At 38.9% G+C, this 144,179-nt stretch overlaps 1 protein-coding gene across 1 annotated transcript; it reads left to right on the plus strand.

The window, feature by feature from the left end:
• Nucleotides 1-15,170: 15,170 nt before the first annotated feature.
• Nucleotides 15,171-106,128, plus strand: LOC139742627 (netrin-1-like). The gene is made up of 8 exons (XM_071653152.1): nt 15,171-16,167; nt 74,267-74,455; nt 86,201-86,263; nt 91,352-91,501; nt 92,577-92,585; nt 99,621-99,681; nt 102,462-102,541; nt 104,056-106,128. The coding sequence occupies exons 1-8, from the start codon at nt 15,171-15,173 to the stop codon at nt 104,382-104,384; spliced, it is 1,878 nt and encodes a 625-aa protein (XP_071509253.1). The 3' UTR covers nt 104,385-106,128.
• Nucleotides 106,129-144,179: the final 38,051 nt, after the last annotated feature.

Consider the following 144,179-nt stretch of genomic DNA (forward strand, 5'->3'; position numbering starts at 1 on the left):
GAACGTGATAGAACAGTACCTTTGCTAAGACTGTGATGATCATGAAAGAAAGAGGACGTACAATTTTTAAAAATTACTGTTTGAGCATCTAAAGAACACGTTAGAAGTGGTTGCAATAGCTTGATACGTGTCTAATACTCCGTCCTACTCTAACAGACAACTCACTGCGACAAGGAATTTATGTTGTGTTTACACTCATGCTATAAGTACTTGGTTTGCAGAATTTAAGATGCTAACTTTTCAAGCCAAAATCTCCAGCAGTAAATTTATCGAATAATAATGCTTAATTTCTTCGAAAATTAACTCGTATGTACTGTCTTGTAGATGTCAAGTTAACAAAAAAATTTAAAATATTGTGCCTTTTACGTACGTACACTCTTCATTTGCTTTTCTGAACTTTAGTTCAGAAAAACAAATGAAGAGTGTACGTACGTAAGGAGAAAGGAGTTGAAATTGTTCAAAAGTACTTTTTGTACATTATCAAAACAATAAGTGAAAAGAAAACGTTTGCAAAAGCTTGACACGTCATGTCTAGTACTCCGTCATGCTCATAAAAACAGAACTCGTATCAACAAGAAATTCATGTCGTGTTTGAACGGTAACTACGACTGTATAATTTTCTAAGTAGGCCTACCTGTCGTCGCGATGCGGGATGGCTCAGCAGGGTTGAGCGACCTTGGCCCGAAGCACAACGTCTTTCTAAAATTGGCTATCTTGTTTGCGGCGTTGGCAGCAACGGAGAACCTCATCCCAGGGAGGTGGAAGAAAGACCACCTCCCTGCTCATCCCATGTCAGTGCTGTCATGCCACCCGGCCACAAATCCGTCAGAATCGGCCAAAAATCCTCCCCCTCTCATGACATGGCCGGAGTGCATAAGCCTACTGCAGCTTCTGTGTCACAGATTCCAGCTGTCGCCATTCTGTTGTCTCACTGTTGGTCTTCTTGTCTGTCCAGCTGATTCTCAGCGTTCTACGGTATGGCCACTTTTCGAAATTATGTATTCTTTTCCTGTCATATGTATGTATGTATGTATGTATGTATGCATTTATTTATTCATTCATTTATTCATTTTTATTTAATTATTTTTTTTTTTCGCCCAAAACTCTGCCCCGAAAGTGGCAAAATAATCTGGAACACTAGTGACCGCTGAAGTATCTTTCTCCGCTGGCGGATACTCGGGCTGATAACTGCCAACTATGCTATATCCAAACGTCGCCCTATCTTGGTGTCGTCATTGCTCTCCATCATCACCAAGTCTCCTAAGTAATTGAAAGCATCCACCTCCTCCACCACCTCATCATCAACCTACAGCATAACCGGCACTTGGCTGTCGTCACCCTTGGGGCTCATCTCCCTGCCCACCACCATCAGTTTCGTCTTTTGTGCGTTAAGAAACAAGCCTAGTGAGCCCGCTTCCCCACTGGCCACTTTCACACATCCCAACAATTGTTCTAATGCCTCTGTAGAGCTCGCAACCAAAGCCACGTCATCTGCGTAACGCAAATTGGTAAATTGGTAAATTGGTAAATTGGTAAACTGATAATACATGTACGTCTGCCTCCCATACACCCCCCCCCCCCCTCCAGCAAAACCCTCTTTCGTTGTTTGTCCCGCCGCACCAGCCATCGTACCTCGCGGTGGCAATCCCTATAGCCCTACCATTTACGATGTACACAAGTTAGTATGTCTGTCGATCGGTCGTGAGTCGGGGCACAAACCCGCCACCTTGATGTCACGTCTATCTGATCTCCCTTGCCATTTTTCCATTTTGTCGAGTGTCTCAGTGCTGATCCATCCAATAATTCTTGCGACAGGCTGTACAGACGGTATTTTTAGGCCAGTCGAGTAGAGTCCCTCAAGTAATATCTGTCCACAGCTCCTCGGGAGTTTGGCGCGGGGGAATGATATACGTGTACGCATAAATTTACAAAGAAAATTATTATTTAAGTTCTGTGTTATACTGTTTTCCTAATTATTGTAAGAGCATAATGATAATACGGGTACAAACAAAGGTGTTTTTCGCCAAAATAATAATTATGTTTTTGTGTGTGTGTGTGTGTGTGTGTGTGTGTTTTTTTTTTTTTGGTGCGCTTTAACCCTATCTTAACGGGGGGGGGGGGGGGGGGGTCAAACTGACCCCTCTTGACATTTCACGCGAAAATTCTGCAACGCGCAAAGATTTTGCCTCGCCATTTCATGATATGATGAGACCATATTTGCGACGTCCGGGTACACCGTTCTGAAGTTACGTAATGTTCTGTACCTGCATGTCAGCCCACAAATTTGTGATATTGTGCGCAAATCCAATGCAAATTATGTTTCTTGTTAAATTGATATAAATTAGATTATTTCAACTTTTTATCATTGATATTAATTAATTCTAATGTAGATGAGCTTGAAAAAGTCTGCAACAAATTTTGGCAAAAAAAAAAGAATGCAAAAGGTCGAAAAACAATGAAATACCTAAGAAATTAATAAAACAAAAAAACAAGTTATTTTTGATCGTGCTTTTTGCATGAAAATTGTTCGATATCTCATGAGGAATTCTGACACACAAAAAAAAGCAATCCTTCAGCCTTTATAGTGGAGTTACAGGCAGAAATATGATTTCATACATAAATTTGCATAATTAATTCACTAGAAATAGAAAATCAATATTTTTCTATTGTATAACCATATAATCTTGTAGTTTACATCCGGTTCAATGAACAGGCAAAATTTTGCAGCGATCGCGCTATCGACTGCCGAGATCTGAAGGGGTTGGGTCAAGTTGACCCCCCCCCCCCCCCCCCTTAAAAACTTGGTCTCAAATAGCCCAGTTAAAATAAGGTTATCATTGATATCACGAAACTAAAGACTGCGTTATGGTGAGTGTCGTGTATGCTTATGGCTGAAAAGTCAAAGCCATTAATAGTCGGATAGCATGTCGCACACATGCACACACGCATATCAATATAATTGATTGATTCATTAAGAGATACCTTGTAGATGACAGCTATGTCAGGAGAAAAAAATGGCCTGCCCTGATATAGTAACTGTAGTAATTGAAAAAGAAAAAAAGATAAATGAAATATTGCGAATACTGCAGTGTTTCACAGATCTTTATTTTTTTTTGATAGTCCATTAGTAAATGAACCGCCCGAAACAGCCCATTTTTTCACTTTCTAAAATGCCCGAAACTGCCTGTCCGTTTTTTTTTATAGGTTAATGTTTCACCTTTTTTGTTTTCACATAGAATATATAATTACGTAATTTGAAAGAGGTCAAAGGTAAATAAAAGTAAGTCAGAATTACTTCTGTGACCCACTATTCTCTTGGTAAAGTCTGAATAGGCTTTCAAATAAACATAACTTGTAATAGACAAAAATAATATGACAGTAGTGAGCTATTTTGCACAATTTAGAAAGTTGTCGAAATGAGAGCAACATTGCTGTACCTTCTAGGGAACCATACACATTATGTACAGAATCTTCAGTTGCTAAAGGGTTAAAGACAAGAAAGCATTCCCATCACCTGTTACTGAAATGGTTACAGCGAAATTAGTCATGCCTCCATATTGAGGAGCTGGTTATGTCCTTGAAAATGGTGAAACAAGATTCTATTACGCCTTTGTGTGAACTTCCAATGTATGCAATTTAGTGGCAAAGTAAAAAAGAAAAAAAGAAAGACTCTTTCTGTTAAAAAATGTACATGTATCACGTAGTGATAGGAAATAGGGTTCAATGCCAAGAGAAACCGACATAGCTTACAATTGAAATGATTACCACGTGCCTTTGATCGTATAGGAATCATGATATCGGTTTTCCCATTCATTTTCAAACTTTTTTCATTCAAGTTCACAAATTTTTACTTCAATTTCGTCTCAGGATGTCGGGAATAGGCCAATCTTACTTTCAAATTCGTCTTTCGTCGTTCATTTTTAAATAAAGTCCATTCAATTTAGTCATTTGGCATACATTTTCGTCATTTACAGTTCAAATTCGTCAGTCTCACTCGCTGCACTCAAAACACCAGGAGCGATTTCGTCTTTTGTCAATCATTTTCGTTAAATTTTCATTCATATTCGTCTCATATCTTTATCCGATGTGATTTTCCAGTCATTCATATATCTTTTTTTTCTGTAACCGTTCACATTTTACATTCAGGAGTTAACATACATTCAAGTGCCCCCCTCCCCCCACACACATAGAACCACAGATACAGACACACACACAAGCAATCCGAGTACACACTGATACAAGCAGACATACTGTCTCGCAAACGAAAACACTGACAAACGATTTCTAGGCAAACATGATTTAAAGACAAAATTTAAGTGTAGAATTGTCGCCTGTTTATTGTCAAAGAATGGAAAACATATGTTTGCTGCTTTCCAGGGTACAAAATTTAAAGTTTGCTTCACGCATTATGATGCGAAAACCTGAACATTACGAGTTAAAGTTCAAAATGTGACACTGACATACTGTCCTGGGATATGACTTTCGACTGTCGTTTATCCATCAATCAATTTTGGTTGGCAGTCATGTTTTTCGTGTGTATTGTCTAAGAAAATGGTTAGGGAATAATGTGTAACGATACAATTTACGAGAGAAAGTAAAAATATGTCGGCTTAAAGTTAGTTCACTATAAAAATAAAGAATGGACAACATCTGACTAATTTGAATGAAAAATTCATGAAATTGTGTGAACAAAGACGAATTTGATCTTCACATTCTGCGATCCGTCAGCGGGAGGGACGAATTTGAATGACAATCGACGATTCTGAATGCTATGTCTTCGAAAATGTTTGACGAAAAACGAATTACAATGACAATTGACTAAATTGAAGTTAGGATTTGCGTTCCACGTGCTTCTCGGAACGAAATTGAATAATAAATCTTTGAAATTGAATGACAAAAGTACGAAAATGGATGGGAAAACCTATATTAGCCTGTGATGACATTTCTGCATATCTAAAAGTACCGAAAACTGCATGGAAATTCGTTAAAATTTCATATGACAATCCTATATCTCAAAATACCAATTGACATAATCACATGATATTAACTTTTGATTTTAACAATGATTTGGCTCAAATCGAAATACAAAACCCATATTAGAGGCCCTGACATCTAATGCCTGCCCTGTGCACGTGATGACACATTATCACATCCTAAAGTTTTGAATTGTTTGATTGAAAATAATGTGTATCACATATGTTTTTTAGTCATTTGATTTCCATTTTCTATTCTCCCAACCTCATGAATCTTCTTACCTTTTCGAGATGTCAGCAATTGTCATGTCAGCTGAAATCACCATAGTTAATGGTATGATTGCTTGTAAGCATTGGTCAAGGTACGTAAGTGCTTAACACTATAGGCCGTTTGGTGCTGATTTCTGCTAACTTCACTGTTGATATCACTAAAGGCAGACAGCTACTTTTGGGGGCGAAACTTGGTGGGTGCAGGAAATGTGGAATTCTAAAATGAATGCAAATATTTTGATCGAACAGTTCCAGAATATGCAGTTTGTAGACCTATTCACATCAGCAGAAATCAACATGTAGGCCTAATGGATATTTGGGGAACTGTAAAGATTAAATTGTTGAAAAATTTCCTTAAGTGCCCCTTTCTTTGTTAAATTTAACATCTTTTTATTAATTGCAAATATTCAAACTTACTAAAAACAAATCTTTCCCCCAGCAAATGCCCAGTAGGCCTCACTGGAAACATAACTCACGTCCTCTACTTTTAACCTGCCCTATGCAATATATTGGTATGATTAACTTATCATCAACAACATACTTTACAAAAGAGTCGCTGTGAATCCATAGCGCTCTCGAATAGGAAGGTTTGTGGTGGAAACCAGATTTCAATACCACCACATAATGCAATTGCTGCCGTTGTTCGAACCACGAAATACGATACTGTAGTTGTTTTCAACAAGCTGCAGACTTTATAAGGATGCTACGTCAATCCAAGGGTTCGTTATATAGAACACATAAAATTCGTACAGCCAGAAGTTAGTTAACTCCGAAAATGAAACTGGGTTTGGTTTTACAGGTAGTTAAGGCATCTGTTCGAGTATTTCTTTTTCCTAAAAGGTTTAATATTCCGGATGTTAGTTTTCTGAGAATAGAACAGTGTTTCCTCCGAAAGAGAAGAAAGATTTCTTAATCCGAAAAATGAGGTAGGTATATTGACGATCAGAAATTGAAAGAGGATTCGTTAATTTTAAAACTGAATAAGATTCATTGTTTCAAATATCAAAGGTATTTCGATAAAAATCAATATCATGGCTGAAATCTCCTGTTCAATTTGTTTTGAGATTCATTTGTTTGCGATATACCCTTGGGCTATACACATTGTGTGTGACACTTGGCCTTTGGACAGCATACTCGTAGGCCAGAACCCAACTCTCAGTAAAAAATGGGCCCCTAGAACAGTGTAGAACCTGACAGAAGCTTTTTCCCAGAAATCCAAATCGGTTACAACAAGGAGGTGAAATCACCTCCCTGGTTACAAGCACTCCGCTCAGTAAACTGTGTTTCCTCTCTATAATAGTGTCGACACTACATTGCTAATCCTCTTTGTATTTTGGACGAATCCGAGAAACAGCAGCCGTAGTAGTACGTGTAGTAGTATATAATAGCAATGGTATAGTGGTAGTAGTAGTAGTAGTAGTAGTAGTAGTAGTAGTAGTAGTAGTAGTTGCGGTGCTAGTAGTAGCAACAATAAAGTTAAAAATTGACCCATACGTTAAAGCAGTAACAGGAGTAGCAGTTATGGTGGTCGTGAAGGAACAACAGAGAGAGAAGCAGTACTTACAGTAGCAGCGTTAGTCACCGTTAGAGCACAGCAGCAGTGAATTTATGATATTAGTAACACTGGTAGTAATTGAGACAGCATGAGGCACCGATATGAATTCGAAGCGCCACACTTCAAATCGAATTTAGAGTAAAGTCAAACATACAGTTTGGGAGTTTGGGAGTTTTGTAGTCACAAGTTAGGAATCACGTGAAAGCTATAGTAAAGACTATATTATATTTTTCTCTCTCTTTCTTTTTTTCCCTCTGTCAGAGTGTCAGCTACAATTTATCCACCCCACAATTTATTCTAAAGAAATTGTTTTGATTGCCTGAAAAGGTATTTAAACAGGTAAGCGATAAAGGAAACAAACACAAAACAAGCAAAACAATACTATAGCTGAATACGAGAAATATGGGGTCATGTGAATACAATGTCCCTTGGGTAGACTTAGTAATATGCTCTGTACACAAAGTGGCCATAAGCACGACTCTTAAAATGGCATGAAGGCAACGAATTCAACATTCTTCGAGACAATATTATGTGTGTTTATAAGCCATGAGACATAGTATGATACTGTTTACATTTCCATGGACGAAATGAATAAGAAGACCAGCGAAGTCCTATTCACTATAACTGAGGAGGGGGGCGAATACAAATTTGAAACATTGCGTTATAGTGGATTATGACATTTAAATGTTCATACCATTGTCATTAAAAGTTTGGCAACACTGTATTTCTGACCACTGATTTTATCTAAGCTTTCTGTTATAAGCGATTTCGCTTTCAACTTCCCTCAGTCATGCTCTAGTTTTGTGCTTCAACGTGACTTTCGTTTTCCTTTCTGTAGGAGGAGCTTGCATCTTCTTGCCTGCTTCGTGTTCTGCTCTGTTATTTTGCAGTGTTTAGTTTCGTGTTGTTTTGGGAAAATGAGAGAATGCATAGAAACCAAACAATATATAGGTCTATAATAACTATTGTTTTTCTAATGATAACTTTCCAGAGAGGAAGGAGACCCTAGGGGAACGTACCCCTGCTTCCGAAGCTTTGTAGGCCAGGAAAGTTTTGGCTCAGAAAACACCAGGGATGCTGATGACGGATCGAAGCTGAAAGGTTTAAACGTGGCGTGATTCCGCAGGAGCTTTCCCTGGCTCCGGATCTCGAACAGTTTCAAGTTCACGGTCACTGTATAGCGCCCCTCGGGGGTTTTCATTGCAGTCACTCATCGGTAAAGGAAGAGCATTCGTTGGGTGCCAGGACGGGGTAACTTCATATGATATTGCCGCACGGAAGACCCTCCTGAAAGCAGTCTCAAAAGATCTACGAAACACAGCCATCCTAGTGTGACTGACAAGATCGCTGTCCAGTATAAGGAATGCGTGTTACCGGTCAAGGATAGCCTTGCATTCTGTCCTAGAACGCGTTGTATTGAATGCAAAGATCATATCCCTCGACTAAATCGTTCGGCCAGAACACCAATGTAATTTGTTGTGACATTTACCAAATAATGTCATCTCGGCTGTATAGAGTATGAACATTTATCATATTTTTTAAACATTCATAGCACCATATTCTAACGATGCCAGCCACATCGCAATTCAATATTTTTCTGTGGTGTTATTACCTTAATTTTGTCGGTGAAACCTCTATGTCAATCTCATTTTAATTCTAACAAAAATATAGAAAAAACGCTTGGTGTTAATGCATTGAACTAATTGGAATATACTTTCGGATAATAAGCAGTCATGATGCAAACAAGGATGGTATCTTCAAACTGGATACGGATACTTAGCCCCGTGTACAGGTAGTCGGTTCGCCCTACCATTTTCTTTTCCACACATATTTTTTTCTCACATGCCTCGCCCCTCCTCATCGAACCTCATTGTTTACCTCTCATATAATATTGACTTTGACATTTGTTATTATGAATAATTTGCCCCACAGCATCTAATTGACATGTGAGCTACCTACAATCCAGTTCGTAATCTCCGTTCTAGTCATGATAACACACATCCTTCGTCCCTTGTCCTCTTCTGGTATTTTATGTTTGAATATCAACTTATGCTCCTAAAGTATAGAATGCACTACAACAGTCAATGAGAGAATCCTCCACAATTACGTCATTTAAAAAACGACTTAGAAATATTTTAGTTCTTAAATTGTAATAGATCTGTAATTCTATAGTTCTGTATTTCTAAGCAGTGTATTATGCCAATGCTGTGTAATAACTGACTTTCTGTATGGCGCTGTCATGCTTATAGTGAACAGCGTCTATTAAATTAGCCATAATCATTATTATTGTTATCATTATTATCATCATTATTGTTATCATGATCATCATGATCATCACCATTATTATCATGATTTTCATTGTTACTTATTGTATTACAATACTACAATTGTACGAGATGTCCTGATATAAGGTATTCAGTTACTTTCAACACAAATATGGTAACATAATTATACCTGTTTTGATATACGGGTATACGTCGTAAGATTAGGAGATCGTGAGAAGCTTGCATCATCAAAACGCTGCGTAATGCTGTTTACTTTACGTAAAGATATCTTGTATTATACGTTACAATACGTAAACGTATATTTACGAATCGATGCTGGTTACGACACATTTGACAGGAAATTTATATTTGCTCTCGATAAAAGTGTGACATGGGTTATTTTCGTAGCGCCATGACCTAGAACTACATGCCCCATTAAGTAAATTTGTTTGTGAGTCTAGATTTGAAGTTTGATTTCAGCATCGGGCTTTATTATTGCCTTGCCTTTATTTGCCACGCTTAACACCTCGCCGAAAGTAGACATTCATCTGGCGCTAGCGTCATGCTTGGGGGCTATGTCATTCGAGTCAACTAGAACTTCCCTTTGCGATGTCAACTTCTGATTACATTTGCATTTTCGAGATAAGAAGGTGCATGCTTATATACCCATTATTTGTGATGTGTCTCCGCCCAAGCAATGATACATCTTCCTAGCATTTTCCGTATGATAATGATAAAAACAACAAAACAATAACAGATAAGAAAGTAAATTACGAAAGGTTGGGCTTATAAGTTATCGAGTCTCTCAATTAGTTTATAAAAGCTTTATTTATTTTGTAAAAGTAGCGATTATGAGAACGGATGCATGAGACAAAGGTGACTGCGCCAACATTCGTACACTGTCAACTGAGAAGTTTATGACCATTGATTTTACCACGTTTGAATCAATATGGCCTCGTTTATGAAGGCTTCATAAATAGAACATGGTAGAGTTGTCATGGTAGCATGATAATATCTCTTGTACAATATCCTCATTATATTCCTACATCCATAGGCGGAAGAAAAATGATTACTCTACTTTGTCTCATGAACGCCCTGCGGATAAATTATTTAACAATCAATTTTCAGGCATCATTTTTAACCGATAAGACATTTTCACGTTTTTCTGTAAATTTTTCTTCCTCGATACATTTTTGTTTCGTATTTCATTCTGAAAATGTCATCTGCTAGTTTCTTGTATGAATGAGTATGTGTACAGTGTGTGTGTGTGGCGCGCGCACACACTGGTATAGAAATGGGAAGACGCAGAAAAAGGTGTATTGTAAATTCGAAATTTAAAGAGTTCGTTCAAGTCGAATGCTCTCGCGCGATTTTTTCTTAAAGATAAAAGTAGAACAGTGCTGAAATGAAAACTTTTGTCTTCTACGTCTACAAATGTTCCAATAATCAATTTACACTAAAACATAACAAATCTCGAAAAATATATGGAAACAAGATACACGCCAAAAAACACTTAGTCGCACTGCTGAGACATATTAATAACTATACAATTATCGAGAGAGGGCGTTTTAGACCTTGTGTAGTCAACTCTTTCAGAGATACAGCAAGCAGAACGTTGTGACGGCCTTCCAAAAAAATGTAACATCTAAATGCTCTCGCTGACCCGACACCATGTAAAACAATGGCATTAGATTGCCTTTTACAAGAAAAAATGTACTTACGAAAAATATAAAGAAGCTACGTAACACTCCCCTAACAAAGGTAGTCAAGGTTTTGATACAAAGCTATCATTTCTTACCTTGCCGAGTCTATATACTGTAATGGAAGTTTTATGAAATATTGATGCATTTACATGTGAACACATATTTTTCATATGATTGGCTAGATCTTTGGCTTTTATGTAGAAGCATCGGTTTTTAAAAAATTTACATTCTTCAGCTGCCGCGTTTGTGAATAAATCATCCGGTGCAAAAACATCAATTACCTTTCCATCAGAACTGATATAGTATCGTGCAAGAGGGTGACATGATTGATTGAAGAGTCTAAAAGATGCCTCAAAACTGTCTTATGAGAAGTAAATGTTGTATTCTTTGATTGTTTGTTTATTTTATCCTTGCATTTCGATGAGTTAGAAAGTTTGATGTTAATTATTGTCATTGTTACCATTGTTTGTTATTATTGAATTCAACATTATTTTCCCGTACGAATAAGGATATTGTGTTCCCAGGTCAAACATAAGCAGAACGTACCAAGTCACGGGCTATCGGAAGACATGTTCTTTTATTTATATACGGTCCACGTTTGTTTTGTTTTTCAAGTTCATATTATTACACGATACCTGGATGTGAAAAGTCAACACTTTTATGTGTGTCCTCATTAGTACGATCCATGCTGTAAGCTCATGCCGTGCTGTCAAATGAAAAAAGCTGAATAATCATTTATATTTTACACAGCAGCCTCAATTGTAGATCCAAAATGTGCTTACAATTTCACCAGGAATGCAACCTGGTGGATTCACAAGAAGGGAGTCCAGCAAGGTCTTTGGATATTTCATTGCCACGAAAACATTAGCTGCTACATAGAACGGCCTTGTTCAGGTCATCGACTGCCACCGTAGTACAATCATACTTCACATCGATGACGGTTGGGAAGGAGGATGCCCATGTGTACAGCGTTAACTCATGGAGGAGTACACGGCCTCAGCGCCGCATGACTTCAAAACAAGGCATCATCACATCACATTCCGAGACCGACAGTAATCATCGCTATGGGCGCTTTTAAATAGTCATACCTCGAGGACTGAAAATACTGCCCTGTTGACGTAGAGAATGCATCAACATACTATTACGACTATAGCGTGGAGCCCGACGTGGGGAAACGCGTAATGACCGCAGATGAGTTTTACGTTTTACAGACAGACTTACATTTAATGGGTCTTTGCTAATTAACCGTGATAATTATTCAGTTTCGAAGTTAATAAAATACGCATGAAAATTGATTATTTTTTTATTACCAAAGCTTTTGTGCAAATGAGGTACATTACAAATCATTACTTTGAAGTGGATTTATCATGACAGACATACTTAACTCAAAAAGATCAGACAGAACAGAACAGGAGGCCCTACTAATCTCCCATATTTCTTTCGTCTTCTTTTTTTAGGCATTACTTCACACTTGCAAGAAAAATATAATCACACTACTCTTGGAAATAAAGCTACAATGCTTAGTAAGTAGTGCCATCGAATATGGATAAGCAACAATTGTCATGTTTGATGTACAAACGGGATACATGTAAATATATATATTCAATATTACACGTTTCTTAGATAAGCATAACAAAGAACTGAGGGGGGGGGGTACAGCGAAACGGATTCTAATTGGATTGCAAAAGTTCTTACAAAACTACACGCGGAGTTTAACAGAAACCAACACCCACAAATACCTCTATAACACTAACTCTTCGTATAAGCAACATTGCGCAGTACATCATCGCAAATAATATGCAGAGCTCGCTTTCTGACATTTAAATGTCCGTTTAACAACTCCTAATTCAATGAAGGAGAAACCAACTTTGGTGTAGCTATATTAAACGGGGGAAATTCACGGTGTCACGATTTGCTCGTCGTCTTGAAACCACAGGGAAGTCGCAAGTGTTTGCTAAAGATTGGCTACTGGTCATCTGGTCTGTAGCGGTTTGCCTAAGATGGCCGAATAATGGGATAATCGTTTTGAAGCATCCCAGCGGGTGAGCTGGTTGAAAACCGGGTTCTACTGCTAATTGCCCTTCAAGTCAACCGTTCCAAAAGAGCTAATGACTATGCGACGCAGTATTTCATCTATTGACAAGATTAAGAGTTTGTATTATTAGCCTTGTAGGACAGTCATTTACGATATGTATCAATATGTATTATGATTATGTGTGTGTGTGTGTGGGTGTGTGTATGTGCGTGTGTAAATTATACTGACAGACAAATCGAGCCGGTGTGGAAAGCAGTGTACCTCTTACTATAATCCTACATGTACTAGCGTTGACGCTTATGAATTTACTTGATGCGGTGCAAGGGATGCTGTTTTCTTTGAGCCAAGTTATCTGGTTTGTCTGTGGGTTTTACATCTCCTATAAAGTTGGATCTCAGAGACTGACAGGACCTTTTGTTATATTGTTTCGTTGTTAGTTTCTTTTCAGATGAAAGTGTTATTGCTACGATTTTTTCCTTCAGTTTAACAAGATGTCTTTGCTAATAATCATATCATTTTGTGTGTGATTAAGTTTCTTCTGCGTCATTGTTTTGATAGTCGTCTCAACGAAGACGCCAGTGCATTCTGTCTCGATGAAGAGAGTTGAAATGGATCGCTGATCGCACGGTGCCGCGATTATAACACAGATTGTCGACGAATCCTTCAGATCAAAATGTAGTCTTGTTTTTATAGAACAAAGAGATGATGATAGCGGCTTCATAAGAAAAGAAAGACCAGCCACATGTATTACGTTTTATTTAATATCAGACCAACCAAGTTGTGATCTCATACAATCATGTATATCTAATACTTATGACCAGTGTCACAACAGTCAAGATGATTATTTAATCATCACTGTATGTACAAGTAATCAAAATCTAGTATACCATTTAAGTGTTTTTGATAGCAATTAACTTGTATGAAAAGCATGCCCTAAACAGATCCCAGTTCATGGCAGGAAAATGAAAACAAAAGAGGGAAATCTGGGATGTCTGTTAGTACAGTATCATCCATTTCTTTCTCTCTCTTTACCTCTTTCCAATTTTTTGATTTCTTTTCTTTTCTTTTTTAACTCTGTTACATTCATGCGTTATCATCTGTACACCCTTTCAAATATCGTCGATGTTACTGTTGTCTGTTTCGAGAATCTCTTTACAATACAGCGCTTCAGAAATGATCCATGTACTTTCCATTTATACCATCCACATTTCTTTAAATAAATTTTCTCTCCTTGCGTGTTCTCATTTACTCCCTCAATGTACGAGTTACAGTGCTTTTATCCTTTCAATCTTGTATCTCTTTCAAGTTGTAAGGTTGCTCTAATGAAAGTAAGCAAATACATCCTTTTTAAAGCCGCAGACGGGACATGGACTGCAAATAACAGCGTCAACAATCAAAGCAGCGACTTAAAGAAAACACAGTTAAATCCAAGCTGAACGAAGCGAACGAGAAATAGTTCGGTGGGAAGAGAGCCAGGGGTAACACTCTTCTTTCTTACGACATCTCGCGCTGATTGGCTGTTAAGCGACGCACGCGTAGTTCACGCCCATGAATTGGGGCATCTGAGCGTCGGTGCAGTAATCAGCCACTGCGGTGAGCTTTTCAACGTTGACATTGCGGGTGCTGAGGGCGCAAAGTGAGACAGGCTGCCCTATTCGATTTCGTTAGTCGCAGACAAATACGGGCTGTTCACTTCTAGTACACTTCACATTATCTACTACCCATGAGACGACTAACCCTGACGTTGTGACCGGATGAGAGAATATTATCAGTATTATTGTAGTGAGACTGGAAGCTTACCTATGGATGCGCGATTGTGCCGTGCTCCACCTCGAGTTTTGTTAGCTTTTCAGTTAGTTTTCTTAAGTTGAAGGCATCTCTCTCTGAATCTTGTCAGAATTTCTCGAAGCCACTGTGTTGAAGTGATATTCGGCTTCCGAAGGAGTGTGGAACTGGATCTTCAGAGAAGGTCTCTTCGCGTCTTTTTTTTTTAATATTTATTTTTTGATCTGTGCATTATTATACAACGTTCATTCTTAACTTTTTATTCCGCTTATGATGATATTGAACTCGCTCTCCTCATGATCTCGGGCGTACAGCATGAGCTTGACATTATAATTTGGCATTATATGTAATTTGCAAGAGTTTACGTCGCCTCATGTCCTTTTCGCCACAGGTATTTGGATTCTTTGACGGAATAATTTCCCATCTCAAGACTGATCGCGAGACAGCAAGGAGCATTTCACCTCGTTTTGTGAAGCTATATTGCAACAACCCATGGTGTGAAATCTAGCCAGTCCCTGTCTTGCATCACCCGTACAGGATTGACTGCAAACTAGTGTGGAATAGGCTTGGTAGTAAAAAAAAAATATGGCTATGTGGTGCTGCTGCTTAGTGTTCATTGTCATGGGCTTTGGCAGCTGCACAGCGGCTCGCTCGGCAGCCAACAGTCTTAGCATGTTCGCTGCTCAGCAGACCCGTCGCGACCCCTGTTATGACGATAATGGTAGTCCAAGGCGGTGCGAGCCAGACTTCATCAACGCCGCATTCCAGGCACCTGTGGAGGCTTCTAGCACATGCGGGAACCCTCCCAGTCGCTTCTGCGCCTTGTCCAGCGGGTCTGAGGGCGAACGACAGAGAAACTGTTTTATCTGCGACGACAGCCATCCAAAACGGCGCCACCCGGCGTCCTACCTCACTGACCTCCACAATCCTAACAACTTAACATGCTGGCAGTCCGAACCCTTCACACAAAGTCAGCACAACGTCAGCCTGATATTAAATATGGGAAAACGATTCGAGATAACATACATCTCAATGGACTTCTGCTCGCTACACCCGGATTCTATGGCTGTATACAAGTCACAAGACTTCGGTAGGACATGGCAACCCTATCAGTACTACTCAAGCCAGTGTCGTAAAACCTATGGATACCCTAAGAATGTCATTATCACCAAGCAAAACGAGCAAGAACCAGTTTGCACCGATATTCCTATCTCCGGCTCCCGTGTCGCTTTCAGCACACTCGAGGGTCGTCCGTCCGCCTACGACTTTGACAACAGTCCTATTCTCCAGGACTGGGTGACGGCCACCGATATCAAGATCGTCTTTAACAAGCTGCAAGCACTCGGAGGGGCAGATGCGGAGACGCCTAGAGAGAGCTTGTACTACGCGCTTTCAGACCTGTCCGTCGGGGGAAGATGCAAATGCAATGGACACGCCTCCAGTTGTGGTCCAGGAAGAGACGGGGAGCTTGAGTGTGACTGCAAACATAACACAGCGGGAAGGGAATGCGAATTATGTAAACCATTCCATTATGACAGACCATGGGCAAGGGCTACCGCCAAAGATGCCAACGAATGTATCCGTGAGTATTAACATTAAAAACTGTTTTGAAAACAACGCCTTTTAAAACCATTGTGTTAATGTAATAACACATTAGCTTCTCATGTTTCTCCCTCATCATGACAAATAATATTAACAAGCAAACGTGATGATCTCTTCTGCAGAGAGTGAGGTATACCTTAATCATGCAGAGATAATTTACTCCTTTTGATATAGGACTTCGTTTCTGTCTTGGCCTTATTACTGAGTGAATACGCAGGTTAAAGTGCCCCGCATGCAGTCTACATATCTTACTGAAGTGTGGTATATTAGTACATATGCACTTGTAGGAAGACACTTTACGCAAGGTAAGAGATGTACGACAGCAATTCATGTCACCTCCACAAATTTGCACTCTCAGCTGCCAAGTCGTACATCAACGAATCATGCTCAGACAACGATCACCTGCATATCCAAACCCTTGACTGGTATGTCCTCGACAGTGAAAGCTTCAATAAATGAGACGTCTGCGTACGTGAATTCAGATTTCTAGTTCGATTCGTTAGATGTTTATATTCAAAACCATAAACAGGTATGCTGTCATCGAGCTCCTTGAGGTGACCTGATAACCCCCATGGGATAGATTACAGATTAGTTATTTTTCATCTGGGGACTACTTTCAAAGCAAGGTGCATTGTTGATCTTATCATTTCGAGTAATCCAAATCAACACACATTTCCTTACAAAGTTAAGCAAGTATCCATAGCAAGAGATTTGTTTGATTTAAAAGAGATGAAGAGGACGACGAGACTCTATCGAGATATGACTTCTGTGATGAAGTCTGTAAGCAGGGATACGCGCTACATGCGAGAAGTGGGGATTTCCCCGTTTCGCTGTTTTGTTTTGCTTTTGTAGGGGAGAATGCTGGACGTTTAATTTGTAACCACCAAGACTTACATAAGGACGAAACAGTGATTTTTTTAAAACTAATTCCTTCTGACTAATGCCAGTGTTTGACTCTTTCTCCCCATTTGTGTGTTTGTTCCGCTTTGTCTATTTGTGTAGTTGTGTATTTGTGTACAATAGAAATATTATTTGTTTGTCCATCGTAATAATGTATGCAAACGTGTCGTGTAAGGGGAAACATGGCCATTTACGCACACACACCGACACAAAGTGAGATACCTTTTCCTCTACACAAATACGCTTGTTACTGTTCAAAAGAAATGAGTAAATCATTATTCTCCTTGACCACACTGGTCGTGTTCCGTTGATGATTTTCCCCATAAGAAATGAGGGGAGGTAAAAGCAATTACTGTACTTAATTACTTCTTTTAGACATGGTGTAGTATGTGACCACATCATTCATATATCTGAGACTATAGTACAACACGCCCTTGTGATATCATGATAACGAAATGATGTTAATTCTCATCACTATAGAAGACTTGTTTCCCTCCTCCCCTACGTTTATTACACACTTACAACTCGACCTATGTCGTGCTTCATTTGAAAATACCATTATGTACCGAGTTAGGTCTATTGCTAATTACCCATTTCGGGTCATGTTGTTAAATACAAAACATAGGGTCTGTTCATAAAGAGTTGCGATTGATCTTCCCTTCGATTTATTGAGCGTATAACTCTGCAAATCGAGTGCAAGTTCAATGTTGAGCGTAAGTCCTGTTTCATAAAGACACGCTTGATTTCAAGAAAACGAGTTGATTGATTCAGTAGATTTGGCGTTACTTGCGATCAATCGAAAAGCTGTGCATGAATCGCAATTTGCGATTGACTTCAGCTTACGCTCAATCCTTATAAAACAGACCCCTAATATTTATTTTGACGCTACAGATTTTCTCTTTGATTTGCTAAAGCATTGAGGGTGCCCTTAAACAGAATTAAACCTTAGCTCGATGTTGAATGAAAAATGGACCTGTTACAGAGGGTCGTTACCAACGTTTTTTGGTAAGGTCTTTTTCCGCTGTTTTCACTGAAATACTAGAAATTATCTTTGGAATCAACCATGGGCGTAAATCCGGGGGGGGGGGGAATGGGGGGATATATCCCCCCCCCCCCTGAAATGGAGGGGGGGGGGGTGGCCTGTACAATCATCCCCCTGAAATTTGAGGAAAAAATGGAGGAAGCAGAAATGTGATTGTATCAATTTTGGCATATTGCATGACGTTCGTACGCTCGCCTTCAGAGAGGTAACAGAGCTGAACAGTATTCTTGTATCTTGTAGGATAATTTATACTTTCTCAAGCGCTCGCTCGCGAAGAAAGTAATATCTACATAAGGTTACAGGTATGGTCCAGACGTTGACAACGTTAAATAGTGTAGGCCTACACGTAAACATGCTGTGACGTGCAACTCGGAACCATCTGCAAATTATGTACGAAAAAAAAAAAACAATAACAAAAACTATATCGCCATAATTGAACCCCCCTCCATTTCCTGAATCATTCCTGAAACAATGATGACTCTGATGACTCAGTCAGGATACATCTATGGGCATACGCAGGGATGGAATCTATCGGGGGGGGGGGGGGGGGGAGCAAAGGGGCATTTGCCCCGCCCCTACGGTAGAGTGTTGGGGCAGATAAATCATTTGCCCTACAAGCAATTCCCGAAATGAGGACAAATCACGAAATGTCTTTATGGAAAATTGTCCAAATACCGCCAGAACTATGCACCAAATCGTTGAATTGCAATCATAAACATGCAAAAGCTCCGCTACTGGATCCCTTTCGATAGACTTTGTACACTTTTGAGATTTACGATTTTCCTAATATTTTATCCAGTGGCGTAACTACACGGGGGGGGGGGGGGGGGATGGGGGCACGGGGAAGTACGTGTCCTTCCCCCCCCCCCCCCACCTGGGCTATTTCCTAACTTTTCATTAATATAAAACACACACACAAAAAAACACAAACAATTAGGGGATGCTATAAAGCGCAGATTTTGGACATCCTTCCCCCGCTTCGCCGCTTGGTCACTTCGACGCCCCCTCGCTGGTCATACCTCCCCTAATCATGAACATAACCGACACCCTTGATTACCAGTGGCGGATCCAGGGTGGCGCACCGAGCGCCCCCCCCCCCCCCCCCCTCTTAATTTCCAAAGCGAAAAAATATAGCTACAAACGGCAGTTTTTGGACTGTAAAATGTCAAAATTTTCAAGCTCGCTCGATCGCATCTAATCGTTATGCCATTCTCCTGATGTTGCTGAAAGTAATTGTCAGCAGACTTTGCGCCCGGTGCGCCCCCCCCCCCCCTTGATTTCCAAAAAAAATATAGCTACAAACGGCAGTTTGGGGGCTGTAAAATGTCAAAGTTTTCAAGCTCGCTCGCTTCGCTCGCTCGCATCTAATCGCAATGCCATTCTCCTGATGTTGCTGCCAGTAATTGCCAGCAGTTGCGCCAGGTGCGCCCCCGTCTTAATTTCCAAAGCGAAAAAAATATAGCTATAAACGGCAGTTTTTGGACTGTAAAATGTCAAAATTTTCAAGCTCGCTCGCTTCGCTCGCTCGCATCTAATCGTTATGCCATTCTCCTGATGTTGCTGTCAGTAATTGCCAGCAATTGCGTCCGTTGCGCCCCCCTTAATTTCCAAAGCGAAAAAGTATAGCGACAAACGGCAGTTTTTGGACTGTAAAATGTCGAAATTTTCAAGCTCGCTCGCTTCGCTCGCTCGCATCTAATCGTTATGCCATTCTCCTGATGTTGCTGTCAGTAATTGCCAGCAGTTGCGCCCGGTGCGCCTCTCCCCCCCCCCCCCCCCTCCTTCAATTCCAAAGCGAAAAAATATAGCTACAAACGGTAGTTTTTAGGCTGTAAAATGTCGAAATTTTCAAGCTCGCTCGCTCCCATCGCTCGCGTTTATTCGTTATGCAATTCTCCTAATGTTGCTGCCAATAATTACCAGCAGTTGCACCCGGTGCGCCACCATTTACAACATCAAAATGCAAAAAGTTCTCACCGTAGGAGGGGGAACATCCCCGTCCCACACCCTCACCCCCCTCCCTCGCTCGGGTTAGGTCGCGTTCATGATATTCAGTGTAAGAATCAATACAAGAAGTTTATTTATGATACCATTTTATAGCTAAATTGTTTAATAATAATCGACATTTGAATATATTGCTACCTTAAACAATTGGGACCGTTTCAAGTCGACAAAACGCGCAAAAACATGCATCAAATTGCACCATTTACAACATTAAAATGCAAAAAGTTCTCACCGTGGGAGCGGGATCATCCCCCTCCCACACCCTCGCCCCCCCCCCCTCCACCATTTACAACATCACAATGCAACAGTTCTCATCCGTAGGAGGGAGAACATCCCGTCCAACACCCTCACCCTCACCCCCCCCCCCCCCTCCCTCGCTTGGGTTAGGTCGCGTTCATGATATTCAGTGTAAGAATTAATGCAAGAAGTTTATTTATGTGATACCATTTTATAGCCAAATTGTTTAATAATAATCGACATCAAAATATATTGCTACCTTAAACAAGTGGGACTGTTTCAAGTCGACAAAACGCGCAAAAACATGCACCGCTCCCTCGCACAGGTATTTCAAAAAAATAAGTCTTCTTACTAAAAAAAAAGTGTGTGTGTGTGTGGGGAGGGGGGGGGCACCAAGCTTCACCAAGCCCCCCCCCCACCCCCCCCCCCCTCCCCCCAAGGCTGCGCCGGTCCGCTTATGGGCTTGTAATCGTGGTGATGGCGACTATCCGATCATCCCCCCACTCCTCAGTACGGATTTACGCCGTTGGAATCAACCGTATCTTCTTGCCTCCAAAGCATTTCTGAAGCATCAGGAAATATGAAAGAGTAAAGAAAATTAACAGAAATAACTGCATGATGCTGCATTCAAGTATTTCTAGCCGCTGTCGCTCGTAGGCTATTAACTATTTGTCCGTTGGACTTGGATTCCCGCGACGTTAATCACGAGTCTCGAGTAACATTCTTGCCCGTTTTGAAAGTGAAATTTTAACGAAACTCAAGACGGCGCTCGGGGCAAGGCGCCTGAGTCAGCACACACACGAGAGAAATATAATATGCATAATAAATGCAAGATTTTCACTAACCATGGGCGAGATTTTTCCCTTGTTTATCATCCTTTAGAAACTGCTTGAATAGAAAATAGATTATAACTGGAGGCCAAAGTGTGTGCAGGAGCGTTACTTCGTAAGTGTTTTTGTTCAAGGATTTATGCTTGTGATTTGTTTGATCATATTACTTTCTTTCATATAAAAAAATAAAATAAAGTCAGTGGAAAGAAAATATCTAGGTACCTACATTATTTTAAATGATTCTTATAAGGAGGACGCATCAAAAGACACGAAGCTCTATCTAAAGAGGTAGATGTAGAACTACATATCTACCTCTTTTGTTAGTCTATGATACAGAATGCACCATAGCAGTATAGGATTTAGTATGCCGTGAGATGCAGCCCTGCCATGTTATGGAGAGTTGTTACATAGTGTTCAAAGTAGATAATGAAAGATACAGTCGCATGCCTTTCTTCATTGTTACAAACTGAAACATCATGTGTAATTAAGTGAAGATATAACCTTGTGTGGTCAATATATGAAACTTATGAGACAATGGCATCATCAATCTTATCTAAGGGCGACGCAACGTCACATTCGTTATGCGTGTACGTGTGTTGTAGCTCCATGGTATGTTACTTGTGTGTTCGAGGTATCATGTTCAAAGGAACAATAGTACTATCTCTATATCAAAATCACTTTCTTACACCGTGTGTCTCTCTGTTCATTACATTAGTAAAGGGAATATTCGGTGTTAAACGTCCTTAACTGTACAGCAAGACTTCATGGAAAGGACGTGGTTTACGGACTCTCGAAGTTTATTGTGAGAGCCAAATACCAGGACGATGACTTTTCTTCACTGAACAATTTTAAAAAGTGTCAAAAATAGTTCCCTCGGCAAATACAAGTTTTGTCATTTCATAGACACTTTCTAAACATGTGTTATTAGGGTCACTTCGGCTGGACAACAAAGTTGGGAAGTCCCAGTTTTCGCCACCCAGCGGGCACCCAAGTGAGGGGCCCAAAGCCCTTCATACTGAGCATGTAATGTGCCCCTTCACTGAAGAATTGTTTTCATCTCACCTCCCTGTTTGTAACCTGACGTGCCTGACAGCGACAGGAAGAAATGATTAAATAAATGAATAAGTGAAACGAAAGCATAACAGATGAAAGAGACATAGTGTCCATTTACACCATTTACACATCCACCCCACCTCTCTCACTCTCTCTCAAAAAAAAAAAAAAAAGCCGAAAAGAGAGGAAAGGGGCATTTCGTCTTCAGTGAATTTGTTTGCCCCTCCGCCCGCTCCGCTTTCCTTCACCTCATTATTTTGTACATAAGTGCTTGCTATGCATCACTGTATGAGTGAAATTACGTCAAATTTTAAAATTTCTTAAGTTCCGCTACCATTCTGACTTACTGTATGTTTAATAAGTATCATACTGATGATGACTCTGACACTGAATAACAAGAATAACAATAAAAAAGAGAGGGATTGTTAACATTAAATCATGACCATCAATCAAAATATTGTTACTTTATTTTTACAAAGTTGCCTGAAAGGTTGTTTAATGCGTTTAAGTAAGGTTTTGTATTGTCGTTTTCTGCCTGACGTTGTCTCAATATTCTCCACGAGCAGTGAGTATAAGGAAATATCTTTCTCCTCCTGATATATCTTTCATCAATGTACAATTGATACGTGTTCATATTGGCTCTATTTGTTATTGTCAAATCGATAGAATGGTAGAGATCTTATCAAAACATGATTCTAAAAGAAAGGTACGGTAGTTTGGTATTAAAGTTTCACACTTTTTCACGGAAGAGTGATGTTGATAACAACCATGTCAGTACGCAGGCCGCACAAGTCTCTAAGCTGATTACTGAGTTAGTTTTTTTTTTTTTTTTTTTACTGATACATGCTCAAATATCGACTTCAGACGTTATTTTTTATCGCTGTACACAAACCAATGTGAGCGTTTTGAGTTGATGACGTTGTCTATCTTCATCTCACCTATGAGTATAGCTGCGTTTCGTGTATGTGGTTGCGAGCTACATTACTACATGTATAATCATCCAGTCAAAACACTATACAGAAACGCTAACATCATTACAGTAACTCACTTGTTTTGGTCCAATTTTGATTGTTTGAATTTACCATAATATTTTGGAGACAAATTAAACGTGATATATATAGAGAGAACTGCCCTTCAAAGGTTTCTTCTGGATGATGAAAAGCCGTGAAATTTTCCCATCAAACAAGGAGTCATAACTGCCATCCAGCTTCTCGAATAAATCATGCCAGATGTTTGTCTGAACAGCGATTTTCAGCTTATTTTTACGTGTCATCCTCTTTCATGTGTGGCAGTGATAGCATCATAGTATGTTCGGCACAAAAATTAATGATAATTACCAGGCCCCAAACTTGTTCAGGCTGCAAATTTACAGACACCGTATCAGTGCACCTTGTCCCTTTCCCGTCCTCCGTCACTTCTTGAAGTGTTTGTGTCTGTAAGTCGTGATACGCATCATTGGGTGAAAGACGAGCTTTTTTACACTTGCAAATTTTTGCTTAGTCCCGTACCATAGGTGGGGCTAAGGGGGGGGGGGGGGGGGGCCTTAGCCCCACCGTTGGTACCGGACTTTCCTCAGCCCACTATAGCCCTTAAAACACTTGTGTTTCTTAACCCCGTACTTTCTCTGACCCAGGAGTATCGTTAATCCCGTACCAATTTTTCAGCTTTTTACACTCGCCAATAAATCCCGTACTAGCTCTTTTTCGGGGCTAATGAGAGAAAACTGACCTTTTTACACTCGTATTTCTTAGTGCCGTACCTTCCAAACCACATGAATATTAATGATTACGCTGTACACTGTACAAGTACACGCACGCACCGGCAGCACTTGATTATCTCGTTTCTGATTGGTCAGTGGGGTTCGGACTTCGTCTCCATCGCTTAGCCCCGGATTATTTTTTCGTTCTGTTTACACTCGCTTGCTTGGCACCGCAATTGCGGGGTTAGCACCGCAATTGCGGTGCTAACCCTGCTATTTTGTAGGGCCAGATAGTACGGGATTATCGATGGGGCTAGCCCACTTTGGCAAAATCAAAGTGTAAACAGAAAGTGGGCTAAGGAAAGTCCGATACCAACGGTGGGGCTAAGGCCCCCCCCCCTTAGCCCCACCGTTGGTACAGGACTAAGCAAAATTTTGCAAGTGTAAAAAGCCCTTTTCTGTTTACACTTGTTTTTGCCAAAGTGGGCTAGCCCCACCGATAATCCCGTACTATCTGGCCCTGCAAAAAAGCAGGGTTAGCACCGCAGTTGCGGTGCCAAGCAAGCGAGTGTAAACAGAACGAAAAAATAATCCGGGGCTAAGCGACGGAGACGAAGTCCGACCCCCCACTGACCAATCAGAAACGAGGTAATCAAGTGCTGCCGGTGCGTGCCTGTACTTGTACAGTGCACAGCGTAATCATGAATATTCATGTGGTTTGGAAAGTACGGGACTAACAAATACGAGTGTAAAAAGGTCAGTTTTCTCCTTAGCCCAGGACAAGAGCTTAGTACGGGATTTATTGGCGAGTGTAAAAAGCTGAAAAAATTGGTACGGGACTAACGATAGTCCTGGGTCAGAGAAAGTACGGGGTTAAGAAACACAAGTGTAAAAAGGGCTTATGAGTACTTTTAGTATGGTGTTCGTCGAGCGGAGTCATATGGGAATGGTTTGTTTGGTTGGTTGGAGTTTTAAAGAAAAAAAAAAACCCAAATAAGTCGTAGATGAATTATGATACGACTCTCTGCAATCTCAGTAAGAAGGACCAATAACTTTCTTTTTTTCCCGGAAAGAAATAGTTCAACCTGTGTACATGCAGTTGTAGTTTGTTTAGTTTGTAAGTGTCAAAAACTTACACAATGCAGAGGGCAACTTTCATTATTATACTTTGGTTAGTAAAGTCATTGTAGGCAAATCTTTCTTGATATTATTACATACATTTTTTTCTCCTGAAGGTTGCGTTGCCTAACTAAGACTTATTATTACTTTTGTCGCAGCTCTGTGAATTAATGTGATTTTTTTTTCTCTTCGTACATTGAGAGGAATTTAGCGGATTTCGCCTATGGCTAGAATCGATGAAGGGTGGCGGAAAGAAAAGACAGAAGAAAAAAGTCGAAGGAAAGAAGGAGAGAGAGAGAGAGGAGAAACAGGCGCGGGAAATCAGCGGAAATCCAAGTAGAGGAATAACTGAGGCGCCTTCACATGTTACAGCATCGACGTTATGCATCGATCGTCGGCAGTGTCAGATCTGTTTCGACATCGGTCGAACCGTAGTGCCCTGACAAGAGTCAGTCGTCGATGATAGATCCGACGTATATATTGACGGTTTTGAAGATTACCCCCCCCCCCCTTCCATTCCTTCCTATACACAATCAACATACCCCAGTATTGATATGGCTAACGAGACAACTTTTCTAACCCGTTGATTCATTGTGCGTGTGTGTGTGCGACAAATTTGAGGCAGGTAATAACTACGACAAAACAAAACAAAACAAAACACGCTAGCGAAAAAACGTTTGTATAATTATCTCTTATTGCAGGGATTTTGCTGTTACATGCGCTTGCATATAGGAATGCATTTGTCAAGTCAAAATACATATAAGATGCATTCTCCCGTCGAAAGCCATGTGAACTTACAAACTAAATACGAAATTTTGTTCCGAGTACTTTTCAAATATAAAAGAATTTGATATCAGTTACGTTTAACCATTTACCATCTACACTATGTGCAATCCGATGTCCCTTTCATATTCTGCGGGTACTAAACTGGGCAAGAATTTTCCGTGCGGTATGTGTGTTAATGGAGGGTATCTTTGATAGGATGGGGATAAATGGAGGTCACGGACCTTTCGCTTGGATATGTTTCAGGCAAAGTTTGCAAAAATTTTGCCACTGGGCTCATGGGGTTGATTTTGTGATTAAGTTTGATTTCTTTGTATGTATAGAACGATACATGGTGAAATTCTTTGATTTCATGCTAGAGCCAAGCTAGAAAGGATTCTCCTCCTGTGCGACAATTCTTGTTAGATTGAGACACGTGCATCAACCGAAAACACAACTATTGCATCACCATGTGTACTTTGTTAATCTGTAACGATGTTGTTTTTTTTTCTAGTTCATGCACTTTTATTTTACATTGCTGTAACTCGTGAATACATGTTTATGTCTTCAAAAAGAAGAAAAGAATCACCCGCTCAGCTTTGAAATTCGCATCGGATTTTCTGAATACAAACTATGATCAGTTGAGTTGAGTTGATCTAGGACTATCTGACCTTAATGATTAACAGCCCCTTACTAGGTACGGTAAGAATGATTTTTATTATTAAAAAAAAAACATACACTAAAAAAAAAAAAACCCTGAAACGCCACCGCTAATCAGTTATCCTACGAGAGAGAAACCTTAGATAAGAACTTTCTAATTGAAATCACTTTAAGCAATTTCCATTTAAACTTTTGCGATCTTTAGTTTTGCATTTATTGTTTTATTCAACGTAATTATTTCTTTTCGGTAAAGTCTCCCCAAAAGACGTAAAGATCAAAATAGTGTGGGGGTAGCCTATAATAAAGAACCTAGCTATCATCCATACGTTCTGTTCAATGCCCTGCCTCACGTCCCTATACATCTATGTAATTATACACTCATTAATAGGATTCCATGTAATAGATAACTTCATGGTGTTGTCGGCATATAAAACAACCGAAGGAAAACTGCCTAAAAGAAGTCCTTGTCAAAGTATTCCATTACTCCAAGATCTGACCATACACTAGGCACAGCGTTCAAATTCATGTGCGTATATAGTAATAACTGGTCAGCCATAGAATGATGAAGACGCTTGTGGGAGCATTGTTTTCCCTCTCCCGATCCTGCCAAGAATGTTTGGAGGAATTGGAGCATATGTTAACTTCTACTGGTCTCATCATGAAGTAAGACCCCCCCCCCCCCATGACTATTAAATCCTAGCCGTAATATGCTCGCCGTGAGATTGTTCATTGTTGATGTACATAATAGTGCTCATATATACATTACCCTGTACAAAATTCCGATTCATGAGTGTTATTGGCATCTTTGAATTTCTCCCTATGTTACTCGCCACATTATGGATCTGTATCTATAATTGCCCATCCAATTGTCTTTCTTTTTTCCAAACATCTGGTGCTTCCTGTGCTAAGTGTTGGTGCATATTGGTACATATCGGCTTAGATTTATAATGCACGATGTCAAGATAAACTCGTTCCGTTATACATTCTGCGTAATTTCACTGAAAACGCACTGTTAGCCATGACATACTGTTGAAGTGATATAACGAGGTACAGTTACAGTGCAAAGGCTGCCGTTTTATCTGTGCTAGCTGGTAAGAGCGGCTATGAGATACGGCTGTCCTCACAAATACTTCACACATGCATGCCGGCGTCACCTTCACAGGTTTGCGCTAGCACATTCCAGATTATTTTTGTGAGGTTGAACACTTATTTGTGAGATCACCTGCTCTGATCCGTCTGAGGCAAACGTGAAGACGAGGTGAACATTCGTGATGATGGGCTGTTTAACAAAGCTCTTGTCTGAAACGCGGTGATTCTATACCGGTACAGTAAAGCCAATAGTTCCCCGTTCCCGACTAAATTTCAGCGATAGCTCTTGGGCGTTACTCACCTATACCTAACGCGCTAACAGTTGCAACGTTTACCCCCTTTCTGTTCTGGTTGATATCCGTTTTCAAGAATCGATTGGTACATTATTTTGTCGCTGTCAGATGAAAACGTCTAACATGTTATGATCGTAGTGGTGTACATTGTATATGACGACACGGACGACATTCATTGTCATGGGAAAATTACAGTGCGTCATATTTTGTTGGAAACACCCGCATTCGAAGAGCAAATACCTGCGTCTCTAAATAAGAATGAAAACATGCCTTGATAACTGTGAGCGTAGGAAACTCAAGAGTGATTCCGAATGATTTGATGATATCATATCATTCCGGAAAAAAACAACCAGTGATTGCGATTCACCTTAATCATATTTCAAGAGCGAGCACTAGCTTACGACAAGACACGTTTAAAGATGTAAGATATACTATGAGAATCTCATTAGTGTTGTGTTGTGTTATTTTATATCAGCATCACCTAATGGTTGGTGTAGCAACAAAAAGAATATTGGTGTAATAACGACAATGAGACTTTCAAAAGTTCTAGCATGATTGTGTTCATGATATCGATAATGGTTGCCAATTTTAATAGTAATGGTAATGATAATGATAATGATAATGATAATGATAATGATGATGATAATGATAATAATAATAAAAAAAAAATAATAACTTGAAAATTACGACCAAAGTGTTTCTAAGCGCTTTACCTGTTGTCAAGAGAAACGAACATATAAATCGAGTACAAATAATCCATAAATTACACAATCATCGATATTGTTCTTCAAATAAGTGCGTCTTGAGTTTCTTTTTGAAATTGTCAATGGGGGTAGATTACTGAATATGAGTAGGGAGGTTATTTCATAGAAGGAGGCACAAATTATACAGCTGTACCTAGCTTTCAACTTTTGTGTCAGTGAACTGTTACATGTGCCTCCGAACAGCGCAAGGATCCTTGAACATTAAAAAATTCAGCTGAGGTTTATAATGCCCATCAGGACTCCCCTGGCTGTTTTCGTTGCCAGGCGATTGATTGCCCGAGCGGGAAATTAGGCGTGACTCGAGTCTCGCTCCTCCTGTGAGTGTTGGTGCCTGCTAACCATGAAAGTACAAACAAATACGAGCTTGGTGCCAGTGGCAGTGCCTCACGTTGACATCGCGGTGTCGACGAAATACCTGACGACAACCGCTGACAACTGGTGTGGTCTGTGCTATCTTCACAGCAGTTTAGATATTAGAATAGATATAAATTTGATGGATTTTACAGCGACATCTGTCGGAGAGAGAGAATTTTGATATGAATAAAAAAACCCGACAGAAGCTGGTTCATTACACGTACTGAACTTGCACTCTTGTGCGCTGTCAATCTTGTCTATGACAATAACAATCGAGTTCCCGCATAATCATCTACACAGGCCATACCTATTTTGGCGTGATCTACGTGAAATAGTGGAACGCACTCTGCAGTAACAATTCTGAAGGAAGCAATGGTAGCTGCATTACAGCGATCCAACGAAAGTTGTGTTGGTATTAATCTTACAGATTAATATGAATGAATAATTCGGAAACAAATAGCGATTATGCCAAAAGGACGAGTGTATCAGTTCAGTTGTGACAGCCTACGTGTAGTCACCTAATGTGTAAGAGTCGTTCTTTTCTAATCGAATTGTTATGCTTGGGAATAGTCATTCTGCATATTCAGTGGAACTGTAGATCGGATCGACTGCAAGGCCAAGCGACATTTGAAATCAATAAAAGTAATTGTCCTAGATGAGTATGAAAATATGTAATATTTAGAATTTAGTCGGTCATGAATATTGGGAAACTTTAATCACCATCGACTCACCGTTTGGTCGAAGGCATGATCACTGCTTTCACTTCGTCGAAGCCATTAATTGCACTGAAGTATAGGCCTGTTTCATGTTAATCAATTCAGAGCTACTATATAACACAAGCTAAGCAACTGCAATTTTTTATTATGTCTCGTTGTTGTTTTTTTTACAGGTTGAACATTTACCGACCGAACATGTGATCTGCATTCATTTTGTATTAGTAGAATTCTTTGCGTATTCGAAATTAGTAACAAAATTACATGTTCTAAGTTTTTTTTTTAAAGTTGACAAAAATTGACATTATGTCAGTAAAATAAACGCACGATCACTGTAGTATGCAGACTAAAGTGTGATGGCACTGTGGCATAGTGGATAAAACTTTTGACTTTCAATTGCGGGTCCCAAGGTCGAATCCCGTCAAGTGACTATGTCACTGGATAATACGTTTTAACCCACTATAAATATGTTCTCTCGATCCAGGTGTATAAATGGGTAACCGGCAGTGCTAAGGTAATGATAATGGCAGGACCCTCTGGTAGAACAGTTTTTTTTCTCCTCCTCCTCCTCCTTCTTCTTCTTCTTCTTCTCCTTCTTCTTCTTCTTCATCTTCGTTTTCTTCTTCTTCTTCTTCTTCTTCTTCTTCTTCTCCTTCTTCTTCTTCTTCTTCTTCTTCTTATTATTATTATTATTATTATTATTATTGTAATTATTATTATTGTTATCATCATCATCATCGTCATCATCATCACATCATCATTATCATTACATTGTATTACTATCATCAATATAATAAATCAAAGCAGGTGTATTATATAGCATGTTGTGCTTCACGAGTGACAGGATCGAGTTTTGCGTGCTCCTTGCCCTTCCACATTGAACTACATGTGTACTTCGATACTGGGCTTGCTGGGAGTCGTAAGGGACATTTTCTACAATGCGAGGTTCGTGACTGACTCTTTTTTTTTCAACATCGCCTAATCCTCACTTCGCAAAGTTGATCGGATGATGTTGTCATGGTTACGGACGAGTACGGAGGTGAATTATTCCTTTTAGGAATTCACTGGAGTCAAATGAGGTTAGAAGAGCCTTTCAACGTGTAAAATAGAGTTGTGTGACTTAGTGGGAGAGGGAAAGCCATTGCCACTTTTCATTTTGATGTAAGCTTATGGAATGCAGAGTTGCAGTCTGAATGAATGTAGGCCTACACATATCGTGTATTGCCTGCAGTCTAGATGTCGATATTTTTGATGTTGCTTACATTTAGTTGTAATGATATTGGCAAACCATTGTCGTTTTCCTTTGTCTTCTTATTAGGACCTGCTATCATAATCAAAGTAATCACCATTACAGCCATCATAATATCACTTTAATCATCATTTTGTTGGTGACCTACAGCATGTTTAACTAGTTCCTAATGCATAAAACATTAACAAAGCACGGAGAAAAATACAATGCATTTGTAACGTTTATGGATACATGTGATCAAGTAATATTAGAATGCTATTTGTTTTTAGTTACAATTGTTTGTTTCGAATTCGTCACCATCAATACCTTTTGTCTCATAGAACAACCTTATCCTGCCAAAAATTTATCTGCGTTGTTGACAGGACCATTCATGATTATGGATGTACAATAGAATTGCAGTGAGAGGAAATAACGACTGCAGCTTCCCGACGTTACAAGCAGGAAGAGAAATATTAGTATGCGTCTGTCATTTCGGCACCAAGGTCAGCTTCATGCATGATTAGATGTTTCCTATGACAGAAAACTATCCCACGAATGAACTTATCCTAGAGAATATTCCCAAAAGCATCTAAAAAAAAAAAAATGTGCTGCGCCTTGCTGACGCAGCACGACTGCCAATCACAAGAAGACCACTGACCTGTCTTTTTGCCTTCAACCAACCTTTTGGATCGTGTACTGCACGAAATGTAGATATCATACAGTGAAATGACCAACAACAGCAACAAAACCACACCAATATTTTGTGAAGGATAAGAGAATGCCCCCCCCCCAAAAAAAAAGGCAACACACACACAAGCACACACACACACACACACACAAAACCCCGACATGCATGGTCAGTTAACTGTACGTATTAACGTTCTTCCCTTTGGATAACAGAGCAATAGGGAACCTGCGAGAGAGTATCAGTGACTCAGCTGACTTTTAATTCCTCTGTTTTTCAGAGTATTCTTAATGACTGCGGAAACTTCCTGGTTATTGTGAAAATCCATCCATGAGAGTAATTACGGGACAATATGAAATCTTTTGTTGTTGTAATGCTCCATTCAGAGTTTGGATGCATCCTTGAGAGAAGTTCATTATTAAAAATTATAATTTATTAAAATTTGATATGAAGGCCGTATACAGCCACAAAGTGTCTCGTCAATTTGCGTTTTGTTATATGGTTACGGAGTGTGGCTGTTGGTGTTGGTGATTTATTTGAAATGTTAGGATGATTGTCGTATGCTTACACATGTATGGCGTCCATATTCCTCTCGGTTCTTCGCAAATCGTTCACTCAAAGCGAATGCGGTCAAGTTAACACTCACCATTAATGTATATTTTGATTGCCTTGTTGTAATGATAATGCAGCACAGAATATCACAGCTCCATTCTCTTCTGGTATTTCAAGATAGCCACATTACACTTTTCTTCCATTCTCTTCATTCTTTAAGGTGACAATTACTGTATATTGTTAACTACTTCTGGTGTTTCCTTTGGGTCATGAATTTGCTTCTGTCGAGCAATAAATAGCAAAGATACAAAAGATCATAAAACTATTAAGTGCTATCAAGGTAGAGTTATGATTATGACAGTAATGATACATTAATCACTGTTCTTTCATTAAATGCAATATCATAATCATCATCTGTTGTCTCTACTGCTATCCATGCGATTATGATTTTTACTGATTTTTCTTTTAATGAAGATTTTACTCAAGACGGCATACCTTGGCAATATGAACAGACCACCATCTGATATCATCATGCAGAAAGGAGGAGAAAGTTAATTGGAAATGTGCAATCAGAAAGGACTATTCATATACAATGTATTATCATGGATGTTACTATCAGTTCGCTGGATAGTCATTAGCTTCTTTGTCCGCGCAGATATGGAATTCACGTGCAAGTCTGCTGAGATGATACCTTTTAATGGCAGTGAGAGAACCATTGTGTGTTGTAAAGGCCGTACGCAGAGAGTTGGTTATCGTTGCCTAGATACCCGAATGCCATTCGCAAGAATTCCTCGTCTGTTTCCTGTATTGACAAATCGAACTGATTCCTTCTTTGATATCGCACTCGATGTTGACGGATGTTCACAATAACGCGAAAGAAGATCTGTTTGTCAGGCGAGTCGACCCCACTATTTAAGGAGCATATACATAATGCATTTTTTTTTTTTTGCCTGCTACACATTGAGTCAGGCCGCAAGGTATACATCGCGCTCGATGGCTGCATACTGCCTTCATTCACTGTACTCGGAATAATACATTTCTCGCCTACCCGAATCGCCAGTGGTACAAGCGATTGGGATGCCTCAGATTCATCCGATGTCGACAGATTTTGTTTTCTGAAGAAAAAAAACACGTCATAACTGACAGTAAATCAACAGAAATTACCCTTTTTAAAAAGGAAAAAAAAATATATCTGAAATGACGTGATTTGACACAGGTATCAGACGAGAGAGCTTAGAACTTAGAAAAAATTATGATATCAACTACAAATTAAGGGATAAGAATATGTGTAAGGACAGGTAATTGAAGTACAATAGAGAGCGAATTCGTTGTAGAGAATAAAAGCATTTGGAACAATAAACAATCTTTCCGCTTTGACCACGTACCCCCCCCCCCCAAAAAAAAAAAAGACGTATTAAGCTAGGAAGATTTTAGTAAGCTTATCAAAAACTTCTGATGGCTAATCATGATTGTTTTATGCACACACACACATTCACAAACTGCCTGAACACGCTCAATGCATCATGGTTTTTTTTTTCTAAAGTGTTATCTTTTATATTTCTCCATCATTATGTGCCCATGACAGTGGATTAGTGCTAGTAATTATAGAAGTAACGTGAGTACTACTGACAAATATTATTAAGTAGGCATTTTATTTCTGTATTAATAGTAGACTAAAACATATGGTCTGCAAGAATTACCAAGCAAATAGAAACACACTTACTGAAAAGATTGTTTTTTGGTGCTTCATATCGTCATTCCTATGAAAGATGATGGAGTAGACATAGCTATTAGAGCAAAGAAGGTGGTATCGCGAACAGCAACTACAACGTTGGCGGAAAATCTTTGTAGGGCAGTCTTGTGGAGACCAGGTAGAAAATGCTTCTCTTGCGAGCAGTGAGTATGTACTTTTGAACACCATTAAGAAACCTTCAGTTATTTTTTTTTTTTTTTGGGGGGGGGGGGTGGGACGTGCTTTCGAGTTTTTGCAAGACTTGATATCCTGAAGAATTTCCATTTGACCTTGGGACTTCAGTTCTAAAAGAACAAACATGCCACCTTCTCCTGAAGAAATCAGGTATGTATAACGGAGGACGCCGAGTTTGGAAATGCGCCATCTCTCTCCATCCAACACAACATGATCATAGGTCTATTTCAAAGATGTCAAGGGAATATGATGTATTTGGTGTTAAAATGGAAAACATATACTAGAAACAAATATGAAGAACCAGTTAGCCAGAAAGTGGATTTAAATCAAAACAGTGGAATGAAAGGATCAAGTGTGTGGACATTTCAACGAAATCAGCAAGCAATGTGTGTTCGAATTCAATATCTAGCGTTACTTGAGCTGTTAAAGATAACCATAGCTTTCCATCCAGTCTCATTTGCAACTCGTGTTTTGTGCATTACTTGTGAGCGCCCTAAAGAACAGTATTTATGAAATTAAGTTTTACACTTTTGCATTTTTTCATTCTCAATTTATAAATGCTGAGTAAAAAAGCATAAAATATGCTTTTCGTTCAATTTGAAAGAAGTGAGTTATACAAAGCTGCACGTATGTCCTTTTGTTTTAAAGGGAATCCTAGGCGAATGAAATGACTCTTTCTGGTGAGATGTTGTGCCATCGTTTTAGTGTCATCGATTTTTTTTTAATCTCTCTTTCTCTCTTAAAGGAGAAACAGCAGCATTTATATGCTATTGAATGCTCTCTTATAGATAGCGTAGACATCTAAAGTATTCTGGGATGTCACTGTGATCACCATTTTCTCTCAAATTAAATTATAAAGACATGAACAATAGAAAGGTAAAACGAAACACGAGGAATACCTTGTTCCATCATCACTCAAGAAATTACGTTATATTAAAGCGTCACATCCATGTAGGCTTGCTGTTTAATCTTTAGTACCTCTAATATATCTTGCAAAGGAGGCACTTTCATTTTACATGAGATTGATTATCGGGCAGCACTTTCCAGGAAGAAAGAAATGCATTTCATCGCAACCTTTCGCTGCATGATAATGGCTTCCCTTAAGCAAAATAACATTCGCCATATTTTTTTCATTCTTTTTTTTTTTTTGTGAGGGGGGGGGGGAGGGTTGAGTTTGTGAGAAACTTATATATTTGAGGCAGAATAGAAGGTGATGATATACATCAATCAAATCCCTTGAGGCGTTGCAGTTTATTCTCTGCCAAATCATGAAAACGTCGCAAAATGATAGATGTATCCTCAGTTCTGCCAACGCTAGTCTTTAATCCTTCATCCAGGGAAGGGAATTCTGCACTCTCCAAGATCGTTGCATGTCCAGCTTTTGGGTATCCATATGAAAAATATTACGCATGAAATTTGTGCGATAAACCCTTTGTCATTTTGCAGGGTTTTTTTTTTCTCCAAGCATGCACTCTAATATAAGTACGTGTAAATAATATATATAGGGCCTATATATATATAATTGTTATTGTCATCATTGTTATCATAATTATTAGTATCATTATTATTATTATCATTATTATTATTATTATTATTATTATTATTATAGTTATTGTTGTTGTTTCTTTTTGGAAGAGGAACAATATTAAGTTATTATCACTCATTGAATGCGCTGAGGCAAAGTTGAAACATGACCCCTAATTGGGGAGGGTTGCGTCAGCAGATATAGGTTTCATCGTAGTCGAAGAGATCAAAGCAACATAGAAACACAGATGATTGCTCAAATACTCAATGAGATCTTCATCTCAAATCATTGTGGGGTTTTTTGAGACGGGAAATCATGTTCCTATAAGCTTTCCATTGGTTGATGAAGCATACAATAATAAATGACTAAATCACTTACAGCTACACAGTCTGTAGATTCAAGATTGTGAAACCGCAATCGTGATCTCATTATTTGCTCCTGAGCTATTCACTTCACGCAAACAAATTGCAGAGTATCTCATAGGGTCAGAAACGATGCAGAAATGAAAGGAATTGATGATTAAAAAAAAGTGTAAAACCCACCCCTTGGCAATAGAAAGGCTGGACACACACTGGCTTGTACTAGTTAACGAAGATGGATCTCCACCATGAAAGAGAAATAGACATCGTAATTACACCAATTTGTACAACAGACAAAGGTAGCTTACCTCACTTTTATTCTCTCTTTGTCATCCTATTGTACCATCTAATTGAGCTGTACGTACAAAAAGGGGGATAAGGAGACAAAGGCAAGGGAGTGAATGGAATCGCCAAGGGAGGAAGATACAAGGGAACTGGGAAATGCGTTCACTTTGTGTGAGGTGATAAATAAGAAAATCCTATTTAAGGGTATATCGTTCAAAGGGGATGATTCGTCCTGAAGACTTCTAGTATCTTTCAGCTTTCGAGCACTTTGATGGCCTGAAGGTAGTAAGGTGTGTTTAGTGAGACGACCAAATTGAGGTCTAATTCAAAGAATTTCAATCTGTCACAAGGACGCTGAGAACATTAGCCAATTTAACTTCTGCCTATTGCTCAACCGCCACCAGACTTATCTTTCATTGCCCAAAGGGACTGTTGAGGTCTGTGATGATTATGCACCGGACTATCTGGCAAAGTGTGAGACCTGGCTTGGCAGCATTTACCTCGTGCGTGCGTAATATGCACTTTTTTAAAAACAGTACACATGACTTGAAGTCAGTAGTGCCTGTCTGCCATTGACGTCTCAAATTACGAGAAGCAGCTTTAATCATACCAGTATTCCTCTTTGCTGCTATTTGCAGGAAATCGCGATGTCTCGGAAGATTTTTCAGAGTTTCTGTGTCTTATTTTTTGATAGACAAATATTCTTTACGTTTATAGAGAGTATCCAGCGCTGCACTACCTGTAAGAAGAGGGAAAACGATTCATTCTCACCACGTATCTTAAAGAAATCAAAGTTGTGTCTGGTGGAATATTCAACACAATATTACCCAAGCGCACTCTCGTGACCGGGATGGCGACCCGAAGTACTCATGAGGGTTACATTTGCGATGACTCTCAAACGGTCTAGCTTTCCAGTTATTTAACTAATTTCGCACAAACTTTCACTTTTCGCTTCATGCCAGGTTGCCTCGTTCACAAATCTCTTTTTAACGTGGTTGCCTGTAATGCCACAATCTGCTCTTGGTTCAACCGACTTTCCAGGTGAATAAAAGTCAGTGTGTGGTTAGTGCCCACTATCCCTTCACCGTAAAAACAAAATGAAATAAAAATAGAAATGAATAAATAAGTAAGTATTGAATTGCCAGCCTGTTTGTAGCCATTTGCAGCCTACAATGTCAAAGACCATGGTGTAAGCTGTGTTGAACAGCCTCGACAAGGATGATATTTTTTTTTTCTTTTTCGTCCTGAATAGCATCGTACACACTATATGAGTATGGATAGCGGATCGACACATTGACGTGGAGGAAACAGGACAAGAGGCCCGAAAAACGCTAGATTGCATTCGCGATTATACGATTCACCCGACCCCATTTTAGTGTTATTTTCGATTCCCACCGCTTGGTATCTCTCCCTTTCTCCTTTCTCTCCCCTTCTTTCCCACTCTTTGCTTCATTTCTCTCATGGCTATGTACTTACCCCTTTTACTTATCTATTTAAATTGCCTGATTTTAGCTCGCATGTCCCGTTTTACATTTTGAAGCCTCCTCTACGGAAGCACATAAGTTCCACAGCCCGTAAGACGAGATAATTCCTCGCCTTCTCGACCTTTTCGGGTCTAAGAAGACGAGATGGCGTTTCATCTTCTCAGTAGCACTTACAACACAAGCTTCAGTCCTCCTCCTGAAGTGTCGGAGGCATTTTTGTTCCGGGTTGTCCGTCTCTCCATTGTCCAACTTCCTCGTTACCACGATTCCAGAAAACAGTTCAGTGGATTCTATTGATAGGTCACCTACCTTGCAGAGGTATGCTACATGAGGTAAAAATGGGCTTTGCAGATTTTGGGTAAAATCCCTTGGGTTCGAATGTCTGAACCCTAGCTAAAAAAATGACATCTATATAATCATGTCCAGTGGTCATATGATTTTGTATGAAGGGTGGGTCTTTCCGTGAAATGATACACAGATCCGAAATCAAGGTTAGAGGTCACTGTGCTATCTTTTGCAAAGGAGTAATTTCCTCTCGCGCTTCAGCTATAGAGTAACGGTGTCAGTGGACAGGGTAAGAATAAAATACACATGGACATAACAGTGGTGATAACTCATAATGTGAATGTCAAAGGTGCCTGTACTTTGGTTTAAAAATGTCATCCTTGAGCCACAAGCTAGGAACGTCCATTGGTAGTACATACCACTGGTCAAAATTACAGAATAAGTCAGCAAGTGATTGCCTGAAAAGTCAGGGGTCAAAGGTTACCAAAAGTTAGCAAAAATGTAGTTTTCTGGCCATAAAATTCACTAGTTGCAAGTCCGATATTAATGTTATTTGGTATTATGGATAGAAATGAATTTGAAATTTAAAAATAAACACAATAATATGTACCATTCATGTTGAGATGACCTCTCTTTCAGACACTTTCTTTCTTTCAATATAAATATGCACATAGAATATATATCATACATATATATATATGTATATATATATATATATATATATATATATATATATATATATATGTAAGGCTCGACACTAACTTTTTCATCAAATTTAATTCATTGGTGCCCGACAATGAAATGTGGTCGCCGAAAAAGGAAAGGAAAACGTGTAAAATTTAAGAATCTAATAAAACACCCAAATGATATAATAAACCATGGTATTTATGTGAGAATTGGCAGGTACGTGAAAGTGTGTCAAACACCATGTACTGTGTGACTAGTACAGACAGTCTGAAATAATATGATTAAAAATAAAGGGAAACATTGAAACTGAAATATTCTTTTAAAAAGTCAAATTAATTGTAATTATGAGATAGAGATCCCGCCTCCCTGATTAGAGCGCGGCACTTGTGTATTGTCCCTTCGATCATTCGAAGTTAGTGAAAGCTTGATCAACCTAAAAGACAAAGGACAATATCACACTGCTGCCACGAGCAGCAGCTTCAAACCGCTTTCATGGAAAAAAAAAGGTAAGGTAGAGAAAACAATGAGTCCTGGATGAAAGAAAAGACAGAATGAGCAGTAATGAAAGTAGCGAGGTAAATCAAGAACAAGAGTTGGAGCTAGAGGATGTACAGTGAGGAAATTCACAAGAGAAAAAAAAAAACATCTTTCCCCTGTGAGAACGGAAGACACCAGGAATATGTGTAAGGAAAAGAAAAGCTTAAACAGAGGAAAGGGGAGGAAAGAAGGAGAGACGCTGATGTGAGCAGGACTAGTATCAGACAGTCGAGAAGAGATGACAGAAGGTCTCAAGCTTGGCCTCAAGCGCATGCAAACTCCAAACAACTCGTCCAGATCCTGGATCACACAGACGATGAAAGCCCTTGTGTTTACTGATAGTCCAGCTTCACTAAATAGTGAGAATGACGATTCCTCTCTCAAAGATTTAAAAAAATAAGCTTGCATGTACTGAGTCATCGTCATTGTGGGAAAAGTAGCAGAAATCTTTATTGATTACCCTTACAGAGATAACAAGGTTTCAATAACCGCAGAACACGAGTTGCTGTACAATAATTGAAATGTGATGGTTCAGGCTGCGGAAATTTATAGTGAATACAAGTATTTATGGGAATGAACCTTGCTTACTGATCCGGTTTACGAAGAAAAAACCTGAAGCACACAAAGATCTTTTTTTTTTTAATGTTTGTCTAAACAATTAATCATTGTGACAATGAGGTCACCATTCGATAATTATGTTCTTTCAGCTATTAGTATTCAGTGCCATTTACTCATAGTCGTATAGAAACTCACCTCATGCCTTCAGGTAAATCCTTTTGTGTTGACATTGTGACTTGGGAAAGTGGAGAAAGTAGGGTTGAGGGAGACTTTTCCTTCGAAGTTTGAATGAAGCAGATTTAATGGATTTTTCTTTTTTTTTCACAGGTAATCGTATGGCTGTTTCGAACAAAATCGAACAGAGCAAAGAATTCAAGACTTTCAGTATGTCAATGTGGGAAAATAGGTTTCAGGTACTCTTAAAGGATTGTTCACAGCATATATTTTCTGTAAATGTTTCCTTCTGCTATTCGTGACATCTATGTCACGAATAGCAGAAGGAAACATTCTCAAACAGTACTCTTTCCACCAGAGCTGAAACCCCTTTATCCATACCACATGCATATAATGAAAATACTTCTTCCTTACTAAATCATTTGCTGGTGCATCTCAAATAAATCTAGGAATAAGCCAAATTTGCATTTGAAAGGTATGATATCTAACGTGTTGCTCGGAATGAAGAGAACAAACCACAAAAAAGTTTACAAACATATTCAAATGTTATTAATATCTTACACTGTCTTAAAGAATGTTCCTGACAACCTGAGAGTTTACGTGAGCTTTGCCTGAGGAGTGCCCGACATATACGTTGGTATACGTGCATCCTAAGTATTGAAATACAACGAATATGTACATGTGGATAGAATGACTTGTTATATCCCTGGAGGAAAACTGTCCATGAATTTGTCTATGTATTATTATGAACTGGTGTACTCTTTGTGTGTTTGTCATCATCTTTGCAAGTTTTGAGCACTTGAGGAATATAGCAACGTGCGCCTGTCCACGCAAACACTTAGGAGTTGTACGAGAGTACACTCCACCCAAGGCATACACGCACTCAATGTCGTGACTATTCAAGAAATTCTCTTGAGTGACACGAGTGACACGAACGTTCTCCAACTATCTTTATCCATCGGCGCAGTCATTTACATTAAACATGAGATAAACTTATGCGTTTTCTTTTCTAGTTCAGTCAACCTAAGAATGGAAATATTATTATGTCCCTGTCGTCTTTCTAATTTCCGTCAATTGTTGTATGTAGAATTTAAGAATTATCGTTCTGAGGCTCAAATGTTTAGAGTGTAAGCGGTTCTTTTCATGGAAAGAGACAGCGATAATGCCTACTTACCGCTTAAGATACATTGGTGTCATTTCCTGTCTAGATGTTCTCATTGGTTGTGCAACATAGCACTTTGAGCAGTATCATTGAATAACTAATACACATCGATGTTATTGAAACTCCCGTGAAAGACAGAGAAGAAAAAGAAAAAAAAATGTTGTAATTGTAACTTTAGTTTATCAGAAAAGTGCACCTTGCATTCATGACTGGGATAGATTCATAAATACCCAAATTAGAAAAGGGAAGAGCACGACAATGATGTTTACTTGGCAACTTTGGAGTGGTGGCAGGACCCAAAGACCAGCAGCAAGAACATGGATGTGAATTCGTACATTCGTGGTCATTGCTGTTTGTCCCCAAGACGTTGTATTTACTCTTACGCTCTCATTATTTCTTAAATATCACCGAAATATCTATTGTTGACAGGCCTTTCAATGGTGTGTTTAAAAGCCCCCCGCCCCCTTGCCCTCCACCGGCCAGTGTGCTTTCGATTGGATTTCAGGGCCATGCCACACTACAAGTCATCGCTAGTGGTTGTCGTTTGGATTTTTGAATATGTATGTCAGTATTATAAGAGAGGGTCAACAAAACTCATGCTTGACACGATCACTACATTTATCTAAGTATATAGTGCTCGACTTATTTACTGAATTGCATGCCTTTGACAGATGATGTTGTGCAAGAAAGTGCCCTCGCTATCTCGATTTACCCCCTTTCATCGACTATGCGAAGCCTCCTTCATATCAGGCCTCTCTCTCATCAAAATGCAGCTTGCAAGTATCCTGACTCGTCGACTAAACACACTTCTTGACAGCGCAAATTATAAAAGCGTGAAAAGAACATGCATCACCGTACCGATATCTCTTAACTCAACATGGATCCCATTGTGGAAAATCTTCAGTTTGTGACAATGACCACTCTAAGATATTGTGGCGCTTTTCATTTGACTTTGATGTTTAGTTGGTAAACAATGACTGATAATGCAGGAACTATTGCACATTTTTTGTTACAATTTATTCACATGTCTTATTGAAACATTAAAAATGGAGTACTCTTGCCACTGCGTATGAATTGGACACAGTCTTCTTATTCATGGCACTGTGGTGACTGTAGCATCAAGCAGTTAAACGCATTAACATGATTTTTCGGCTCAAATGAAATACCTTTTACCAGTTTCAGTACGAGCGTTTGTAGCGCACCTTATGAGCAAGCAAAAATTTCACAGTATTAATAAGCTCCATAATTTGTATCCGATTATGATCAAATTTTTGCTGCTTTGCTTTAAGAATTATACTCTTTTGTATCAGACTAACTTTAAACTGGTCCGGAAATCCCCTTTAACTCGTAGCAAAAGTAAGACACCCGGCGCTAAGCGTGTTTTCAAGATAAAGAAGAATTTTGGAAGGTAAGGCCTGGACAGATTTGTCATGTTGAGCAACTCTCCAGGCTGGAGACTGAAAAACGCGCTGTCAGGAACTGCACATAGTCATGCCGTGTTTTCTTTGAACCGAACTTGCACTTTTTACGTGTTCGCAGCTTGTGTCTTTCAGGCGTTTGTTTGGCGCCATTCGACAGTCGCGTCAGGCACATTGAAGCCGGGACTTGGTTCTGCTTTTGACATAATTCCTAACCTTTTTAGGCTTATGGTCCTACGTTTACAGTTGTGGCGGATAGCAATGTTACTATCCATCCGCGCACAACACTGGATTTGTAGCATGATGAATATAATCAACAGTTTAATGCAGAATAATGGAATGCTATAACTACTTTCGTGATTGCATGTAGGTCAGAAATTACCTTTCACAAAACCCGACATTCTTTCCTGTCAAATATTTAGTCTGTTCTTTGTGCGGTTAATTGTCATTCAACCCATGAACAGTAATATGTCAACATGTTTTTTATTCATATCTAAATGTTCCGGAGAGGATATTTTGCTTGCTTCCGCAAGAGTGAACTATCCCAACCTTAATTGTCTTGCCTGCAATTCATACATGTGCATGCCAACACAACTGCTGTCATTGCTGCTGTTATCGTCTTGTGTTCAAGTGAGGCAGTATGGCTTGGCTGATCTCCACCCTTTGACCCAGATCGATCCCGACATCAGCAGAGACCTGCGAGGATGACAGTGTGATGGTGCTTTACTTGTCATATCTCATTAGCGATGTTGGAGGGAAGAAGCTGTGCTCGCCCACCGAGGAGCGGAAACAGCACCGCGCACTTCTTATCCGGGCAGACGTCCTCTTGAGACCAATAGAGTAGTCTCCGCACAAAGTACTGCGCCAAACTTGAATCTGTTTCGTTCAACTCCGCGCAATTTATCGCCGGAGTGTAAGTGATTCATGCACCCACGGGCATTTTATATCTATAATTATGCAGAAGTACATTGTTTGTTGTATGTGCGTTTATTAAGTAGAAAACCCGAACATTGTATTTGGCGGCAAAGGTACTTAATAATTATGTCCGTAACCCTCAAGCATGAGGGGAAAACGTGCGCGAGGGTGTGTGTATGTGGGTATTTGTGTGTTTACTGATGTGCTTGTCAGTATTTGTCTTTTTGCGTTTACAAGGTGAGAGAGAGAGAGAGAGTGAGAGAGAGAGAGAGAGAGAGCATTATAATAAATTGGGATGCGTTAGTTCATCGTTATGATATTTCCTCGTCCGTAAGCTTCCATCGTTTATTATTCTTATTCCAAAGTACGTAATCCGCGGGATGAGAAATCGCAGTGACTGACTGAGCTGCATTCGTGCCCGGGATTGCGGTATTATGCGACGGTGTGTGCGATGGCGTAAGGCGACTCTCTGATGACAGACATTTTCCATCTTATTACATATTGCTGAGCGAGGAATTCTCACTACTTCTAATAATTTCAGTCAAATAAGGCTGGGGGATGAGCCATGTAAGTTATTGTATACGAGAGATTTCCTATTCCACTGATTACCTTTCCACAAGAGTTGAAGTCTATAGAGTTTCTAAAGCGATGATTTACAGTTTCCTTGGACCACGATTTCGTTTTCTCAAACAACATATGTGATTACTACAACCAAAGAGCGCAGAGTCACTTTAATGCCAATTTGAGCGTAATGGAGTAATGGACGAATAAAATGATAGAAGGTTCCTTATAGTCGGACGTTAAAAAGGTTATGGAAAGTTATGGAACTTTTCATTTTCATATACTTTCATTAAATAGCAATAACCGTCACATAACCGTCACCGCTCACATATTGCCTGACGTGATGATATCAACAAATCACTACTGTCCCATTGATTTCTATACGCACAAATAATATCATATAATGATGTTTGGTTTTTGTATTTGTGAATGATTTGTAGCTTATACCCTTTCTCCATAAGCCACCATTTATAGATTATTTTAAGTCATGGAAAATCCGAAGGATACAAGTTTTTCTTGTTCCATTTAGTTCAAACAAGCGCATTTAGGGAAAATGTGTGCTGGTCAGTGGGAGACCCGTAAGACAATGTCACCATCACCTCATAAGAATGTCATCAAAGTTGCGTCACATGGTTGCTGCTAATATCGCTCTTTCGTGAAAGTATTATTGACACTTAGCGACTCCACTACTAATTTTTTATTGTATGTCCCCTTTCATGTTACGTCTACCATTCCGTTTGCTTATGCTGCGTTTACACCATGTTCCACGGCAGCCCCGTCTGCCCGTAACGTAGTGCGCCGTGGGTAGATGAGACAGTCTCCCGTCCACCACCACCCCCCCGCCCCCCCCCCCCCCCCGCTTCGTATTCTAGTCTTGTTCCGTCCAGTCCTAGCCCCGGTGAACATATAGCTATCAGACCTTGTTCTCACGGTGTCTGGTCAGGCTAGACTATCAATATTTTTCGTCGCGTCCCGCTACGGATCGCCTCCAAGTTTTGTTATGGTCCATTACGTGCCGCCGTGTCTTGTTGCGTTCACCCCGTTTTATTTAGCCATGTTTTTTTGACAGTTTAACAATCTGACACGGCATTCACAGCAATCACGGCCTTTCACGTTTGCCTATCCCTTCTCACCGCTTTGTCTCACGTCCATCCCGTTTTGTCCACGGTACCCTAAAACGTGACTGCCGTGGCCGCCGGGAACATGGTGTAATCGCAGCGTTAGTTTGACTGTATCCATGACAGACACCTTGAGCATGGTGTGGAATTGCACTTAAAATGTCCACGAGAGGTGAAAAGTGTGTATAAATATCCATCTGTGCTATGTTTTTGCTTGTTTTTTTTTAAAACTTCTACCCTGTCCATTCTTACTGAGTAGTTCTCAAATAGCTTTTATACGTGGATTTCTTAAGCGTACCAGCAGTTTTAAAACATTGCCTGTCAGTTGGTCCCTCCGTTTCCCCGAAACATCTAAATTGTTAACTTTATCAGAGTGAATTTAAGGATTGATGAATATACAGTATATGTTTCTATTCCACACGTTATGCTGCATAGTAATCTATATTAGTTTTATCTTCATTAATTTTGATAGAATATGAAATAGCAGTTGAATTTAATTCAATTCAACTGACATTTCTTGTAGTCCGGATATTTTTAATATAACACCCCGACGCACGACTTCGAAAACAAATGTGACAATTATAACGATACAGGTTTGTTTAGATAATTTTTAACGGAAATACGCATTTAAAGGCTGGGGAAATTTACTTTTCTGGTTGGAGATGATGCATCAGAAACATTCAAACTATCATTGAAGCAAATCTTATTGTCATGTTCAGGCTGTAAGTGAACCGTCTGTAGTGTCTGTCTCAGATGATTATTTAAATCAACTTTGTTACTCCCGTGTGGTATAATGTGTAAGTGCAAGAATCGAGTAATTCCTCCCTTCTTGTTGGTCACCATACGCTTAAGTAACGATAGATTACAGTAACACCACAAACACACAATCTCTCTTAAACACACCTACAGCAAGCGAACAAGAAAGCAAACACACAAACAGATAGAAACGTCATTCCTAACGCCGACAGTTTTCTTCGTCCATTATATTTTGGTCTTGCGTACTCGTTTACCTCAGTCGCCCCAATCTCGTGATGAGAAGGGGTATAGTATTCGTGACCTTGCCCAACCCTGTTGACTCAGTACTGTGGCACCATAGAGAATTCATCATTCATCTATTCATTTCAGTTGGCACAAATATACGCTGCTGTGATATTGATGAGCTCACGCCAGCCTTCCCTATCTGGTGCCCGACGGGATACAGCCGAGCAACCAAATTCTGTGTATAATTTAATGTCTAGAGTCCAAATTGTTATTCGTCCCTCCGCCTCCTATCGCCTTCCACTTTCCCTCGAATAAAAGCAAACAATTTTTTCTCATCATGTGTCCAAAAAGTCGGAACTATTGAGTGACTATCCCCTTGCGTTAAGTAGCCCTGATCCAATGTTGTCTCGATCTTGATCTAGTCTAGTACTTAATTATTTGTCTCGTGTGCTTTCCGTTAATTAAATTCTTAAGATTCTATGGTAACACCACATTTCATTTGCATTCATCTTCTTGCAGTTAGCCTGTACCATTGCCCAAGTCTCACATCCATACAATAATAAATGTCGCAAAGGGAAATGGGAAATTCGTACCTTTAGTTGTGCGCTAATGCCTGTGCTTCTCCAAATGGTTTGTATTTTCTGCAGTGCACCCCTTGCCATAGCTACTCTCCTCCTGATTTCAACCATGCTGGTGCTGTCATTGTTTATGAGTTATGACCCCACACTTCCTCAGTTTTTCCCCGATCTAGAATGACATTCTCTTTGTTCACTCCATCTTTGTCAATTACCATGAATGTTGTTTTCTTCATGTTCAGGAATGTAGACTGTACTTCTTGCTAGTGTCCTTTTCAAAAGTTCCAGCAGTTCTGCTTTACCCTTGACTGCGACTGAAATCTTCGCTGCCGGAGCTGTAATAAGCTCGACAGAAGTATTTATGCGTTATATAACCCTACATGTAAACTGTGGTTGGGGAACAAGAAAGTATATATACCATATCTGTCTCCGTGCGCCCGGGCGTGCTGGAGGTGGGAAGAAAGACTGTTTTAACGATGGCATGAAGTGCTTGTTTGCATCTAGTCCAAGAAGAACCCGGAACCGTGGAAATACCAGTCCATAAGACTCATACAGAATGTGTGGCTTTGGTTTTCATGTTCGTGATACTGACGTGCTTTTCATGCTCATTTTGAATTGTGAGTGTGTTAGTTTTTAAAGCATAAACGTTGAACATTTCTAAATGAAGGTACAAGTATGAATGAACGCACGTCTGTAGTTAGAAGAGACCAAAAGACAGCCCGTAAAATAACTAATAGACCCTACTTGTTCCGAATTTGTGTCTATTCCTGTTCTGTTTAGCTGTTTCGTCACATTGAGCGCTGTGACTAATCTCATTACTATGGTGCGTGACCAAGATTCTCACACTTTCTTTTACCTGGCACGATTCGGAAGTGACTGCCCACCCTCTATCCTGTTTTGCAAAGTGGTACAAATCCCTGAATTACCACTGCAAAGTCAAATTTAAGCATGGCTAAGGATATATTATTTTAAGACGTCGGAAGGGCAGAAAAGGTCATCAGATAACAGTCCAAGGAAAGGATGAATTTCATTCGCTAATCTTAGATTTTGATTTTGCATTTATTTTGTTTGCATTCACTTTAAGGGATGTAAAACGTTGAAATTACGTCATCAATAAAAAATTGTGTAGTAAAACACACACATATATATATATATATATATATATATATATATATATATATTGATTTTTTTTTTATGAAGAATGTTTTGTTGTTTTTTTTTCTCTCTCTTTGGCTTAGTTTTGTTTTTGGCGCGATTTTCTCCCTGATCCATTTTTCCCTCAAGTTTGGTGAAAGCAATAATGCATCTCATTTTCCACGGACGAAAGAATATGTGATTTTGGGCATGCTGCCCTGATTCCCACATTATTCCCATCACAGTGAGGAAATATCATGTCAGGAGATGCAGCTCAAATGAACACACCAACGACACAGAGGTTTCGCCTCCGGCAGTATGAGTCTATTTTCGGATACCTTAAACACCAGCAAATTAGTATTTCCCCCAGTTGCAGGCAAAGTATTATCAGTCGCGTACAGTTTATGAGCATTATTTCAAAATGTATTCTGTATGAATATCGGTACATCATCACAAATGCTCTCATTAAGACTCTTTGAATAACTTCATGGTCATGATATTATGACCTTGGTGTCATTCATGTACAGTAATTGTCATCTTATGTGTACATAACTTTACCGCACAACATGTTTTCATTATTCCCCAACACTAAATAACCTCATGACAGGATATGACGTTCTCTACCGTGGAAAAAAGGTGCAAGAACGTACTGACTCGCACCAAATAACATTTAGAGTGCAATTCCTCACATGCTCGAGTGACATATATAGAAAGTACCACAGAAAAATACCACAGGTATTCTTTTTTTTTTTCTTAACATGTTATACCACAGGACTATCACATCAGGAGAATATCTACAACAGCAGTACCACACAGAAAAATTGTAAGGCAGAACCAACTGAAATAATAAAAATATATAAACAAAAAAGCACATTGTCCTCAATTAGTTGATAGATGAGTTATGCTGTGAATTAAAGCAATTGATTTGCCATTACTTAACCTGTCCTATACTCCTACAGTATTACCTATTTAGTGAAAGTGTTGCTGTAAAGCATTGAGACATGTCATGTGGACTTCTGTGGTACTCCTGTGGTACTCCTGTGGTACAAAGTTTTTACATAGCTCATGAATATTCATAAAACAGCACTCTAGATTTTAGAAAATACATAAATGACTTAAAAAGTCAAAGTTTTAGACGATGGGACTTACTTTGAACTTTCTTAAAGATTGTCTAATTATGTTATGCTATTCCCAACATCATAAATATTGTTATGAAAGTGTAATCATATCTTGATAATGAAAGTATACATCTAGTTAGTAACCCATGGCCTTAGATGCATTACGGAGATAGACTACGCCATATATATATACTTGTACTGATACGACCGATGATTAACTAGGAATAGGATGACTCTATAGATCTATTATAGGACTAGAATGGCACTTGGCTATATTAGACTCTCTCGTTTGATGTTTACATATCAGAGTAGGACAGAGGTTTGTCCTGAAATCCATCACTCGCCTATCAGGAATATTCCTTGATATGTGGCTAAAATTCTCCCCAGATTTTTTTTTTTTTTTGCGATCTGTGTGGTACTCTCCTGTGGTACCATGGTAACGCTGTGTGGTACTGCCCTGTGGTAATCGCTGTGTGGTAATGATCTGTGGTACTGTCCTGTGGTACTGTCCCAAAATACCACAGGACAGTTCCTGTGGTATACTGTCCTGTGATACTGCACTGTAAAAACATCGGTGTTAGATTTAACACCGGTCAAACTTCAATAAAGGACCACACCCACAGGTGTTGAAAATGCACTGTGATGGTGTTGAAAAGTGTTCACCTGACACTTCATGGTGTTAATTTGACACTGTACCTGGTGTTATTTTGACACTGTACTGGTGTTAATTGAAAAAATGACACCACATGGTGTTGATTTGATATTTCTTGGTGTTAATATCAATGGTTTAACACCCGTCCAGCTTCAATAAGAGACCACACCAGCTGGTGTTTACTGTGGTGTAAATTTATTTTTACATTTTTTCAAAAATCTAGTATTTTAATGTAAAATTCTTGATCGTCTTGTTTAAATTAAAAATCAACAAGAAGTGCAGTTACTAAAAAACTCTTAAAAAAACAGTTTAGAATTTGGAAATAACACCAGGAGGTGTTAATTTAACACCATAAATGAGCAACGAAAATTTAACACCAGCTCGGTGTTCACTATGTAACACCGGACTTTTTGCAGTGTGGATCCTGACTGTCCTGTACGTGGTAACTGCCCAGTGGTACTGCTCTGTGGTATACTGCCCTGTGCGTATTCGTCCCAAAATACCCACAGAGCACATTCCTGTGGTACTGTCCTGTGGTACGTCCCAAAATACCACAGGACAATTCCTGTGATACCGTCCTGTGGTACTGTCCTGTGGTACTTTCCTGTGGCACTGTCCTGTGGTGCCGTCCTGTGGTAATTATCTTTGTACCACAGGACTTTTTCGTAAGGGATGTAACGAGTAAAATCAAACAGGCAACTGTAAAGCAAACATTTCGTCAAAATTAGACTCAGTATGAGGAGGTTACAGGATCTGGAGTTTTAAATTTATTTTTGTTTCAATTCAAATCCAAACTTTATCTTCCTTTTTTTTTTCAACAGAATGTACAAAGTAATGTGTGAAATTGGACACTGCATATTATCGAATGATACACAGGAAACGAAGAATAGCAACATGTTCATATCTCTGATCAGTACAAGAAGAGACGACCTACATTTTCTGTGACACGTGGTGTCTTTGTATCCCCTGGTACGTGCACAGGACGATATCAATTCAACGGTGCTACCGCAGCCGTCGCAGCCGCTCCTTCAAATTTTTGTGTGTGTGTGTGTGTTTTTTTTTTTTTTATTATTCAAATTGGGTATGGAGGTGTATCATTAAAACTTTTGGTGGTTGCCGCCACGCTGTTTTCGTCTACATACACAGAAAAGGTGGACTTGTAAGGGTCTGCTTCTGTGCTCTACATTTCTTGTAGTCATTACCCACAACACTCTATAAAGGTTTATCATAGTTAAATCTGAACCACTATAATTTTTGGTGTTGCTGCCCCCAATGTTCCACCATTTACAGGGTCAAAGGCAACCACCATGGTACATAAAGTTTTGCGCGTTCTACCATGCACATCTCTGGAGCTATTTTCTTTAAAACTCGTACAGAGGTGCATCATGGTAAAACCCCTCATCACTTTCGTTGATGCCACCTAGTGTTCCGCCTTTATTTCTTTCATTTCTGTATTATCTGGGGTTTTTTTTTGTTAATGTCACCATATATGAGATTGCTTCAATTTGTTCTATATCGACATGCATTACGTTTAACTTTGTAAAACATGTTTGAGTAATGTTATTGTTTCCTCGTATAACATGTAATATTTACCCCGGAAATGAAATTGTAATTGTTGTACCTAGCTACTGAATTGTTATTGCAATGTTCCCCTCCCAATTTTCCAAACAAAAAAGCAGACAATTGCAGGTGATCATTGAATGTCTCTATAGTCAGGATCCATATATGATGCTAAACACTTAAAGGACAAGTTCACCTTCATAAACAGAAGGATTAAGAGAATTGTAGCGATATTAGTAGAACACATCATTGAAAGTTTGAGGAAAATCAGACAATCCGTTTCAAAAGTTATGAATTTTTGAAGTTTTTGTGCAGTACCCGCTGGATGAGAAGACTACTGCAGTGTATGAATAACTTAGATGTCACATGCGTACAACAATATAAGGAAAATATAAAGAGAGTTTCACAAAATTCCATCTGTTGAAAAAAGTATACATTCCCCTGACTCGTTACCGACAAATGTTATGGGTAATATTATTCCCCCTGCCTTTAGAAAGAGGCAAGTCAAGTGCTCTTTTATTATGCGAAAAAAGTGAAAAATATGTTGAATTTTCTTTTACATTTTCTTTATACTGTTGTACGCATATGACTCACAAGCTGTAGTAGTCTCCTCATCCAGCGGTTCCAAGACAAAAATTTAAAAAATTCATAACTTTTGCATCGATTGTCCAATTTTCCTCAAACTTTCACTGATGTGTTCTACTAACATTGTTGCATTTTCTCAATCCTTATGTTTATGAAGGTGAACTTGTCCTTTAAGATCGATGGGCAAGAATGGTCTCGCCGACATTGCCCTAGGCTCAGGGGCTGATAGTCATTGACGGTACAGATAGACAGGAGTACTAAAGGTACAAACGCCTCAGAAACTTGGTCTGGGAGGATATGAATTCACTGGCGGGTATGTAGGAAAACGTATGCATGCGCACGCGGTTTTTTCGTAAAAGTCTGTCAATACGCGTGTTTTATTTCGGGATATTCTCAAGAAAGGTCTTGATCAAACTGCTCGTAAGATTTGCCGAGCGAAGTCCAAGATGACTTGGTCACGAGAGATATCCCTACATACATTATTTCATTAAATAGATAGACTCGTAGGTGAAAATAACTAGTATAGTTAGTAGTGTGATAATATCAAACAGCGGTGCAGTTCAAGGAAGAAGGGGATTGGAAGTGTAGTATGTCTGAAGCACAGGCATAGATTAAACGTCTCGTCATAAACCCAGGGACTAATGTGTACGCTCAGAATAGTACCTCCACATTGGCAATCTATTCCAAAAAAAAAAAAAGATGAAAAAAAAGCCTTCTTATCACTTTTGATAACATTCATGGGTTACCACCACCATGATGTAAGATATTCATCCAGAAATGGGCCTATTTGGACGCTGTGGTGACGCACCGCATTGGAAAGGCAAGCCCAGCCTTCAACCGACTGATTATATAGACTCTGGCAACACAGAGGGTCCTACGCCCTGTTTTAACAGACCTTACCCCGACAACGTCGGGCTAAGGTCCAGAGAACAAAATTCCTCGCCTCGGACAATAAAACCGCAGATGAGGGCGAGGGGTTCCGTTTTAACCGACACACACCGAAACCTTCTCCGGGTAAGTTTCCATAACAACCTACCCATTTATGCGCAAAGTGCGGCCTCCCAACCATCAAGTTCTTTATCATCAAGTGCCATCTGAAATGGACAGGGCATGTAGTCCTCATGGAAGGTGCAAAGATGCTGCTGTATGAAGCACAGGCAGCGCCATCAGAGAAGACCCTTCAAGAGGTGCCAATACACTCTGAAGACAAACTTCAAGAGCTGCAGCATTCTTTGGAAACAATTGCCCAGGACATAGTTCTTTGGAGGCACCAGTGTACATACAGCACAAAAAGCAAATGCCACTGATGGGTTTAATAAGAGAGCTGCTGTTATTCAGTCGAAGAAGGAGTGAGAATAAAACCTGGCTCCTCTTGTGTGGATTCCTTTCTTTTCGGCATCGTCGGTCTTTATAATATACTCTGTAAACGGCCTTCGTCTGGAATATTATCCCATCACACTTTCGACAATCCCCGGCCCTTGACTCATCTCTTTTAGACAGTTTTCGAATAAATTAGATATTTATATACATGAATAAGTAAATGCTGCAAAGACGAAGCAGCCAGGGCCTAATACCTCATTTTACCTGCGCGGAATATATGAAAATAATTGTTGTAGGCCCTACTTCATACTGTTGCAGTTTCCATTTCCATAATTCACGTACACCCGCTAGCCGTAGAGCTAGAGGAGTACATTATGTAATAAAATAGTAGGCCTATAGTGAGGTAAATAAATGACAAACGATTTTGCATAGTACGTACACAGTTATGCACAAGTAGCCTACATAAGAACTAATAAAGAACTAAGCTGACCTGTCTGAGTTTGCAGCAAAGATGATTTCCTCTCAAATTTTCCCATACTCTTCATCGTTGTGGGCTTCAAGCAAGATTTGCAGTCGTATCGAACGTTGTGTCACATGTCTCGATGTCCAATACCCGACACCCAGGAGATGGCCTACTCTGTGGAAGGGGAAGATTTTTGATGTCACGTCTGCAGACTCAGATTGTTCACACCTCCGGCCTGTGGGGGTCTGTCATTCGAATTGCCTCGATTAACGACTTCCAGCTAGCTGACAGATTGCCCCTGTCACTTGACAAAGATTACGCCTTGCAGCCAATGCTGTATCCAGCGCTCCATTCTCTTTCCGTCACTAGTCTCGTTATGATGAGGTAGATGTTTGCGGGCTTGACGGCTTGAATTCCCAATCTTTTTGCCACTTCGTATAACTATGTGAACTATTTTGAAATCATGAAAAGTCCAATATGTATCTACAAGTGATACTTGTGAATCTGTCTAGACACGTGTGCTCAATATTTGTTCTATGCCCCTGAGAATAGTTTTCCAGTCGTTTTGTCATGTGGAAAGGTCTGTTATTACATCAAGCATCATTGCGCATATTTATTGTGACGGCCCCTACAACATGGAACAAGTTATGGAAGAGAAAATGCAACAGTCTACTCTATTTTGTATCTAAAGAATCGGTTTGTAAAACTGGATTTTTCAGAAAATCTTATTTTAACAAATCTCTGTCATTGTGTTTTCGTTTGTACATTGTATTCTTGAGAAAAAAAAGTTGCCGAAATATATCAAAAATGAAAAACTTCAAGATTCAAAAGTGTCACAAACGATATCAATTTGTCTTGAATACCTGCCCTACCTTAAGGTGTCGATCCACAGTTAAAATTCCATGAAGCCCTTGAAGTGTGAAACACGAGTTCAAAATTAATGCAATTCCATACTGTTCAAAACTATATGTGAGGCTTTCATACGTTTGTAAGTAGAGTAAAATCAGGCAATCAGAATGGTAGAGCTAGGTTGTGAATTCGGACCTGAATAAGATACACAAAATAAAATTGTACGTTTCCACTAAACGATGATAACAACAAAACCAATGCAAAACAAATGAGGGCGATATGTGTGTCACACAATTCCTGATTAAGGTAAATTTCATCTTCTTTCACAAAGAGAAACTGTTTCATTCGAATTAAAATTTGATTATGCCTACTAATGACGTTTGCGGGAAAGTGTTTTAGTTGTTTTATTGTTGACCCCCAAACGTAAGTTTCTTTTTGATAGTTTGTGAACAAACTATCGGGAGAAGTTATGGTTCGATACCATCATCGTCTCAACTAATTTGTATTATGACAAATCGCGGGCAAGACATGTCAAAGTAATAAAAGTGTGCCCAAACTAATGGGACAATTGGAGCTTTGACATCATCGTCACCGCAACTAATGTTCTTATGGGGTTGTTACCAGTGTAACTATCGGGAAGAAACAAGTTAAAGTGTAATTTCAATTACCTTTTTTTAATGTTTGTCGGGTCTGTTGAAATTATAATATACCTCTCTATTCGTCTCATTTTACTCCTTCGTTAACCAACTTGAGCACGGAGTTCAATCTTACTCACTTCTTGCAAAGACAAAAACAATATTACATTCACCACGCAAGATCAAGCTTCTCTAGATGGAAAAATTTCTTTTTTTAATTAATTTTGAAATCTGAAATTTAGGAAATTAAGTGCTAACAAATATCAGCGAAATCTAATTGCACATCACATCACCTGTCTCTGCCACCTGAAGAAAGTGATGTGAGTGCGGTTATCATTTGTTTTGTACATGTTTTGTTACTTACAATGTGAAAGAATGAGTTTAAGTTACTATGATCAAGATAATGTAGGGAAAGTCATGTTCGTAGTCTGCAAACAGATGGGAAGTTCATTCCCAAATGGGTTAGGATGGCCAAACTAAATACTTCTATCTTTGCGGAAATTTAGCGAAGATATGACTGTTAATCGTCAATAATTTCGTTGGAACGTGCCTGCATTATCTGATGTGTTGAAATATTCCATTTGATCCACCTGATATGTACTAAACGTCTTCGAGGTGAATGTAGTTCAAAACAATTAATCCATCATTCAACTCTTACAATAACCAAACAAAACGTGAACCAAATGATGCAGCGGAAACTTTGTCGATGCTCTCCATTTCTCCTTACTTCCAGACTTTACCATCTTCTATTCTTTGTTAAAACATTTCGCACGTCATGATAGAATCTTACAGACAAAGTCCCTCCAAGTCTCTCATCCCGTGGTAACAAAAGCTTGTGGTGTGGTCCACAAATGAGGGAAAAGTCACGTTTGTCACGCGTTGATGTGTTTCGTACCACTCTCAACGTAAATATGATACCATTATTTCTTTCTCTGAAATCCATTTCCGCGCCAATTTGGCGTGTAAAAAGCAATGGGATCTCTCGTGAAATCGTCTGTAAGCACGTCTTGTGAAGCTCTTTTCTTTTGAATGTGTGTATGTGTGTGCATGCGTGTGTGTGTGTGTATGTGTGTGTGTGTTCGCGCGCATTTGTTTGGTTCGCACATTTTTCCCTTCATCCCTAGAAATGCCTCTTTCTTTATTAAGATGTGTGACTTGTTTTCATCACATTATTCGACGGGAATAAACAGGTTTCTTCCATTTATTTATTATTTTGTTGAGAACTGAGGATTTACCAGTTCCTTTTCCATTCAAACTCTACAGAGTAAATGGGATATTGTAGATGGTGCATCTCACCACAGACATCAGCAGTCAAACGCTATTGTGAAATTCACTGCATCGCTTATATGTAATCCATTGTTTTTCTTCATGACCACAAGTAGTTACAGATTCTATTTAGAAAAAAAAAACAAAATATAAATCGAGAAGCAAGCACATGTCATTTTCTTTGTCAGGAATGCTTCACTGCGCCTTTGTCGATCTTCCGAAAAGGAAGGGCACATTGTGATAACGTATAGTACTGGAGAGACCTCTGAACCTGACAGTTCACTTGTTCAAATGTCGTTCAGAGGAAGGTCCACGAATAAGATGTACAATTGGGCTTTGTAGTGACGGAAAGGCCTTGTGGCAAAAACAATTCAAATACTTGAGAGGGCGTGATAATAATTTTAGGATTAATATGTTTTAATTGCAGAAAATCATTCAGCTGAAAATCATATCTGATGTGAAGTTAAATTGATGCAGCACATAAAAATGTTCAAGCCCCATTACTTTCTTACTCTTCCAACGAGATGAAACTGTCACTTAAACTTGGATTTGAGTTGCACTTTAACCTCTGGGTTGTTGTTGTTGTTTTTTAACGACTGCCCAGCACAGTCTGACCAATCGTTAAATGATGGTCATTGGATTTGTGCCAAATAAAGACAGTGAGTAAAGTGAATCCAAATGCGACATGGGAACGCCCTCACACACGCCGTTGATTTAATAACGCCCACTCCGAGAACTCCTCAATTAACTCATCCGCCTCGTTAGTTGTTGTTGTTGTTGGGGTGGAGGTTTTTTAATCACAAAAGGTGGGCTAAGAATTTGTATCAGATTTTTTACAAATTTTCTAATGTTTTATTTTATTGGATTCTTAAGGTTCGTTATGATTAAAAATGTTTGCAAATTTCATTATATGTGAGCTTCCAACTAAATACAGCTTTTGATGTGGTCATGTCCATTGTGTGTAGTGGACTTTACTAATTGCAATATGCAGGGAGTTATAAGCTGTTCACGAGGGTGGTCACAGCTTGCGAAAACGAGATTGGTAAGTATTGATGTCTTGTGTAGCTTTGGAAGGATTTAGTCGTCATTGAGCATTTAAGGTACTTAAAGCTGAAGAGTACCTGGCAAAGTTCTACAAGTAAAGCGATTACGAATTCATCTCGTAGCTTGTCAAGGGGGCAAGGAAGTCGGATTGAATTTGGAAGGTTGCGGAGAGCAAACATCATTACCTTCTCTATTACGACTAAGGTGGATTTGGCATAACACTTTCTTTGTGGATGCATCGCGGCAAATTACAGTAAATCATAGACAGACTGAGAGCAATGCCTTCAAATAGATCCTTCTAAGCGAAGAGAAGATGGGTTTTCCGCCGTTATTGTGCGGTTTGCTGCAAACAGGCAGCCTAGACAGTAGGGAAAATCGTGCCTAAAGCGTGCTAAGCGAAATAGATCTTCGACCACCTTGCATGTATTGAAAGTTTTCGTACGGCTCTCCCTGTAGCCTGTGTGCAACACAATGGCTATCACTGTTGAGCAGTACTCATTTATTCGTGTTCAGACACTGAGCTAGAGTGCTTGTAAAGCACAAAGTGAAAGTAATGAATGGACCACAATGTGAGAATTTACGTTTCTGCTTTGTCCTGTCGTGATGGTAAAATTCATGTATGATCTTTAAAGTTTGATAGATAAAGAGAAATGATTTCGCAAAGATGTGTCCCCTTGCAAGCATGCAGTAAGAGTAAGCTTCTTGTTGTTTTTTTAATTAGTGGAAGAGGAATTCAGTTAGAACAGTACAAACGTGAAATGAATTGGCATTGTTAGAATTCAGTAGCAGGGAGAGGCTATCCGAAGTAGCGATATTTGTCATTGGTATTGTTTAATGACATTCAAAGGCAGAAAAAACAACAAAGGAAAAAAAAGCGGTGCGAGTATATAAATGGCAGATATTTTCGTGTGCATAAATCATGATCCGGATGAGAGATATGAACAATGATTTTCTTTTCTTTAGACCATGTAAAATGCCAATACATGATATTACGTATTCACTTTCATGTACTTTCCCTTTTTCTCAATGAAATAATGAATTAGATGGAATAAGATATTTTAGCACATTAACATATTACGACTTATTCTTATCGAAGAGCCTTTAAAAACAGCGATATGATAAATATGAATCAAGAGTGATGTGTAAAAATGTCTTTTCTACAGGGGTTCACAGTTTGACTTCAATTTCAATGTACAGGACACGGATGCTTTTAAGCAGAGTAAGGCGCCATCTTGATTATTCGTAATAACTTTCACAGCTGGTGGACAAGATGTGACCATTGAGGCCTATATATGACAGAAGAGTATTTACCCGTTGTAGAATGTTTAAAGGGAGGTGGTGGTTCTGATATTTTGTCTTATTTTACTTCTTGTTTCAGAAATCATTTGCCTTAATTTCACCTAGTATCATTGAACTTAACTTAACTGCAATCAATAGCGTAAAATCAAATGTCGCTCTTCACATTCTGTAAATTCTTGATTTTGACTCGATTCTAACGAGTCTTACTCTTCTGCTCAGTTTGCTTGCTTTCTTGTCATCATTGTCAACTTAAGTATAGAGTATTGTTACCCTATAGGGATTAAAATTTCTTTCACTAGAAACGATACCAAAATTCGTCGCTGATTTTATCAACAGTGTATTTTGAGTGAATCATTAGTGCTTTCTCTTTTCATGGAGGCCGTATGGCCCTAACACCAAGTCCTTTTGTTCCATGCACGCATTCGTTCTTCAGCCTGTCGTAACTTCATGAGGCCAAATTAAATTTTGCAGACTATTATGCGTGTAGGCAAGAGAATTATGAGTCATCGGAAGATTTGGTTACTGGCATTCGACGCCATGCGCTGCAGCGTAAATGGGTCGGGAGAAGACGAAGTGCACTTTTCATGTGTTGATACGGCCTGTCTTATATTAACGCAAAATTTAATCCACGCATGATCCAAGAAATTGTAGTAGTTGCACTTCGCATTTAACAATACCATAGTGCTTCCCTGTCTCTCCGTCAAGGTCGTACTTAAGAAAACATACTCATTTGCATCCAGAGTGATGTGTCGACAATGTATTTGAATACAGATAATGAGACCTGGTGGATTCTCCTACTTCTCTTGGAATGTTTGCCTAAGAGGCACACGAAAGAAAATTCAAGTGTCATCGTAACGTTTGTTTTCCCTTTGTATGATATGTCAGTGACCCATGTTTTCTATTAACAAATTTCATTATTATTGTTGAAAGATGTCAGTCCCAAAGCAAACGCCTGTAGAATACAGCTGTACATTCACGACTATGATATTATATATTTTGCGGTGCCATTACATGTCAGCTGTCATAGTAATCATATTTGCACATGACAATAGAAATACTGAATTTGAGTGAGTGTGTTCAATTGGACATGAACCTTTCATCAAATATCGCAAACAAATAATGCATTAAAGCATACGAAAAGTTGATCAAGATGAAACGAGCATCTTAGTGTTCTGAATGTACTGTCAGAGGAAAAAAAGACAATTTGACTTGGGGGAAGGGAGGTGAGGGTGGGGGAGGGGAGGAGAGTTTACTTATGCTGGAGGATGTCATCAAACCATATAGGAAATAAGGTGCTAGGAGTTCTTAACAACAAATGGGATCCCTACCGACGACCATCCATTCATTCATCACCCGAACTCTGCAGTTCACTTTCTGGCCCAAATCATATTTCCCCGCAGCTATGAATTTTCGCGTCGCCTTGTCCAATTTTCTGTTGGCGTCACCCTTTCATTTTTTTTTTAGTTCTTTTGTGCATGACAAACAAGAAGTGCGCGTACATGGTGGGCACGTCAGGGATAGGTGTATTATGCCTCATTTTTTTGACCGTTTTTTATGAAACTAGCAGGGAAAGAGAAATAAAGATAGAGAGAGAGAGAGAGGGATGATTTTAGCGAATTCTTGATCAGTACATTGAAAGTTGCAAGATTTGTATATTCGGAACTTTAAAATTATACTGAAACAACAATACAATTATTAGATACAAATTTGGTCCCGATGTCAATGCCTCACAACCCATCATCTTTTGTTTGTTAATAAAAACCATTATGACAGACACGTTTTACGGGTTCATAATGTTGCAATCATAATTAGTTTGTCCTTCCTTTAAAATTCATTCAGAGTTTCTAGGTCATTGCAAGAATGGTTTGATTTATTCATTTGTAATAGTCTGATTACATTCGTGTAGATTACAAAAAAAAAAAGATCACCTCATCTTGCGTGCACATGGATTGTAAGCAATGTAAGCAGTTAGAATTTTATAACCATCGTATTATAAATTCAGAGTTTGATCGGATTTCTACTGTGATTAATTTTTGTCCATTCTACCTATATTGTATTCAACTTACAATCGAAAGGATATTGGATTGAAACGTGCTGCCAGAAGACGCCTCATTGAAACTTATGCACAATGAAAAGAATGTACAACAATAAGCAGATTTCCCAAAACTTGCCTTGGTGCTTTATTCGGAACGAGAAGGGTAGCAGACGACTTGTTTCGAAGCGAGGAGAAAAGACAACCTGCTAAAGCTAAGATAAGGGAGCGTCTTGTTTATTAGATAAGAAAAATGGAAAGACCACCATAACCAGCCTTGTTCCAAGCGTAAAGGGAAACAGGGCTACATCCACCATTTAGATCCATGGTAATATCATGTGTTTAGGTGATAATCATGCTTTGTTTTTGTTTATTTTTTGTTAAATCCCGCCCATACGAGGCCATAGGAATTCATCGATTTTAACAAGATTATACGTTGTCTCCCTCAACCCATTGGAGGATTTCTTTATCACAACAGTATAATTACAAATTACTGTGTAGTTAATATGGACATGGACAAAGATCTTATTGCTGCCGCTCAGAATGATGTAATCAGTCTCAGAAGTCGACACACATCACACCACGATAACATTACTCAGGTTCATTCTATAAACCCATGCCCTGTTCGATGGCACATTGGTCACTTGACACTTACATTGTATAATTTCAGTGTGTCAGTTATTAACTTGTGAAAATTACAAGCTCAGTAGCGCTGATTACTACCAATTACTGTCCATTTCGCTCGTCTTCGAGGGGGGGGGGGGGGGGGGAAGGGACTTCCTCTCAGTCTGATCTTCTCTCGCCGTTCATAGAGAGTCCGCCAGACTCAGAAATGGCGATAGGACTACCTCAGTTACTCTCGAGAGGGAGAGCTTTGCAGTCGTCACCGACGAAACGGAATCGGCCCACTGAGTTCCACGGTACCGACTGCGCAGGTCGAGTTGATGATTATTGCGGATATTTGCATTCGATACCATCGTCAGGGTCAACGAGGTCATCGTCCTTTGAACCAACCGAAGAGCGAGCTTCAGTTCGCACTTCCTCATGACAAGGCTGTCACCCGGCTCGTACAAGCGGGGCACCCATGTTGGAGTCATTAGGCAGTCAGCACTGGGACCTTCAGATCGCTATCGCCACTAAGGCTGCGATTGGCATTGGTCTCGTTACACTTTGAAATATTTCTTGTTTTGACGGGTAACTCTTGACCCTGGCCTGCAAAGTCTAATCAGAGATGGAAATAGTGGTAATATATAACGTTGGGAGCGTAGACATTACACTGAGATCTGTTGGCAGTGGAATTGAATATCACGGTTAATGTATCCTCCGTGCTTCCGCGAACGAGTTCAAAGTATACGAAAGGTTGACAATGTTTTGAGAGGTGCTGGTTGACTTCCTTACAAGGAGAGTTTATTTCCTAGTTCTCTAAAAGTGCTGAGCTACTACACAAGGTTTTTTATGTAAAGTATTTTCATTCGATATAGCGATTTCTGGAGAAACTGATACTCTGTAGGCATGGTAGGACCGACGTGATGCACATCAGCTCTTGTCTGGATGGGGCTGCATTTTTAACATCTTTTGAATCATCATGCAAAATCAATTTTGTATGCACACAGTGATTCAATGTTGTTTGAAACTATACTCCGTTTCAGTACAAGACCAGAGTGATTGCACGCGTAAAGCAGTGCCCCATTTCATGGTTTGGGACACAGCGGAAAGTTGACAAATGCAAACTCTGCGCGATCTTAGTCTACGTGATTTGCGTTATGGTGGCGTGAATCATATACAGCCCTTACGCACATTCTCTCCCTCTCTCTCTCTATTCTCTACGTTTGCGTTGTTACTTTTCCCCCTCACGACATTTCGATGTTCCTTTCTTCCCAACAAGCTCTCTGATTAAAGCACTTACAGTACAACTGTCGACCATCAAAGTCGACAAAACGTCATCAAATACGACTGTAGGTTGTCACATGTTGCATAAATTAAGTGGGAGGCTGTATGCCACTAGTTTCCAACACGTCAAATACATCATTTTTTTTTTTAAAGGAGTTTGGGAACTTTCATGGATGCTTAAAAGTGCTTAAAAATATACAAAATGTGAACAATAGTTATGTTTCTACCCTAAACCGTCTACAGTTACGGTTTATTGAGAAAATTAGTGATATCTCCTTAAATTTTAGGCTTAATTGCAAAATATTCAAATGGTATGACGTTTTGTGATACAAGTGACGAACACAATATGTGCATCAAATGTGGTATCTCGAACCGTTTTAAAATCACTTCTCCCAATGGTAAACACATTGCAGTGCAATCAGAACAGACGAGTGCATACACACGAGTGTGATCTGCTCACTTGCTCTTGCATATTGATTCGAAGAAAATGGCTGCGATGAAGGAGAAAGCTGTTCCCACTGTCCCCAAAGAAGTAAAAGAATCTTTCTGATATATCGCAGAAAATTACCTCCCGAGCTCCACGACTGCGTGGTTTCTCTACCAACAGCTAGAGTGGCCCACATTTCTACAAGCTTGTCTTTTACACGGGCCTCTCTTTTCCAATAACACAATTATTTTGAACATTAGTTTTGCATGTAGATGTATATATATCTACTGTTGAATATATTGTATTTTCCCTTGAACTTGTATCGACAAAAATGTGCTTTTTGAAATACAATTTCATTTGAATTGAATTAAAAAGGAGGGCTTTCAAAACTTTTCCATTGATCAATACGATCATTTTGGCATGGTAAAAAAAAGTTCTTGTTGTCATGACACGTTTCTATATATCTACATGCTCATCAGACGAAGGAGGGGAAGGAGTTGCAAAAAAAACCCCAACAACAAACAGAACAACAAACATATATATATATATATATATTTATATATACACACATACATACATATACGTTATTTCCCATCCCTCTATTTTACCATAATTTCGCCAAAGGGCAGAATGTAGATAATAAATCTTCTGCAATCTCACAAAGCAAAAATAAAAAAAAAGAAAATCAAAAATACAAAATTCAGAGCTTGTTCACTCTCGTGATCATTAAACAATCTCTATTCTGCTAAAATCATGACATTTTTTCCTATGCAGATGACTGCTTGTAAATTGTATAAACGACTCATGCTACATATGGATATGTATGTACTTACTTAAGTTTATGTAGGGCCTACATCTGTATATCAGCTTTAGGTGTGACTCACTTATCACGTTATCCCTTCCTTATATGACGTGTCTACGCCACTGTTCATACGAACTGTACGAAGAGAAGTTGACTCTCGTTTTCATGAGATTTGGTTATATATTTAGATGCACATTCTAGGTACATAATCTATCCAGATTAAAATTGGGAATCAACAATGAATTAAAATTGTACACATGGAAACATAAAGACATTGCTCAAATCCTAACTACATATATTATTCTGACTATCATGTTTGTCCTGAGTTTGAAGCATGTTTAATCATCTATAAATCATAGGATTAAATTGCCATTTTCATGTTCGTTGTACATCAATATCACGGAGAGTTGGAATCCTCCCTCCCCATATACACCCTCTCCGACTGCTCTCTCTCTCCAAAAGAATTGTTCGCATACCTTAACATGAAAACACACGACACCTGAAGATTTCTCCGAGAGAAATACACTTGTAATTACCAATGCTTTCCATCGTAGAAACAATCATGTAAACTTTTTTTTTTCTTTCAAAGCGGTTCTCTTGTCAGTGATGTCACCGACAAAGAAAATGTCAAAATTTGGCAAGCAAGAAACCATTTCCGGTTGATTGATATCTAACTCTGATTTCACAAGGAAGTGTTTATGCAGGAGTTGCTCATTGCACGAATTAAAATCGTCAGTTACCCTTTTCCCTAGTGTTTTCAATTGGAGTGTTATCATTTACTTGACCGTCTTCGATATACTCTCCTTCCCTTCGCTAAATAGATGGCACGCGACCCACCTCCCCCCCCCCCCACAAAAAAAAATGACACATGGATTACGGAGACATACACATACACGTATGTGTGTGTAAAAGTAAAACACACTCACACACACACACACACACACACACACACACACACACACACACAAGTATATATATATTTTCGTTTTTGGTGTACCCATCCTGTATAGTGAAGAAAATATTGATATTAGGATTTTAAGATTATCGTCACTGCTATTTCTACGAGGCCAATACTGCCCAATGAATAGTCGTATGATAGAAAAGGATTTTTGCATTGAAGACTCCTTACTTTGTGTGATCGAAAAAGGAATAAATTGCAAATGGTACATTTATTAGTGGGCATTTTACAGCGAGCATCCTTTCATACTTCTCTGATGCCTGCAGATAAGCTGTGCGTGAGTTCACATTATTTACCAAGCGCTGATCACATGGAAATGTCTCTAAACGCTGAAAGATTCGCTTCGTTTGTCCTTGACTGTTGGAAGAACTTATGGTTTTGTTTACATTGAGGGGAATGCGGGAGGATGACATGAAATTATCATTTTTATTCTGTGTTTGCGCACACGCAAAGCAGCCGTAATCGGAAGTGGAGGCGTCGACAAACGTTCGCCACATTGAACTAAAACTGAACACACAATGAACTAAAGCCCGGACTTTGGCAGATCGCCCTCTAAATAAAACGCAACATACAAAGGCAACATACCCTTGTTTGTGTTTGTGCGTGTATCTAATGCGTATCTATAAGTGTGTGCATGTGTGTCAAAATATAAACAGTTATCAAATATAAACATTTATGCATTTATCATATTCTAGAATGAAATGATATGTATAATAAATACTATTTTTATAGTAACCAATTACCATAGCTGTCGTTTGCAAATTCTCTTTTATGAGAAAGAAATCAGCGAATGAATAGCTCCAGGGAATTAGCGCAAAATGAGACATGCGAAGAATTCCGATAGTTATGGTTTATGTTTTATGACATTGTGTCCAATCGGCTAACAAGAGATCAAAACATCGCATGCCTGGTACTCGTCATTATTTAAAATGCCACTAATTTTACAGTAAATCTAGCAAACTATGAATTTATAATGTTCGTGTCCATCTCCCAAAATGGAGGATATTAACTTTGCTGGATAATGTATGAGGCGTCGGTGGCTTTTTAGAGTAAATAGTCAAGTTTATCATGTTTGTTGGTAGTTTTTATTTAATAGAGCATTATTATTCATCATAGATGGCCTTTAGTAGCTATACGAATACAACAGATTTTATTTTTATTGTTTTCGTTCTGTCTGGAGTGCATAACATATTCTTCAGAAATGTTATCGCTTTCGTGATTATGAGTATGCAGCTTAGCTCCACACATTCTATGATTTGATTGTTGTCACTTAAAATATGTGAATTCTGTCATTCATATGACGTATGCATATTTCATTTGTGTCATTTGATTCAATAATACATGTGGCCATTAGTCACTCTGATGTGTTCACTCCATTATGCCCAATACTTACGTCCTAAAGACTGTCATCAAATTATTGATCATCGACCGTTTGACTGCAAATTCTATAAATGTGTGATTTGTTTTGTTATTATTTCATTTTGTCTTTTTTTTATAGTTTTGTCATAGAATATTTCATTTCATTTAAGACATACTTCATAGATACAGACGCATGTGTCCAATTCTGTGCTAGCTTTTCGTCAACTCTTTGATAACAAAACAAAACACACATATGTACACACATACAAACACACGCGCGCACACACACACACACACACACACACGCAGTGTGAGAGCCTTATTTTGTAGACGTGCCATGGGAAAATTCTAAAGTATTTCCCACGTTGACCTTCGATTTAACCGTTGGTGTGTTTTACCAAATGTAGCAGTATCTGGGGAAATTTGCAAGCTAATCGCATGCATGTGTGCGGAGGTTCGTAGAGCGATGAAATCATGGAGATGCAGTTGTAACTCGATGATGAAACAGACCAGTAATCCTTGTAGTTGTCTTCCTGTGTACCGTGATCATGACAACCTCTACAGAGGTCCATCCCACACCTACCACCCCTGCACGCACGCGCGAGCACGCACTCCCACACACAAGAGAGCTTCACTACACACATTTAATGTGAACGACAACAGAGATTTCGAAACACCACCAAAAACGACTTGTCAATTCTATGATCGACAGTGGTTACATAGCCATAAATGTACCTCACATCGGGATAAGTCTCAATCATTTTCGGAGACGGATATAAACGAGGAATTCCAGTCCATTTATAAGTTTGTCTGATAAGAAAGAATAAAATCTTACGAGTACAGCAGTGAAAATTAATATTATCGAAATCGGGAAAAAATAGAGAAGTTATGAAATTGTGAAGTTAGTCTAATTTCTGCAGAACAGTTCTCGTACAGTTGATATAAATATGTAAATTAGAGAGCTGATGATGTAATCACCTTACATTTTTGCATTGATCATGTAGGCCTACAACAACAACGAAAAAAAATTAAATGTTTCTGTTATCAAAGCGTAAAATATGATGCTATTCCCGGTTGAATATTTTCAAAATATTGATCAGTTAGATATATCAGGATTTATACTGGGGTGTAAATGCGTTTGAATGAAAGAATGGAAATTTCAAAATTTCACAAGCTACATGGCAAGTTGTGAGGGGATGACATCATCACTTCACTATTTGCATATTCATATTGACTGTTCAAGAACTGGGACTGAAAAATTAGCGAAATTTCAAAATGTATTAAGTTTCTTATTTTTCATCCGATTTTGAACAAAATTTCGTTGTGCTGAGAAAATTTTACTCCTTCTTTTCAGATTAACTTCCAACCAACTGCACTGTCACACGTCCTAAGCTACGATTACATCTAGTTTCATTTGACAGTCACGAAGGCGTTATTGCCACTCACTATTATACATTGAAACTTGTTTTGCACGGAATTTTGTAAAGATCACAGAGTTTGTAATTCTTCAGTAAATGACATTCATTATATGCCCTCATCAAATGATGTTGCTGGAAGCTGGGAATATGACGCACGAGTCCGAGTTCATTCTAGCTCTAAGTGTGTGGGTTTTTTTTTCCTGAAAAGTATGCATGCAGATACACTTTGTCCGCATCTTGCCATGGTCCTAATAGACATGATAATTGTTACTAACACTGCAGTAGTCAAGCTAGACTACACTGATGTTTGATCTACCCGTAAACTCCTGTGTATACAAAGCTTGATTTACGTCAAAACGAGTCAAATGAGATTGCTGTTAAGAGGTGTGCTCAGCCCAGGAACACGGTTATCATCATTTTGGAATTTACGTCTCCAATTAACACAGACGGGTGAACTAAAATGGTAGCAACATCCTTCGGTTATATTGACATCTGCGACACCTTCTTGCAATTAACACGTTGGGTCGATCGAGCAAACACGCATATATATATGGGCAATTCCGCAGTTAGGTGGACATGACATGGATAAAAAAAATGTGCCTCTTTATCTTACTCTTTAATTTAGGTACCAACTAATGCCATGGATGTTCACCAATCATTAAGGTCTTTCAAATTCAGTAGATTTTATTTTTCGTATTAATTGATTTCGCGAGATCTAAAACCATCATTTAAAATGTACATGTGGGACTGGGGATGCTGAAATTCACTTAAATGCAAATTACAGTGGTTTCCTTTGAAATTTTTTCCTCAAAGTTTTGCTAATGGGTAAAAGATGAATACATTTAAATACTCCAGAAGTCATGTGACATTTTGTCAGTTACAAAAGGGTGAAATGACCTGCGGAATTACTCCGGACAAATGTAACGTTACTAACCGTAACGTTACTAACCATGCTTTTGGGGGTCTAGCTAAAAAATAATTGGTCGAACTGCTAAAAAAATTTGTGTGAACATTTGTCATGATGCAATAATTAAAATTAATGCAACACTTTGTTTGAAGTGACTTGAATTTTTGCACACTTTTTGTTACAAGACATTGATTTTTTTGTCATGTCCTTTTTTCGTAACGTTACTAACCTGCCCTTTAAGTTGCCATAGCAATTCTAATATTTCATGGATTGTATTCATTCTTTTCTGTATCATAAACCTGGGAAGGATGAACATGTTTTTGACATAATTTTGACTTGAAATGAATAAATGGTAATTTAGTAGTAAAAACAAATATCTGAATTTGTTCAAATGTAACGTTACTAACCGCGGAATTGCCCATATATACTTCTCAGTCCCACCGGAGTGTGAGTGAATTAAATTTGAAGCGTCACTTTGGCTATTCCTGTACTTTTACTTATGCTATGCAAATGTTTAGAAATGACTCAATGCTTTCTGATTGCTCCACACTGAAATATAATTCGGATTATTATTCAATTTCTCTCTTTCTCGTTGTCATTGGCCCTATAAATCGCACAGTTACTAATTGTGATTCGAACAGTTCAATATCCAGTTCTTACAGTTTAGCTTCGCGCCCCGTGATTGTTAAAATACTGTCACCCGTTTCCTTTTGCTGAAGTGCCCTGTAACCGGAACAATGACCATCGTTTGCTCTGAACAAACGTATCAATTGCACGGCAAACCAGCCATTTACACATCGCTCTCGAAGGCTATAACGAATAGAGAGAACGGCTACGTCCAAATCAAACTTCTCTCTCAAACCCACCAAAGTAAATGAATTGGCGTTGTTCCTTTCGCACTTTCTTGAAGAGAAGTCAAACATTTGCCAAAGTAACGATGAATAGCAGCCAAATGACTAGACTAGTAGCTATGCCAATTTTCTCCTTTATTTCCCTGTCAAGACTTTGTTTGATGTTTGTTTTCCCCAAATCGTTTTTTCCTCTCGTCCATACTGTCATCATTTTCTTCCTCCTCCTCTTCGTGCTCATTTCCTCTTCCCCTTTTGATGTGTACGAAGATCAGCCAATAATTTTATTACTGCACAATGAATGATCTCCTTGTTATTATTTCTTTTTCCTTTTTTTCTTTTCTTCCTCCACATTCTTATCTTTCTTCTACTTCGTCTTCGTTTTCTTCGTCTTCTTGTCTATTTTTTTTCTCTCGCCCCATGTCACTGTTTCTATGTACGACACTATAGTACTGTTAAATTTAAGTTTTGATTTCAATCTTTAGTGTCCATTTGGAAATTCCTTCTTGTTTCTAGTCAACACACATAAACACATAAAACATTAAACAAAGTATGATCCAAATCTCAAGACATTCATCCTAAATAAACTTTGACATATTTTATAACATGCAACATACTAACAATCCAGCATGCAAACAAAAATCTGACACTTCATTAAACTTTGATGTAAATATTGCACTTGTTAGAACAAACATCACCACAACTCAAAAACAATTTTTTTTTTAAATTAATGAAGTAGAAGATTATCACAATATGCATAAAAGCGAATTACAAGAGGCTGCCACCATCAAGAAATTAAATTCTACACTACTATAACGATTCGGCTTTGAAACGAAATAAAATGAATCATTCAAAAATGACATATAGGCCATAAGACTTTGACAAAATCCAAATTAGCCAAAAGTGTCATTCGGTACACGTACCGGTCGGTACACGTACCGGAAATGCATCTATAGAACAGTTACATGTTACAAATTCGATTTAAACAAACATGATATAACATAATGACTATACCTTTACCCTGTCAAGGCTACACATCAATGGCAGCATTACCAAAATTTAACTGTTATCAATTCCTGTGGAAAATTTGAACAAAAAATTAATTCATCTATTGCGTTTCTGCAACGGATTTGTATCTAAATTTACGATACCGCATGTTATGGCAAATCATATGCATTTATGTTAAAGGCACACTCGTAACAAGTTCTTCACTTCTAAAGATGTGCCCCAGCATGTTCAAATTGATCGCATTATTATTTGTATGGATGTTTATTTATTTTGCTGGATATAAATGTCATTGAACTGAACTGAACTGAGCTGAACCTAAAGAGAAGTTTCTTCGAATGTATATTCTATTTTCATATCAGGTATTGATATTTTTTCTCACAAATTACATACGCGACTACAGCTCAAACAATAGTAGCAGTAGCAATAGTAACGAAAATCCCATGCATACAGAATAAACTTTTTTTATAATAATTAAAGTTACAGGATACAGAGGATGTCATGTTATTATTATCATTATTATTTCTTTTTTTGGTAGGGTGAAAATAATGTGTGGGAGAACCTACAGAAAAGCATATGCTTTCGGGAGTAGGTTCCCAGGAAAGAAGTCATCACGCACACACATCTACGCACACACACTCCACGCATGCAAGTACGCCTGAACAAGCGTGCGTGCACACACCAATGCACAAAAGAGAAAAAGAAAGAAAAGAGCACCGACAAGGCCTTTATAAAGATGACATTGAAAAGAAAGTAATGTGGGTACATGTGCAACTGCGAGAGAAATGAAAATATCGTAGGACTTGGAGAGGAATACCAAACGAACCTGTCAACAACCATGCCGAGGAGTATAAGTCAATGGTAGTGATTTTGAATTATGCTGTCGCCAGTACGGTGAATGTAATTCATGTTTAAGCTTACGTGTTTGCTGTATTAAATATCAGTATGTAAAAATGTCAAATTTGGGGCCATTCAGCAATGGGAATGTAATTTGCAATATTCGTTGTCGAGTTTTTGGTGTATCATACATGTCTAGTTGAATGCTATTTATTCATTTCTCATTTTTCATTAAACACAAACGCTGAAACTTCTGGCAGTTATTCCTTCTGCACATCAAAGATCCTAAATTCATTTTAATACAAGTCGATTTTAAGAATACACGTATTACTTTTGCAAATATTCATTGCTTCTGAAGAATGATACATTCCCTTGACCAGTTGCCAGGATACATTAAGGCAAATATTCCCCATGTCTTCTTGAAGCAATCGGTCAAATATTCTGCCAAATTCATGGGAAAATAATTGCGACAGACAGCAACCGACGTAGAAGGCATTACAATGGGCGGAGAGCGGGGTCATCGTGAACAAAAACCACTCGAGAGAAGTGACGGGATCTCATATCTCGCTTTTTGCCTTCTCGGACCCGAAAAGGTAGAGAAAGCGAACAATCATCTGGTCTTCTCAGTGGCATTTATATGCTACCGGAGTACCGGAGGTATGTCATTACTGTTCAGGTGTTGTCGGACCAAGGTTTCCTCTTTCCACTTCCCTATTCAAACTGCGTCGCGTCACAAAAGGGCCTCTAATTTATGCCTGAGCTATTCAATAGTATCGTGTGGGTATGAGATGAGATGCTTCCAGCATCCAGACACCACGAAATGCTGTACGATAATCATTCCTATTGATGGCATCACAGTTTGATGTCGATCTGACACGTATATCGTAATTCATGCGAACCATATGTCTTCACTGAAATTCCTGCCAAACCTGACTGCGGCATGCGTGTAATCCAATTGACCGTCATTCATGCCATCCGACAGAAGACATCAGTAAGTGCCCACCCACATCCCTTCAACACAGGAAGAACTAACCTGTGCTATGCGCAAGATGTGCGGCGAACCATCCGACAACGACAACATCGAAAATGAAGGGGAATATTTTAGTTTCAGTACGTGACCTTAATGCCACATCATCCAGAAGTTCAAGCGGTTGTGATTGATATTTACGTGCTTCTTAGCAGCCACCATCTTGTCATCAAAATCCAGGAATTATTTACTCAGTTCTGGATGATCCGCATTAAAATCTGTCAGCCGCCAGGTTGGAAAACAAGCGCAGTAGCTGACCTCCATTAATCATCCTAGGTATATGGCCAGAGCGTTCTGTCATCCTCGCAAGAAATATAACCATGTGTCTGCTGGTGGCGGCGCCCGCCGGAATGTGAGCACTTGAGCGCACTGCAACTTGAAATTATGAATGAAATCATATTTTCAAGCGAGCTATACCCTGTTACTGTGTCCCTTATCATACAAATATTATGTTGTGTGTGTCTTCTTCCTCCCATAACATTCCTTGTTTATCTATTCCTCCGTTTACCCCTCCAACCATAAATTCTGTATTTTTTTTTTTCGTTTCAAACAGGTTTGCTCGCCATGTTCACGCTTTGATTTTTGTTAAGTGCAAGCTCGTAACGAAGCAAGATTTTCCTTTCCGCCTGCCTTCTCCTCTTGTCATATTTGAAGAGATTGATTACAATTGCAGATCTTCATTCATAGAAATTTGAATCTCCTTTTCAGTCAATTGGACGTGTGCAGACGCAATACATTGTATTAATTCTGTCACAATAGCATACCGGTGAAGATAACGGCTTATCAGTTTTAGAGCAGTTGAAGACTGCTTTTCTCTTGATGAATTATTCTATATTGAACCGAAGTTCCTTGTACGAATTAGTGGGGTAATCTTCCTTGGTTTTCACCAGTTCACTTTTCGTAGTATGACAGACTTTGGAAGTGTTCCATGTTTGTAAGTAAAATATCTTACACCATATGAGCATCTGCAATGTGTTCCGCAGTTTTCCCAGACAATATCATAACTAAGCATGAAAACATACATGTATTTCATCGTATGTGAAAACTGTGCCTAGCTAGGAGAGGAGTGTCAGGTTGATGAAGAAACTATTACAATATTTTGTAGAGAGACACTTATGATAGAGAAATCGGTAGATTTGATACACCAACTATTAAATTGTCCGGCAGTGTCAAAGGAAAAAGGAAGTAATCCGCCTTCCTCATATCTCTTTGTGACGTTTCCAGTTGTCAATTTTACGTTTACAGAAGGGTTAAGAACAAGAAAGGAAATAATTCATTTCGTCATAATGTTCTCTAGCAATTACTTTGACTATTGTTTATTTCACGTGTCTTAGTAACACGTGATTAACACAATATTCGCATGAAGTGTTATGTATTTTTGTTTCGTTTTTGGCATCACTTATCGATCTCTTTTTAAGATTTTGCCCTTCCAACACATGCGAGTTACATAGAGCCATGTTATGTAGTAGTCCCAAAGTTATGTTGGTCGGAAATTCATTACTTCTCTTTACTATTACAGATAAATAAAGGGAATCATGTTGTTTTACCAAGACTCCTTGTTACGTTCTATTTTTCGAGAGTCTCAGCCTGATAGTGATTGCGTGTGGGAGCGAAAGTATTTCCCTTTATATACAATATTAAAATATCTTTTTTCAAACTATACACACATGGCATGTATACTGTATGAAGTAAAACAATGCACACTGTATAACGGGTCTTGAGTATCAAAATAACTGTCAGCTAAAATATGTCTTTGTGTAGGAGTGTGTGTGTGTGTTTTTGCTCCGTTGTGATGTCTTGCAGTGGATTTCTGACTGCAGGTGGTAGCTAACGATTCTCCATCTCCTTTCATAAAGTAGAGTATTCAGTAGATGATTGTTCTTTTTTTTTTGTCGCTATAATACCATTTGTGCATATATTTTGCATTATTTGTCCATCCGAATTGTTTAAAAGTTGACTTGATGAATGTATCACCCTGTATTTCTTTTTATTGATAGAAAAATGAATAATTGAATGGAATTGAAATGATAAATAGACCAGAAGGCGTATTTTGGAAGCCTTTTCTTAAATTGCGTCAACCTTTTCTTACCCTGTTTGCATCTTTGACAGCCTGCAACTGCAACCTTCATGCCAGAAAATGCCGCTTTAACATGGAGCTGTACAAACTTTCGGGCCGGAAGAGCGGGGGTGTATGCCTCAAGTGTCGTCACAACACGGATGGGCGCTACTGCCACTATTGTAAAGAGGGTTATTACCGCGACCAATCTAAACCCATAACACACAGGAAGGTGTGCAAAGGTAAGATTTACCGGTTCACTGACTGTCATTTGAAAAGACGAAGAACGAATAAGCATTGTGGCATAGCATTGATGACTTCAGTAATGTGTGCAAACTTTCCCTGTTCAAACACTTGTTCTCAAGATAGTGTTCTCGAAACATTTCTCATTGTTTTCGCAACTAGCTCAGTAATGATGGATCCACATGTATCTGCAACACATGGTAAACTTCTTCCAAATATTGTGCATTTACACAAGTTCTTCACGGCACTGTAAAACTAAAGGAGGCTTCATTTTGAAACTGCTCACTCATCTAAATTGATATCTACCGTAGAAAACCAGGTTGGAGCCAATGCGAACTATCCAGGATTTCAGATATTAAAAAAAAAAAACACCGTACAAACAAAATACAGGTTTCATGAATCTTCCACTAAATGTAAATCATTGATTACTATTTTTTTGTTGTTACTGGAATAGATTCTAGTTTCTTCTAGTAATGGAGGGAAAGATATATGCACAGATAGCTCACGTGATGTTGTGTTTCACTTTCTCCTTCTCTCCACTTTACACAACACAACATTTTACTTGGATGAAACAAAGTACATTGTACATGTATTCTATGTTGGAATCTAAGGACGTAACTTCTTACCCAAGGTGCCATTAGTGCTATACAACCTAGATTATAATACATTTGCGTTCAATTATAGTGCCACCACCACTCTTAGTCACTAAAATACATAGGAATAGTTATAACCTTGAAGACAGAGGAATAGGATTTCGAATTTCCAAACAAGGTCGAATCATTTGTGTGTGTTTGTGTGTAGGTCTGTGTGTGTTTGTAACTCTGTGTGAGAGGGGATTTATTACGTAATTATATGTGATAAAAACTTAAAATGGCATTATATATATATATATATATATATATATATATATATATAGAGAGAGAGAGAGAGAGAGAGAGAGAGAGGGAGCATAAAAATTCCTGCAACGTCAGTCAGCAGTGTAGTTATTCTCAGTAACCAAGAAAAACGGGAACTTTAAATGACTGAAGAAGCAATAATATGTCGAAATATTTCTTACCGAACGAACTGCATACACTAAAAAATGTAAATTCGAAACAAGCTGATTTCACAGACCTCGTGGGAAAATGCAGCGGAAGACATGTTAGCGGTTTAAAGAAGGAACTGAAAGGGGAGTGCCTTGCTTAAACCATGTAGCTGCAAGCCTAAACCTTGCCTTAACATATAATGAAATTGAGACGATGTCAATTCATTCGCCAGACCTTTTCTACCGCACGATAGACTCGTACCAAACGGCGTTTGGTAGATTCGTCTCCCCCTTCCACTTCTCGGCGACTTTTGTGGAGTGTGTGTGTGTTGGGGGGGGGGGGTAATTTGCAATAACCTGTTTTTCCAATAACTTGTTTCATTACCAAAATCGATGGTACATGTCACTTGGCATAATAACTAAATTCAGCATAAGTACAACAATAAACAAAGCACACAAAAAACCCAAAGCATTTGCATTATTGTTTTGTATAAGTCTTTCGTAGGAGTCAAAAACTATACTAACTGTGGAGTTTTTTCCACTATATTTCCAGGGTACACACGGTTCAGCGAATAGTGCCTGCAGAATGCTACATTATTAGCTTAATCTGAATATGTATATTGTTGTACTTTAGAATAGATACTGTTAATAATGATCATGTCCTTATTACCTGCTGTACAATTAACAGCTATATTTTTAGATGGACATGAATAGATTTTGAATGATATTTTGTTACATATTACGTTGTGAGTGATCCACGTTTTACAAGTCCTGCATACAGTGGACCACTCTCTTCCATACTTACTTTTCTGCCAATCTTGCAAAGCATGCATTGCTGTTCTTGGTTATTCTATACTTGATTGTACATATATTCTATTATGTACTTTACGATCTACACTGCATTACGTATTTCTTACAAATTGATAAAGCAGTATGATTTGTGCAATGTATATGCTTTGAATTTTGTTTCAGTCTTTTGTTGGATGGAAATAAATGATAATTGAATTAAACTGAATTGAATTGAAAAACGATATGAATAAATGACTTTTACGGATTACAACTGATTTATATTTCTGATTCAATAATTGATAGAATTTCATTCATTAACGTCCATTGTCACTTCATTAAACAGAAGCTTCGTATTAGTCGTAGTATACAACTAACATGGCAATGAAAATTGTGCATATCTTTTTTTATGTCATTATCATCCGCATTATTCAAAGTAGTGATTTGTTGACACTGGTACGCGATCGCTTAATCGGGCTTCGCAAAAATAGCGATATTATACATTAAAAATACAAAATAGCGATCTACCGACGAGCATTTATGGCTTGTGTGACATGGAACACTCAAGTGTGCAAGAGATGATAACATAATATGGTCAATTCGTTATAATATATGTCTCCAATGTTATTCTCAGTGCTTTTATTTCTCATGTGCCTATTTGTTTTTACGTAAGCATCGACAAGAAATTACTCCAGTCAGTTTCAGTGCTGCAACGAGTAACGTATCAACCCTCCGTTCAGCCTCTCCCTCTTCAGCCCCAACTTAGTAAACTGAAGCTGTCATATTGAGGCAAAGTTTCAGAGGTGACGTGCGCCAACCCTCTGGAGCTGCCCAAGTCTGATCCAGGGATTTCTGACGAACTTGTCAAGGGTTAATAGAGTTCACGCGCGACTGACCTTGACACAAAGAAGAGCCAAGGGGGAAAATCGGGTTAGATCATCAAGCTGAAACGAAGCAAACCGCTAAACATATTGTGGTTTTGAAAATAGAGGAGGCAGCTCGAAAGACCGATTTTGTTTCAATTTGTTAGGCCGTGGTTTCTGTCTTATTATCTTCCAATCTGGTTTTCCCTTTCTTTTTACCCTCACCTGTTCCATCCTCATTGTCGACGCGCTTAGTGACAGAACATCCATCTGTCATAGCTCCTGTTTCTATCCTCACACTTTAAGCTTCTGCGGATGTACTCGTCTTACTAATGCCTGCTCATGTTTTGGACATTTACTCTACCTGTACCATAAGTTGTTAGGCCATTAGGTCATTTCAACGACGTAGGCTTTAACTCGAACTTCAAATGCGCACAACTGGCAAGTTGTCAGCACAGCGACAAGAGGCATAACTCATTCCTTGAATAAGGCCTACAGCTTTGACTCATCATATCAAGATATATACATCACATTATACGATGATAACGATCTAGGGTATTTGCTGTGCTCCCATGCACATTTCCTTTACCCTCCGATGCAACTTAAGCAGCGTCGCGTTTATGAATCAACAATGTGTGGACAGTCGAACAGCTTCGAAAACCGTCAGAGGACTTTCATATTAATATTCCTCCTGGCCATATCACTCGCCTGTCTGCCACGTTCCATCCAGACGAAAGGCGGAAATCTGAAACGAGATTGAGGTAATGATTCATTCCAACGACTGATGGGATGATGTAGACCTAATCATTTACACAAGACGTACAACTAAACCTCATTCCGCAGGTCATCATGTCCGGAATCCTAGTAGATTTAGCGTAGATGAAGCAATAGTACGTGAATAGCCATCATTTCCATGAAATTGCATTTTTCATGAAGAAAATTAATTTGTTTTTAGTAATCATGCATCAAATAACAGGATAACAGGATATGGAAGCATTTCATGGCATTCCCCAACATCGTTTCATTTCATGTGTAAGCGTGCTTATTCCTTTTTAAGCGAAAACAAATCAACGTACAAATGATTGATTAGTGTTGCACATAAACTGCAGGATATATTAGGATTTGTTTACAATTGAATTGCCCCACATTAGACTAAAGAAAGAGACAGTAAAGAGACTTATGACGCATGTACACGCAATTATGTGATCACACGGTAATAGTAGCACGGTCACATCTACTATGTGAACATATGCAGAAATATCTTACTACAAGATACATTTTGGAATCAAAATCAATATATTAGTAAAATCCCATGGGGGACATGGCGATATTGTTGCTAATTCACAAAAGAGGGAAGGAAAAATAATTTTTTTTTAATGAAGATTTCACTAGGTATACACAAACACTCCTTTCAGGGCAATACTATTATGGTACGTGTGAATTGAGACACAAGACTATACCACCTCTCCTAGTGGCGTTGAGGATACACCTATAATATCCTCCTATCTTATGACGTTGATGATCGTGCGTAGACAACATACTTGTGGAAACAGTGCATCAAATTCAGTCTATTGACCGATGCTTAATGAATGCTTAAAATAATGGACAATCACTAGGTGCTATTTAAAGATACATGCATGATGATGATGATGATGACTCTATCCCGAAGGACGCCAGAGGGCCTGTAATTGTTTTCTCGTTGTCTAACGGTCTGTCGGTTTGTACGTCGTAGGATTTTGATAATAGTGGGACAGACTATTATAGAATAAGATGCAATATCCATACCCGTATCTTGACACGCTGAAAGGATGGTAGAACGTAGGTTATGTGCCAATATATTCATGCATTTGCCCTTTCTGGTCGAGAACACTGATTAAATTGCTTGATTACTGAAGTGTAGTAACCATATCAACCATATACTCGCAGATTATTAGGCTGCACGAAGTCATTTCGAAACACATGAGAGCCACACCCACATTTTGTTGATAATCGCCTACACGCTGTTTACCATTTACCGCGAAAGACGAAAGATGCCAATCTTCAATCAGTTACAAATTCCCCAAAGTTGCGTAAATAGATAATGAACTATACTTGTTCTGAAAAAAAAAAACCAAGAATACTTTACTCGTGTCACTTGTTTCAAAAGGCTCGTGCAAAGTTGGCTAGCTGACTAAAGCATTTCGATAGAAGCTCGATGTCATGATTTTTGTTCACTTTTAGTGGACTTCTTCGTATTCAGAATAGCTATAACATGCATCAAATGTTAATGAGCTATGGATCTTAGTAAGGCAGCAGTGAACTACATCATCTAAAGAGTTTTATTACACAAGGTCCCTAGTGTTATATAGGGCTGAAATGATCACGCCATGACTCTGAGCTTTTGTTGACGATAGTTTTGCATAAGATGATGCCGAACAATAAGTCGTCCTACCTTGCTTCATCTGCCGCGTTAGAGCGAGGAATTTCATCCATGAGACGTTGACCTCTAGGTGTTTTCAGGCATCACTTGGAGGATCACCTCGGGGCCTTCCCAAGCGCTGGCCTCCCGATTCATATGAAAACGTCAATAAACAAGTATCACCTCGGGCATTCCCCGCTACCACTAAACGTCGTACACAATCAAGCCAGCCACCCGACCACAACAGACACAGTGTGCAAAGACTGGCTAACCGCGTGAACTCTAAAATCTCGCGTATTGGCATATTGGCACGATTCCATCGAGGATCGTTAAGTCCTCTGGCGACGAAGGGTAAGCTATCTCACTTTTTGTCCGTCTTTGACAAGTGGAGCTCAAATTGGAGGTTTCAGAGCAAAAAATCATGAATAGCTAACGATTTGTATGATAACTCGTCATACGCTGGTTACAATAAAAGTATGAATAGAACATGGGACATTTTCATTACGTTTAAACAAAGCTAGTTCTCAGTAGCTGTGTCAAAGACATATCTTGTGATAATGTTTATTATGGTTATCTATACTTAACTTCATTCATAGCTATATAGACCTTCCAACTGGCAGAGATGAGCAAGACACAAAGAGAGTCTTTATCACGTGTGGGGGCGCTGTGGCATAGTGGATAAGACTCCCGGCTCCCAATCGGAGGACTCGAGTTCGAATCCCGCCCAGTGCCTACGTCCTTGGACAAGATGCTTTTACCCACCATGTCCCTCTCGACCCAGGTGTATAAATGGGTACCTGGCAACGCTAGGGTAATAATAATGGCAGGGCCCTCTGGTAGAGCAGTGGTAACACTGAAGAGGCTACCCTGGGTAAATGAGACGTTGTTATTATTATTATTATTATTATTATTATTATTATTATTATTATTATTATCACAGGAGAAATTTCGTGGGGTAAACGTACCTATGTTCACCAGCAATGGGTTGCATATTTTTTTTTTTTGCTATTTCCATTTTGATTGTTGTATTTTTGATTGTTTTATCAAGGTAATGGATACTATTATAATCTATAAAGCGACTGAAGGCTGACATAAACACTACACTCAAGAAGGTACCTCCTGAAGAGTTTAGTCAAAAGTCTTTTCGGAGTATTTTTCAGACAGATTTTTAGCACTTTTTTTTGTTGTTTTTTGCTGGTCTTATGATAATAGAGTTAATCGAAGCAGACAAAACCTATGACTATGAACCAATATATTTGAGAGATGCATGCTTGTTCGATTTCTTCCCAAGTCTCCGAGAGCGTCATCAATGAATCAATTGGTTCGATTTGAAAAAGGTTTAGTTCATTCTTCATGGTTTTCGTAGAAGATGCTATAGGGGAGTGGCTAAATCACATAGCCAAATATCCCAGGACTTACTAACAACTTTTTATTCATTCATTTAATATTCGTTCTTATTTTTTCAGTTTTGATATCTGTTTGGGGGTTTGAATTTATACTGGGACGAAGCTGCGATTTTATCAACGAATTTGAACTTGACGAAGAGATGCCTCTCAAATATTGCTTAATTATTATAATTTGAACAACAACAAAAAGCTGGAAACTTTAATTCAAGACATGTCAGGATGGTTCAGTTATGGAAGCGTTTATGCTGAATGTACCAGCCTATTGAAATGCTGATAAGTTCCTTTCATATCACGCGTTGAATGTGCTAGCCACTTTCTACCCTGCTCTTGCATCGCCGACCTGTCTGTCGTCGTCATAACCTTCTTCTAGCGCCCGACAAACAGGACTCAAATATTGTTTTAAATTCAAAAGAATACACTCGTCACTCGCCGGATTAACGGCTCCGTGAACCGCGAAAGTGCAGTAATAGAATTGTCCCTATTTATGCGTTGAAACCGACACTGTTTTGCTTCTCTCGGATATCCATTTTTGTCAAATTAGTAGCCTCCCACATATTCTCTTTTGCCCTCGGTAATTCGTGGCTATGACTATTTCAATAAAGTCTGACATGGTAATGGAACCACGCATGAACAACTGAGTCCTACCTAGTGTTATGCCACTTGGTGGAAGTACAAATAGATGGATACTAACTTCTTTAACTCAGAACGAGAAAACGTCTGCCGCATTCATTCTTAGTCATCGTCTCGTCTACTCTAGTTTTAAAGAGAGTTTTATCGAACAAAATAATTTGTAATAAGTCGTCATGAAAGTGACAATCCGCATGTAATTTCTCAGCAGTCATTCATCGAATGAATATCACTGAGAAGAGATATCAGTAGGGCTTATACTGTATATTCTTCTTATCAGCTCATTCTAAAAGCGTTCTATGCAATGACAGAATTCTTCACATTGAATCTCAAAATACATTTACCATGCAGTTCGGCTTTCTTCAGACAAGTGGAAAAATCACGTCTGATTGATAGTCAAACATGGGAAGAAAGCAAACCATGTTAAATCTTAATTAACTTTTTCATGCATATCCGATCCATTGATTAAAACTGGTGTCTTCAATGTATGTGGGACGATTTGCTATCATCTCATATATATATATAGGTATAGCTTACACATTGTATCAACAAAGCACCATTAAAAAAAATCGTACCGTGCTGATAACGGAAGTGCATTTTATTGAATCATTATTTAGGTCACTGCCTTACACTTTCAAGAGCAATTCCACACCATCTTCAAGTCGACTTTGATGAAAAAAAAGAGAAAAGAATTTAGACGAATGAACTGGTAAAAGAAGCTTCTTCAAAATAGGAACCCCAGTGAGAAAGTCATGGAGGCTTAAAGTTACACATGCTTTCACCCAATAGTTCTTTATGATAATTATTAGTAACGACGACTACAAAATAAATGCGATGATGATGTCGTCAACACAACTTCATATTGCTTTGTGCACAAAAACATCATAAAGAAAAAATATAAACAGCTACTATAGCAGCTACCCCAGCAGTCACTTGCGCTAGGTTATTAGCACAAACACTAAAGCAAAAGCAAAAAAAAAAAAAAAAAAAAGACAGCGTAAACAGAAATAAATTATTGTTTGAATTAACGCTCCAGGTCAAAGTTCGATTTCAACGGTCACCAAATTTCAGCTGAAAATATGTTATATTCCAGCGATGCCTTCCACTTGGTGAATATAACGAGAATTTCACTTGGTTTCAAGGATATAGATATCTTGGGAGATGCCCTCTTTTTGTAAGGATGGTTTAAGGTCAATCCTCGGTCAGGTAAGGTATATATTAGCACCTTAGAGATGTAAGTGAAAGACCATTGTAATGACGGCAGATTAGTCATTAAGTGATTATACCGGCATCGTAGTCGATAGCCCACTGCTGTTGTGAATAATTCTGTTCTCTTTGCTCTTGTTTGTTTCCATCTCAAAAAGTAAATGTGTGTAGCTTAATGACAGTCTTGTGAGGCAATTATGTCAATACCTCATCTAACTTCCATATAGTTGGCTACTGATCATATCTGTTTTGTGAATACGTGTGAACTCTGAAATTCCACAAACTTGTTTCTTTTTTAGGTCAGAATATAATGAAACCTCTACTATTGCTCTCTTTGAGTATGTTCTGTCTTCTCAAGGTAACCTGAAAATAATTGCTCTTGAAAGGACAATGAAAATTGTAAAAACAAAAAGAGATAGGGTGTATTCATGTATAAACAAAAATAGGTGAATGTGTCATCAAGATGTAGCAAGTACTCAAACATGGCGATGATATCATTACACGTAATATTTTTCCTTTAAACGGAGCGATGAGCTTCCAAAATTGCGAGAGCACATTGTATTGTTCATTATGTTTATATTTGTTGTACATGTAATTATCAATGTTATTTCTTTTTCTCGCTCTATACTAAGAGGTATGCATCGGTGAAGCGAACACATTCAAAGGGACGTATAATCGATTGTATACTATTTCTGTGTACAGTTACTTTAAAAAATGAGCGTTTCATCTTATAGTATGTTAGTTACGCAAATTTAGTAATATACCTAATCGACCACCATATATACCACTCATATTCCTTTCGTTATATTCCCCGTCAAATCTAAATTTCTATATCGAATGGAATGTTGTTGGCGGGAGTAATTGTTAACATAGCTTAAAGAACATTTGGAAAACTGTTTTGTCATAGGTTCGAGTCCCACTGGTTCCTTTCTTGCGACATGTTTGTTAATTTACAGATCAGCAGTTGCGATCTTAACAAATTTAATTTGAGAGGGAGACAAATTAAAGAAACTCACACCTATTTTTATGTATTTCAATAATTTCTTCTTCGTCTTGTTGAAATAGGCATGGGATATAAGAATAGTTGAACAGATCGTCGAAGTGTTGGGTGTTTGTTCCTGTATATGGTGTACTTGTTGAAAAGGCGTTCCAACGATTAAATGACAGCATTGATAAAACGTAAAACGTGCTGACACTATGAACTATTGATAAAGTGAGAACATTTTCATTTGAAGGATTACAAGTAACAGGTTTGCTTCCGGACTTTTGTTGTAAAGCAACGATATTTCTAACAATGGTATTCAAAGAGCATTTCGACACCTATCTCCTTACTATTTGTGACAGCAGATGAAGACTGTGACAGTAGACTCCTATACCATTGTACTACTTCAATGTGGCATGAATCTATCACACTTTTAAGTGAAATCATTGCAAGGACGAGAATTATTGTATACCGCAATATAGCCTTTGAAATCCTTGTGGTTGAAGACCAGCCAGCAATACCCTAGCAAAAGAACTTCAGCTTCTGACACGTCAATAACCGAGCAACTGACTTGTTCAGCGTGACCAAACGGGGTGGGAGCCTTGTGCTAATCACAGGTAAACATGGCAATCCAAAGCACCTCGGGCGCACACCGACGTGAGGGATAAAAGGAAAATCTTATTCTGCGCCGTAGTTTCTTGGAGAAACTAATAGGTGTGAGAAAAGACGATTATCGGGCTATTGAAAATGTAACTGAATATTCACACAAAAGGGGGAAAATCGCACTTGGTGCCTCTCGCAGCTATGGTATAGTTTCAAGAAAGCCACGTCACTAGGAACAGGTTTTGTGTAATATATAATGGTAAATAGTAGCATTCTTGTGAGGTTACAAGGGGAATATTGCCTGCCTGCCTGTCTTGGTATGTACATTTCTCCCCCCCCCCCCCCCCCCCTCTGTCTCTCTCTGTGAGACGTGTAGGCTTTTCTGTTATTGAAGTTAGGTGAGAGAGGGCAGACAAACAAAGAGTACGGTCCCTCCTCTTCTGCGTACATTATTGTATAAAAATTCATATTCTTCTACGTAAATGATTCCTTTTCTTCTATTTACATCATGCCTATTCTTCTATGTAGGCCTTTATTATTCCTATGATATGTACAACATTTCCCTATAAGTAAGGCTGGCAAAAAAGAGGCCTTATGGTATGCCGGCTATTGTTGCAAAATTGTCCAGTCCTGGTTAGTAAGCATCTGATTCACACATTGTTACTAGCTTACTAAGATCCTTTGATCATGACGCCATGCTTCTACGTATAGATAACACACCTTTTCAGTGCTAAAGTCAACTCCTCCATTTCTGTCAGGCTTGAATGAAGTCTTCCTGTATTTTTTTTGAATACCACAAGCATGCAGGTAGACGCCATATGCCATTTTTACTGTTAAAAAGTGCAACTAGGGAAACATGATTAGATAAAATGCTGAAAATTACTACCACGATATACGAGTAGTAGACACCCTCATAGATTCCTACAAGCAACGAACTTAAACTTCAAACAATTTTTCTACCCCTCTCAATCCATTGTTGATTTCCTACGGACAAAATTATTCATGGAGGTCGAAGCAGGCAGCTACGTAGCTCCATGGTCGAAGTGTGCTTTGAATACGTCGCAAGAAGAGAGAAGAGATCACTATTTGGATCAAAGATGTGTTTGACACTGTCTGTAAAACTGTCTCCCTGGAGGGATTTGCATGACGCAAAGTTCTCTTTAGGGATTTCGCGGTATAGAGACTGTAGTAACAGGAACAACAAGAGGATGAAGTATCCTCCGTAAATGACATCATGAAGGTTATCACAAAAAAACCTTGCCTTGTTTCATTATTTTAAAAAAATAATCTTACATCAATATTGTGGCACAGTTTGGTCCATGATGATGCACAGCATAAGTCAGTTGATTTCTGTGTACTTGTGTGTGTGTGTGTGTGCATTATGTGTGTGTTTATATGTGAGTCTTCCTGTGTGTTAATACATTTGCGAATGAGATTCTTTCTTTTACAATTCATTTGATCCGATTAGGTGGCACCTTAAATCTAAGGGTCCTTACACAAGATTATAATTCTTGGCATGGAGTTTCAGTCATTGCTGCTCGCTGCTTTCGTGTGCAAAATGTGTGATTGCACTATGTACTGTATTGTTTTTGATTTGCATTACTGCAGCTTAAGAAAATCATATTTTCCACGAAAGAAAATCCACTAACTTCATTTTCTGATGAAATTCTCTTTAGTAGGCGAGTTTAAAGTACTGTAGTCACATTGCTTTTATATTGCGGCACTCTTTGCACCTGTAAAACCCATCGCGCTTTTGTGTACGAGAACGGATCTGTGAAATGAGAACGAATTTTTGGAAGCTTGAGATTAACGATGTGCTTACTGATCCTTGTCATCCACTCACGCTCAGCTTTATCCGACGCTCCAGGCGACTTTTCATCTGTTCCGAGCCCTCTCTCTGATGTGTCGCAAGGTGGTAACTAACCGTGTACATCATGTATAATACACTTTCTACACGTTACGATGGTAACCGAAACCAACCAGCAGTTGCCCCCTTTGCGCATACTCGTTTCATACTTCCCTCTAGAGTCGACAGTCGGTCGTCGAGATGTTTTTAGTGTATCATTTAGATTTGTTCAAACATAGGTGACCGAACATACGTTGTGATGTACACTTGCACTGTGATTATTTTATCGTCATCTGCCCTGTTTATGTCCGATGGATCAGTGATTTGGTTTTGTTTCACTCCTTGTTTTTCTCCAACATTGTGATAGTGTAATGTTTTAGTTTTTATTTGGCCAAGTGTTGTTTGAATATTCCAATCTTAGCTTGCATGTTTCTGTTAATACATGTGCCTCCCTCGCCAAAGTGAATAATTTGCACACTGTAGCTTAGTAACACCACTTTGTCTGTGTTCATTAAATACAAAATTGCGAATACGGTATATTGGTCAGATTAAAATCTTTACGCAGACAAAAGAGTCACACACACACACACACAAACACACATTTAATACATATACAGACACACACACGTAGGGTCTACTCGTTATCAGGACCTCTGTGTAAATGTTTATTTGGCTCATATATATATATATATATATATATATACCTGGTATATACATATATATCTATATATACCTTATATATATATATATATATATATATATATATATATAAATTTAAGAATTCACAAGACAAACAAGGAATAAAGAATTACGAATACGGAATATTGGTTAGACTAAAATCTTTACGCAGACCAAAGGGTCACACACACACACATACTTTTTTTTGTTTTTCAACGATGTTTATTCTGTTCCATTCAAAGTAATAGAAAAAAAATAACAATTTTCATTTGCTACAATTGAAATGACGAAAATATACATTTGTGATCATAATAGCAAATTTGCTATTGCTGTACATAATGACATAACAAAAATTACATTTTCATGAACAATTATCAATTTACATACAGTCACTTCCCCTATGCTCTCAAAAAAATTGCTTAAATTTAACAGTGATAATTCAATTCTTCTAGCATTAATCTTAATAATCATCCAAATGAATTATGCAGCAAAATTATACAGTAATAAATAATGGAACCATATTATTTATCAACCAATACCCGCCCATACACCTACTAACTCATATCCCTTACTGAGTCCCTATGACCACCCCCACCAGTTCCCTCCCTTCCTGTTTCCTCCCCCACCCCTATCTGTACACATGCAACACACAAACACACACAAACACACCCATACACACACATACACATGCACCTAATTTGGTTAACTGCTCTTGCCTACACATCACAATATAGTAAATATAGTTATATAATCAGCCCGCCAACAGGCTGACAGGAACGCATGGGAAAGGAGGGGGAGAAAATACAAAACAACACAAGAGAAAAAAAAAAGAAGAAGAAGAAGAAGAGGAGGAGGAATGAAGGAAAGGGAAAAAAAATGAAGAAAAGAAAGAGTGGAATACTATGGAAACATTACTATTTTCTTAAAAGTCACAGACGTTGCACGTAGCTTCAGACTGGTTTATTCAACGAAGTCTCAAAATATTCCCATTTTTGTAAATGTACATGTAGCTTCCCAGCCTTGGTCGCAAGGATTTTTTCCTCATTTATTAATTCAACAATAATCTTTTGCATCTTTTCTCCAGTGGGTAACTTATTTCCCGTTCTAGATTTAAAAATGATGTATTTTGTTAAGATAATCAAAGTATTTACACATTTTGATCTATTTGAATAACCAGAAATTCCCCCAAATATATCTCTCCAATTCATATTCCTTAACTCATTTATATCAAAATAATTAATTATGAATTCCCATAACGGTTTCACTTTAACACAGTGTAAAAATAAATGCAGATAAGTTTCAGGCTCATGTTGGCAGAAGGAACAAAGGCTGTCTGTTACAAAACCAAACTTCATTAAACGCTCCTTAGTGTAAACTACGCCATGTAACATCATAAATTGAAATTCTCTATATTTTCTTATCAATGTACACTTACTCGGTTTAATAAAAAGATCTTTTATTTCTTTGTTTGTATAATCATAGCTACTGTGGTCATCTTTGATTTGTAAAACATAAGATGACTGTAAATCTTCCACCATAGCCTCATATATTTTTCTCGATTTTAAAACTTGCAAATTTACTCTCTGACCAGAAAAAATGAATTTTAAGTCAAAGTTTGTGGAATCAACTTGCTGAAGTGTACCTGCTCTCATAGAATCCTTCCATTTCTGGGGTATAGCATTAAATATATCATTCAGTTTAAGCAATTCTTCTACCTTAAAACCAAGACCCAAGCTTTGAAAATATGACTGAGATCTCAAATGACCGTTATCTAATATATCTTGTATTGTAATTATTCCTGCATCAAATAAATCTCTATGAAAAAACATCCTACCTGTTATGCGTACACTCCTATTATTAAATATTATTGGATTTACAACCTCATTTTCCAATTGTCTATATTTATAGATATCGAGCCAAACCTTCAATATTTCCGAATAAAAAGGTGGTACATTATCTGTCATAATAGATGAATCAAAGTCACACATAAACAGGAATCTACCTCCTACAGTACTAAAACAGAAGTCAAAAAATAATTTCCACCCAACTTCTTTTTCTCCATATAGAAGGCGTTTTAGCCACATAATACGTTGTGCCTTAACAAATAACCGAAAGTTCGTCATTCTTAAACCCCCAAACTCATAATCTTGATACATAATATTTCTCTTTATACGGTCTTTGCCATGCCATAAGAAATCAAAGGTAATTTTTTCGACTTCTGAAAATACCCACTGAGGAACAACAATAAGTGATGCTACATAATTCAATTTTGACAAGGCGAATGTTTTCATAAGATGTATTTTCCCATAAGTGTTAAATCTCTTTCTTTCCACCATCCTAAAAGACTTTTTATCTTACTTAATATTTCTTTAAAATTTAAATTCTCTTTTGCCTTAACATCTAAGGAAAAATAAATTCCTAATATTTTGATTTCTTGAACAAAATTCCCAAACAAATGAATATTTGGCCTATCTTTTTCCTCCCCAAGCCATAAGAAATTAGTCTTCCCTTTATTTATTTTGAGACCACTTATTTTCCCAAATTCATCAAATAAAAATTGTAACCTTTTAATTGAACCCTCATCTTTCACAAACAAAGAAATATCATCCGCGTATAAAATTTGTTTTATTTCATTTTGACCAAATTTAATTCCATTAATATCCTTATCTTTTCTAAAGCTCCAGCTAAAGTTTCCATAGCTAATAAAAATATATATGGAGACAGAGGATCACCCTGCCTCACACCCCGTTTGATATTAAAGTACCCCGTTGAGTTTCCACCGTTCATAACACAGCTACTGATATCCGTGTACAAGACTTTAACCCAAAATTGAAATGAATTCCCGAAACCAAATAATTGCAGAATTTTAAATAAAAAGATATGCGCTACCGAATCAAATGCTTTCTCAAAGTCCACCGCAACTAAATAACCGCAAGGATGTTCCAATGCATGAAAAAGAATGTCATCTATTATTCTTACAGCTTCTCCGATATTTCTGTTTTTCATATAGCCTACTTGATCATGATGAATAATTTCCGGTAACACCTTTTGAATCCTTTTAGCTAATATTTTTGATAAAATCTTATAGTCAACATTTAACAAAGTAATAGGTCTATAGTTTTGAACATACATACCATCTTTACCTTCCTTCTCTATAAGTGTAATTACTCCTTGCTTTTGAGATGTAGACAGTTCCCCCCTATTATATGCCTCATTTAGCGTTTCAACTAAAATATCTCCTAAAACTGGCCAAAAAGTATTATAAAACTCCACAGTAAATCCATCATTTCCCGGAGACTTATTAACTTTCATTTCCTTCAAAACTTCATAACATTCATTTTTAGTTACTTTAGTTACTTTAGTTACTTTAGTTACTTCACATACACACACACACACACACACACACACACACATTTAATACATATAAAGACACACACATGTAAGGTCTACTCGTTATCATCAGGTCCTGTGTAAATGTTTATTTGGCTGATATATATATATATATATATACATATATATATACATTTTAGAATTCACAAGACAAACAAGGAATAAAGAATAAGTATACGGAATATTGGTCAGACTAAAATCTTTACGCAGACCAAAGAGTCACACACACACACACACACACACACACACACATATTTAATACATATAAAGACACACACATGTAAGGTCTACTCGTTATCATCAGGTCCTCTGTGTAAATGTTTATTTGGCTGATATATATATATATATATATATATATACATTTTAGAATTCACAAGACAAACAAGGAATAAAGAATTACGAATACGGAATATTGGTCAGACTAAAATCTTTACGCAGACAAAAGAGTCACACACACACACACACACACATGTTTAATACATATACAGACACACACACTAGGGTTTACTCGTTATCATCAGGTCCTCTGTGTAAATGTTTATTTCGTATATATATATATATATATATAAATTTTAGAATTCACAAGACAAACAAAGAAAACTTTGCAGACTAGCACATTTTCTTCCAGAGCTCCCTCAAGATACTAAAGTAATCAACCTCCTATCCCACCTCTATGTAACCGATGATTGTCGTCAGTGACAGTTCGAGAGAACTTGTAACCAGTGTAATATGTTTTGATAGTAGCTGGCATGGTTGTGTCATGAGTGTGCGTTGCAGTTCCATTTCGCTTTTGTTACCGTGTAGCTTGTACCGCTGTTATTTTATTTGCTCTCATTCCAAGCTCAATTTGCATTTCATTTTGATTGCTCTGAAGTTATTAGTCATCACTCAGCGTGCTGCGCATGTGCTATCAGCGTTGTCATAAACGTGTCGTGTTCATGTTCTTGCCACGCTTGACATGGATCCTGGAGACGACTGCCGTGTCAGTACAAAGAGTATAACATAAAGGAGAAAATAACATACACTAATGGGTATCTCATATCGTAATTCTGAGCTCGTATACGTTTCCGCTTTCTTTCCAATTAGCGTGTGATTGTCATCCTATTGGATCCCTCGGCAGCATCTGCAACCAGACGACCGGTCAGTGTCCCTGTAAGGATGGCGTTACGGGACTCACTTGCAACAGGTGTTCACTTGGATTCCAACAAAGCCGCTCACCTGTAGCCCCATGTATAAGTGAGTGACGTATTCTCCTTTATCTTTACATTAAAGTCATTCTTCTCAAATCTTCATTTGATTTTATGATTTTGCACGGCAATGGCACATATACGTGACATGCAGAGTCCGCAGGTTGAGATCGCACTGTTAGTGATGCTTCTGCACATATTTGTTTCTCCCTGCATAAATCAATAATAGCCCATTTGAATTCACCTGCATTATGGGAATCGTGACATTAGTATGTAACAGAGGCCTATAAGTCATTGTTCTTGGATTACTGAACATTTTGATACGAAAAAAATCGGTAAATAGATATAAAAGCTATCATTTTGAAGTTTACAATGTCAAAGGTAAGAATGCGCAAATGTAGGTCTATTCCCGATTCCGACATTGTGGCACCGGTTATCTGCCAAGAAACAGAAACCCCCAAAAGACAGAATCATTTATTTCTTGGCGAAGGTCACAGTTTTAATTCTACAACAAACCGATATATATATAGTGACCCTAGAAAACAGCAGTGTATTTTCGATTTCCCCTTTTCAACATAACAGATTTTCCATTTTATCATGTAATAAGCTCCTTAACCAGTACTTCGCTCTACGACATACTGATAGTAGTTTGATATGTAGAGCGCAACAAGCTCAGTCTTGTGCGTATGTCCCAAACAAAATGTGAAGACACAAAGACAATGTAATTCGTGTGCCTCAAATCAAATAAAACAGCATCACGATACTGTCTTGCACAAACAGTAATGATCCCATGCACCCTGCACTCATGATAAGCGAGCATCAAGGCTCGCTGAATTGCACCTTAATTCGTTCCCGCGGAACTGCTGTATGTTTGGTAGTTGATGAAGTGCATTACACTACCGCCTATCCCTTTGCACAGAACTCATGCCTTAACACCTCCAATTTCAGATGTGCTACAAAGACATTGTTTATGTTGTCGTTTCCTCTTCATTAATTCTTTCGAGATTTTCGTCACCGATATTTCGTTCTTTTTCCCATTATCCATGTCTTGATCATCATTATCTCCATCTTCATGACCATCTTCACTTCACACCCATTGGCAACCTCTTCCTACTCCTTCATAGGGATCAAAGGTAATTATCATCTTGCATCATGCGCTCATGCTCTCACTACGCACTTAAAGCATGTGTAACAGCCCTAATCAGCACATTAACGAGAAAATAGGTGTTCTGATGGACATGGCCGAGAAACGTGCTGGTTTGAGAAAAGCCCGTGTACGTCAAAGGCACTCATTCAGTCCTCAGTTATTCATTATTGATCGATTATTTCTTATGACATATGTCCTGTCATCGAATCTTCCTTATTTTGTTCACACACCATGCATACATTTCCTGTGTTATGCGCAATCCCATTGGTTGACAATTGTTTGGTGTTCCATTCGCTTTATCACTGTTCGTGAAGTGCGTCATAAGTATTCCCTGCTGGTTTCGTTGTTCCCCCGTTTCCCATAATTATTGTGAGCAATCACTCGGGAAGCATTAATAAAGTCATTTCACCAGGTACATGCAGTGATATTTACCTTCATGAATAACCAGAAAGGATCTCTGTTCGTACCATATCTTTACTTCAGTTTACATTCAGTGGAGGTTTTTCCTTCCGAAAGTCATATTCGTAATATATATTATTTGGCAGCCCTTAAGAGTATGACATTGTTTGCTTAAACATGAAAGAGCGTCCTGAGCAGTACCATGAAACCGTTTGTGGCATTTCAACGACAACAAGAAACTTTTCTTCAAATTAAGAGGCAATGGCATGTGTTTATGTGCGTATGTTGCTGCATCATGTGTGGGGAACAACGTCAAAACGCATTGTAGTAGTCAAAGAAAATGTCTGAATGTAACTGATGAAACAAAGACACAGTAAATTCGTTAATATAAGATGATATGAAAGCAGTGTTTACATGCAACGTTATAGCCAACGACTGAGTGTGATACATGTACCTGGAAAAGGAATTCTATTCATTTACTGTACGAATCCTAGAAAACTGATTTGGCATTTAACCATTCATGTGCAGTATGACGGGTTTTTAGATTTGTTTCTTTTTTATTTTTGAATTAATTGGAAGTGTTTGCCTATGTAGTGAAATCAACATGAGCTTTATTACTTGTGTTTTAAATGTACTTAGTATTCTTTACTATATTTTACATAATAGTTTTCTCTGACTTCCTTTCATAAGTGAACAGCAACCTCATTAGGTTTCTTCTGTAATTCTCTTTTGGATATAAAATGCATACGTTCAAGCGTCTCTTGGGATCTTAAAGCCATATGGTGTTCAAACGTATATATATATATATATATATATATATATATATATTTGCATACGTTTGAACACCATATGACATTATTATATATATATATATATATATATATATATATATATATAGGCTCACAACATTAGTGATTAAGGAAACTCCGTGAAAGAAGTTGTTTAACGAATTTTCGCCCAGAGACCTTTGCCAAGTTAATGGCAGATTTTATTCTCAAGATGGTATGATTAACTTGACAAAACCCTATGGGCAAAAATTCGTTAAAACAACGTCTTTCACGGAGCTTCCTTAATTACTACTGTTGTGAACAGGTTCGGTGTAATAATGTCAGAGGTAAAAATGTCAGAGGTAAAAATGTCAGAAGTAAAAATGTCAGAGGTAATAATGTTAGAGGTAAATATGTCAGAGGTAAAACATTTCTACTTCTGACATTTTTACCTCATTTCTACTTCTGACATTTTTACCTCATTTTTACTTCTGACATTTTTACCTCTGACATCTTTACCTCTGACATTTTTACCTCTGACATATTTACCTCTGACATTTTTACCTGGCACCTGTGAACCAATGTCTTCTTAGACCCCGAGCAGAAAACCTTTACATGCATTTATATCAAGGTTCGACACTAACTTTTTCTTTTGGTGGCCCGACAATGCAATTTGTTGGCCCCTTGTCACCGCTATAATGTCGAGCCCTGTTAATGTATATATGTATGTATGTATATATATGTATATATATATATATATATATAATGAATTTCCGTATAATGGATTGGAATGTATCCATAATGCAAAATGAATTTTGTAGAAAGAAACCAGCTCAAGAGCTCAGACGCTACAATCGCATACTTTGACAAATACCCCAATAACCTCCCAACATTATGAGAAAACGTATATCGCTCCTTTCATTTCATTCTTTCTCTCCATCCCAGAAAGGATGGTAAAAAAACTAATTCTCTGCTCCAATTCTCTAACGGTTCCCTTAGCAGTAAGCCTCGCCGATCCTAATCTGGCCATAACGCTAGTGAAAGATACGACACCCAGACAAATAAAGAACAAACAACACGGAAAGAGTGAAGGGAAAATGGTTGAAATGAAATCTGCGCATTGGGGCAAGTTTTGGCGGCGGTCTTTTGGTAACGCGAGCCTCGCCCAGGTGCCGAATGAGCAGACGCGTTCCAATCCAAGTACAAACCTATTTTCAAGCAGACAGACGAAATGCGTCGTATTTATTCAAGCATTAGAATGCTATTTTCTCTTCTGATTGTGGAAGTGAAAGACGGCAAAAAAAAAAAAAAAAAATGGAATGGAATTGCGAACACACAAAGTGAGAATTGCGGGTCATGCAAGAGCCAAAGCCACGGCGTTCGATGAATGCAAACTATCTCCTTCCTGGAGAGCCTCCGTGGCTGGAAAGGTTGTTTCAGCGTGGACTTCACTCACTTGTAACCAAGATATCATTGTACACTGACAATTGCTGTAAACTATGACATTTATTGATATCTAAACCAAAGAAGACACGATTTTGACGAATCGTATCCCTAGTCAGAAGACCCTGAGGCTATTAATCTTTTAAGTGTGTTTTGAATAGTCAAGTTCTTACACTACCCTGTACTGTGTAATAACAATTGATTACAACAAGTCTAAATTGCTAAATCATTCACCAGGATGGATGTGTGTACATCATTTGCAAATCAACCAATTGCGTGTAGCTACCCCCTCATGTCAGCTATTATTTACCATATATGACATTTCACCGTGTAAACAAAGAGGAAGGCATTGCCTACTGAGACAAGACCGTCCTGATGTTGCATAAACATCACACTACTAAATCATATTTTTACCTAGCTGTAAATACTGAAGACTAGAGTGAGAATTTGTATTTGATGTCAGTTACTCTACGCTTATTGCTATTATATTCTGTGTCCACCCGAATGACGTAACAAAAAATCAAGAGTTTGTTGATCATTTGTACATTTTTTGGAGTATAATTATATTGTGGATGTTTGCTAAAAGCCGCAATAGATTAAAGGTGAACAGATTTCCTTACCACATCAATTTGCAGTCTTCTTGCGTCATGAATATCCTTATCCAGTATGAAAACAGTCCTCTCCATTTGTTGAGCCATACACTTTGTCCCCCGAGGCACCTTCTTGTGGACTTCCCATGACAACGTTGTCCGCACTATTTGTCGCAGACCCTTTCTGCGGCTTGAATGCAGCATATGCCTATTATTGATGAAACGCCGCAACATTTTGTTATTTAGCAATACCTTTCGTTTGAAAGAATAAAAAAAAAGATAAGAAAAAGTGTAGGGGCAGCGGTGCATTGCAAAATAGTAACACTATATATGACACGGAAAATTTGTCAGATTTCAGTGAATAAGTCGTTTTGAAAGACGGAAACGATAACCATCTTAATTGCATTTTATTGAAAACCCATGTTGCCTTAATGGATGCAGGAATAATTTCAAGGCTGCTAAAGTGATTGATTTCCACAAATAACTTCGAACTGAAGGTTCCTTCAGCCGACAAAGCACTTTTAAAAACGTGTAACTGTTGTAAATTTACCTTGTTCGGGATTAGCAAAGGTTATGAAAATTGATTTATAAAGAACTTTTCTTGGGACTCAGTTAAAGCCTTAACTTGCCTTCTGTCATGGTGATTGCTGTGGCTATCGCTGTTTTGAATACAATGTGGTAAATAGTGTAGGATGTAACATGTCGCCTCTGATTTTCGGCTTTTACTTATCACTTCGTATAGATATCAAAGTGAAAAAAAAAGAGTGAATGATTATTCCAATTCTAGTATACATGCATGATAGGCAATTGCAATTTTCAAAATCAGGGATGACGTTCATTTTTACAGAATTCAAGGAGACAGGCCAGTGCACACAATATTTACAACAGACACGTTGATAGAGATGCGTTTACACAATGATCCCGGTGGTCACAGCAGCCCCGTTTGCCCGAAACGTAGTGCGCCGTGGGTAGATCCTGTCCCCCCCCCACCCCCCCCACCCCCCCCCCCCTTCGCATTCTAGTCTTGTTTGTTCCAGTCCTCGTCCCGATGAACATTATATAGATGATGACTGGCGGGAGAGGGAACATACCGAATGTTCCACCCGAAGGGTTTGAAATGCTATTGAGGGAGGTTATAAGTCCCGGACGAAGTCGAGGGACTTATAGCCTCCCGAAATAGCATTTCAAACCCCACAAAATTAAGGAATCTTTAAAAATCTTTTTCTCTACAACCAGAAGTGATAAAGCTAAGTTAATACTATGACTTAGTACATTGATGACTGTAGTTTCAAGTTGCTCATGGCGGAATCAGGGGTGCCCCCCATGGGACCCAGGGGAGGGGTCCTGGTAATGGAGCCTAAATTGTACATTTTCATCTTCTTCTTGAAAACCTCTTGATGATTTTTTTTACCAAACTTGGCAGGTATGGTAGCATCCCTAGGGGGTTAGGATCTCAATTCCTTCAATTGGGCACCCTGCCCCCCCCCCCCCCATGAAGGAATCTTTAAAAAATCTTCTTCTCTAGAACCAGACGTGATAGAGCGAAGTTAATACTACGATTTAGTACATTGATAACTGTTGTTTCAAGTTTGTACATGGCGGAATCAGGGGTGCCCCCCTTGGGACCCAGCGGAGGGGGACCTAAATTGTACATGTTTATGATTATTATCGAAAACCCCTTGATGGATTTTCACCAAACTTGGTAGGTAGCATGCCTAGGGGGTGAGGATCTCAATTTGTTCAACTGTGCACCATGCTTCCCTTGGGGCCCCCTAGGGAGCCCACACCCCCCCCCCCCCATTAAGGAATATTTACAAATCTCCTTCTCTAGAACCAGAAGTGATGAAGTGAAGTTGATACCATGAATCCCTCCCCCCCCCCCCCCCCCCGGAGTCGTGGGGGGGGGGGGTGGGAGGGATCCAAATGCGGGCCTAAATTGTACATTTTCATCTTCTTCTTGAAAACAAGATAATCGATTTTCATCAAACTTGGCAAGTAGCATTCCTAGGGGGATAGGATTTCAATGTGTTCGAATGGGCGCCATACGCCCCTTGGGGACCCAGGGGGCCCAAACCTCCTAAATTAGGGAATATTCAGTAATATTCTTCTCTATACATCAGAAGTGATAGAGCTTTAAGTCTTTTTTTTTTCGAAACTGCAGAGTCCAACTTTCTAAGTACAGTGTACTTGGCAGGTATTTTGACCAGTGTGATGGAATATGCAAATGGACACCATGCCCCCAGCTCTCAAAGCTGCCCCCCCCCCCCAAGTTTCCAATGTTCTCAGGTAAGAGTCTGCAAGAATGCATGGAAGGTGAACTTGCGATACTCAGGTGAGCGCGAGACCCCCGGGTCTCCTGTATTTGTCGTCTAGATTACTTCGAAAATGACGAGGAAGATAATAAATCAATTAATTATACAGCCGTCGTTGTTCTAAAGCTCTGATACCAAATCGAAGCAAATTTAGAGTACAACTCGTACACGCTCATACGCCATTTGATTAAACCAAAAAACAACAACAGAGCAATTGTCTTTCATTTTAGTTTTGATGATGAAAGATAACATTGTAACCAGAGAATACCGTCATTTCCCTTGCCACTGCTTATTAAAGGGAACCCAAACCCAAAGAGCAATGTGGACTGAATGAAAGCAGTCTAATACCATTAGTAGAATACATCAGTGAAAGTTTGAGGAAAACCGGACAATGGATGCAAAAGCTATGAATTTTTAAAGTTTTGGTGTTGGAACCGCTAGATAAGGAGACTACTAGAGGTTGTGACGTATGTGTGGACAACGATATAAAGAAAATATAAAGAAAATTCCACAAAAATTAACTTTTCTAGTATTATGAAAGAGCACTTGACTAACCACTTTCAGAAAGCAGGGAGAATAATTGCTACCCTTAACATACGTCAGTATCAAGTTGATGGACTGTGTAATTTTCATGAAAAGTGAATTTTTGTGGAATTCTCTTTATATTTTCTTTATATTGTTGTCCATACATACGTCATAACCCCTAGTAGTCTCCTCATCCAGCAGTTCCAGCACCTAAACTTTAAAAATTCATAACTTTTGCATCGATTGTCCGATTTTCCTTAAACTTTCACCGATGTGTTCTACTAATGTTGCTGCTTTCACTCAATCCACATTTCTCGTTGGGTTTGGGTTTCTTTTAATTGGGGATTTCTGAGGTGTGATACTCAGGTTTTCAAGAGTAAGGTACTGTTTACCTACACACACGCGCGCGCGCACACACAAGACAAACAAACTATCAAACAGCTATGTAGCTTGGTCCTGTCGTGTGAAATGGACTGGGTATGTCAGGTGTAATTTGCGTATTGGGGACATGGTGGCATTATTTCACTTTAGAAATGTATGTGATTACACAAAGTGGTAGCCTTGAGACATGTGTAGATGACGGTGGTAGACCTGCTGAAGTTGCGTCGTACCTGCAAGTAACAACCGTAACTTGATAATTGACGAATTTATGGTAACGGATGAAATTAAAGGAACTGTCTGTTTCAGATCGTTCAGTTTATGGATGTTTCTTCCTTATTATTGAATGCCTGCCCCCAATTCTTCTTGTATATATAAACCAGCGACTTAATTCTTAATTACTCTCGTATCGAGGTTTGGAGTTTTCTTTACTTCCTCACACCTCAAGGGACGTCCCGTAGGGGATATAATGTCATTAGTGACATTCACAGCTACATCAGTTCCACCATAGCTGCTGGTGAAGTAGTTATTTAGTGTTTTCCTCGTACTGAGATATTCATGTATTTTGCTTTCTGTAAGTACTTTACCCACTTTTTTTCGTCTTCAGAGCTGCCTCGAATTACAAGCAAGCCGTCTGCAGAGCAGGAACCTAATGTTCCCGAAGGTACGTTAGCTTTCTTTATATTTGTTGGTTTGCTGTTGTTGTTGTTTCTATTTTGTTTGTTTTCGGTAACGTACAATTGCGCTTGTGCTTTGAAAACGATGGTGCAAATCAGACACAAATGCACGGCAGTCTTGCCAGGAGTCCGAAGGGGTATCTGTTTCCAATGCAGACTATTCTGTTCTCAGGACAAAATAATTATCAGACATAATTATAGACATCGCAAAACCACCATAATTTTGCGCAAACAATCAGCCTCCGTGTGCTGCGTCGTGCTTTCCCCGATCTTTGACACATTCAAGCGTTATCTCCACTGTATTACGTATAAAGTCATATCCTGAATTCCATATATCGAAGACTGCTGTTGCGAATTTTTACATGGTATATTTATGTGATGTTCGCGCTTAATACCGGAAGTACATGTTATTGTAACACATTAAATGCGCTCAAACCATACTTGCCCTGTAAAATACATAAACAACTAATATTGTGTTTTGTCATTATTATTAATAACGTACAACTTTCGTATGAACGATAAAAACATTATTAGCAGCGCAACACGGGATGACTTGATGTTGCCCTAACTTCAGTTCATCACAGTAAACCAAGAGGTAGCATAATGGCCGCGGTGAGTGACTTCTTGAGGACAGAGTGTTCGAGGTCACACACTCAGTGCACGCGATGGATATTCGATAACGTGCTCGGGATGGTTTATTGCCACTTGGTTTAATATCAGATGGTCTCCTTCCCAGTTCGTCTAACACCACTACGGCTACACTCATTTGGTCTACTGTCAATTTCGTTAAATGCCCATTTGCTTTAATCCTCACTTGGTCTAATGTCCAGTTTGGCTAATTATCATTTTGTCTAATGACCAGATGGTCTAATTGCAATTTTGACTCATTTTTTTTCCATTTTGTCTAATAAACTGTGGGTATTAGACGAAATGGGCATAGTCCATCTGGAAGTACACCAACTGGTAATGAGGATAATAAGCCAGTTCGTAGTTAGCCCATGTGCACGTTGGTACAAATGACCTTTCTATTTTCTTAGTTGATTAGGCACTTCACTCACATTCAAAGCAACATAATGCATACCGGTAGGTTTGCCCGGCGTAACAATTTATGGAATTCGTGTTAAACAAAATTGATCTTGCACAGCGAGACCAGGTGACCAGAATGGTCCGTCAAATAACCCTCGGGGAAGCATCCATTTCTTTGTATTGCATTGAATGCATAAAAACATGTTTATATTCGTAATGCCAAATACACTGTACCAGGTTTGCAGTCAGGTGGATGTAATGGCAAGTATCATGTACAAGGATTGCATGAATAATCATTATATGACAGATGCTTATCTCCGTGAATTTAAAAACCATCATCTGCTTTGGTACCAATGACCTTTTTCTGCTCATGCGCAAAGTGGAACTACGAACTGGCTTATTGGACTACTAGTATATGATCATTAGACGAACTGGTTGTAGACGAAACAGGATGAGACCGTGTGGGTGAGACTAAATGACTATTAGACGAAGTGGGAGTAGACCAAGTAATAGATCACCCTCCGGGTTGCCACCAAACGCCAGGCTACCAGAAGCTATTGACTGTTATTCAGTGCTGTTGACCAGTTTGACTATTAAGGTGTATAGATGACACAAGATGCAACGACAAGATGAAACTTACGGGAAAGGCTGGTACCATGTATCAACAGGGTGCGGTCCATTAGTCAGGATAAAAAGACGCAATCAATATGAGTCAGATGGTCTCCGATTTTTGTCATGTTAAAGTAAATACCAATTCAGTCAATACCTTTGGTGCAACAAGGAATTAAGAACTGATATCCGCAATGATCTTCCGGATTCAAAGAGGCAGATTGCCCTAAAGAAGGAGATGAACTGACATGTTTTGAGGTGCTATTGCACCTTCATAATACATGTGAATTGAGAAGATGTAGCAATATCGATAGAACAAACCAATGAAAGTTTGACGAAAATCGGACAATTCGTTCTACAGTAATACATTTTTGAAGTTTCAGTGCCGCCTTTACTGGATGAGAAGATTACTACAGCTTGTGATGCCACATGTGTAGACTGATATAAAGAAAATGGAAAGAAAATTCGACGTATTTTCACTTTTTCGCATAATGAAAAACACTTGACTTGCCTCTTTTAGAAGGCAGGAGGAATGATATTACCCTTAATATACGTCCGTGACCATTGAGAGAACGTGTTGGCCCTACTTTAAAAAAAGAAGAAATTTTGTGAGATTCTCTTGATATTATTTTCTTATATCGTTCTACTCGTGTGACATCATAGACTGTAGTAGTCTTCTCATCCAGCAGTGACTGCGCAGAAACTTAAGAAATTCATAACTTTTGAACGGACAATCTGATTTTCCTCAAGCTTTCACGGATGTGTTCTACTAATATTGCTGCATTCACTCGATCCACATGTATATGAGGGTGAACATGTCCTGTAAGAGGGAATAGCGTGCGTGCTTTATTGTCTTCCAGATATCATCAAGACAGTTCATTTACTATTCTTTATGAGATTTAATGTGCCATTCCTCTCGTATTTTCAGACGACCCGCCTTTGATGAAAACAGATAAAGTTTCTCCTCTGTCATATCTTGTCATAATTATTCATGTTCCTGAAGTGTGTAGTAATGTACATTATATTTGTTCGTGTGTATTGTGTGGACATTATCTACTAAATACGTAAATCATTGAAGCTCATAGAATCAAACCCAGTCCGACATGGTTTATACCACTTCCCTTTTCTATTTCCTGTACAGACGGAGAATGTCCGAGAAAGTGTGCTGCCTCGACAAGAAAAATTAGTCAAAAGAAATACTGCAGAAAAGATTATGGTAAGGTCATACTTCAGTTTATCTTCCTTTACCTCGATTGTCTGCCCTAGCGAATGCGACTCTCGTATGGGCGAAGAATATCAACGTTCGCACCAAAATGCTTCCAATCAAAGCTGATGTAACGACCTTCTTCAAGTAGAATTATCTTTAAACAGGAAAGTCGCAAGAAAATGAAAACTCCTTCTTAGGGGACGCGTAACGGTGCGTGAACTGTCACTACAATCCACCCTATGTACAAAATGGTTTTCATAAAAGTAAAATAGGTTTCATAAAAGTAAAATAGGTTAACCTCAGAGGTAGTATTACACTGATTGGACCTCAAATAGATAAAAAAGAAAAACCTGATGCCTTCGATTGAATCACTTTTTATATGATTTTATGACATCTTCTGCGCAACCAATATCATTGTTCTCAAAGCATTTGACGCTTTTTCGTTATAACATTTTATAAATTTCTTCCTTTATGTCCGAGTTTGATGAAACCTGTTCGATTTTGTTCATTTGATTCACCCTTTTTGTTCGGTGAATATGATCATGGTGTGGAAATATATTCAAATCACATCGAAATCTAATCGACACCATGGCGTGGGTGAGGTGATAATGTAGGTTTACGGAGATGCGATCACACGATCCTTCCGTGAACAGAATGATTTTTCTTTTCCAATCAAAGGAGTGATAGAAGTTCGCCAATATTCTGGGATTGTGGTTCATGTCATCATATCGGGCAAGCTCTCGTCGTGACAGCTGAATGAAAATGGTATCAAATGTTTCCTACTTGTTGTTGTATCCTCCCCGTCACCTCAGGGCACTCTTCCCGTTTCAAGACCACATGGCTCCACGAATCTCATAGAGTCATGCAGGCATGTGGCAGGGAACGAGCAAACCTCTCTTTGCCAAGTTCTATTCATAGAGGATCGTGCGCCGTTGTTGCGTTGTTGAGTTCGCAACATCAGGGAAAACAAAGCATATAGTACGCTTATTTGATATTGTTACAAGCTGTAATGTCATGCAAGCTTTATTTGATACAGGGAAGACATATAAAAAATGCGCAGGAGTGTAAAAGACATCTCAAAACTCTACGGTTTCCCTTTTTTCTGTTAATTTTCTCGAGGATGGAGATGTCAATACATATTCGCTTATTTAAAAAAAATGTATTAAAATGCATTGCACAATAATAAAAATGAATACGCATGACACACTGAGCAGTAATAGCTAAATTTAAAGAGGGCATGTGACCTCGCATGTGACATGTTGACAATCTCTGGTACGGAAGAAGGTCTGCCCACAAACAGTTCATTTACCGTATCCATCGATGAAGCGACTCCATTTACGAAAATTGTACGAGAAAACACTTTCCACTGTCAAGCAATTGGCTGGCACGATTTAACTACAGTTGTATATGTCGACCTTTTCAGAATAGACACGTTATGAAAATGTGAATACTACATGAATAGTTCGTGAAGCACCATTATATTTCTATTTACATGACGCCTATTTCATTTGCTACTTTTCCAGTTGTTCACGCGCACATCTTATCGAGAGAGATGGAAGAGGAGTGGGTGAAATTCACAGCCAACATCATCACCGTCTATAAGAAGGGAGAACAGCGGCTACGAAGGGGAAACACTTTCCTCTATGTCAGGCACCGGGACCTTACTTGCAAATGTCCAAAGATCCGACTGGGCCACAAGTACCTGATACTTGGAGAGGAGGATAAGTCATCCAACCCTGGTACACAGGATGGAGTGATCGTTGATAATCGTAGCGTGGTCCTAAAGTGGAGAGACCCGTGGGACAATCGCATGAGGAAGTTTAGGAGAAACGAGCGGCGGAGTGACTGCTAGGAGGACTCCTATGGTAAGGCTGTGGTGACTCTTTTCCGACACATGTTTTGCGAGAAGAATTAAGACTGTGACTAGGAAGTAAGAGGACATCTGCTTACACATTGCTTCGTGGGAATAGAACGAGAGATTGGAACTTCTGCCGATTTTCTTTCGCTGCTCGTAGTTGAAGGAGGCGTGTCTATGACGACAGCGGCTAGGCACTAGTGACGGACGGGACATTCTCCTCCTGACTCATTATGTTGTCATCGATACAATAATGGCGTCATGAAGGAATCAGTGGTCATCTGTGTGCCCGTCTCCGAGGCCAGCCAATAAAAAAGACACGCGACGCATAATCTAGACGTAAACTCGAACGTGGTAAACAATGCTGGTCGACCTTGGAGGAGGTAAAATTTGGATGAACATTACTCTATGCGAAATTGGTATCCAAAGTTCTATAAATAATGCGGTGAAAGCTTGTGGCAGTTATCTGTGGTTTTGCAAATGCATCGATTGTGTTGTTTTCAGACCACATCTTATTCTGGAAATATTGTCCATAATGTTGACAGAAGTGCTCATCAACTGTGTGGAGAATACATTCATCTCATTAATTTCAATTATTTTTCACTGCCCGTTCATTAGTGAAGCGACATGAATATCTAAGCTGCGAATGAACAAATTAAGACTCGTACTAGATCAAATAGCAATGCATTTGTTCGGTCAGTCGGTATCAACAATGTAGGAATAGACCTACATTACACTGAAAGGAGGTCTGTATTTAGAGAGATGACTATGGGATTCGTTATTGTAATCACCATCATATCCATGTTAGAGAACTTCCAATGCCAACATGATGTACAGACCTCCGAGCCCGCGCAGGCTTGAAACGTAAGACGGTCGATGGAATTTTGTTTCACACGATACGAGCATTTGATTCCATTGATGTATAGATAATGAATAACAATGTCGTGTACACAAATATTGTATTCTTTGATTGTTACTGTGGGTGTAACGAGACGTGATTGTATTATTTCTGTGGTCTTTATTTAATTATCACTTTGTAAATAATCTGAAGTATAGAATTGTATAGAAAATGTGGATAGCAACCATATAAATGAAAAATGACCCAATACGGTGTAATGTGCGATGAGCTCGAGGCTGCAACTATCACCGAACAGTCTCATGAGCTGTCTGTGATTTGTCGTGTATGCTGGTTTGAAAACAGAATGAAACTTGATATACTGTTCACTTGTTTTAGGGTAATGACGTTGTAAGCAATGTATACCTATCATTAATGGTGAAGTGTTGTTCGATGTCAGTGTCATAGCCGAAATATGTGGAAATGCTACTGGCTGATTGTTGGGAAATCTCTTCCAGCCACAGTGTTCGTATAGTAATAGCAGGCATACTGACACCGGGAGTGCTCACGAAGATACCATGATATGGCTGCTTGGTGTCACGTATTCCTGCTCAGCATGTGCGTAAGTCTATATTCCAGATATCTCTGGTAAGCGAGTGGTATTTTACGAAGTTTTTCATGCCTCTGGCCAGCTTGGTATCAGAAGACATGTATTCAGGATGTCCGTGTGTCTCTCCGTTTGTGAATATGTTAGTCCGTTGTTACGTCCCTCATTGTGGTATTCATTGTGATATCTATCTTCCCGCCTTTTCCGGAGGATTTTAGTCATATTGTGTCCTCATTTTGAAGCTGAAATGTATACAGATAAGCGGTCGAGTATTTGCACGAAGTAGCAAAGTAATCTTTAAGGTAAGAGATTATTAATATGATATGATAGCAATCTACACTGATACATAGATTGCTATCATATTATTTTAGTAATCTCTTGCTTGAAAGCCTGTGTTATTTTCATTGTCATTAGTACATCACGACATTGGTAACATTTGATGTTAAAAACGCGACTGTAGTATTCACATCAAGAATGACGTTTGTCAAAAAGATTTTAGACTTTGATAGTTTCATGTACTATTTCACTAACTCTTTTATAATACTGTTCAAATATAAAACCTAAGTGATGAAGAACTCAATTTCGTTCTTGAAATTTGGGGGAAAAAAAGTCGCAAAACGTTCAAAGGCTGTAACGTGTGTATTGTGTTACGATACTACATCTCGTAAACCGTGGAAAGAGATTTACATATAAATATGTTATTGAGCTCGAATATGTAAATGGTATTGCTAACAGTAGAAAAGAAGTATTCACGTTATGAAATACATTGCCATAAAGTTTCGAAAGTTGATCAACCTAGAAGGGGCGCATCATTGTTAGAAGCATAAAAACAACTTGAAAACATTAGACGGCAAGGCAGAATTACGTGTTCATATGTCATCACCCCTCATTCTTTCCAAATATCTGGTAGGCCCTTACGTTCACTGATGAGCTATTGATTCGGTGCAGAAAATGAGTCATGTCTATTGTGGACAATCACTGACAAATTATGTCTTACTCTAAAAAGGTTTTCATATCGTCAACCACCCATGACACGCGAGTCTGAAGTGAAAAACAGTGAAATATTGGCATTGTATCTAGAATTCGATATCTACTGGGCAAAAACACTGTAACTCATCGTTTTGTATACACGCTGAGCTCTTACCTGCCGTATTTCCCTGTCAAACTTATAGTGGCGAGTATATTTACACCATAGATTTCGACTGCAGCGCATAAAAGGATCCATAGTATTTGACGTGGCTGCTCCTCCGTATCATGTTGTGTAGAGCCTCGGTCACAACACACCGTCCGTGTTTATACGCTGTAGTTCGTACGTTTTTGGCGGACATCACGGCATTCACGTTTTTCTGAAAATGTGGGTAGGGAGTGGCAAGAGCAGGGAGGGAGAAACACGTTAATCCGTAGCCGAAAGTTCTTTGTGTCCTAGAAGTGCTACGGCGTGTCTGCATGCTCCAAAATCCGTACCGAACTTTAATTTCGTCTTTAACTTTTATTAATAAAAACTCCGAGAATGGCTCGTGATCCTTCCAGTTGTTCCAGTCATTTAGTTGCCCCTGTAAACATCATTGTGTACGAATGCATAAAACAAATACTTGTTCATAATGCAGAATAGATAACAAATACGTGATGAGAACATGCTTTTGTAATACGTATCAGTACAAAGTGTCATAATTTCAGAAAATGACAATTATACGTATATCCTGTGATTTATCGCAATGTTCCATAATGCTTATGGTCGTTATCACATACGGTGATTTGTAAATAGCTAACTTGATAATAGGAAATGTACACAATGTCGTGAATACTTTTTCTTTTCATTATTAGACAGCTGTACTTATAGTGACTGCAACAGGGATATTGCCGTAGGATATTAAATTGTTATAGCGTACCCCGATGAAGAACTAGGGGGGGGGGGGGGAGGTGGAGGTATTTTGTTATGGTCAATGTCTCGTCGTATTGAACACACAGTCAAAAGACGATACTCCATAAGATTGTTAATGTGGAGTATTTGTATTGGAGGGGAAAGTGAGAAAGAGTACAATAATAGTCGTTTTAATCGACACTATTAGAAAGCAGGCGTTGCGAAGGATCTAGCTATGTCATTGTATACTAGGTAGAGGAAAGTTTCAATGTTACAAGAGTACATCTTAGTTCACATCCACTGTATCAACAAGTTCATATTCAATGATCACAGTCTGAATCATCTAGTTAAACAAAGTAAAGTCAAATGCAAAGCGAATATTCATATTTTGTGTCATTTTATTCATTTCAACAGTAGACACGAAACACAGGGAGAAAGAGTTCTCTCACAGCTTTAAGTGTGGGTACCCCCCCCCCATTTCCACAACGGTGCCCCCCCCCCCCCCCATGTCCACAACGGAAACATCTGCGTTGGGTCAAACGTTCAGTTTATAATGTGCCAGGGAAACGGGTAATCACACAGCTCTATCGTTGATAAAAATCGCCTTGCTATATATTTGTATTGGGCAAGAGTGTACAAAGTTGTCGGGGTGATTATCAGTTTTGACTAATATAGTAACGATGTTTTGTTTAATGTTGTCAGTCAAGGGAAATTATATGTAAAGCTGGATATTGAAATTGTATCGTGATATTTTACGCATTATTGTATTCGTACACACAAAAATGTGGCCAAATTTTAAAATGAATGTGTCAAGTGATATGTAAAATGAATATACGTCGACTTTTGTAAAAAGATGACTTTCTAATGTGTCTGTGCATTTTTATTTCCTTTAAGACCTGTGACGGAAGGTGAAAATTGGAACTCGCTCACTGCGACAATAATGAAGTATCATATACAATGTATCATGTTTAAGGCATTCGACAGTAGCAGATTAGACAGGAGCATTGTATCTTAAAAATCGTATGTTAAAAATGGAAAAGATTCTGTCAGTTTGACCATCTGCTTTGGACACCTGCCGACAAACTTTTCTACCAAGAAGGACAAAAATCAAGGGACAACCATTGTCAGTGAATTATCAGTGGATGCGCAGTGGGACTATGAGTCATGGCTGTTTGCATGTGGTTGCTTGTTTGTTTGTTTGTTGTTGTTTTTCTCTCTCTGTACTACTCTCTCTTTAAACAAAAAAAGAAGAAGAAAAAACAAACCAGTGAAAACGTTCACTCTTGAAGGAATGAATAAGAGAAAAGAGTGAGTTGAGAGTGAAATTGGGGTGAATTTTAAGTGAAAATGTTTACTTTCACTCATTTTGGAGTGACCTTAGGAATCACTCAAAGATTTCTTAGTGATCCCTGAGGTCAATCCAAAATAAGTGAAAAAGCATATTTTCACTCCAAATTGACGATTCATTCTGAATTCACTCTTTTCTGAAATTCACTCCTTCGTGAGGAAACGTTTTCACTTTTTGTCTCGGCCACCGGAGGTGAAGGTGAGACTAAGGGATCCAAATGGCGTCCGTCCGTCGTCCGTCACAAATGTTAAAGTTTACCTGCAAGACTCTCTTATGATGCATAACTTGGCAACTGTTACAGCAATGGCAGCCACACTTGGGTGATAGAAGCACTAGGGGATCTTCATGTTATGGTGTTGTCGGAGGTCATGTGATGATGTCAAAGGTCATTTGAGGTCATATATTAAAGAGTATGTGCAAGACTCTTTTCTATGTTAAAGTTTACCTGCAAGACTCTCTTTTGACAAATAACTTCATATAAGTTGCTTGGATTACAACCTAACTTACGTCATAGATGCACTAGGGGTACCTTCATGTTATGGTGCCGTTGGAGGTCACAGGATAAGGTCAAAGGTCATTTGAGGTCATACGTTAAAGTTTACTTGCAAGCCTCTCTTATCAAACGTAACTCAGCACATGTTGCTACAATGGCAATCAAACTTGGGTGATGGATGCACTGAGGGTACCTTCATGTTATGGTGCCGTAAGAGGTCACATGATAAGGTCAAAGGTCATTTGAGGTCATACGTTAAAGTTTACTTGCAAGACTCTCTTATCACACGTAACTCAGCAGATGTTGCTACAATGGCAATCAAACTTGGGTGATGGTAGATGTCTCTTGGGGAGTTGAAGGTGACCACAAGGTCAAAGGCCACAGACAGGGGTCAACAAACTTTTAGGGCCCAATGTTAAGTTTTTAGGGCACATTTCGTTTATGGCTCATAACTTTTGATCCCTTTATCCGTTTGTGACCAAACTTGGAAGGAAGATGTCCCTTGGGGAGTTAAAGGTCATCACGAGGTCAAAGGTCACAGACAGGGGTCAACAAACTTTTAGGGCCCAATGTTATGTTTTTACGGCACATTTTGATTGTGGCTCATAACTTTTGATCCCTATGTTCGTTTGTGACCAAACTTGGACGGTATATGTCCCTTGGGGAGTTAAAGGTCATCACAAGGTCAAAGGTCACAGAAAGGGGTCAACAATTTTTTAGAGCCCAATGTTAAGTTTTTATGGCGCGTTTCGATTATGGCTCATTACTTTTGATCCCTTTGTCCGTTTGTGACCAGACTTGGATTGTAAATGTCCCTTGGGGTGTTGAAGGTCACCACAAGATCAAAGGTCATAAGCAGGTCAATTAACTTCTGGGAGTTTTAAAAAATATTGATTCCTTGTACGCGAATGGGCGAGACACAATTTGGCACTTCCCTTGTTTTTAAAGAGAGCTAGCTGTGCATGTCTCTGCGCTGACATAAATGGTGCATGTACACGCGAAAAAGAGGGTCACCAGAAAATTGGGGCGTGACGTAGCACGCATCCGATCAGCTATACCCCCCCCCCCCACAATCACCCCAGACAACTACAACCTCGGGACATCTATGCCCCAAGGACAATTACCCCGGACAACTAACACGTAATATAACTACCCCAAGACAATTTCCCCTCCAGGACAACATCCCCCTTCCCCAGGACATACATGATGATTTTCCCCTAGGACGATAACCCCTCCTGCCCCCCCCCCCCCCCGCCCCTCGACATCTTTATGACACTGCTTGACAATTGTCTCAAAGAAAAAACCTCATTCAGGATGTTAGAATTCTGGGATGATTACTCGTTGGGTGTATTTCGCACTTTTTGAAGCTGGAATCACGTTATAAGTCACATTTCAAAACACGTTCAAAACGGCGTTCATGTAGTTTTTTGTTTGTAATGCTGATTTATAAAGCTCAAATAAAGCTATACTGCGCAGTATGACACAGAAAGTAAAGGTCAACATGGGTGTGCCTATAAGCATGCATTTCCTTCTTTTTATCTGAGGTTTGATTTCTCCTTTATGTTATTCTTTGTTTTTAGTCTTCTTTCATTTTTATTTTCTATCATCTCCAATGCAGTCATTTTTCGTCTTCTCATACCTTTTCCTAATAATTCTTTGTTTTCTTCAACCTTTTCTAATTTTCCACATGCCATGTTTTTCCCTTCTATTATCTCTATTATATTTTATCCGTTTATATCTTTTGTCATAAACTTTATATCGCCTTATTTTTTTGCTTGTTTTTTTTTGCTTTCTTTCCCTCTTTCTCTTTTCATCCTTCTATCATGATTTTATCTATATTTTCCTTACTTTCCCCTCTATTCTTACTTCTATCATTTCCTGTGTATTTCTGTATTTCCTTCTCTTCTCATTCTCTTTTTTCTATGGTACGCTTTCTTTTGATCTTTCTTCATCCTCTTTTGCCGTCTTTTTATATTCTTTCGTTTGTCTTCTCTTTTTGTATTTCCTTACGTTGTTTGTTCTGATCTTTTTTAAACCTTTATGTTTTGATGTTTCTTTAATCTTGTCTTTGTCTATCCTTATGATGCTCTTTTTTCTTTCACCTTTTTCTCTTGCTCTCTTCCCTTTTGCTATTTTGTGTTTTGATTTTCTTTATTATTCTTGTTCTGTCTTTCCGTATGTTATTCTCTGTTTTCATCCGTGCAAAATATTGCCTCTCTCTTCTCCACATGTTTTCCTGGATTTTTGTCCTTGGGTAGTTGTCAGGGGAATATTTGTCTCATGGGGTAGTTTTCGCGAAGGGGGGGGGGGGTAGTTGTCCTGAGGGTTAATTTTCCTATAAGTGGTAGTTGTCCGAGGATCGATTTCCGGAGGTTAATTTTTCCGGGGGCAGTTGCCCTAGAATCGCTTAGCAATCTGCGAGGAGGCGGGCAATGCGAAGTATAAAGCAAGTGTCCAACTTGTGTCAAAGTTTACACGTGCAAAAGTCTGTATATGTCAGTCCCGGATATGAATGATGGACTGAGCTCAATCAAGAAGATAATTTACATGATATCGTAGGACAGCGGAATCTTTCGTCGAAAACGTATGTCAGACTTCGTTTGGTGTAATAATTCAAATCATGACAACCGTCTTCCTTCCTGCTTATCAAGAATATCAATCGACCTTGAGCAATCATAGGAACGGATGAGTCGTATAGACATTACTTGATTTTGCGTGCTGACTTAGCTTTCATTTTAGATTGTAATTGCGGTTCCTGGTGTTCGCTCGTAAAAAAAAAAAAAATAAAAAAAATGAATACATGAGTAATTCTCAACCCGACGTAACGTGGGACGAGATGATGATTTTTTTTTCTCCTGAAACGATGTACATGTGTTAAGTATACGCATTGCCGCAAGTGCGTGTAGGTACGTTTGAGCGTGAGGTAGCACATAAATGGATAGTGCCATGTATATATTTGTGGAATTTAATGCGGTCCTTGAGCAGATAAACTAATACATGTAGGCCTACTCTGAAAACAACCCCAAAACATAATACACTGAACAAACATGATGACATAGGAGGCTCACACATTCCAGTACACTGTAGAATTGTACAGTAATTCCGTTACAGTATCACTTGCTTAACAAGTTCACCTGTGTCAAATGTTTGCATGCCGTCTTCTTTTGTTCTGCCTTCTTGAGCACCCAATAATGCATTCTTATGTGCAGCTGGTATATGTCATCATCCTTTTCCACTGTAATTTGTGAAGAATTTTGAAAACAATCTTATTCCTCATCCCAATGACTATATGAATTTTGAAACTCTATACCAGTATAACCAGTTTAGAGATGTTCAAATACAGTCTAAAAATCATCTTGAGTCTCCTTTAAAGTGTTTTTTTTCGCGTTCCAGGTGTATTTGTTCCGAAATATTCAATAATTTCCCAGTATGCGTGTTTCATTAGCCACTCCCACTGCCGGGGGCACGGACCCCCCCCCCCCCCCCCTATCTATCTATCTATCTATCTCTGTCGTGTTTTTTTCTCCGTCCTTCTTTCTCTTCCTCTCGTCTGGTTCATTCATGTCTTCCCTCATAACACACATACATTTTCTGGAATATAAATACGTATCCATGGGGGCATAGCGTATAGGCCGATATACAATCATACATTCACGTTCCCAGCCGGTGTATAGGCGACAAAAAGAATATATAACTTTTGTAAGCTTATTCACTCTGAATAAAGGTACGAACTGAGACCTTGGAGGCAAAATTCAGAATAAACAAGAAAGTAGCGACTGCATTCATAAATGACAAAATCCAGGAAACAAATAATTCCCTCTTTAGAATTGCATTTGAATCTTGAGATGTATATCCGTCCGCCTGTGATGGAAACTCTTCTCAATTTTCAGATGATCCTCTGGAATAAAATCAAACAAAGAGAACATTAAAAATGTCATGAAAATCAGACTGTGGTCATGGTAATGGAAAGTTCAATTTTTACTGTTTTCCCCATTTCAATAACATTAGTCACAATAGTACAGGCTACTAAGATGCGATGATGATTCTCTCACTTCCCTGTTACCCAATTTTGATCACATTTTCACTGTTGTGCTTGTTGGAAGATATTACTCATATCAGACTAACTTTTAACTGGTTCGGAGTTCCTTTGAATGGCAGTGTTAGCAATGAACTGTCGTCACGTATTGAGATGCAACGTGGTGTGGCCATCTGCTAAGTTCTCTTGCCATACCCACATGCGCTTGTCGCGCATCAGGAAATGGAATGCTACAGACCCGAGTGCCAAGATTGCTGCAAGAGATCACAACGTAGCGACCAGTCATCCTCCCTTGGGGTCAGGGATCAAGCTAGGTCCAATCTAGTGTATTTCATGTCTATTTCCCCTTTTTTCTCCGCCATTACCTCTCCAAAGGCTCCCTTTGCTTCTTCCATCTTTTTATCCCCCTAAAAAATGACAACGAAATAATCATAGGATGGAATTGACCCGCCTAGCTTTTAGTGCTGCAGTTATGCATCGAATCGACATGACTACATTCCAAAAATCTTGTGAAATACAGTAAATTCAATTCAATTACATTTGTATATTATATTACAGCATATATCACATTTTCTATCCACCAAACGTAAGGAAATACATAAGTATACAGTCAAACTCGTCTATACAACGACCACTAATCGAAAACTCGAATGTGATTCACAGACCGGTCGTCACTATGTGCAGGTTCGATGTGGTAACCATTGTATAGTAGATATGATTACATTACATTATCATGAATATATGGTATAAAATGGTGGTTAACATTTACGAGGAGAAAGCAGTGGCTAGGATCTATCCCGCTTCAGGACGGAAACTCTGCAGGACTGTTCGTACGTCATGGCCCAAACAAGCTCCTCCTCTGACAGATTGAACCTCTGCAGTCCAAGGTCAGTCCTTCTAAGGCCCACGACCACTCGCACCGGTCTCATTCAATCGCACGAGCGATCGCATGGTCTCACGTCCAGTCGCACGACCAATGCGATCGGTCGTGTAACAATTGTGTCAGGCGTCAAGCTATGCACTCACAATCACTCGTGCAGCATTCGCATGTGAACGCACAACCACTCGCAAGAGCATATGCGAGCAAATATGACTTACTCGTACAACGGTCTCTTCTACTCGTATTTGTTGTACGGCAGCTGTTGCACTAGTGAAAGCCTTTTTGTGACCTGACGAGATTCATGGCAATAGAACTCTGTTGCAGCCTGTCGTGCGGGCAATTGGCCCCAAACGGTCGTACGCCCAATTGTGAAAGGGGACACGGCTCTTTACTAAAGAGCCCACCACAATGCCGAAGGTTCGTTATTCTGACGGTTCGTTATTTTCGAAGTTTCAGTGGAATGAGTTTCGTTAATCCAAAAATAAGAAAGAGTTTGTTTAATCTAACTCAAAACAGAAATAAAAATAACTTCCTAAAGTGAAAAAACACCAATAAAATAATACAAAGTCATGGGATATGGCGCATTAAATTTTGCGTATTGTCTCAGGGGAGGATGACACGTGTCATTTGGAGTCCCGACTTGAGGAGAATGTCAATTCTGATTTCATCTAAGTTTATTGTCGCTTGCGGGGATGGGTTATATGAGTGGTAGGGAATAGGGATTATCCATACCAAACTATCATACAAAACAGAGTTTTCGGCAATAATTCTCACTCTATCGGCCTCTGCTGTTACTGCTTCTATATATAATGACGATTAAGCTACGGTATTATGACCTAGCATTTTAATGTTATAACTATGTTTCATATACGGGATTTATACGTTGGCTGCATTTCGATTTCTTTATAAATGAACAGTGTGTGTGTGTGTGTGTGTGTGTGTGTGTGTGTGTTTGTGTGTTAAAGGGGGGGGGGGGGCAGTTCTACACACCAACCCGTAAATGGTTTGGATGCCTAGCCCATCCACCTCACGTATCTACACCCCTAGAACCTCACATTAATCTGGATTTCAACGCAGTCATTATATTTGCAGGGGACGCAAAGTTGATTTTTGACAAGTAGGATGCCCATATAGGCTTTTGTTACGAAGCACTTCAGACCAGAACGAATCGTACAAAACAACATAACAATTAAAGTACAGACGATTTGTTGTGTTGGTACTTTCCCTTCTCATAAGTGTTTTGAGCTATAGAAATACAAGATTTCAAAGATAACAAAATAAAACACGAAAAATGACATAATGAATACAAAATATAAAAATCCGCAAGGACAGTTATGCCTGGACATAGATTCCAACGAATTTATTACAACAGTGGCTATCATACAAAGCAAATTTACTGGTAACGAGGTGACTTAGTCCAGTTCCATATATGATTATGAAATATATGGTCCAGGGTAAGTCCACTGGATAAATAATCAACAAATTCTTGACGGTTGATTACAGGCGTAACGGCCTGAAGCCTTGTGTGTGAAATATCCCACAAAGTATCCAAGAAATGCTTGACGAGTTGCTTTCAGAGTTCCTAAGTTGAAATCATGCACAATAAGATAAATTTAGAGAATAACTCCATCAAGATGCAGGAATATGAATTTGTCATATCTGTAAAAACATGCTTGTATATACAATATCCAAATTATAGGCGGTGATAAGCCTTTCACAAGCAAAATCCTGAAGAACTCCCTTGGCTTGGAAAACTCAGCCCATCAAGTCTCAATATCTGGGGCTTCATTGCAGAAGTTTATACACGTACCAACAATTAGACCGATTTGATCTTCTGGAAGTGCTTCCAGGACAATACATTCCCTGAAAACTTAAAGTGAACATTCAAAGAAAATTACCATTTGGCACAAATTTATGTGCTGTGTTTATGCTACAATCTTCGAAAGAGGACATTATTTAAGACTTCCAATTTAAGACTCCCACAACTGGGAATGCAAAAAGAGCAAAAAGAAAATCCATGCGATGTCTCCGGTAATGCAAAGCACTTCGGATGAATTCGGGAAAAAAAAATCGGCGAAGGTTTTACTGACGTCATAAAATGGACCAATCTAACAGCAGCAGACGACGTGTCACAGCTAAAACACAAATCATAAATGCATTCATTGTTACTGAAGAAGAGGTTAAAATTACTTCGAATTACGCTAATTGTGATATTCTTCGAAAGGAAATGTGGCACAGAACGCTACTATACCAGTGCCCAGCTTATGAACCATCACTAGAATTTAGTAGAAAGGCTATTTAAGATTTTAGAATGCAAGGGCCATCGCGTTTTCAAGTTTGAAAAGCCCGTCTAACAATGCTGAATGTGAATGAACAGCAAACCACCCGCGCGCGGCAGTGTGGCTAAATGCATAACTCAAACCGTGTGCCGGATGAATAAAAACTAGCAACTGCTTGTGCTATATAGCCTTTGGCTTGAATCCGTATGCATAAAAACAAACAATTACTTGCAAGCAAAAGCTTTTGATAGCAAGCACAAGCAATTGCTGGGAGACAAAGCATTTGCTTAAAAACGTATGCATAAAACATACTTTCTGCTTGTTCTTGCTAGCAATTGCTTACGATTTTCCAAGCTCTATAAAATGAGCTTGGGGCTTTTGCTTAACTGGGACGTTTGATTTGAAGTATTATTTTCATATTCATAAGAGAAAGGCCAAACTTGTGCAGGAGTGGTATAAATTTTTCCATTTCAACAACGGGAATGTCCAGTATTATAGCACGCAGAATGTGATGAGAAACAGGAAGGATGTCTGACATCTGTGGAGAGCAAGGAGAGACCTCTCTCCACGTTGCGATCTGGTAGATCCGGGCTAGCAGTGATGGGAACCAGCCAGTACGTGTGTGTGTGTGTGTGTAGATGTGCGTGTGCGCGTCTGTGTGCATTTTTAGGGTCATTTTATAGCTCTTCTGCTATGTCAGGAAATGTTTTCCGCACACACACGCCCTTTCAAATACAGTGTACATGCTGTCACCCCGCCTTTGTTCTTGTGTTCGCAAAGGCGTGACGTCCCCTTTTGTTGAAAACGCAAGCAATTGCTTGTGCGGGACAAGCAAAATATATAAGCAAAAGCAAAAGGTTATGCATATGGATTTAAACATTGCTTGAGCTAGACCTTTTACTAGACGAGATTGTGCTTGTGCTTGAAGCAATTGCTTAAGCCCCTTTTACACTTTCACGGATCGCATCACGTGTGACCACGGATCGTAGATCCGGGATCATCCGTACTGTTTCTGGCATGACCGTGTTGACTCCGTGAAGTCATCCGGCATGTCCGCGGAAAAAAAAAAATCTTGCTTAAGCCCCCTTCCCACATACAGGTATAGTACGGCGTATCGACGGCGGATGCCCATCCCTGCTCATCCGGGAGACATCCCTGAGGATCCCCAGTACACCCCTGGGCATCCCTAGTAGCCGTGGCCAAGCCACGAAAATTTCAAATATGTCTGAAATGTCCGGGAGTCTGCTCCCGGTAAGACACACCCGTAGCACAGCCGACGGACATACGCCTACACCCGGCGGCTAATCCGGCGCATACGTGAACAGCCGTGGCAGACACGTGGCGTGTGAAGTCGTCGGATCCACCACGGCTCCATGCCGGGTGTGCAGGGATGCGTCACGGATAGTCGGCGGACAGTCGGCGGACGGTCGCCGTATTAGCTGTCCTTTCCGACGAGTCCCTAGAGGCATCCCTACTGTACTCCTTGTATCCGCCGACTGATCCGTACAACCCGACGGATCGTCCGTCACAGCCGGGCCTAACCCCTGCTCGTCTGCACCGAATTCGGCGTATCACCCGCCTGACAGCCGCCGGGCAGTCAGCGGACATCCTGCACACCCAGCGACTCACCCGTGCACTGCATTTTTCCCGTTGCATCCGCCAGCAATCCGCCAAATAAATACGTTACCTGTATGTGGGAAGGCCGCTTTAATTTTTCATCCCGGACGTCACGGATGAAAATCAATACGAACTCTTCCTTGTTTGCACCGTCTACTCCGTGTTGCCTCCGTATTACTTCCTTGTAGGCACCGGCTACTCCGTGTTGCCTCCGTACTCATTCCGGGACAATCCAAGAAGACATTGGACGTCCGTACAGTTACACACGGCCGGATTTCGAACCGGTTCCATAAGGAATTAAAACCGTATCGACCCGGTTCGAGCCGTAGAGACCCGCACTGACCCGTATCGTAACCCGTGTCAATTCCTGATGGCTTCCGGGGGCTACGATACGGTGGTGAAAAATTTTTGGTCATGTTCAAAATTTTCTCACGGATTTCAATTCCGTATTGATATCCGAATTGACCCGGTTCAAACCGCATTGACTTGCATCGACCCGCTGCAACCCGCAGCCAACCGGCAGCGTAAAACCGTATGGACCCTTGGCGTATACCGCATTGCCTTCATGCGACGGATGATGACACGGTTTACATCCGGGTCGGTACGGGTCGAAGCGGGTTGACACGGGTCGATATAGGGGTTGAAAAGGATTCAGTTAAGGATTTAACGCGGATTTTTATACGGTTTGATACGGGTCAATACGGTTTTAATTCCGTATGGACCCAGTTCGAAATCCGGCCGTGTGTGACTATATAGCATAGATTACCCCTCCATTCCGGGACTAATCCGGCTCATTTTCACCCGGATCAAATCCGTTTTGTGACCCGGCCGTGTTTGACTGTAGCATTAGCATCGGCTCCATCTGGGATGAAAAATTCGTCTATTTTGCCAATACAAGCTCATAAAGTCCACGAGATTTGCTCACATCTTCCCCCATCAGTACAGCCATCAACCCCTCATACTGTTCGTATAGTGGTCGCCTGAGAAGCTGCAGTGACCCACACGCATCTCCTTACTGTTTTTTGTGTTTTGATTTGTTTGTTTTGTTTTGCTTTGTTTATGTCATGATGCTCCTGCAAAATGAGAGTTTGCAACAAAGAGATTTGCCTTTATGATGTCGACAAGCCGCATGAGCAGAGGCGTATGTAGGCTGCTGTAGATTTTCTGGTGTGCTTGTAATACTTAGCTCTGGAGGCATGCCGCCCGAGAATGATAAAGTATCAAAAGCAAAAGCAAAATGTCATCTGTCAACATTTTGGGGATATCCGTGTAAAGACCGCGAAGGGACCCAGTTGCATCCGTGCTCTTCCTTGATATCCGTGTTTGCTCCGTATCGTTTCCGCTGTGGTCCGCGTTCATTCCGTGTCTGTCCGTGTAGGCACCGTACTTATCCGAGTAGCCTCCGTACTTTTCCGTGTAGACACCCAGTTGGGATCGTATTCACGCCGGCATTGAGAGGAAAATCGCTATTTTGCATGCCGGAACACCACGGATGACGATCCGTGGTCATCAGTGAAGCAATATTGAAAATGTAAAAGGGGCTTTACAAGCAATTCCTCCGATACGCTAGTAATACGATTAGAATACGCTCATAATTAGTTAAGAGTACGTCTGCTACGTTCGCCAGTTCGCTGAACACTAGATTTTGTCAAATTTCGAGAAAAAAAAAACCCCAACCCAAAAGATGTATGCTAATAGGTATACGCTCGCTGATAGTGTGACGGGGCTAAGTGACCTTGAAACTGCTATCGAAATGAGGTGTTTCGCAGCATTTTTAAGGGGCGCAGCATTTTTAAGGGGCTTTCACACCGGGTTTGCGTGGAGTTGGCGTAGTGTTTTGTAGCTATTGCGCCGAGCTTACGTTACCCTACGCTGTGCCTACGCCGGGCTACGTAATAATATGCAAAGGGGTACGCGGGATAAGAGAAAAAATAATCATAGTGATTTTTTTTCGCGTACGTTCGGAGTAGAGCACTGGACGCCCAAACGCAGTTTATACGCAAGTTTACGCAACACTACACTTCTGTACGCCATGCCTAGGCAATAGTACGCTACCATACGCCAGTTCAACGAAAATTCTGTGAGGCTGGATCCAAGGATTTAACGAAAGACTTCTTTTTTTTCATTCTTGGAATCATTTGACTCCGTTCACACTTCACGCGAAGATGTTTGGGGGCCTTATTTTATGCTTCCTTTCGTGGTCTTTTCTGGTGTTAAAAGAAACCTGTACTGACATTTTCTACTTGTCTGATAATTCTAATCTACATTTTTTGATGCCTACAACTGGAAAGAGAGGATTCTAAAACCCAGGATAAGCCTGTAATGATTTTTTGACAAAAATGAAAACAAGCAAGCCAAGGAACGATCCACACAATTTGGCATACGTCACAGGTGCCAACCTCCGACTTTAGCAAAACGAACTACACATGTCAATTTACTGATGAAATCTCACACGAAGTACTGCAAAAATTGTTATTTAGTAAAATTGCAATATGGAGCTGAAATAAACATGTTAAACAATATTTATTAATTTTTAAAAGGAATCTCTTCAAAAGCTTTTTATTTAGATAAAATTTGTGGGGAATATTCCAGATATGCAAAATGAAATTGGCATCATTGTCCGAACGTGCTGCCCATAGAAAACTGTGTGTAAGTAACGTTGCACTAACTATGCATTGATGATGAGCGATAATGGTTCGACATCACAGTTCAAACTATCTAACGAAGATGAGGACTGAGTGATTCTTAAAATCTGAATCCAAAAAATAGTCAACGGCAATCACGGTTTACGCCTAGTTAGAAGAAAACGGCACTCAGTACATATAGACTCTAGACTAGAACTAGGACTAGGACTAGTGAGCAGTCAAGGACCGAGAAGATTCTACTCGCCGCCCCGTCGACAGCTGTACGTGCACAGCGCCATAGGCACAGCGTAAACGTTTTTAAGTATGCAATACATACCCCTGCTGCCAGAACTTGAAGAAAGTCCAGACTCCAAGGACTAGCGTTGCCGCTAGATCTAGGCCCTTGTGCTGCAGGCCCTGTTGTTTCTGTGCTGAATTTTGCAGGTAAGGTATCTGCTTTATGGATTTTCAATGTTTTTGTAGTCGAGATAAATCTCATGGTGGTCGTATTAACACCAAGGACTAACTTAGATACCTCGGAAGAGTGGCCTGACCACGTTATACAAACAGTGCCGCCGCTTCGCGATCCAAGCGCTGGTGTAGGCATAGTGCTAGAGTACTTCCGTATCCATATAGATATCTCAAAATTCACTTAACCAAATTGCACCAAAATCACAAGAAACATTTTATGACTCATGTCCACTTGCTCACGCTAATTGGAACCAAATCGCAAATCGGGAAGCGTAAGTGAAATTGTCGACTTTCCTGTCGTCGCTAAAAACAATCTGCTCTGTATATGTACGACTAAACAAGAGTGATCGCGGCGTATAGTAGCCCTACTTGCCTGCGCACGCACAGACTGAAGTTAGCCATCTATAATCATGAGACAAATCTTTCAAGTAATCGGGAGCAAAAAATCAATTTGTAAATTATTTGAGCTAAGTTGAATTAAAAATAAAGTTCGTAAATCACACAAATCGCCAAAATCATGACATTTTTTAGTTTAGTTCCCGCGTAAATTCCCCGTTCGCACAGTACTAGTCGGCTAATTTCAGTTCTAGATTGTGCATGTTGCGTTTACCAAGATCTCTCGCGAAGAGTGAGGTTTTTTTGAGTGACAACTTGAAAGTCGGTGTCAATATTGATACTTCTCGATTACCGATTTCGTTCAAATATAATACAGTATTTTGAAATATGCTTAGAAGGTTCAAAACCACTAAATATGTACAATTTAGTGAAATACTTGTCGCAATAGTTTTACCAAAGAAAAAATAAAGCAACGACCGATTGTCATAAGTTTCGGGTAATAGTTACCGTTAGTACATTGTTAACTAGAACTGCCGAGAATTTGAACATCCAGTTATGATTCTTTCGGAAGTTATGCATTCATAAAGATGGTAAACCCGCCAAAAACAGCATGTCGCAAATTAATAGTTTTGCCGATATGTTACTATTATGCAAATGAAAGCATGATCTTTTTTCATTAAAACTTGTTCTAAGGCAAATTAAGCCATTTGCCTACACGTTAGAATAAAAAGAAATATAATTGAAAACTGTTCAGTTGAATTATTTTACAAGTCAAATTTGTCGCAAAGGCCTGTGAAACATACGTTACCATGATTTCAAGTTTTCCTTTAAAACATTCCCTGGGGTTGAAATTGTGAATTATCCGTCCTAAAAACTTAGAAAATGTCTCGTCCAATGCTGTAAACAATAGTTGTGCCACCTGGTTATCTGCTGCAGAGAAAAAGCTTCAAGCACTAATATGTGTCAGACCGTATGGTTAAGAAATGAAACATACGTTACCACCGCTATGGAAAATTAAAAATGAAAATGTTACAAGGAAGATGCCAAACATAGGCATACGGTACCCCAATCTCTCCACTGAGTTTTCAATTTTGAGCCATTACTAATCGCTTGAAAAAGTCACATCGAAGGTCTGATGTAACTTACGTTACCGAAACATACGTTACCCCCGAAAAAATAATCTTAATTAGATTCACTAACATTGCAACCATTCATCGATAACAAGTGCTATCTAGAGCTATCTTACTCCATAGTTGCATAGAAACAGTCCTTGCGACAAAATGGCACATCACGTTGACGACTCACAGGGAATGGACTGCACGAGATCTTTCTCAGTATCTGAGCGAACGGTATATATATTTTCAAAGTCATGTTTAGCGTAATCACATTCAAATATTGGTACTTTTTTACTATAAGCAAGTACTTTGGTGTTTGTTTTGTCGAGGAGAATAATAAGTTTACATCACACTCAGATATTTATACAACATTAAGGTACTTAAACGTAGGGTCAATATTGTAACGTAGGTTTCACTTAAGGTAACGTAGGTTTCAATTTTACATCTGCATGTACACTGTCGTACTTTTCACCAAAGCTTTATCCTAAAAAAGACTAATATCCATAAATAAACAGATGAAAAACATATTTCAATTTTACGCTTGCACTAACCATTCTTTTTGGCGATAATCACTGTCAATGAGGCCCTGAATACCCTGGTAACGTAGGTTTCAATCACTCTATCAAAATCAATCCAATATGTATGTTAATGATATATGAATGATGAAAATAATGGTTTTCATTTTAATTATCATATCATTTACTTCAAAGTTATAGTGACTGTAGTCTACCAAATTCATTATGTGACACTTCATTCCTTGTAATTAGAGGTAACGTAGGTTACGTGATTATGTAAGAATATCTTATTACTGATTTGCAGTATGGATTTTCTTATTTCTCTGTTAAGTGAATCTTATCATTACTCCTTCGGTTCCTAGAGGTCAAAATGGGAAAATAAAGAGCCAAGATTCAGGCCGATTACTGAAGAGGGAAAAAGGAAAAGATTGGAGAAGAAGCCTTCCGTACTCTCTTTAAAAAATTTGAGTGAAAATATTCACTCTTCATGGAGTGAATACAAAAAAAGAGTGAATTTAGAGTAAAATTGGAATGAATTTTGAGTGAAAAAAAAGTTCATTTCACTCATTTTGGGGTGACCTCAGGGATCACTCGAAGATTTAGGAGTGGTCCCTGAGGTCACTCTAAAAAGAGTGAAAATGAACATTTTCACTCTAAATTCACTCTTTTTTTTATTCACCCCATTAAGAGTGATTACTTTCACTCGATTTTTTTAGAGAGTAAATCCGAGAAACAACGTGTAAAAAAGTATTACGTTCCTGTGGAAAATCTTAAGAGTTGGGAAAAACAAGAGCGCAGAAAACAAATGAAAGAGTTAAAAAGCACAGAGCGTTCGGCAAGAAAATAAAAGAAGACTTAAACCGATCTCAGCAAAGGGTGAATGAAGGTGATAATGTCGACTTGATTGACAAGGATTGACAAGGAAATTGATTCACAAATTTAAAAATTTGCTAATGATGTATACCTATGTATGCTTTACAATGAAAGGTACTGTATAAAAGTGTTGGCTTGTAGATATCAAATTGAAAGGATGAAATATATGTAAATTTCCTCGTTTATGCACCGAAAATCATCCATGAAAATTTCTACCCAATCTAACTATTCCGAGATATTAATGAAAATATGAAGTTTAATCAAGAAAATAGAAGAAAGCGTCATACTAACGCTCTTATACCAACTTTTATATAATTTCACTATAATACAACTCGCCACTTTTGCATTATTCTCTCCTACACTGGCTCTTACCCAGTATGCCTTTTATTGAAAGTTGCCTTTTGCAGAAAAATACTAGATTGTGAGTTTACAGTTGTCTTTTATAATGATGTCCACTGAAAACATTTTATAGGTCACCGAACTTTTATTCTATGTAATGGAAATAGAAGAACTGCAATTTGTTCTTCTGACATTTCTATGCCTTTTCCATTGCCTCTCCCCCCCCCCCCAAAAAAAAGGGGGGGTATCCAAATTATGAAAGGTGCGCCTTTTTGTGTTTATCATTGTTGTCTTTATAGACTAGTGTGTCATAGGTCAGTTATACTCTCAATCTAAAACCGTGAGAAAGCTGTCTATTTACGTGACCACTCTTAAATTGTTCATAATTCTGTATTTTTGTGACTATTACCCAAACCATGCATTATTGTTGCTTAAAACTTACAGATTTCTTAGCACATTATTGAATAATGTGCCAAGAAATCTGTATGTTTTAAGCAACAATAATGCATGGTTTGTTCATTAATGAAACTCGTGATAATCATGCATTATTAATCATAAAGCAGTGCTGGTGTTTGCATTTTAAACTTCATAGGCTCGATGTGATTTATTTCACATTTTTCACTCTTATGCCCGATATACCTTATTGATGTAAACTTTAATATGCTAAACAGTTAAGTGCTGACCAGTTTGTGCACTCACACTGTGCAATGTTGTTTAGCGATGCATCATTCCTTTTTAATGCACTTTCCAATGCATCTCCACTTTCGAGTGATTAATATTTCAATCTGGAAACATTTGAAACATACGTTACAATTGTTTATAGTACACACTGATACATTTTAGGGGTTCTTGACAATGTCTTTTGTGACTCTTATATAAGTGCATTCCTTTGGTTTTAAACAGGGCACTTCAACAGGTAATTTTGCAGTGAAACTCATGATATTCAGACAAAATAAACTCTTGAAATCTAAATATTGTATTCCAATTTTTCATTTTTGGCCAAATGTATATACTATAAGGACGATAAAATCAGACGACAATTAAATAAATCTGCTTCCAGAAGTACTGAAGGTCTTGCAACGCTGGTACTTTTGATATTTATTAGAACTCTTAAAATCTATCTTCTTTTTTAGTGTTTAATATATTAATGTAACATACGTGACTCATATGCGTAACAAACGTTACCAAGGTTTAAACAGTCACATTTTCATTTGTCATATGGTGACTGAGATTGTTTGAGAATATGTGCAGGACAAATCCATCTAAAATCATTTGGCAGTTTTCTGCAAGTTCTATGTGTACGAATAAAAAAACCACAGGAAACAATCTAACTTTACATAGTTAACAACCTCCATCATATCTATCAATATCTTAATTCACGGTTACAGCAACTCATCAAATGAATGCAAAATATAGCAGGCACATTGAAATAAGAATGGTCGTATCTTCGAAACTATCCACCAATAGAAGGATAGTTAAATTGTCCATCCCTAAACAGAATGAATATGGTCAAAGAAAAATAAGCGCAGTAACGTAAGTTACAGTGGTGAAATTTTCATGTTCAACTTCAAATTTCAGAACATAAAAAGTTTGCAATATTTGTTGCTCATTTTTGTTTAAGTTGAAATTCAGTGTATCCTCTAGCAATTTTTCGTTGTCGGAATGTTTTTGAGAAAACTTTATTTTTTCAAAATTTCAAAACCTGAATTGTACATTTTTAATGGTTTTGGCCCAGAAGTATATCCTGTAATTTTGGTGCGATTTGGTTCAGCGAAATTTGAGACAGCTGCATGGATAGGACAGTACACAAGTGCCGCCTGCTAGCTAAATTGGGCCTAAGCGTAGTCTGCTACTCGCCACGATTTAACGCACGCGTATGCGAGGGCTTGTAATCAGTGATATATTTGGCACCTGTGACATCACGACATCCGGGCTCGTCAGCTAATTAGCATAATTCTCGCCCAAAAATTTCCATTTTCAACATGAAATTACGGACTAAATCGTTATGAAATTTTGATTCTGTTTGCACCGCTGGGTCTTTTAGAATTAAAAGAACATATAAAAAAATAACTAGATATATCGCTACGGCTACTGATATGCCTCCGCCATAATGCATGGTTCTCCTAATAGGTCTATAGTACAATGTCTTGACAATGTGTGATGACAGTTTCACACAATTGGCAAAATATTAAAATGACAGGTTTGACACAAATGTGCTGAATGTTCACTTTCCTAGAACTAGGTTCAATTGGATGAATGATTAAAATGTCAGAGTGCAGGTATTTGGGGAACTGATGATTTTTACTTGACTTTTGACCCTTTTATAAGTTTATGCATTGAGTAATTTTCAAGGTATTGAGAAAAAGTATAATTTCAGTATCAAATGGGAAAATAGCATTATCTAAACCTGGCCTTTGACCTTTGACCTCACAGTTCCAAAGAGAATCACTGTTAGGTTGAACATGCATAAATATGTAAGTTTCATGATGATACCTTGAGTTACTTTCAAGATATGGAGGAAAAAGTTCAATTTAGCACTTTCACTTGACCTTTTACCTTTTGACCTTTGACCTTTTGGCAAGAAACTTCCCCAAAAATATACATTGGGTAATACATGCCATACATCAAGTTAAAAAAAAAAAACAAACCTTCAGGCATATTGCATTTAAGGAAAGTAGTGATATTTTGAGGAGTTGACCTTGACCTTTGACCCCTGACCTTTGACCCATGACCCCCAAATTCCCTAGATAATCACTGCCCATCGGTACAAGCATATATACTAAGTTCCATGAAGATACCTTGAACCATTTGCGAGATATGGAGAAAAACATGAAATTTCAATTTTTTTTCACAAAATAACCTGTGACCTTTGACCTTTGACCCTGTGACCCTAAAATCCACACAAAGTATTATCCCCCAAGGATATACCCTCATACCATGTTTGATGTAAAACCACCACACGGTTCTTGAGATAGCGACAAAAACAAAACGGGACGGACGGACGTACGGACGGACGTACGTACGGACGGACAGACGGACGGACGACCCGAAAACATAATGCCTCCGACCACTTTGTTGCGGAGGCATAAAAATCCGTTACAATGCCCTTTTAAAGGCGCAAAGGGCAAAGGGTCGAAAGATCATTCTATTTCCCGCACCAGTTTAAGATAATGAGCGCCATTTCTTTCTTTTTTTTTTCGGCGTGAAGCACGCTGTTTGCAGTACACCTCTCAGTGTGACATCGAATAAACCATAGCCAAACGGAAAATTTGGCCTTTGGCCCGTCTCGCGCTGACCGAGGAATACGCTCGGAACCCTACCCTACGGAAATTGAAACGTGCAGAGAACGCGACTTCTCTAGCGCCTTGTCTAGGACGAGAAAGGGATAGAACGACTTGTTACAAACGATCTAAACGTAACTAAAATTATACTGAAAGTACTTCGTTCAGGACGAGAAAGTTAGACTAGAACTCGTTAAAACTCGTCTAGGAGACTATCAACTCTTTCAAATATCGGTGGTAACCAGATCATACCACAAATGTAAGTGGCATTTTCATGTCTTGGTCCAACGAGGGGCAACAAGAACAAAATGGCCAGAACCTCGCCTTCAGACAAGGCGAGGTTCTAGCTGGAAGGAAAGTGTGACTTCTCGAAAAACTCATCGTGTCCCCTCGTCTAGGGACCTTAGACTCATACAAGAAAGGAGGTACATGTAACTTCTTGAAACTTACACCTTGGCGCCTTGTCGAGGACATTTTCTTTTCGTACAAAGAGGAAAGTACGCCTCAAAACTCGCCAAGATTAAGAAAGATGTAGCCTATTCTGAAGGAAACCTTCGTTACTAGGCTGCAAGAAATGAAACATCCATAAATTGCAATACATCACAGAAACGGTCTATAAAGGGCTATTACGTACAGGCAGTAAACAAAATACCGTCGCTGTAGTGTATTCAAATGCTAAGCATGCTTTCTTCGCAAAGGATTACCTTAACAACCACAAAGTTTGCCGGAGGCTTGTCCTACCTACAAGAAACAACTAATAAATGCTAAGTGACATCCTGCCGATAAGAAATTACTTGGAGGGAGCAGTATAGTCGGTAGGAAAAACGAATCCATAAATTTTCATACATTACACAAACGATCTATTGCTAAGACGCGACGGATGAGCATCAATATGACGTTACCTAATTGTAGCAAGTCATTATGTCACATAGGCCTACAACAATTCATACAGATACATGTATTAAACCAATTGATAAGATGGTATATAAAAGTTTCTTCACAATTCCGATTTTGCTGCTTTAATCACAATCAGTAGGGAACTACTTGTAACCAGGGAGGGGGGCTCAAATGGTGCCTTCGATCACCCGAGTGGCTCATTGCAGCTGCCTTTAATAGGCTTATGATATCCTTCGTTAAAAGATACATTTGACAATGCTCGTGAAAGCATGACTACTTAGGATACTCGACGTCGTACTACCTGCAGCCTGTGTTGCATGCTTGTTGACAGACAATATCAGTGAGCGCACTTTCCTTGCACTTTCCTGTAGAATTGATGACCTTTCGACTCTGAGAAGCACAGACTTCTCCAGCTAAATGCGGAATTTTCTGAATAAAAAAGAAGTTATAAAATACGACATCTGATACCACACACGTTATGTTTTTAAACTTATTTTGTAACGCCTCATTTCGACAGGTGACATTGTGACAATGATGTTACAGTATCATCACCTACTCAGATGTCATGTTAAAGCGAGGATACGTATAGACAGTTAAGAGACATGCCACAATTTTTGTTGTTATTGAAATTAGAGAGTACAGCAGATTCGAGCATGGAAAGAATCTATGGAAGTTTCATCAAAATTTATCACATAATTTGGATTACGTATATTGAATGATAACGATGACCTCACCTTACAAATATCCTGTGAGTGTGGCTCTTCGGACGAGTTAGAAAGAGAATAAAATGTCCTGCGCATGAAATAATTTTTAAATCGTAACAATGAAGAAATCATGGCTTACAAAACGGATATGTTTGATTGTGAATGCAAAATAGTTTTTCTTTCGTACAAACTCATTTAATTTGCACTGAATTGGTTGACAATGACCAATTTGATTATTTCAAGAAAATCGTTAAAATATCCGACTTCAATTTATTTCCTTATTTGGTTATCTTCAATCAAACTCTCAATGCTTTGCTTGAGTGTCGGAACTCGATCAACGTCGACTCCAACATCAAGAAGAGTTCATGTTAAGAAACGTGAACTCTTCAAGAACAGATGATTGCAGCGCAAGCTTACTGCGGAAGATGTTTAGAATGTCTAAGACCAATATGTGAAATGAAGAGGTTATTAAATCAGAGGAGTGATTAGGTAGTGTGATAGATTTTTCTTTTATTCGATTCCAGCCTTTCTACTTGTATTTGTATTAAAGATCGCAACTCCTGATCTACACTTTAAAGAACATGTCGGAAAAGGAACCAGTAGGATTCGAATCTGTCGTCTACTGTTTTTTGGGCAGCGACACCACCACCAGGCTATCCCTACATGGTTGTTGGCAGTGACACGATGAATTTGGAACAAATATACCCAGGCTCCGAAATTCCGGCATTGCACAGTCCCAGGCGAACAAGGTTTATTAAATGAAAGAAAGAGATTATTGATTAAGAGGAGTGAATATGTACTATGACATAAATACATTTCTTTTCATCAATTGTCACCCTCTGTACAAATATATTCTGAATAATGTAAAGTAGTATTCTATTATGCACAATTAGAATGTTTAGCCAAAATTCCGCCCATCCGCATGAAGGTAAGAGAGAATCTGCTTCACCGTGTATCACTCTGGACAGGTATAACTTTTCCGGAAATATCATGAAGGTGACAAACTGAAGAGCGAGAGGGAGCTCAAGAATAGTGCGCTGTAAATCTAAAATGACTGAGGATACCGCGACATATATTCTACTGGAATGCGCTCAGCAAAGTAGGGAAAGGTCTGATTACACCAAGGATGTACTAGGCGAGCAGCCTTCAAGAGAATCAGTGTTCCGGCATTTCAGATTTCCCATGCCTATCGAATATCGGCACACATCGTTAACCCTTGAAGTGCTACCTGTGATCGTCTTATTACCAGATATTTTACAAGAAAGAGAGAGGAAGAGATGGAGAATAAGAATAAATAAATAGATAAATTAATAACACTGAATAAGGCGCATTACAGAAAGAGGCAGGGAGAATTGGAAAGAGTAAAATACTAATTCTCACAGAGTAATTCATCACTGGGTTGGCAGCCATCGCATGCCCCCATAAAAAAAAAAAGTTTCACTGATTTGTGGGATGATACACAACGGAAAAGAAAATCAGGGTGAGGAATTAACATAATGATCATTGGTGTATATTTCGTGATGGTGCAACTATAAGTTTTCTGATTATTGATCATCTCATTATGCTTGACGGCATGGCGGGAAAATAAACGAATTTCTAACAAGGAGACGACAGGCAGGGAAAGGCGACGGAATCAGAAGAAGAAGTAAGCTCCTAAAAATACGAATTTTCGATGTCTAGGAGAGAAGGTAACCTATTGAGAAAAAAAATAATACGAAGTTCATTATTGTATTAATTCCTAGCCTCTTCGAGACTATTTCAAGCAATTAGGAGAGAAAAATAATTTCAAGCGTTCTTGCGCCGAATTGAACATGATGTGAAGTTTGAGCGCCAAATAAAACTTTTCGTCATACGTGTCTTAACAGAGTATAGGGAGTACGTTGTTTCGTCTGAAACCAGAACCTGGTTATGACAGGCTAGGCTTAGTGGGTGTCGTTTTCCGCTGTTGACTATAAAGTCTTAGGCTCTGAACACAGACCTTTATATTTTACTCAGTTTGGGCCCTTGCATAAATAACGAATGTCCCATTTATTACCCTTCAGCGACACAAAATGAATAGGAACATTTACCAAGTATGTTCATTGGACATGACATATACACTGGTGAATCAAAACACACACACACACACACACACACACACACACACACACACACACATATATATATATATATATATATATATATATATATAATATATATATACGTGTATGCCTATCAAAAAAAAATGTAATCCAATTTTGGAGGGCTCATAATTGTCAGCTATGGAGAGCGCAATGTTAGTTGTGAGGAGGGAAGAACTCTTTTTTGTGTGTGTTTAGGTTTGTGTTCATGGTTTCTTCTAACATTTCATCCATAACCAATAGTCCATAACCATTAACATGGCCACCTGTCCGATAACTTGGTCACTACGATAAAGACCAATAACCCAGAGAGCCCATTTTCTCTGTTTATATTCAACACATAGCTCGCAGCGACAAACCATGATGTCTTGAATATGAAGCGAGAAAAATAGAAAATGGGTTAGCCTTTGTGGGAGTGACCAAATTATCGGCAACGTGGCTATGTTGAAGGTTATGGACCATAAAAGGTTAGAAGAAACCCTAAAAACATAAACTTGCGGTCGTGCAGGCTGGCCTGTTAATTTGACCACTTTCATTGACAGATCTCATCCACTCAGTGAGATTTTTCATTGTTCCTTCATGTGACACTCAAAATTTGGAAAAAGTGCAATTTGTCATTGTCTTTCAAGTTCATGCGCATGACATTTGTCAACATAATTAGGTTCAATGGAAAGAGAAAGTTTCCCTTTCCTCACAACCAACATTGTTAACAATTATGAAATAGTAGCCCTCCAAAGTTGAATTACCTTTTTCTCTTTGATATGCACTGTATAATATATATATATACGCTCAGCAAAAAAGAAAGTAAGCACTTTTTAGAATTCATACTTTCATAGAAGAGTTTGATGAAAATCAATGTATTATATACCACATTAAAGGTAATTTAATTGGCCATCAACCTATTAGGTCAATATAAATGGAAACTTCACGCATGAGTGAACAAATTCGTTTTTGTCGTCCAAGGCACAAAAGTAAAAATTGGAAAAATGACATGCAATGATTGACAGATGAGGTCACAACAGGATATTGGTTTGGAAGGATTTTTTGTGGGCATATCCAGGTAATTTGAAGAAAAATAGAAGAAAAATTAGTTAAAAATATATGGAATGTTTTTAGATATTCGTTTCACCGCAAAAGTGATGCTGAGGGTATCATAAATCAACACGAATCAAAATGCATTTGTATTTCAGAGAACCCTGAATTTAGTAATTTTAGAATTCCTGAGATAAATTCACTGACCAAATATTACTTCCAGTCTTCCTAATTTGAGAAATCGATTCAAATTCCTACCATTTTTGTTGATATTGCTCCTTCTCTCATTTCATTTGAATTTGGATTTGACAGATGATTCTTCATTTTCTTCCATCATTTTCTTCCATTTATTCTTCTTTTCCTCCATTATGCTCAAGTAATTAAGCATCATATATATATATATATATATATATACACTGTATAGGGACAATGCAAATGGCTGAATCGTGGTACGAATTTATCAGTCACCTCTTGTTCCGCGTGTACATCTTCTATGTGAAAAAATAGTAATAATAATGATGATAAAAATAATGGAGTTGAACCGAGCGGGGAGAGGGTGTTGGTACGGGATAAGTGTTATGGAGTATTACGTGCATCGAGTCATTTCCAAGGTACGGATAAAAAAAGGTAATTTCAGTATTAAACAGTTCAGTATTAGCATTTTAACCTGACCTTTGATCCTTTCCCATTGACCCCATGACACGAAACTTCCCAAGATAATCATCGTCAGGCAGCAGGCCTGCATGCATACTTTTATTGGAATTATTGGAATGTTTGGAAATGTTTCCATGCCCCGAGTGTTGTAAGTCTATGAAAGTGAACTGAGCGGGAAAGGGGCGTGAGGACATCTCCCTCCCACGGGAGGGAGCTTTTGCATAGGCCTAATTAGAATTAAAATTGAGCGATGTGGTACACACTTTTAGGATTTTTATCTTTTTCTCGAAAACCCCATGACCGATTTTCATCAAACTTTTCCAAGTGGCATTCCTTGGGTGATAGGATCATTTTTTTTCTTCAAATGGGCACCATATCCCCCGGATTCCACGGAGGCCCTATCCCTGCCCCCCCCCCCCCCCAATTAAGGAATCTTTAAAAGTATTCTCTAGAACCAGAAGTGATAACGCTAAAGTTAGTACTATAATTCAGTACTGTGGTGACATATTTTCAAGTTTGTTCATGGCGGATCTGCAGGTGCCCCACTTGGGGCCCGGTGGCGGGTCCAAAGTGGGGCCCAAATTGTTTATTTTCCTCTTCTTCTTGAAAATGCATGATCAAATTTTGACCAAACATGGCTGGCATTATTGCTAGAGTGATAGAACACAAATTGTACAAATGGGCACCATTTCTATTTTGGGAACTCCTGGGGTGGGGGAGAAAGCCCCTGAATTAAGGAATCTTTACAAATTTCGCAAACCTGAAGTAATAAGCTAAGTTAGAGCTATACCAGTAAGTAGACTGGTGACTGAAGTTTCAGGTTTGTTTATGGCAGATCTGGTAGTAGGTCCGGGGGGAGGGGGGGGGGTAGGAAATCGAATTGAGCCAAATTTTCACATTTTCATCTTTTTGTTTTCAAGGTCAGATTTTCACCTAACTTGTAGGTATTATCGCTTGAGTCTAGAATATCATTATATTTGTGCTATTGGGTACCACTCCCCACTTTGGGCCCCCATGGGCACAATGCCTAGGGAGTGTGTGTGTGTGGGGGGGGGGGGGGAAGCCCCATACAAATCTTGTTCTGTAGAACCACTCTTTTCTGCTTACCACCCAGTCCTTGATCAAGTGGTACTGATCTCCACTATACCCGAACTGCTATGAATCCTAGGATGTTTCAAGTTCAGGTCATGTAATTAAAGCAGACATCCCCGCCGCACTGCTTAAAGAGGAAATCCACCCCATAAATAATTTCTAAAAGAGAGAAAATAATTCCCAACAGAACGTCCCAATAATGACAAAAATCGGATAAGAAATGAGGAAGATATGACATTTTGACATTTCACATTTCCTCGAAAACATTTCCTTACCAGTCTTTTTGAATATCCAAATGAGCGAGTTGATGTCATGCCCTCACAAGTTTTCCAAATATGTTATATATGAAATTCCGAAAAAAAATTTTTTTTTTTTAGCTAATACAGGTAAAACCATATTCCCATTCCATAACATGTTAGTTAACATAATTATGTGTATTCTTATTTTGGATGGTTTAAAGGCAAGTTGTATATATATACAGAATTAGATGAACTATGCGATTTTTGTCGTTTCCGTATATGAAATGAATAAGAATTTGTGAGAGCATGACACAATCAACTTGCTGATTTGAATATTCATAACGACTGGTCTAAAAGAGTTTTCCGAAAAATTTTGAAAAGATTTATTTCTTATTCAATTTTGATAATTTTTGCACTGTTCTGCGGGGAATTGTTTCTCTTTCTTATGAAATTAATAAAATTTGGGAGTGGATTTCTTTAAATGTACTCTATTGGGATACTGGGCCAGCAAACCAGTGTCCCGTACTCAATTATCTCGCTAGAGACAAAAACAGAAAGCCTCGATCAGAAGGACCTAAACGGAGTCGACCCCTGATTGCCCCACGAGTACGAGAATCGGATCTGACTATACTGGAAGTCCACATTAGCGGTTTACAATCAAACATAGGAGAACTGAGTAACATTTGCCACAAAATCAAGCCATCTTTGTTGTGCAGACCTTCCTAGATTCTACAGTAAAGCACGGAGTTACCCGTATTACTATCCCTGGCTACTCACGTGCTGCCGCAGAGACCGTCTCAACTCAACTGGGGGAGGGATTGTCGTCTACTGCCTGGAAGGACTTGTCATCCACTATGACCCAGCGCAGATCAATATCCTTCAGATTTTGAATTCATATGGTTCACAGTGTCCCTGAAAACACAAAAGGTCATGTGTGCAGCCGTGTATAGATAGACATCCCAGAGCCAACAGCAACGATGTCAATTACAGTGCATCCCCGTTATAACGAACACAATTATAACGAAGTAAAAATTAAGGTCACAAAATTATCGTCACTGAAATCTATGGTACAAAATTCACTTACAACGAACACAGTTATAGCGAAATTTCCATTATAACGAAATCATTTCTGAGCGCCACTGAGAAAGAAAAACAAAAGAAATGGGCTTCGTTATAACGAAATGCAGATCGTTTACTATATCAAGACAAACATTTACAGAGCGTCTGTACATGGGCGAGCGCTTCACATTTTGAACAGTGTGTGTAAATAGAAATCGCTCTGCGTTCGTTCCCTGCCTGTGTCACCAACCGTTTCCGAGGAGAACTTGCCCTATTATATGTTAATTCGAAATGAATCAAGGTTCGTTATTACGAATCACACAAAGTCTGATATAGGCCTACCGGATACATGCATGGGTTCTTTAAATCGGAAACGAAATAGGGTACGTTATTACGAACGTTACCTGTGACGATACTCCAAAGGTTCATTATTGTTCATTATTCCTACGGTTCATAATCCCAAAATGATCTTCATTAATAAAATCAATTCAGTAATCTTCATTATTCCAAAGATTCATCAATCCAAATGTGAGAAAAGGTGAGTACACTAACAAAACTTCGGAATTACAAATCTTATAGGCCAATTGTCTTTGTACAATAATATAATAATAATAATAATAATAATAATTCATTACATTTGTAATGCGCTTAATGTTTCTATAAGCGCAAGTGGAAGAGGCGAGAAGGAAGGAAAGGAAAAATGAAAATGAGAGATAACAAACCAGTCAAAATACAAATTACACAGTCCGACCTCTCATCTCATCTGGACATGTTGGGACCGGCGCTCATCCGGATAAGGGATATGGCTGGATATGGGAGGGTGTCTTTTGAGCCAGCCAAGTGCAAGGCTCTAATGATATCAAGAATGAGACAACCATTGAGGGTAGACTTGTACCAGGGAGACACAAAACTCAAATAAGTTGATGAGCTGGAGATATTAGGCATCAAAGTTGACAAGAAGCATACCTGGAATAAGCATACCAGGAACATCTCTTCTAGAGCTGGACAGAGACTTGGTGCTCCGAGGAGAGTAGCATCTAAACTGGACACTCTGCTTTAGCCTACCAACACTGAGTTATGCTCTCTAGGAACCCATATCCAAAACATACTCAACTGGCAGAGTTTTGTACACACAGCAGTCAGAGTCTAGAACACCTTCCCAGAAGACCAAGTTGGCATAATCAGTGACAGAGGGTCTCATTCCTTCAACAGTTGAGTCCATAACCACCTTCTGCAAATTGTACAGCACATTATTTACTAGGCCCAAGTATTTTTTTTTCTTTTTCATTTGATATTCTTCTCTCAACAGCTTCTGTTAATCCTTGCTTAGGTCATGGGGTTGTGCACAGCACTGGAGGCATGATTTTGACACTTAGTGTCACACCTTGTGGACTATTGTTCACAATAGCATTTTATATATATTTAAAAAAAAGAGTGATAAGCTAAGCTAGTGCTGTAAGTAGATTAGTGACAGTACTTCCAAGTTTGTTCATGGCCCATGTGGAAACAGGTTTGTGGGGGTGGGGGAGGTCAAATTGTGGTTCAATTTTACAGTTTCATCTTCTTGAAAACACATGGTCAAGTTTGTCACCAAACTTGGCAAGCATTATCACTTGGGAGACAGAATATTACACAGATTGGCACCATGCCCCCACCCCTTGGGGACTCCAGAACTCATGAATTAGAGAATCTTAAAAAAAAAAAACCAAAAAAAAAAAAACAAACTAGAAATGTCGCTATGCGACTGGTATGCCTCTGCCACAATGCATGGTTCTCCTAATACATGTAGGTCTATAGAACAGTGTCTTGACAGTGTGTGATGACAGTTTCACACACTACAAGTAATTGGCAAAATACTAAAATGACAAGTTTGTCACAAATGTGTTGAATACCTTGACTTTTGACCCCCTGACCTTTGACCCATGACCCCTGAATTCCCTAGATAATTACTGCCAGTCAGTACATGCCTATCAATGTACCAAGTTTCATGACGATACCTTGAACCATTTGCGAGATATGGAGAAAAAAGTGAAATTTTATCATTTTTACTTGACCTTTGACCTCATGACCCAAAATTCTCTCTGGAGAATCTTCATTTGGTAGTACATGTACATAGATGCCAAGTTCAAAAAATTTTTATGAGTGAGATTTTCATGACTCAGCATCTCGGCGCGCGCACATGTGCATAAGCGAAGGAGCGAAGCGACTGAACGAGGGGAGGTGATTGGGAGGGGGGTGTCCGCCCTCCCACGGTAGGGAGCTTGTTGAATCTTTAGCTCTTAATGGTGCAAGCTGGTGCATACTTAAGTGACTATTTTTTACCTATTTTGAAAGACAAAAGGTAAATATGCCTTCAATTGCAACTCTCTTTAATCCTAGTAAGACCTAATAAAATGGTTTAGACATTTTTTTCTCAATGATGTAATAATATTAAATGTTAAATTCTAAGTAATTCTGTGGTCGTGCGGGGTTTTTTACTGTTCTGAATTTTGTTCTATATTTGTTAACATAATGGATGCAATTTCCTCGGTTTTGGAAAACTTTCTATACTTTCGCCGCATGCGGCGCACTATCACTTCTAAATTGTGATGACGTCAAAGAACGGAGTCGTCGATATCGATTGTCCGACCAGCCTAGCCATATAGCCAGCGAGCTAGCAAGGCTAGCGCAGCGCAGCGACAGCACCGTCGCCGGCGGCTAGCGCTGGCGGGGGAGCGAGCTAGCGAGCGCATAGACTACTACTAACGTTAGATCTACTAGTTTAACTTGCTAGCGCCGGCCGACAGGCCAGGCCATGGCCGGGACGCTCCCGCTTGCGGTGGCCGGAGTAGCCGCTCACTTTGTGAGCGAGCTGGGTCTGTTCTTCTACTACTTAGGGTAGACAAACAGTTACAACTTACAGTGTCAATCATGTAGAATACATATTCTTTCTAATATGTTAAATTATGGGGGCATACCACACATACCACTCTGTATTTCCCAGGCGATCGTTTCCGTGAGGTCTTATATTCTCGGACTTGGTGCCATGTTCATTCGCTCTTGCACTGGCAGCGGGAGATGCAGCTGGTTCATATCGGTAAGGTGCAGCCCCACGATAACGTTCTAGTTCATCGGCTGCCTCTCCCTCCCCCATCTTCCCCTTCAACTTCATGTGACTCCTCTTCTTCTCCGCTCGTCAGAGCTGCAGTCATCATCATCATCATCATCATCATCAATGTCGAAGTTTACCCATATAGGTGGAGACATTATGCTCGAGGTACCAGGTATTTGTGCAAGCTAACTTAGTGATAATGTATGTGGTACTAATGCGTACATGTCGACAGTCTGTGAGTCGATCGGGAGCGCACATCCCGGGCCCGGGCGCCGGGCCTGGCCGGGCTAGCTAACGTGTTCGCGCGTGTACCAAGCTAGTAATCTAAGTGCTAGTGCTGAGCGGCGTCTGCTAACTGAGCACAACTCCGTGCTTATACGTCATCAATCGGTTCAGGGGTGTTGGTCACGTGACGTATTTTTTCGCAAAAACTGCAACGAGGTCCTCCAAAAATGTGATATTTGGGGGAGTTTCTAGAAGCGATAAAAACCGGAACGACACTGAAAACATATTTACATTGATAATCATGACATATATTTTACATTTCTTTTGCATATTAAAACATTTTGCACGCATTTTATTAGGTCTTTAAGCTATGCTCCCAATGCGTGAGAAAAATGGGTGTCATGCGTGAGATCGTGAGACAGACCCTAAATGCTTAAAGGGTGTGTACAGTTCTGGTCGGGATGAGGATTTAGCTTTTAACATTTTGCGAGATATTCAGAAACCACTCTATGAGATGTCAAAGAGCATGCAATTCTAAGGGGTGTCAAAAGTTTACCTGGTATTTGATGAAAATTGGTTTTGAAATGGCTGAGATATCCAAAAACAAGGTGAAACAAAGAGATCCTAATAAAAGGCGTGGCCAGTCGCCTTTTATTATTATCACTTTTTTGGATATCTCAGCCGTTTGAAAACCAATATTTTCATCAAATAAACGTTGAATCCTTCTTAAAATTACATGCTCTTTCATATTTCATAAGAGGTTTCTCATTATCTCACTTAGGAATGTTCAAAACATGAATTCCCACCTCAACCAGTACTGTACAGTCCCTTTAAGTCTCACAATGCGTGAGACTTGGTAGCTCTGCATGTATACACAAAGTTTCAAGAAAATACCTTCAGGCATTGCACAGATATGGGGGAAATAGTGCAATTTTGAGCATTTGACCTTGACCTTTTGACCTTGAGCATGGGCACCCAAAAGTTAATAGGCACATCTTCAGCCACTCATACATATACATGTCAAGTTTCATTAGAATAACTCAAACGCTTTTTTAGTTATGCTTGCCACAAAATTACGGACGGAAGGATGGACGGACGGAAGGAATGCCTCTGGCGACACTTTGTGGCAGAGGCATAAAAATAAGATAAAAACATATTATTTAAAACCACAGATACTCTTGATTAATTACATTAGTAAATGTACTGTCGAGGGAATCTGTAATAGCAGGCAGCATACCAGAACAACACAAAGGCAATGACTAAATAGTGTACTCTTACTTATTTCTTGCAAACTTTGATACAATAACAAATCATATACTCTATACGAGAACTAATGAACATCACATGTGAAGTATATTTTTGTCTGCATTTTTGGTTATGTCATATACAAATTCCATATATTACATCATTACTTTACTTTACTTACCACTTTCTTTACTGTTTTTCACTCTGCAGACAAGAAATAATGAAAAACTCCTGTGATGAGAAGCAGTGCAGGATTACTCACTTTAATTAACAGTGACGTCCTGAGCTGCACACTTACCTAGCACAATGTAACACATCATACCCCCAAATTCATCAACAACCATACGTTCATACCATCAGATGAACAAACATGCTAATACTCAGGGAAATTTCTTACACTTTTAATATCATAAAAAGATTTGCACATTGTCCTTTTGTGATCATACATGAAATGAAAAAAAAAAAATAGATGCTCAAAAAAGAGTCCAAAAAGTTCACCTGAGCTTCAGGATATATTCAAACTGTATTTACTGCACTGCAACTTCATCTTCAGGGGCCTCACTAGCAATTACGCATCATTCTTTACATACAAAGCTCTACACGAATTACAGTTTACCTATTCAATTTCAATTCAATTGAAATGAATTTATTCCAAAGTTTCTGCATTGAAATTAAACTACAAATGAAATAAAGTCATTTCTTTTTGCAACACAAAAAGGCATACAGTGTGTACATCCAAACTTAATTGAAATTTACGTATACAATGGGCTGTTAACAGATTGAAGAAAAGAACAAGAAAACACGTCCATTGGGAGCTACTTAGGATAGTGAAACAAATGATCTGACTGAATTATGGTACATGCACATGTATTGGGAATGTGAATGTAGAAGACTGTCTTCAAATAAGCATATAGCTTGAAGATACGACAGCCTTGACAGCTTTGTTCCACTGGGTGACTGGAACTTAAGGGCTTTTTACACTTGTAAATTTTTGCTTAGCCCCGGACCAACGGTGGGGCTAAGGGGGGGCCTTAGCCCCACCGTTGGTACGGGACTATCCTTAGCCCACTTTCTGTTTACACTCGTTTTTGCTAAAGTGGGCTAGCCCCACCGATAGTACGGTACTATCTGGCCCTGCAAAATAGCAGGGGTTAGCACCACAATTGCGGTGCTAGCGCCGCAATTGCGGTGCCAAGCAAGTGAGTGTAAACAGAACGAAAAAATAATCCTGGGCTAACCGACGGAGACAAAGTCCGACCCTCACTGACCAATCAGAAACGAGGTAATCAAGTGCTGCCGGTGCGTGCGAGTACGTGTACAGTACACAGCGTAATTATGAATATTCATGTGGTTTGGAAAGCCCGGGGCTAAGAAATACGAGTGTAAAAAGGTCAGTTTTCTCCTTAGCCCCGGACAAGAGATAGTACGGGACTAATTTGCGAGTGTAAAAAGCTGAAAAAATTGGTACGGGACTAACGATAGTCCTGGGTCAGAGAAAGTCCGGGTTTAAGAAACACAAGTGTAAAAAGCCCTTTAATGTTCTGGCCCTCAATTTATTTATCACCCCTTTTGATTAGCTCTGCACTCCCTGCCCCCTGGGATGATTCCTGCCAAATCCATGAACACTGCACTTTGAAGGAAATTACAACAAGGTTAATTTATTCAATGGGCAAAACCTACAAGAGTGTCCTAAACTGATTTCAAGGATATGCTTTCCACAAGAGGAGCACTGCATTAGGGCCCTAAATTGTTACCACCTAATTGTGCCAACGTGGACTACCTTTGTCACTGCCATAAACTTGTATTCGTCACCTTTAAGACTATTCTAATGCAATCAGTTTGGCTGTACTTATTTCGGATCACGGGAGGTGATCCCACCATCCCACAGTCTATTTGAACAACATCTATTAAACCCTAAGAATGATTATTGCTAAGTATGGTGAAATTTCTGAATCTTAACCTTTGTCTTAACCCCCCCCCCCCCCCCCAAGCCACAGTTGTGCATATACCTCATAATCACTATTAAATGCAAGATGACTTGTATAACTTTTGATATTGGAAAAGAATATGGTTAAAAATGTACAAACCCTTTGGCCTTTCACACCTCAACCCTAGGCCTCCATGGTGACAAGCTGAACCATTAATTTATCCAATTTTTATTCCATAAACCTATGAGAAAGTGAGGAAGTTAGGTAAATCCACACATTTTTGTGTGATTTGCATAAAAAATGCTGTTGCCATTGCAACAGATACATCACTACTCACAAAAAAAAAGCATCTTGAAGGATAACATATATCCAGCAATCATCTGTCCCAAATTCTAACTCAAATACTCCAAAACCGAGAGAGCAGCTCAACCGCATATTTTTCTATGATTTGTATAAAAAAATGCTGTTGCCATGGCAACAGACATATCAACACTTACAAACAAGCTCTTGCATGATAACATATTCTAGTGATCACCCATCCCGAATTCTCACTCACATGCTCAAAAACTGAGAGAGCAGCTCAATCTTGCATGATTTGGCAACTGATTTCTTACACTCATGAAAAAGGTGTCGTACACAACTACTCTTTACATTGATTACATGTGTGGAACATCAACTGAATTGCTTTAAAATTGAGAGTACTTTGATCAACAACATTTTGTATGATCTTCATGAAAATTTGCCGTTACCATTGCAACTGATACTAACTAACAAAAGAGGTGTCTTGCACAGCTACCTAAGATAGCAGTCACACATGCCAAATATTAGGTCAACTGAAAACTGAGAGAATTTGTTCAATCCACAACATTTTGTGTGGTTTTCAGAAAAATGTGCCATTATCATGGCAACGCATTTCTCCATTGTGACAAAAAAGGTGTCTTGCACATCTGCCTATGTTAACGGTCACACAAGCCAAATTTTGGGTCAGTTGCTCAAAAGCTGAGAGTAGTTTAAACCACCACAGTTTGTACAATTTTCATGAAAATTTGCTGCTACCATGGAACCACATTACTCCATAGTGATAAAAAAGGTTCCTTGCACGTCTACCTATGATAGAGGTAACACATGCCAAATTTTAGGTTAATTGCTCAGAAACTGAGAGAGTAGTGTGATCCACATTTTGTATGATTTTCATGAAAATTTGCTGATACCATGGCAAACCATTATTCCACACTGACGAAAAAGGTGTCACGCACATCTACCTTTGATAGTGGTCACACATGCCAAATTTTATGTCAATTGCTCATAAAAATGAGGGAGTAGTTTGATCCAAGAAAATTTGCAACGGACAACCAACCAGCTGCCCAGCCACCTGACCTCAGAGTGATTCCTATATTACCCCCATACACATTATGTGTGGGTGGGGGTAGAAAATTTATGGATTGTCAAAAAAAAATGAAAGAGATAGGTTTACACAGAATTTCTTTGACTTCTCTTTTCAGAGGAATGTTGAAGAAACCTTTGCAAAAATTAGCATAATTGCACTGAAAACTAAATGTTGCATATAATAACTGCTGTATATACTTCATCATAACTTTGAAATCCATATACAAAAAACACTGGTATCACAAGTTTTGTTTTTCTCTTACTCAGAAGAGCACATCACAACTCACATGTGGGAAAAAAGCTTACATGAAAAATTTCCCTGCTGATACAATACAATGTTCATTTATTCAACACATGCATGCACAAAACTACTGTCAATGGCTACACATTATGAATGCATGTGGAAAGTCATAGGTTTGACAAGTTTGTCCATTGAGTATGTATTACTGTGCTGCACTGCCATTTCACATTAATGAACTATTTTGTCTCTATTCCTATTAAAAAGCCACACTAAAGATTTTGTCTCTGATACATTAAAAGCTGATGACCATTCTTCAGTTGCAAATAGTTCTTGCAAGCAATGCCTCTTGGAATGTCACAGTTCAGTATA

This window comes from Diadema antillarum, unplaced genomic scaffold, assembly GCF_040938485.1.
Source record: "Diadema antillarum isolate AM-2024a unplaced genomic scaffold, OU_Dant_1.0 seq00001009_RagTag, whole genome shotgun sequence".
Lineage (NCBI taxonomy): Eukaryota > Metazoa > Echinodermata > Echinoidea > Diadematoida > Diadematidae > Diadema > Diadema antillarum.

Excerpts from the sequence above, each read along its gene's own strand:
- LOC139742627 (XM_071653152.1), top strand. The coding sequence starts at position 15,171 with ATGGCTATGTGGTGCTGCTGCTTAGTGTTCATTGTCATGGGCTTTGGC. Across the intron at positions 86,264-91,351 it reads TCTCTCTGATGTGTCGCAAG|CGTGTGATTGTCATCCTATT; the intron begins GTGGTAACTAAC and ends CTTTCCAATTAG. Across the intron at positions 102,542-104,055 it reads ATACTGCAGAAAAGATTATG|TTGTTCACGCGCACATCTTA; the intron begins GTAAGGTCATAC and ends CTACTTTTCCAG.